Below are 131860 nucleotides of genomic sequence, written 5' to 3' on the forward strand. Positions count from 1 at the left end.
TTGTCCTAACTCTCTCTCTCCATACCTGTTTTTATTAATCACCCAACTTCTTGCAAATTATTTAAATAATAGTCCTGTACAAGGTATTTCCATAGCAGGTAAAGAAATTATTATAAGCCATCTGGGTAACGATACTACACTTTTCCAGAAAAATGCTAACCAAATTCCCATATCGATCAATGTGATTACAATCCTTTTCCCAAGGGTCTGGTCTATATCTTAATATTAATAAATGTGATCTCATGGCTGTCAAAGATTGTGTGACACCTACATATTATGGTATTCCAGTAAAATACGAACTTACATATTTAAGCATAACCATTACAAAGGATCAGAAGTCTCGAGGCTTACTAAATTTGAACCATTTTATTAAAAAACCACAGAAGAAGCTAAATCAATGGCTACAGAGGGACTTATCTTTAAAAGGAAGAGTCCTAATATCCAAGGCTGAAGGTATCTCTAGACTAACATATGGCGCTCTATCTTTATATCTTGTCAGTAAAATAAGCAAGGAGATAGACCAGATGCTTTTCAACTTTCTGTGGAGAAACCGTACCCATTACATTAGGAAAACTGTTGTAATGAACCCCAATGAAAATGGTGGGCTGAATTTTCTGGACTTTACTACCTTAAATAATACATTTAAGATCAATTGGATAAAACAATTCCTAAGATGACCCACTTCTATCTGGAATTTTATTCCTCATCAAGTCTTCTCTACCTTTGGTGGCCTTAACTTCATGTTGTTTTGAAATTATGATATTGACAAAGTTCCAGTGAAACTTTCTGCTTTTCATCGGCAGGTTTTCTTGTCATGGTCCTTAATTTATAAACACAATTTTTCTCCACACAGATATTATATATGGAATAATTGGGATATATTGTATGAAAATACTTATTTGTTTTTAGAATATTGGTTCCGAAATAATATCCTATTGGTGAGCCAATTTGTAAATGCAGAGGGTCTTTTACTCAGTTATAAGGAATTCTTAGCACTTTACAAGGTCCCTGTAACACCTAAAGATTTTGCAATTGTTTTAGATGCCATTCCCTCAAGGTGTTGCTCTGTTATTCAGGAACGTGTCAAGACCCTGTTGACTCATCAGTAGGAAAGATTTGTTTCTCTTTCGGCCCATTCAACAACAGAGCGATACAAACCTTGTTTCAGCAGGATGTTATCCTGCCAACCACTATATGAAGAAGTTTAAGGAAAACATCAACTCAAATTGCTCTTTTTGTAATGACCACCCAGAAACAGTGCATCTTCTTTGGCATTGTATTCATGTAAGAAAACTGTGGCAAGACATCAGTAGTTTTATAATTGAACAATTTTAACACTATTGTGGAGAGATGTACTGGTTGGATTCTTTACCTACGATAGGAATAAGGTAATGTAATGTAATGTAATTCATTTCATTATTCTTTTGGCCAAATTTCATAGTCACAAATGTAAATTTTACAACCAAAAGAAACATTTTCTTACCCCACAAAAATAAATTGAACTGTATTTTAAGACAATGAAATACTCTACTAACAAAAAAGCTGTTAGAATTATAAGTATATGTATGTCCCTTAAGGTCATTGTGTAATGTGATATTGTACCCCCTTAGCTCAATTGTCCATTGTATTTACATTACATATTTAATCTATATATACTTGTATTCCCTCATGTACTTTCTGTATTGATTTGTTGTTAATAAAAAATACATGTTCAATATTTAAAAAAAAAAGATTACCTTGAAAGATTACCTTCAGCTAACATCAGTATTGTGAATATTGAAGCATTTGTGTAATCATAAAAAGCGTATAATTTATGAAGGTCATGTTAACTGACTGATACATCATAGAATTAAACGTATTGGATCTCTTAAATCTGTGTTAACCTCAGATTTTATTTTCGGCGTTAATCCCAAAACTTTATTATTTCCCCATTGCCATGGCTGAACTAAGAGAGATAACTAATTTCCGGGTTATTTGACTACATGCTGGCGAACTCTATTATACATCAGTGGACCAGGCCCAGTTACATTTGTGTCTATGGGAGACCCACCCCGTTAAGTAGACCGGAACTGATCATTTTTTCAATGGTAAACGTCTTGAGAGGACTAATCTTCATTTATCCACCATCATTGACCCTATCTTCCACATGTTCCTTTTCTCGTCGCTGCCCTTTTCTGGTCGTCACTAGTTACCACAGCCACAAAGTCGTAAACCCGGCCCATTTATACACTTTCTCTTCTTAAAATCCGATTTTAAACCTAACTTTGATCATAATCACACTGCTACATGTGTCTAACCTTAAAGTAAGACCAGAAAGCGATTTAGTGTTTTCATTCATCTTTACGACATAGCCCATTTGTCTTTGTGGCTGTGGTAACTAAGTGATAACCCTTTTACCTTGCTGACGAGCTCTTTCCGGTGGAGACGTGGCTAGAGGTCCTTCCATATTGAGACAGTAAATCAAACAGACGCAAGTTTCACTCCGCATAAATATTATAGTTTAGACACTAATACGTGGTATTACATTACGGAAACGGCACAAGGATTTGTAGCACAAGGGGATAACAACAAAATGGTGAGCTATGAAATGTAATTGATCTACTGTATTTAGCTTCTTGCTATCTGTCTTGTTCCGCTTGACTGTGAACATTGCATTTGCTGATAGCTAACATTCTAGCAAGTTAACGTAGCTAATTTAGCTGCGTATGCAGGCAAATATACTCCCCTTTAGTATATATTGGGCTTTATATCATTAGCAAGCTATCAATAGCGCTTTCAAACGCCATCTCGTCGATTAACGCCAGCTCAGCTAACGTCAGCTAGTTAGCCTTTGCGTCTGTTTTGTATCAGCAGGCCTAGGTAGCTAATGTTATATTGGCTGTTTAATTGTAAGTCATTTAACTGGTATTGGTTAGATTGCAGAGTTTACAAAATAGCCACTCTGTAAATGACTGGTGAAAAGTCTATAGATTCCCAATTATGTCTCGAGTTAAAATTGAGGATCCCAGCTTCTATACCAAGCTTGCCAAGTTGATAGCTGTGTGAAGCTAGCCACAATATTGGAATAGTCCATGCTATCTTGGATCCTTGGGACGCCTACCCAGTTGAAGTTGACATGTTAAAATGGTAAGGGTTAGGTGGAACCAGTACCTGAGCTTGAGACGATGAATATGACGATCTCTTACGCCCAGGATCCTTACATTCAAAGTCCGTCCCAACATTAGCCAGCTCTGCAAACGTTGTCAAAAAAAGATTGGTACTTACTATACATATTTATTTGAACCTTTATTTAACTAGGCAAGTCAGTTAAAGAACAAATTCTTATTTACAATGACGGCCTGGGAACAGTAGGCTAGCTGCCTTGTGCAGTGGCAGACGACAGATTTTTACCTTGTCGGCTCGGGGATTCGATCTGGCAACCTGGCCCAACGCTCTAACCGCTAAACTACCCACAGCCCCGAATTATTGCCGTTATGCGTACAAAAAATGTCTAAATACAAATAAAAATCAATGATTTTTAGGGATACGTTAGCGCCGCCGGTGTATTTGGCGCATGCGCACTTGGTTAAAGCTATTTTATTTAACCTAAATTTAACTAGGCAAGTCAGTTTAAGAATACATTCACATTTACATTGGCGGCCTAACCCGGATGACCCTGGGCCAATTTTGCACCTCCCTATGGGACTCTCAATCATCATGGTCGGTTGTGATACAGCCTGGAATTGACCCAGGGTCTGTAGTGACTCCTCTAGCGCTGAGATGCAGTGCCTTATACCGCTGCACCTCTCAGGAGCACCCCCCCCATAAAAAACAAAAAAAACAATGCTAAAGAAGGTTGGAATGTTAGATCATTTACAAGGATTACAATAATTCATTAATTTCGCAAACAAATTTAAAAAACGTTTCCCACTGGATTTATTAGACTGCATAATTGCATTGGGGGTGTACATATATTCAATGTACAGCGTTTGTTACGGAGTGTGCACCCATGATACAGGATATCATCTAGAGAACGACCAATATAGATTGTTTTAGGGCCGCTACCGATATCTGGGCGCCAAGGAGGTTGATGGATGATATTTTAGGTCGATATTCAATGTCATTAAATTTGAACATTTTGAATGAAAAAATTTATCGAAATGTACCAGTCTTAACTACATAACATCGGTGGTGATTTTATTTCAATCATTAATCTCTTGACCCTAATTAGTTGACTGGTCTATTGTTTGGTCGACCATTTTTCTTAAGTCGAGCAGTAGCAGATATTTATTTATTTATATTTAACTTTTGACTGGTACTGTTTATGCATGTGTGTACATACTTATTCCAGGGTTTTTATTTTTTACAATTTTCAACATTGTAGAATTAACAGTGAAGACATGTTAAACAAATCAAAATATATTTGCAATTCAACAAAGTAGCCACCTTTTGCCTTGATGACAGCTTTGCACACTCTTGGTATTCTCTCAACCTGCTTCATGAGGTACTCACTTGGAATGCATTTCAGTTAACAGGAGTGCCTTGTTAAAAGTTCATTTGTTGAATTTCTTAATGCTTTTAGACAATCAGTTGTGTTGACATGGTAGGGGTTGTATATAGGATTATCTTCTATTTGGAAAAAGACCCAAGTCCATATCATGGCAAGAACAGCTCAAATATGCAAAGAGAAATGACGGTCATCATTACTTTAAGACATGAAGGCCAGTCAATCTGGAAAATTGCAAGAACTTTTAAAATTTCTTCAAGTGCAGTCGCAAAAACCGTCAACAACTGTGATGAAACGGGCTCTCATGAGGACTGCCGCAGGAAAGGAAGACCCATAATAACCTCTGCTGCAGAGGATAAGTTCATTAGTTACCAGCGTCAGAAGTTGTCGCCCAAATAAATGCTTCAGAGTTAAAGTAACAGATGCATCTATCTCAACATCAGCTGTTCAGAGGAGCCTGTGTGACTCAGGCCTTAAGGGTTTGTAAGTAAAAAAAATTACGGTAAGGTCTACACCTCTTGTATTTGGTACATTTGAGTTTTCTCCTGTAACTGTTTTAAAGTCACCATTAGCCTCATGGGGAAATCATTGAGTGTATTTTTTTTCCCTCTCCGGAAACCGAATTAGGAAGGACACCTGTATCTTTGTAGTGATTGGATGTATTGATGCACCATCCAAAGTGTAATTAATAAAATGTCTGCTTTAAAAAAAAATGTAGCCATCTACATTTGTGAGGCTAAGGAAAACCTCCCTGGTCTTTGTGGTTGAATCTCTGTTTTGAAATTCACTGCTCAACTGAGGGACCATTTTTATAGATAATTGAATGTTGGGTACAGAGATGAGGTAGTCCTAAAAAATCATGTTAAACGCTAATATTGCGCAAGGTCCATGTGACTTGTTAAGCACATTTGTACTCCTTATTTAGGCTTGCTATTACAAAGGGTTTGAATACTTAAAAATTTTGAAAAACACGGAATTCCACTTTGACATTATGGGGTGTATTGTGTGTGACTGTTGACCAAAAAAAAAACAATGTTATCCATTTTTTAAATTCACCTTGTAACACAATAAAATGTGGAAAAAGTCTAGGGCTGTGAATACCTCCTGAAGGCACTGTACATCCGAACATTTCAGGCCAACTGAAGTGTCTAGTAGGGGCTGTTTGGAATTTAGCAATAGACTTGAGTTGACACTCATTGACACCTTTTCCATGATCAAACAGTTATGGAGTCATAGACTTCCTTATATAACGAGAGAGACAGGGAGGTTGTTTTTTAGATTAGGCCTTTCCCAAATGTATTTAAATACCTTACATCAAATTCAGGCCACAGACAAACACTGTCAGAATGAATTTAGGCTATTTTACAAGTAACAAAAACCTGAAGTCAACTTCTTGGTGTTCTGTTTCCAGTCACACTAAAGGAAACTGAGACTATGTTTGTGCGTGTGGTCAGCCGTATTTGCGCGTGTGGTTCATTGTGTTAGTATTAGCCTACCTCTGAAAAAGATGATTGAAAACATAAAACCAAGGTAACACAATGTGCTCATTTAACTGAATCTTTGAGGTTGAATGAAAATAACATTTGTTTTTCTCTCAGAACTTAAAGAGCAGCTACTGCTATGTTACCTAACCAGGATATTTTTTCCCCTTATGGTGTTGATGTTAATTAATTCAAGATATCTCGTGTCTTGTTAGAAGTGACCACTGTGATAGCTGACTTCTAAAGCCGTACACCGAGTGTAATAAACATTAGGAATATGACACTGACAAGGTGAAAGCTATGATCTCTTATTGATGTCACCTGTGAAATCTACTTCAATCAGTGTAGATTAAGGGAAGGAGACAGGTTAAAAAAGGATTTTGAAGACTTGTGACATTGAGGATTATGTATGTGTGCCATTCAGAGGGTGAATGGGCAAGACAAAATGTTGAAGTGCCTTTGAACGGGATATGGTAGTAGGTACCAGGTGCACCTGTTTGCGTCAAGAACTGCAACGCTGCTGGGTTTTCACGCTCAACAGTTTCCCGTGTGTATCAAGAATGGTCCACCACCCAAAGGACATCCAGCCAACTTGACACAACTGTGGAAAGCATTGGAGTCAACATGGGCCAGTATCCCTGTGGGACACTAGTGAAACTTAGTCATGCCCTGACGAATGGAGGCTGTTCTCGTGCAAAAGGCGGAACAACTCAATATGGTGTTCCTAATGTTTTGTACACTCAGTGTATATTGTAATATTAGCTGAATAGGAGCAACACTTGAATATTTTGTCTACACGTCTTGAATCTTATCCATGCATGGACTCAATCATTGCTTTTCCTCTTCCTCTTGTCCCAGGTGCTGTTGGCAGCAGCGGTGTGCACCAAGGCGGGCAAGGCCATCGTGTCGCGGCAGTTTGTGGAGATGACCCGGACGCGCGTGGAGGGCCTGCTGGCCGCATTCCCCAAGCTGATGAACACAGGCAAGCAGCACACGTTTGTAGAGACTGAGAGCGTGCGCTACGTTTACCAGCCCCTGGAGAAGCTCTACATGGTGCTGGTCACCACAAAGAACAGCAACATCCTAGAGGACCTGGAGACACTACGCCTCTTCTCACGCGTGGTATGACATACTCTCACAGATGCCCTGTTCACGCGCACGCACCTTCACAAATATCCTCAGTCGCCGACTCACACATGGTCTCACCCACACATACTTCTAGAAGTGGCAGAGGACACGCATTATGTAAACAGTGTTTGTTACGCGTAGCCAAACAAACTGTTTCTAAGTTTAAAGTTTAAAAAAGTTGTTGTTTTTTCAGTTTGGCAGAGCCAATACAAAGTTTGCCGCTGAGTAAAAGTATCAGTAGGAATTTGTGATGAGTTGAGCATGGATGACTAAATGACCAAATATATTTCTTCCTTAGATCCCAGAGTACTGTCGGGTGCTGGAGGAAGGGGAGGTCTCGGAACACTGTTTTGACCTGATCTTTGCCTTTGATGAGATCGTGGCGCTGGGCTACAGGGAGAATGTCAACCTGGCCCAGATCAGAACATTCACAGAGATGGACTCTCACGAGGAGAAGGTGTTCCGCGCCGTTCGAGAGGTGAAAAGAGAGCAGCAGCAGAACTAATGAACAGATTTACATTACGTTATTACTGAGTCTGAATGAAGGGGAGCAGCAGAACTGAACAGCAGAACTGAACATCATTACATTATTATTGTAATGTAGCTGAATTGCTAAATACAACACTAGTCTGAATGAAGGGGTTTTGGTCCAAAAGACATTCATGTTTTATTCCGAAAGTCTCCTTTGTTCTCTCTCCATCTCAGACCCAGGAGCGAGAGGCTAAGGCAGAGATGAGGAGAAAGGCGAAGGAGCTGCAACAGGCCAGGCGGGACGCGGACCGTTCAGGGAAGAAGTCTCCAGGGTTCTCCGGCGGGTTCGGCAGCATGTCCAGCAGCAGCAACGCTACCATCATCACAGACACCCTCATGGAGCCAGAGAAACCCAAGGCTTCACCTGTCCCTGCCAGGTACTACCCTCGGTATATTAGGATTTTGAGGTGTTTTGATTGTTATGATGAATGTATCCTGTGTTCTATGTGTAAGACGTATTTGTTAGTATATTTCTTGGTTGCTTATGCTCAATGGAATTTGTGAAACTCGTTTTGTCATGTATTTTTTATATTGTAGAAAGTTCATGAGCTATGTATTCCTTTGTAGGGCTAGTGGTCCCAGTAAGGCCCTGAAGCTGAGTGCCAGAGGGAAGGAGGTAGATGACTTTGTGGACAAGCTCAAGTCTGAGGGACAAGTCATCATGCCCAGCTCAGGGAAGAGGCCCTCCGAGGCATCCAAAGCCCTGCCTCCACCAGTTAACACAGAGAGGTAGGTTTACCAGGTTTTATATTATATCCCACTGATTACAGGCAGTGTGTTTGAGGAATCAGTTTGCACAAGGCAAGGCACAGAATCGCTCATCTTGATCCCATGATGCAGAGTTATTTGGTATGCAAAGTGATTGTAGATCAGTGATTCTACACAGTCCAGACTGCAATGTAGTTGGACTCAAACACCTGCAGGTTGATATGTTCAACTGTATCTTACCTCTGCCCCCTGGTTCCCAGTGTGCACCTGCGTTGTGAGGAGAAAATCAGCCTGACCTGTGGGAGAGATGGAGGGCTACAGAACCTGGAGGTCCTGGGTATGATCACCCTCCGAGTGGCCGACGACAAGAACGGACGCATTCGCCTCACCATCAACAACGGAGACAAGAAGGGAGTCCAGCTGCAGGTAGGTTCCAAACAAATACATAATTCGTTCCAAAGGGGGAAAGGTTCACTACCTCAACACAACAGATATACATGTCAAGGCATTCATGGATTTGGCCTGTGTAAATCAAGATTTAAAATGGTACCCAACCACAGTTGTATTTGCTTTTGGTGCAGCATGATGCCATGGGAATTTTAACAATGTGTTTTTAAAATATATTTTTATTTATTTTTTTACCCCCTTTTCTCCCCAATTTTGTAGTAAAAAAAAGTATCCAATTGTTAGTAGTTACTTGTCTCATCGCTACAACTCCCGTACAAGCTCGGGAGAGACTAAGGTCGAGAGTCATGCGTCCACCGAAACACAACCCAACCACTTCTTAACACAGCGCGCATCCAACCCGGAAGCCAGCCGCACCAATGTGTCGGAGGAAACACCGTGCACCTAGCGACCTGGTCAGCGTGCACTGCGCCCGGCCCGCCACAGGAGTCGCTAGTGCGCGATGAGACAAGGATATCCCTACCGGCCAAACCCTCCCTAACCCGGGTGACGCTAGGCCAATTGTGTGTCGCCCCATGGACCTCCCGGTCTCGGCCGGCTGCGACAGAACCTGGGCTCGAACCCAGAGTCTCTGGTGGCACAGCTAGCACTGTGATGCAGTGCCTTAGACCACTGTGACCTGTGAAGCCATTAACAATGTGTATCTATCAATTTTTCCCTCCCTGCACTGTCCAGACCCACCCTAACGTGGATAAGAAGCTCTTTACCACAGACTCCGTGCTGGGCCTGAAGAACCCAGACAAGTCCTTCCCTCTGAACAATGATGTGGGCGTGCTCAAGTGGAGGCTACAGACCACAGATGAGACCCTCATACCACTAACGAGTCAGTACACTTTACTAGAGTTTTAAGTATTTCTATACTAGTGTATACTGTTTTTCCTTAGTGTTTCTCTCTCTGGAGAGCTGGAACCCATTCTGTTCCAAGCATTCCAACTATTTTGTTCCACGCATTCTAATAGGTTGTTATCAATATAGCATCACAAGGTGTAGTGTGTTAAATTGGCCTGCTGGGGGGCAAGGAGACCCCCAGCTCTGCTAAAACCATTCACAACCGTGTCATTTTTGAGGGATTGTTAATTAAATGTTAACTATTTGGTTGTAACATCACCTCTTGAGGAGCATAGTCACAACTACAGATTTCTGATTATTCCATGTGAAACAATTATGCACATTTAGCTCTGTCATCAGAGTTACACAGCAAGTTACTGCATGCTTTTCATGATCAGTAAACATCAATTAGACTTCAGTGCAGCTTTGGACGTTATTGATCATAGTCTGCTGTTGGAAAAATGTATGTGTTTTGGCTTTACACCCCCTGCTGTAATGTGGATAAAGAGTTACTTGTCTAACAGAACACAGAGGGTGTTCTTTAATGGAAGCCTATCAAATATAATCCAGTAAGAATCAGGAATTCCCCAGGGTAGCTGTTTAGGCCCCTTGTTTTAAAAATGTTTACTAACGGCAGGCCACTGACTTTGAGTAAAGCCAGAGTATCTATGTATTCTATATATACACGACAGCTACTAAAGCGACTGAAATGCCTGCAGCACTCAACAAAGAGCTGCAGTTAGATTCAGAGTGGGTGGCAAGGAATGGTAGCCCTAAATATTTCTAAAACTAAAAAGCATTGTATTTAGAACAAAACACTCACTAAACCCTAAACCTCAACTAAATCTTGTAATAAATCATGTGGAAATTGAGATGACTGAACTGCTTGGAGTAACACTAGATTGTAAACTGTCATGGTCGAAACATATTGATGAAGTAGTAGCTAAAATGGGGAGAAGTCTGTCTATAGTGAAGTGATGCTCTGCTTTAACAACACTAAGTCGTATGGTCAGGTGCCACAACAAAAAGGACTTGGCTCTTGGCTCAGGACAGGGCAGCACGGCTGGCCCCTGGATGTACACAGAAAGCTAATATTAATAATATGCATGTCAATCTCTCATGGCTCAAAGTGGAGGATAGATTGACTTCATCACTACTTTTATTTATGAGAGGTATTGACAAGTTGAATGCACCGAGCTGTCTGTCTAAACTACTGGCACACGGCTCGGACACCCATGCATATCCCACAAGACATGCCACAAGAGGTCTTTTCACAGTCCCCAAGTCCAGAACAGACTATGGGAGGCACACAGTACTACATAGAACCATGACTACAAGGAACTCTATTCCACATCAAGTAACTGACACAAGCAATAAAATTTGATTTAAAAAAACACCTTGTGGACACATGTGCACGCACACACACACAAAATAACATACCCACTATACATACACATGGATTTAGTGGTGGAGTAGGGGCCTGAGGGCACACGGTGTTTTGTGAATGTATTGTAATATTTGTAAAATTATATAAACTGCCTTCATTTTGCTGGACCCCAGGAAGAGTAGCTTCCTGCCTTGGCAGCAGCTAATGGGGATCCATAATAAATACAAATTGATAATGTAATTTCAGATGCGTGAGGGTATACTCATGACATCTCTCCACCATTAGCTGGATATTTGAGTGATAAAACATTTTTTAAATAACTGTACTTGACAAGTATGAGTTGTGTCGGGTTAACATCCTTTGTGGGCTCTGCCTGTCAAGCAGCAGAAGGGAGCATTTGCCGATGTACTGTTATCTGATTATGTGTACTTTGCCAGTTACCGGTAGAAACTTTGTACCGTTGGCTAAACATAGTGGTAAGTAGACCTGATGTACTTTTTCTCTCCAACTTAACATAGGCCTATCGAAGTTTGCTAACATTATCCCCTTTTCAACATTGTTTTTAATGTTGTTTAATCGAGTTCTGCTGACAGACCATGGACCACATCAATATGGCTAGTTAACAAGTTACCTTTCAGGGGATTAACTAGATGGCTATATCCAAATATTGCGTGATTTGCTTGCCATATATAGTGGTGAGGACAGTAGTCCGACTGCCAACTTTACCAGGACAATAACTTGCCGAAGTGAAGCTTTTTTCAAAGTCCTAACCTCTGGTGAAGCAAGCTGATTCATGTTGTGTGCTTAGCTAGCTAGCTAACTACATGCCAAATGGATAGGCTACCCTCGTGTATCATGAAAATACATGATCAATTGATGTTTACTGATCATGAAAATCATGCCGTTCTTGCTGTATAAAACTCTGATAGTTATATGTGTAGTTCTGACTATGCTCTTCAAGAGGTTATGTTAACCAAATAGTTATGACATTTTATTTCACAATCTTGTGAAAACGGCACTTAGTTGTCAATGGGTTTAGCGGAGCTGGGGGTCTGCACCGTATTGTGACGGTTTATTGATAAAGGCCTCTTGTGTTCAAAACATTCTAAATCTTATGTTCTAGGCATTGTCAGCATTCTATTTTTAAATTGGAACTGACAGCATTTTAACTACTTTGCAAATATGAAACAGACATGAAACAGACACTCATTTGAGTCAAAAATATGAAATTCCAAGTTTATGCTTCAAAACCAACTTTAAGAAGTAAAAAAAAACAGGTTATATTTGACTCAAATCCATAATGTACAGAAAGGCATTACTGGCAGAATAGATGGATACAGTTTAATGCATAATTAATATAATTCATCAATACCATTTCATGGTAGTCAAAAAAATACTGCTGTCAGGTTGTAAATCACAGCTGGCCTGGTAAATTGTTTGCTGCTGCCACCCATTCGGGATGCACTGTTTCAGTTTCAATGACTCACTATTTTGAACAAAGACGTACAACTGTAACTAAGTATGGGCATGTCAATACAATCAAACTAGCAAGGGCAATGATCACAAGTCAATCATAATGTGGCTAATAGCCTAGCGCACGTGTCAAACTCAAGGACCGCTGGCCAGATGGGACGCACAAATAAGTATTAATCAGTCAACAGTTGAGTTTGAATGTGAATTCAGCTTCACTTGTGCTGCCTTCCTGTGTTCCGTTTACAGTGCCCCCCCAAGGTAAAGTGTACAGACACATGCCACTGTCCTAGCTAGGCTACTAAAATGTTGCAGTCTGGCTACATTTTGAGTGCCCCGTACAGCAATGCTGCATTCCGCTGCACTGGTGATCCATGCAGTGGCAAAAGGAAAAACATGTTTTAAGTTTAAATTAGAGGTTGGTCGATTTTAAGATTAATACCGACTATTGAAGGACCAAAAAAAAGCCGATACCGATTAATCGGATGATTAAAAAAATAATAATAATAATTAAGAAGAAAAACACGTTTTCTTTTAAAAATTATTATTTGTAATAATGACAATTACAACAATACGGAATGAACACTTTTTAAACTTATAATACATCAATGAAATCAATTTAGCCTAAAATAAATAATGAAGCATGTTCAATTTGGTTTAAATAATACAAAAACAAATTGTTGGAGAAGAAAGTAAAAGTGCAATATGTGCCATGTAAAAAAAGCTACGTTTAAGTTCCTTGCTCAGAACATGAGAACATATGAAAGCTGGTGGTTCCTTTTAACATGAGTCTTCAATATTTCATGGTAAGATGTTTTAGGTTATAGGAATTACAGGACTATTTCTCTCTACCATTTGTATTTCATATACCTTTGACTATTGGATATTCGTATAGGTACTTTAGTATTGCCAGTGTAACAGTATAGCTTCCGTCCCTCTCCTCGCCCCTACCTGGGCTCGAACCATCGACAACAGCCACCCTTGAAGCATCGTTACCCATCGCTCCACAAAAGCCGAGGACCTTGCAGAGCAAGGGGAACAACTACTTCACGTCCTCAGAGCGAGTGACGTCACCGATTGAAATGCTATTAGCGCGCACCCCGCTAACTAGCTAGCCATTTCACATCGGTTACACCAGCCTAATCTCGGGAGTTGATAGGCTTGAAGTCATAAACGGCTCAATGCTTGAATCACAGCGAAGAGCTGCTGGCAAATGCACGTAAGTGCTGTTTGAATGAATGCTTACGAGCCTGCTACTGCCTTCCACCGCTCAGTCAGACTGCTATATCAAATCAGACTTAATTATAACATAACACACAGAAATACGAGCCTTGGGTCATTAATATGGTCAAATCTGGAAACTATCAATTCGAAAACAAAATGTTTATTCTTTCATTGAAATACGGAACTGTTCCGTATTTTATCTAACATAAGTCTAAATATTCCTGTTACATTGTACAACCTTCAATGTTATGTCATAATTACGTAAAATTCTGACAAATTATTTCGCAACGAGCCATACGGTCCAAACTGCTGCATATACCCTGACTCTGCATGCAATGAACGCAAGAGAAGTGACATAATTTCCCTAGTTTAATATTGCCTGCTAACCTGGATTTCTTTTAACTAAATATGCAGGCTTAAAAAAATATACTTCTGTGTATTGATTTTAAGAAAGGCATTGATGTTTATGGTTAGGTACATTCGTGCAACGATTGTGCTTTTTTCGCAAATACGCTTTTGTTGAATCATCCCCAGTTTGGTGAAGTTGGCTGTCTTTGTTAGGAAGGAATAGTCTTCACACAGTTTGCAACGAGCCAGGCAGCCCAAACTGCTGCATATACCCTGACTCTGTTGCACAGAACGCAAGAGAAGTGACACAATTTCCCTAGTTAAAAGAAATTCCTGTTAGCAGGCAATGTGAACTAAATATGCAGGTTTAAAAATATATACTTCTCTATTGATTTTAAGAAAGGTGTTGATGTTGGTGCAACGACAGTGCTTTTTTCGCGAATGCGCTTGTTAAATCACCCGTTTGGCGAAGTAGGCTATGACTCAATGATAAATTAACAGGCACCGCATCGATTATATGCAACGCAGGACAAGCTAGATAAACTAGTAATATCATCATCCATGTGTAGTTAACTAGTGAGTATGTTAAGATTGTTTTTTTATAAGATACGTTTAATGCTAGCTAGCACCTTACCGTGGCTCCTTGCTGCACTCGCATAACAGGTAGTCAGCCTGCCACGCAGTCTCCTCATGGAGTGCAATGTAATCGGCCTCCAAACGAGCTTCAATGCCATACAGCACTCCTTCCGTGGCCTCCAACTGCTCTTAAACGCGAGTAAAACCAAATGCATGCTTTTCAACCGATCGCTGCCTGCACCCGCATGCCCGACTAGCATCACCACCCTGGATGGTTCCGACCTTGAATATGTGGACATCTATAAGTACCTAGGTGTCTGGCTAGACTGCAAACTCTCCTTCCAGACTCACATCAAACATCTCCTTCCAGACTCACATCAAACATCTCCAATCGAAAATCAAATCAAGAGTCTGCTTTCTATTCCGCAACAAAGCCTCCTTCACTCACGCTGCCAAGCTTACCCTAGTAAAACTGACTAGCCTACCGATCCTCGACTTCGGCGATGTCATCTACAAAATAGCTTCCAACACTCTACTCAGCAAACTGGATGCAGTTTATCACAGTGCCATCCGTTTTGTCACTAAAGCACCTTATACCACCCACCACTGCGACTTGTATGCTCTAGTCGGCTGGCCCTCACTACATATTCGTCGCCAGACCCACTGGCTCCAGGTCATCTACAAGTCCATGCTAGGTAAAGCTCCGCCTTATCTCAGTTCACTGGTCACGATGGCAACACCCATCCGTAGCACGCGCTCCAGCAGGTGTATCTCACTGATCATCCCTAAAGCCAACACCTCATTTGGCCGCCTTTCGTTCCAGTACTCTGCTGCCTGTGACTGGAACGAATTGCAAAAATCGCTGAAGTTGGAGACTTTTATCTCCCTCACCAACTTCAAACATCAGCTATCTGAGCAGCTAACCGATCGCTGCAGCTGTACATAGTCTATAGGAAAATAGCCCACCCATTTTCACCTACCTCATTCCCATACTGTTTTTATACTGTTTTTATTTATTTACTTTCTGCTCTTTTGCACACCAATATCTCTACCTGTACATGACCATCTGATCATTTATCACTCCAGTGTTAATCTGCAAAATTGTATTATTCGCCTACCTCATGCCTTTTGCACACATTGTATATAGACTGCCCATTTTCTTCTACTGTGTTATTGACTTGTTAATTGTTTATTCCATGTGTAACTCTGTTGTCTGTTCACACTGCTATGCTTTATCTTGGCCAGGTCGCAGTTGCAAATGAGAACTTGTTCTCAACTAGCCTACCTGGTTAAATGAAGGTGAAATAAAAAAAATAAATAAAAATAGGTATTCAAAAATGCATATTACCAATTTTTATGAAAACTTGAAATCGGGCGACCTCTAGTTTTAAATATAACAACCTACAGCTATGTTTTTGTTATCTGGAGTTAACTACTTTTTGATTAGGATCACAGCATATAATGCACATCTTCAAGCATAGCAGCAAAGGCTGGACAAATATTATTTATCTCTTGTTTGAATGTTAACATGCTACATACGGCATCCTATGTACATAAGTGGACATTATAAAAGGACATATTTGATCTAATAAAACAACTGGTCGCAGTTGCATGTTTTCTTTTTTTTAATCAAATAGGCTATGTCTGGCTTGTGAAGTCAGAAGTTTATATACACTTTAGCCAAATACATTTAAACCTAGTTTTTCACTATTCCTGACACTTAATCCTGGAAAAAAAATTCCCTGTCTTAGATCAGTTAGGATCACCACTTTTTATTTTAAGAATGTGAAATGTCAGAATAATAGTATAGAGTGATTTATTTCACCTTTTATTTCTTTCATCACATTCCCAGTGGGTCAGAAGTTTACATGCACTCAATTAGTATTTGGTAGCATTGTCTTTAAATAGTTTAACTTTGGTTAAATGTTTCGGGTAGCCTTCCACAAGCTTCCCAAATTTAGTTGGGTGAATTTTGGCCCATTCCTCCTGACAGAGCTGGTGTAACAATAAGATTTGTAGGCCTCCTTGCTTGCACACGCTTTTTCAGTTCTGCCCACAAATGTTCTATAGGATTGAGGTCGGGGCTTTGTGATGGCCTCTCCAATACCTTGACTTTGTTGTCCTTAAGCCATTTTGCAACAACTTTGGATGTATGCTTGGGGTCATTGTCCACTTGGAAGACCCATTTGCGACCAAGCTTTAACTTGACTGTCTTTTTCAAAATGCCTTACTATATGTCATTCCCAAACATTCTATGATTTTGTGAAAATAACCATTTCTAAGTGCTCACTTATCATATATATATTTAATTTTCTGACATCTTCCTAGGGGTGTATATGAATAAATTTTAACAAGATTGAATGTAGCTAAAATGCTGTCAGTTTCGCTTTAAGTATTCTATCTGTTGTGTTCTTCTACTTCTCCCCAGTAAACTGCTGGCCCTCTGAGAGTGCCACTGGCTGTGATGTCAACATAGAGTACGAGCTTCAGGAAGAAGCACTTGAACTGAACGATGTAGTAATCTCTATTCCCATTCCGTAAGTAAATCGCTCTGAAGCACCTGAGATCCCATTTCTCATTTTATCTTTTCCATTCTATACAATGGATTCCGTATTAATTTCCAGTATGAGGGTCTTAGACACTGTTGCAGTCTGTCATCGGAGTTTAATTTCATATGTTTATCTGTCCCTGCAGGTCAGGTGTGGGTGCACCTGTGATTGGTGACCTGGATGGAGAGTATCGTCATGACAGCCGGCGGAATGTTCTAGAGTGGTGTTTACCCGTGGTGGACGTCAACAACAAGACAGGAAGTCTGGAGTTCAGCGTGGCAGGCCAGCCCAATGATTTCTTCCCTGTCAACGTCTCCTTCGTCTCCAAAGGAAACTACTGTGACATAACGGTCAGTGTTTTTATTTATTTGTATTATATTTCACTTTTATTTCACAAGGTGAGTCAGTTAAAAACAAATTCTTATTTACAATGACAGCCTGTAAGTCTGTTTAGCAGTTTGTGAGACCATGTAGATCTCCATCCATTGTGTTAACCTAATGGTATTTGGATTTTATTTCCATTGTGACGATGTGTAATGACTCCTGTTCCCCCTCCAGGTGGCCAAAGTGTCCCAGGTAGATGGAGAGGTTCCAGTGAGGTTCTCCTCAGAGACATCGTTCCTGGTCGACAAGTATGAAATACTGTAATATATTCACATACAGTATTACCAACAAACATCAAGATCAGTGGATTGACATATGAAAAAATGAAACAAAATGAAAGTGAGAAGTGGACTTGAAACCCTTTTCAAAAAGAAAAACCCTTCCCACCATGGCTTGGCTTGCCAGCATTTAGTGTCTTTGTACATTTTTACCAGAAATCTATCAACTGATCGGCCTATAGCTGTATGTATAAAGAACCGCTCGATGCACCTGCAAGAAGGAATGGTAAAGTCAAACAGGACAACGTTAGATAACTGTATCCGGGTTAGGTTGGGTGGACCTGGGGGGTGATGACATCTGGGGTGGGCTTTGTGAATGATCCTCTCATTGGCCCAGTTTGTATCAAATCCATTGACAGACAGATTCTGTGAACTATTGGCTAATAGTTTTACAGATATGTTGTAATCATGTACGGAAATACTCTTTGATTACACATACTCCAATACAAACAGGCTTGCGGTCCATGGTATAACACTACAACCACTCTTTGCTTTGGCAAGAAGTACCACATTTTGTGATTGGTACTGAACTGATCTGAACTGCCTGTCTCCCGCAAGGCTAAATCTTAGCTAAAATTATTAAGATTGCATGTTTTATAGTTTAGCTTCGCTCGAGTTTGAAAGACCTCATTATTAAATCATTTATTTGTCATTACACTAATCTGTCTACAGGCTAGTTGATGTATAATGGCATATTTTGTTTGTGATATGCTATCAAATCAAATGCATGGAGTAATTCAATGCTGAAATAAGTTTTTGTACCAGACCAGTACATCTCAAGCACAGTAGTTGTATGTACTTTTTGCAATGGCGGGAGGTCATTCAAAGAAAAAGTCCTGTCTGAGATTTCAACTGTTTTGAGTCTACTTATCAAATGGAAATGATCTATCCAAGAACCATGACTGTCTAACACTCCAAACATCAAACCTTTTTATATGTCAATTGTCAGATGCTTTTATCCTAAGCGTCTTGGAGTACAGTGAGTGCTTACATATTATAACATACGTAACCCCAATGGGAATCAAACCCACAGCCAATGCTCTTATCAACTGTGCCACAGGGGAACCCTGTCCATCAACACCACCCACGGTCCAACCTCAAACCAGCCCCGTTACAATAAGCCCCCATGGTTATTATGTATGTATGAATAAATGTCAGGGCTCTTCTTGTTTCAGTGTATCTATATAGATGGCCACATTCACCTTGACTTTGCTTATGAAATACAATTGAGAGAGGGAGAAGTTAAATAATATTTTGTCTTTGTTGGATTTTTTGTTCTTTTGAAATTCTGAATTGTATGAGATTGGTGGTAAATAAGTGAATCAGACTTTTGTAACCCTATAGAATAATGATCATGGGTAATTAACATTCCAATGTAAACATGAAAAAGATTAAAGTGTATTATAAACTCTGAAGAGGGTCTTTTTATAATGAAGTATTTTCAGAATCATGCGCTTTACCAAGGTTACTTGTCGTCATTTCAATAATCAGTTATCTCGTGACTGCATATAAAAAATGGTTTCCACAATCAAAGTGTGTTTGAGTAGTGATAGATTTGGTACTATGTTCTGTGATTACTAGAGTAGTGACAGCACGCGGGAGGGGGGGGGTTACATGATTTGATATGGAATGGATGTGCAAGTGAACTTCAAGACCAGAGTTTAACGTTTGTCACGTGCGCCGAATACAACAGGTGTAGACCTTACAGTGAAATGCTTACTTACAGGCTCTAACCAACAGAGCAAAAAAAGGTATTAGGTGAACAATGGGTAAGTAAAGAAATAAAAAGATAGTGGAAAAATAACAGTAGCGAGGCTACGTACAAGCACTGGTTAGTCTGGCTGATTGTTGGATGCATATATGCATATATGATAAACAGAGTAGCTGTAGCGTAAAAGAGTGGTGGGTGGCGGGACACAATGCAGATAGCCCGGTTAACCAATGGGCGGGGGCACTGGTTGGTCAGGCCAATTGAGTTAGTACACACAATGATTCAAATAATCCCAGTCATGGTGTATGTGTTGAACCTTTTTGAGGTGAAGCTTTGAGGGTGCTGTCCTGTCCCTGTCTACTGTTCACTAGGGCAACACCGTAGCAGAACACTTTGCAAAAAGAAAAACAAAGTGATTTTATTGGGCAAGTTCAGGTAGTACCTCCCGGTTTCACTCAAGTTCTAAACATTTTCTCCCTACTGAACAGGCGGTCCCATGAGCTCAACCTGCCTCCACAGAGGATATTCGGGTCACTAGAGCAACAGGATGATCCCTCCACAGAGACGGGGCAAGTTCTGATTGAATCTGGGGGGGAAATACATTATTTTGCTTTTATTCCATCCCTCTTCTGTCGTAAGTGCATTTTATAAAGGGATTTCAGTGGCAGAGAATGCATGTCGAAATGATCTGTTTACTGCTATGTACTTGAGTGTGTGTGTGTGTGTGTGTGGTGTGTGTGGTGTGTGGTGTGTGTGTGAGAGCGAGAGAAAGGGATTAATGATTTGGCTTCCCTGACCAGCTTTCGTAGCGTGTGTGATGGAGACACACGATCAGGAATACTTAGAGAGTTGAAAACAGGAGGATTGGAGGGTGAGTTGAGTTGAATGCATATAGCTAAATCAAAGCAAGATATTACAACTCTAATGAGAGAAAGGCAGACTTATTATAGCTAGGGAGTGTTTTCCATGCACCTCACACACACACACTAATGCATGGAATTAGTATCTGGAGAAGGTTAGAGAGGCAGCAACTTCCTTCTTTGAGTGTGTGGGACGAGAGAGCGGGTGTGTCGCCTTTTGGAAATTAATGGACCTACTGTTTGGTGTGTGACGGACAGTGTCTCAGAGAGAGAGAGGTATGTCGGATGGTGGCCACAACCCGAGGGCTCTCCTGGAATAAAGTGTTCTCTGTTGTTAGTTCTGAGGAAGAAGCTCTTTCTTTTGGACTATTGGCTTTCTTCCTCTGTATTTCTTATTGTGGCTGGGGTGTGACAGTCGTGGAGTGAACCTGTAAGGAAAACTAAAGGGGAGACACCTGGGGATGTATTGTGATTCTCAGTTGGATGATGGCACAAAGACAGGGATGATGATTATCCCAGGATACTGCAGTGACAGAGGAGAGGCTTTCTCCTCACACCCAGCACCCAGACTAAAGCTCAAGAGGGTCAGATTCAAGGTAAGTAATTTGTTTTTTATTTGGCATCATATTACGCAATGCAAGTTTATTTTGTTACTGATCACACAAATATTGTGTTTTATTGGGTATATTCATTTAGATATGATCATCTGTATGCTAGATACACTGATGTGCAGATGCAGCTGTACTAGTAGGCATACTTTAAAATTAAAAACACTGATTTCTCCCTGATTTGATTTTTATTCATTTAGCTTAGGTTTATTTCAACATCTTGGTACATATTGCAGAAACACAGTGCCATTAACGGTATTCCCACCCGTTGACTTTTTTCACATTTTTCTGGTACAGACTGAATTTAAAACGTATGGATTATATTGGATAATTTGATGGTCATTGGGCTACACATAATACCCCATGATGTCAAAGTGGAATTGTGTTTTTCAACATATTTTACAAATTTAAAAATGTACAGCTCATGTCCTGTATCAATAATTATTCAACCCCTTTGTTATGGCAAGCCTAAATAAGCTCAGTAGTAAAAATGTGCTTCACAATTCACATTAAAGTTGTATGGACTCACTCTGTGTGCAATAATAGTGTTCGTGATTTTTGAATGACTACCTGATCTTTGTATCCCAAACATACAATTATCTGTAAGGTCCCTCAGTCGAACAGTGAGTTTCAAACAGATTCATTCACAAAGACCAGGGAGGTTTTCCAATACCTCGCAAAGAAGGGCACCTATTTGTACAGGGGTAAAAATAAATAAGCGGACATTGAATATCCTTTGAGCATTTGTGGATGTTGGATTAATACACCCAGTCACTACAAAGATACAGTGATTTCACCATGAGGCCAATGGTGACTTTAAAACAGTTAGAGTAGAGTTTAATGGCTGTGATAGAATGAGTTACTCCACAATACTAACCTAATTGACAGAGTGAAAAGCAGGATGCTTGTACAGAATTAAAATATTCCAAAAGATGCATTCTGTTGGCAGCAAGGCACTAAAGTAATACTGCCCCCAAAAATGTAACTTTTTGTCCTGAATATAAAGTGTTATGTTTAGGGCAAATTCAATACAACACATTACTGAGTACCGCTCTCCATATTTTCAAGCATAGTGGTGGCTGCATCATGTTATGGGTATACTTGTAATCGTTAAGGACTGGGGAGTTCAGGATAAGAAAGAAACAGAATGGAGCTAAGCACAGGCAAAATCCTATGGGAATACCTGGATCAGTCTGCTGTCCACCAGACACTGGGAAATGAATTCACCTTTCAGCAGGACAATCACCTAAAACACAAAGCCAAATCTACTTTGGAGTTGCTTACCAAGAAGACAGTAAATGTTCCTGAGTGGCAGAGTTATAGTTTTACTTAAATCTATTTGAAAATCTATGGCAAGACCTGGAAATAGTTGTCTAGCAATGATGAACAACCAATTTGATAGAGCTTGAAGAATTTTGAAAAGAATAATGGGCAAATGTTGCACAATCCAGGTGTGTTAAGCGCTTAGACTTACCGAGAGAGACTCACAGCTGTAATTGCTGCCAAAAGTTATTCTACAAAGTATTGACTCAAGGGTGTACTTATGTAAATGATATATTTCTGTATTTAATTTCCAATACATTTTCAAACATTTCTCTGAACATGTTTTCACTTATTCATTATGGGGTGTTGTGTAAACAACACTACTAGCTAGCCAGCTAGCCCCCGAATAGCAGCACTGTAGAAACTATTACACTCAACGGAACGACTTGATTAGTGTAGTGTCAACAACGCACCCACTGCCAGCTAGCCTACTTCAGCAGTACTGTATCATTTTAATCATTTTAGTCAATAAGATTCTTGCTACGTAGCTTAACTTTCTGAACATTCGAGACGTGTAGTCCACTTGTCATTCCAATCTCCTTTGCATTAGCGTAGCCTCTTCTGTAGCCTGTCAACTATGTGTCTGTTTATCCCTGTTCTCTCCTCTCTGCACAAACCATACAAACGCTCCACACCGCGTGGCCGCGGCCACCCTAATCTGGTGGTCCCAGCGCGCACGACCCACGTGGAGTTCCAGGTCTCCGGTAGCCTCTGGAACTGCCGATCTGCGGTCAACAAGGCAGAGTTCATCTCAGCCTATGCCTCCCTCCAGTCCCTCGACTTCTTGGCACTAACGGAAACATGGATCACCACAGACAACACTGCTACTCCTACTGCTCTCTCTTCGTCCGCCCACGTGTTCTCGCACACCCGAGAGCTTCTGGTCAGCGGGGTGGTGGCACCGGGATCCTCATCTCTCCCAAGTGGTCATTCTCTCTTTCTCCCCTTACCCATCTGTCTATCGCCTCCTTTGAATTCCATGCTGTCACAGTTACCAGCCCTTTCAAGCTTAACATCCTTATCATTTATCGCCCTCCAGGTTCCCTCGGAGAGTTCATCAATGAGCTTGATGCCTTGATAAGCTCCTTTCCTGAGGACGGCTCACCTCTCACAGTTCTGGGCGACTTTAACCTCCCCACGTCTACCTTTGACTCATTCCTCTCTGCCTCCTTCTTTCCACTCCTCTCCTCTTTTGACCTCACCCTCTCACCTTCCCCCTACTCACAAGGCAGGCAATACGCTCGACCTCATCTTTACTAGATGCTGTTCTTCCACTAACCTCATTGCAACTCCCCTCCAAGTCTCCGACCACTACCTTGTATCCTTTTCCCTCTCGCTCTCATCCAACACCTCCCACACTGCCCCTACTCGGATGGTATCGCGCCGTCCCAACCTTCGCTCTCTCTCCCCCGCTACTCTCTCCTCTTCCATCCTATCATCTCTTCCCTCCGCTCAAACCTTCTCCAACCTATCTCCTGATTCTGCCTCCTCAACCCTCCTCTCCTCCCTCTCTGCATCCTTTGACTCTCTTTCTCCCCTATCCTCCAGGCCGGCTCGGTCCTCCCCTCCCGCTCCGTGGCTCGATGACTCATTGCGAGCTCACAGAACAGGGCTCCGGGCAGCCGAGCGGAAATGGAGGAGAACTCGCCTCCCTGCAGACCTGGCATCCTTTCACTCCCTCCTCTACATTTTCCTCCTCTGTCTCTGCTGCTAAAGCCACTTTCTACCACGCTAAATTCCAAGCATCTGCCTCTAACCCTAGGAAGCTCTTTGCCACCTTCTCCTCCCTCCTGAATCCTCCTCCCCCTCCCCCCTCTCTGCAGACGACTTCGTCAACCATTTTGAAAAGAAGGTCGACGACATCCGATCCTCGTTTGCTAAGTCAAACGACACCGCTGGTTCTGCTCACACTGCCCTACCCTGTGCTCTGACCTCTTTCTCCCCTCTCTCTCCAGATGAAATCTCGCGTCTTGTGACGGCCGGCCGCCCAACAACCTGCCTGCTTGACCCTATCCCCTCCCCTCTTCTCCAGACCATTTCCGGAGACCTTCTCCCTTACCTCACCTCGCTCATCAACTCATCACTGACTGCTGGCTACGTCCCTTCCGTCTTCAAGAGAGCGAGAGTCCCCTTCTGAAAAAACCTACACTCGATCCCTCCGATGTCAACAATTACAGACCAGTATCCCTTCTTTCTTTTCTCTCCAAAACTCTTGAACGTGCCGTCCTTGGCCAGCTCTCCCGCTATCTCTCTCTGAATGACCTTCTTGATCCAAATCAGTCAGGTTTCAAGACTAGTCATTCAACTGAGACTGCTCTCCTCTGTATCACGGAGGCGCTCCGCACTGCTAAAGCTAACTCTCTCTCCTCTGCTCTCATCCTTCTAGATCTATCGGCTGCCTTCGATACTGTGAACCATCAGATCCTCCTCTCCACCCTCTCCGAGTTGGACATCTCCGGCGCGGCCCACGCTTGGATTGCGTCCTACCTGACAGGTCGCTCCTACCAGGTGGCGTGGCGAGAATCTGTCTCCTCACCACGCGCTCTCACCACTGGTGTCCCCCAGGGCTCTGTTCTAGGCCCTTTCCTATTCTCGCTATACACCAAGTCACTTGGCTCTGTCATAACCTCACATAGTGTCTCCTATCATTGCTATGCAGACGACACACAACTAATCTTCTCCTTTCCCCCTTCTGATGACCAGGTGGCGAATCGCATCTCTGCATGTCTGGCAGACATATCAGTGTGGATGACTGATCACCACCTCAAGCTGAACCTCGGCAAGACGGAGCTGCTCTTCCTCCCGGGGAAGGACTGCCCGTTCCATGATCTCGCCATCACGGTTGACAACTCCATTGTGTCCTCCTCCCAGAGCGCTAAGAACCTTGGTGTGATCCTGGACAACACCCTGTCGTTCTCAACCAACATCAAGGCGGTGGCCCGTTCCTGTAGGTTCATGCTCTACAACATCCGCAGAGTACGACCCTGCCTCACACAGGAAGCGGCGCAGGTCCTAATCCAGGCACTTGTCATCTCCCGTCTGGATTACTGCAACTCGCTGTTGGCTGGGCTCCCTGCCTGTGCCATTAAACCCCTTCAACTCATCCAGAACGCCGCAGCCCGTCTGGTGTTCAACCTTCCCAAGTTCTCTCATGTCACCCCGCTCCTCCGTTCTCTCCACTGGCTTCCAGTTGAAGCTCGCATCCGCTACAAGACCATGGTGCTTGCCTACGGAGCTGTGAGGGGAACGGCACCTCAGTACCTCCAGGCTCTGATCAGGCCCTACACCCAAACAAGGGCACTGCGTTCATCCACCTCTGGCCTGCTCGCCTCCCTACCACTGAGGAAGTACAGCTCCCGCTCAGCCCAGTCAAAACTGTTCGCTGCTCTGGCCCCCCAATGGTGGAACAAACTCCCTCACGACGCCAGGACAGCGGAGTCAATCACCACCTTCCGGAGACACCTGAAACCCCACCTCTTTAAGGAATACCTAGGATAGGATAAGTATTCCCCCCCCCTTTAAGATTTAGATGCACTATTGTAAAGTGACTGTTCCACTGGATGTCATAAGGTGAATGCACCAATTTGTAAGTCACTCTGGATAAGAGCGTCTGCTAAATGACTTAAATGTTGTGTGTCGATGTGGAAGATGTTTTATTTTTTTAAATCAGTTTTGAATTCAAGCTGTAAAACAACATGTCAAATAAGTCAAGCGGTATGAATACATTCTGAAGGCACTGTACATAAAATGCAATGTCATGTAATATAAAACACAAGTAAAAAGATATGTTCAGCCTAACTTTAAGGGCAGTGCATCATCAGTAAGTCACAAGTCATAAACAACAAATTAACATACCAGTAAATCAATAGGTTGAGTTAAATGCGGAAGACACATTTCAGTTGAATACATTGTTGAACATGGACTAGGTATCCCCCTTCCCCTAAATATGCATATCAAATGTCTTAGGTCATAGAGAGTGTAATTTGCATAGTTTGACAGCCCTAGCCAGAAAGACCTCTGGTGTGATGTGGCTTGTTACAATAGATGTTTGCCTTGAACTCCTCAGATCATACTCTCTCTGTGTAAGGGTTGGAAACTTGTGCATTGGACTTGTGTGGTCTGCTCTACAGAGATGGGAGTGAGATGTAGGGAGTGCCAATGATGCAGCAGAAGAACTCAAAGTTCTGTTACAAACATCATTGCCTGAGTCTCTTGGTCTTCATCCGTAATGATGAGGAGTTGCATGATAATTATAAGTCTGTTCAGCATCAGCTGGGTCCCCTCCATAATAGGTCTTTGTTGTCATTGCCTTCACTGCCCTGTACGGTGTACTTTCCAGCATGTACTCAAGAACTCTCAGCTCAGGTATGTACAATGCCTTTCTTAGAAACCTTAGCCGGCCATAAGGAATGAATGAGTTTTACAGGGGAGATATTTTTCCTGGCACGGATGTGACGTTCTTCTCTTGAGAGACCAAAGTCCATTAAGTTCAAGAGGTCCATAAAGAGCTCATTTATAAAGTATTTGCTTCCCCTTCACTGGCTCTGGGTTCATCACTCACTCCCTCTCGTCTACATAACAGACTCTGGCAGATTAGCACAGGGATGAGAAATAAGCATACAATATATAAGGCATAGCTACAGAATGGGGGAGAGTCTATTTTGAGCAGTTTGGATATTAGGGTGTGTTTTCACAGGCAGCCTAATTCTAATCTTCTGCTACTATTTGGTATTTTGACCAATTAGATGCTGACCTGTTCCACCCTCTTCAACCAATGTAGTGATTATTTGACCCTGCTGGTCATCTGTGAACATTTTGAACATCTTGGCCATGTTCTGTTATAAACTCCACCCGGCACAGCCAGAAGAGGACTGGCCAACCCTCAGAGCCTGGTTCCTCTCTAGGTTTCTTCCTAGGTTCTGGCCTTTCTCCTGAGTTTTTCCTAGCCACCGTGCTTCTACATCTGCATTGCTTGCTGTTTGGGATTTTAGGCTGGGTTTCTGTACAGAACTTTGTGACATCAGCTGATGTTAAGGGCTTTATAAATGCATTTGATTGATTGATAGATCATATATTTTGCCAATAATTAAACAATGGATCAGAATTGGGCTGCCTGTGTAAATGCATCCTTAGTGAACTTGAACCTGTTCTCCGTTTGAAGCAGGATTGGCAGAGGGACTGCACTTCATTGTTTTAGCCACAAGGGGACACTAGTATAACATTCCTCCCAGGCATACCCTTGCTCCTGTGTGTCGTTCTGAAGGCCATCAAGAAATCAGTCAGATGTCAGTCACACAAATATTGTGATGCATTGATGCATTGATTGAAGTCCTATGCTTTAAAATCGATGAATTAATGAGTGTGCTCTTTCAGTCACTGAACAGTTGCGCCAAGGGTAACATCTTTGTTAAATCCTTGTGTGTTGGTTCATACCGGTCATATGCTGTTGGTAAATTCCACTCTGGATGGACTGGACCTCATCCCTACCCCACCCCACTCCCCCAATGTAGTGCTAATTAGCTCTCTTTGTGAATTGATAAAAATAAAAAAATCACCTTAGAACAGCTACCCCCTCCATTAGCCTGCCTACCTTTCATGTTCTTCATGAGAGCTTTCATCTAATTCTTCCCTGTGGCCGTACATTGGAAGTTAGGGAGCTTAACTTTGACTGCATGGGCAAGGAGGTAACGGGCTTCCTGCTCTTATAATACAGTAGAACTTTGTCAATTTGTGACCTTACCCCATCTGTTAAGACTCATGGTGAGACTGCAGTGTTTCCTGGGAAATGCAGTATTGTAATGTGTAGCTAGTTATGGTGATTGTTTTGGTATCAGACAATGAAGTTCCTATGGTGCATTTTGAGACACTTTCTCCCATTCCTTGTTTTTGGATGTTAACCGGTGGGCTATGTATCCATTTAGGATGCAGGGTGTCATGTCATCGCAGTCTCTATGGGGGTGCCACAGGGTTCAATTCTTGGACCGACTCTCTTCTCTGTATACATCAATGAGGTCGCTCTTGCTGCTGGTGAGTCTCTGATCCACCTCTACGCAGACGACACCATTCTATATACTTCTGGCCCTTCTTTGGACACTGTGTTAACAACCCTCCAGGCAAGCGTCAATGCCATACAACTCTCCTTCCGTGGCCTCCAATTGCTCTTAAATACAAGTAAAACTAAATGCATACTCTTCAACCGATCGCTACCTGCACCTGCCCGCCTGTCCAAGATCACTACTCTGGACGGCTCTGACTTAGAATACGTGGACATCTACAAATACTTAGGTGTCTGGTTAGACTGTAAACTCTCCTTCCAGACCCATATCAAACATCTCCAATCCAAAGTTAAATCTAGAATTGGTTTCCTATTTCACAACAAAGCATCCTTCACTCATGCTGCCAAACATACCCTAGTAAAACTGACCATCCTACCAATCCCCGACTTTGGCGATGTCATTTACAAAATAGCCTCCAATACCCTACTCAACAAATTGGATGCAGTCTATCACAGTGCAATCTGTTTTGTCACCAAAGCCCCATATACTACCCACCATTGCGACCTGTACGCTCTCGTTGGCTGGCCCTCGCTTCATACTCGTTGCCAAACCCACTGGCTCCATGTCATCTACAAGACCCTGCTAGGTAAAGTCCCCCCTTATCTCAGCTCGCTGGTCACCATAGTATCTCCCACCTGTAGCACACGCTCCAGCAGGTATATCTCTCTAGACACCCCCAAAACTAATTATTTCTTTGGCCGCCTCTCCTTCCAGTTCTCTGCTGCCAATGACTGGAACGAACTACAATAATCTCTGAAACTGGAAACACTTATCTCCCTCACTAGCTTTAAGCACCAACTGTCAGAGCAGCTCGCAGATTACTGCACCTGTACATAGCCCACCTATTTAATTTATTTATTTATTTTGCTCCTTTGCACCCCATTATTTTTATTTCTACTTTGCACATTCTTCCACTGCAAATCTACCATTCCAGTGTTTTACTTGCTATATTGTATTTACTTTGCCACCAATTTGTAAGTCGCTCTGGATAAGAGTGTCTGCTAAATGACTTAAATGTAAATGTAAATGTAATGGCCTTTTTTGCCTTTACCTCCCTTATCTCACCTCATTTGCTCACATCATATATAGACTTGTTTATACTGTATTATTGACTGTATGTTTTTTACTCCATGTGTAACTTTGTCGTTGTATGTGTTGAACTGCTTTGCTTTATCTTGGCCAGGTCGCAATTGTAAATGAGAACTTGTTCTCAACTTGCCTACCTGGTTAAATAAATGCGAAAAAAAAAATAAATAAAAAATAAATGCTGGGTACGCAGTAGTGACCACATATTGTTAGAACTACTGGCTACTAGAGTAACTGCTACTGTCTACAGCTCGTTCACATAAAATATGCAGACAATTTCAAAAACACTTCAGACTACGTGCTGGGATACTTGTTGTAACACATCCAAAGTTGCACTTCTCTCATGTCTGTCTGGGTTATAAACCACATGTTTATTGAGTGTTGATGGTCAGCTACAGTGCATTCATAAAAATATTCAGACCCCTTGACTTTTTCCACATTCTGTTACATTACAGCCTAATTATAAAATTGATTAAATGTTTTCTTCTCCTATCAATCTACACAACTGAAAATGACAAAGCAAAAACCTATATTTATTTTTGCGAATTTATAAAAAAAGAATTAAAAATTAAACATCACATTTACATAAGTATTTAGACCCGTAACTTAGTACTTTGTTGAAGCACCTTCGGCAGCGATTACTGCCCCGAGTCTTCTTGGGTATGACACTAAAAGCTTGGCACACCTGCATTTAGGGAGTTTCTCCCATTCTTCTCTGCAGATCCTCTCAAGTTCTGTCAGGTTGGATGAGGAGCATTGCTGCACAGCTATTTTCAGGTCTCTCCAGAGATGTTTTATCGGGATCAAGTCCAGGCTCTGGCTGGGCCACTGAAGGACATTCAGAGACTTGTCCCGAAGCCGCTTCTGCGTTGTCTTGGCTGTGTGCGTAGGGTCATTGTCCTGTTGGAAGGCTAACCTTCGCCCCAGTCTGAGGTCCTGAGTGCTCTGGAGCAGGTTTTCATCAAGGATCTCTCTGTACTTTGCGCCGTTCATCTTTCCCTCGATCCTGACTTGTCTCCCAGTCCCTGCCACTGAAAAATATCCCCAGAGCAACAGCATGATGCTGCCTCAACCATACCTCACCGTAAGGATGGTGCAAAGTTTCCTCCAGACGTGACGTTTAGCATTCAAGCCAAATAGTTCAATCTTGGTTTCTTCAGACCAGAGAATATTGGGTGTCATGTGCCTTTTTCTGAGAAGTGGCTTCCATCTGGCCAATATCATAAATGCCTGATTTGGTTGAGTGCTGCAGAGACGGTTGTCCTACGGGAAGGTTCTCCCATCTCCACCTCCCTGACCAAGGCCCTTCTCCGATTGCTCAGTTTGGCCGGGCGGCCAGCTCTAGGAATAGTCTTGGTTGGTTCCAAACTTCATCTATTTAAGAATGATGGAGGCCACTGTGTTCTTGGGGACCTTCAATACTGCAGAAATGTTTTGGTACCCTTTCCCAGATCTGTGCCTCGACACAATCCTGTCTCTGAGCTCTACTGACAATTCCTTCGACCTCATGGCTTGGCTTTTTCTCTGATATGCACTATCGACTGTGGGACCAAACCATGTCCAGTCAATTGAATTTTCCACAGGTGGACTCCAATCAAGTTGTAGAAACATCTCAAGGATGATCAATAGAAACTGGATGCACCTGAGCTCAATTTCGAGTCTCATAGCAAAAGGTCTGAAGACTTATGTAAATAAGGTATTTCTGTTTTTTAAAATATTTAAACATTTTTGCAAATGTATTAAACTGTTTTCACTTTGTTATTATGGGGTATTGTGTTTTCATCAATGAGGGATTTTGATTTATTTAATCAATTTCAGAATAAGGCTGTAACATAATAAAATGTGGAAAAAGGGAAGGGGTCTGAATACTTTCCGAATGCACTGTACATTTCCCTGCCACCAATAACAATAATTCTGGGTAATTAATGACTGTCTGTGAGTGGAAGATGTTTATAAAGTTAATTTATTTACAATTCAACCCCAGATTTAGTAATGTAGTATACTCCACGCACATTACAGACATAGGAGGGAGAAAGGCCCATAACCCAGTGGAAGGGGTAGAGGGAATGTTTGTGTTTTATTTGTGGCAAAACCAGCATGACGCACCACAGAACTGAACCAAACCCAGGACAGCAGGAACCAATTATGGCGTCCTAGGCAACATGTCCAAGAGAAACAGGAGTCTACAATTTCCATCTATGAGGGAAAAAATGTGAAAATCTCCACTTCTGCGTTAACTATTATTTCCGTATTGTCGTTCTCTCCAAGGCTGTCTAAATTTAAGAGCACACCGTTTCTCATTCACATATGTCACAAAGTTATTTTGTTAACCATTCCAAAATTGTTTTCATAATCTTTTGGGTTTATTCTGGTTGTGTTGTGGTCATGGTTTAGTCTCAGGAGCCGCCTGGTCTCGCGACCTAATGTAAGCTCGCGGCATCAGGTGGCTCGCGAGGCTAGTTATGGTTGGTGTGTTTTGTAAATTGTTTCCTTTCCCGATATTACCATATTACCTTCCTTCCTAAATTAGATATTACAAAGAGGGATGGAGAACTCTCCTGACAGAAGGAGAGAGAATCTGTCAAACAGCTCAAATTAACCCAGATTATGTCAAACAAGAGGTGCACATTGCTATATTGTTATAGAAACCCATGACTATATGACTCTGGAACCCTGTGACGGCACAAATCAAACTGTCTTATCTGAGTGTGTCAATGTGTTGTCTCATCCTCAGTTAAATGTCTCTCTGGTCCAGGGGTCCGAACAAGTGGGCTACCGCTCAGCTAGAGAATAAATAACACCCTTGTGTTGAGAGAGAGAGAGAGAGAGAGAGAGAGAGAGAGAGAGAGAGAGAGAGATGCAAATGGTATAAAAAGAAAAGAGGGATGGGGAGGGAAAGAGAGTGGTTGTAAGAAAAGGGAGGGATAGAGGGTGGGAGCAGGGAGGGAGAGATATGTAAAGAGGCTGGCTGTCTCTTTCCCATCCTCTGTCTGACAGTCTGTACAATGTGTTGATCTCTAACCACTTTTAGAATGTGTAAACTAAAGTGAACTCTTCACTGGAGAGACAGCATAACAAAAACAATCAGGATACGTCTTCGTAAGGATATCACCAGCTAGGACATTTCTCTTCTCTCTTTTCTCTCTCTCTCTCTCATGCAATGTTGGAATCATGCCTTGTCTCTGAAAACTATTGGATTTGACCATTTCTATGACTAAAAACTCTTCTGAGACCAGGTAATTATATTTTCATTCTATTTGCTGTGTTTGTGTAAGGAGGTATTAAATGTACACTGAATGTACAGCACATTAGGAACACCTTCCTAATATTGTATTGCAACCCCTTTTGCCCTCAGAACAGCCTCCATTCGTTAGGGCATGGACTTTTCAAGGTGTCGAAAGCATCCCTCAGGGATGCTGGCCCATGTTGACTCCAATGCTTTCCCAGTCAAGTTGGCTGGATGTCCTTTGGGTGGTGGACCATTCTTGATAGACACGGTAAACTGTCAAGCGTGAAACCCATTAGCGTTGCAGTTCTTGACACACTCAAACTGATGTGCCTGCACCTACTACCATACCCTGTTCAAAGGCACTTGCATCCTTTTTCTTGCCCATTCACCCTCTGAATGGCACACACACATTCCATATCTCAATTGCCTCAATCCTTATTTAGCCTGTCACCTCCCCTTCATCTACACTGATTGAAGTGGATTTAACAGGTGACACCCATAAGGGATCATCACTTTCACCTGGTCAGTCTATGTAATGGAAAGAACAGGTGTGCTAATGTTTTATACACTCAGTGTATATGTGACAACCCGTGTAACCTGTCTTTCAGTGCTTGTAAGCATCAAAAGGGTATTTGTCCCCTTAGTTTGCTGTCCTACAGCAGAATGAGTTTATGAGTGAGATTGAGTTAAAAAATGAGGAAAAATGTAAAGAGAGAAAGTGTCAGGGGAAATGGAAAAACTTAGGAGAGAAATGTAATATTTACTCATCACTGAATACAAGCAGTAGATCATGCATACTTTTGGTCACAAATAAAGGGTAAAAATGGCGATACTAGACAGCACGCTATACTAATATTGCAGTGTGTAATGCAGAGGGAGAGCTGGGATAGAGTGGTGGCTTTGTCTTACCTCAAGCAGAAGGATAATGGATTTATTGTACCAGTGTGTGTCAGGGGTCCTAGTCTCACATGGCCCACTTATTCCTGCACTGTGTGTGTGTGTGCTGACCATCACAGTAGGAGTAGACCACAGAGCTCCACCAATTGAGCGCTCATATTTATAATTGTGGAAGATCAACCAGGAATGTCTGGTGGCATTGACATTTCTGAAACTCTGAATGCTCAGATCAGATGTATGGTGCGATTATAGTATGAGTGCCATGTTTGTGCTAGTCCAAGTTACACATGTGCACTATAATAGCCAAGAAACACAGCTGTTGAACTCCCATGGCCGGATATTGGTGGAGGACTAGAGAGCACAGGTGTGTGTGTGCGTGCCTCCATGTATGTGTAAGTAAGCCAATGTGATTCTGGGCCAAACCCAGCAGGCTCAGTGAATGGAGGCTTTCATGTGTGGGAGATCGGCACTTCGGTAATTTGCTGCAGCTTTGCATTCTTGAATCAATTGTTTCTCAGACTGCAGTAGAAGAGTGTGAATTTGAGTGTGTAGTGAGTGTGCAATGTTATTTTAGTAAAATGCTGAAAAAGAAGAACTTGTCTTTCTGAACTGCTGTGCTCCCACCATTGGGACAAAATCACTACGTGTGGATTAGAAGCCATATGTAATTGTAAAAAAAAGCACACATTTTTTCCACTTCTCACAACTTATTGTTTATTCACTGAATAGAAACTTGCCTGAAGCTAATTGAATTGAAGCAGCTGGATTATGGGTTTCTGTGGCGAAGCAGGAGAACTGTAGTCATCTGAATGTGCTCCAGTTTAGGTGGAAATAACTTCTCCTCTAGGCCAAGTCTGTCTCCATTTAGTACTCACTAAGTCACTGCTCACCGCTGTCTAGAAATATAACCAGGTGTGCAATCCTTATAGTAGCTGCCATGCCGCATGTGTTGGGTTGGGAATATAAAATACACTGAGTATACAAAACATTAAGAACACATGCTCTTTCCATGACAGACTGATGAGGTGAATGATCCCATATTGATGTCACTTCTTAAATGCAATTCAAATGGTGTAGATGAAGGGGAGGAGACAAATTAAAGAAGGATTTTAAGTCTTGAGAAATGTATGTGTGTCATTCAGAGGGTAAATGGGTAACTCATTATTAGGAAGGTGTTCCTAATGTTTGGTATACTCGGTGTACAGCATATTTTGTATTGATTCTAAATGGTTTTCTTTTCATTGTTTCTCAATGGCTATTTATAGACAGCTGAGTTAATGTTCATGAATGTGTTCCCTGTTTACGCTTGATCCAACCGCAACTCCCATCCCACCTGTGTTCCCCGGACCCCTACCTTCCCAGACAGTGTGCATGCTCAAGTGCTTTAATGCTGACTATTCACAGTATGCCTCATAATCTCCAAAGTGAAAAGAGCTCTCACTGCCAAAGGAAAGTGACTGGAACATGTGGAGCCCTCTGAATCCGTGGATAGGAAAAGCGAAGCGTTGACAACATAATACACAACGAAACATTTGGAACCCAAAAATGTGCAACAGTAGAATAATGTGTTCCCAATGTTCTAACATCCCAATTCCCCCTGTCCAAGCCTTCCTTTGAACAAACACGCATTCCATCATGCGCCATTGCCAGGGAGGCAACCGGCCTTCTCACATACTTGCACATAAACATGGACACACACACACACACATACTGGCCGAGAAGAACCAGAGAAAGACTGACTCATCCCCAGTATAAGTGTAGCTTCCAGACCCGAGGCTATGAGGCTATGGTATTCAGACACACTGGCACACCATGCTGCGGGGCAACCATACTTTTTCACGGAAGCAGACCTGGGTTCAAATTCTATTTGAAATCGTTCAAATACTTTGAGCGTTTGCTCTAGCGGGTCTGGAATGCCTGCAGATGGTCTGGGTTTACAGTTTTGGATCTCTTGTATTGGTCAACTAAGTCAGGCAAGCTCGAACAAGTGTTGGGAATTGTTTCAAATAGTGTTTGAACCCAGGTCTGAACTGAGGAGAAGTGTGGTCACACGAGGACATGCTATCCTCTGCTGATAATGTGCCCCAGACCCAGACTTTATGGTGAGCATTTGTGGTGGGAAATTCTGGAATCTCAGAGACTGATCTTATACCCAACACTTTGAATTAAGATCCAGAGGTCTCCAAGGAGTCAGTAATAATAGATTGTAATTTTTGATTGGTAACTTTGAACTATAAAATATAGGCTGGACTACCGCATTTGGGACTCAGCTAATTTACTGCATTTCAACAAATTTTGCAACTGTGCAGAGAGGAAAAATGTGCAGTTTTATAATCCTATTTTGTTAAGAGGCTAAAAGAAGATTTTGCAGTTTAAAAGATAATGTCCTACTATTCTACACATACCATGAGGTTGAGATAAAAATGTGCAGTTTCAAGACTAATTTCCTGCAATTCTACACATTTTGCTATCATATGCTGTCTGGGGTAGGGCTGTGACGATTATGGAATTTTGGGTAAAGATTAATTGTCATGCAAATGGCCTCTGTCATATTTTACATTTTTGTTGAAAAACATTTTAAGATTGTAAATGCATCATAATGCATCTTTTGAAAATGAGCTATGACATACCTAATGAATACAACACTGCTTCGGTGACACCCCTGTCTCCAAAACAAATGCTTTTGAACACTTGGAACTTCTTCCCAACCGCGCTGTTCTGCTCTTAAAATTATTACCAATTTACCCACTTCCTGGCTATTGCATAAACTACTGTATATCTACTTGAATATAACATTCAATCCCCCTTCTCCTAAAATGAATGTATTAAGATGATTATGTAGATTTTTGGGGGGGTTCACAGTTATTGTCCATAATTGCTAGTTAAATTATTTTATGATATCCTTAGTGGCGCAGCGGCCTACGGCACTGCATCGTAGTGTTAGAGGCGTCACTACAGATCCGGATTCGATCCCGTATCGCCGTCGACTGCGCCCGGGAGACCCATGAGGAGGCCCAACGTCAGGGTTAAGGGAGGATTTGGCAGGCTGGGATCTCCTTGTCCCTTCACTCTCTAGCGACTCCTTGTGGTGGCGCATGTGCGCTGACTTCGGTCACCAGCTGTACGGTGTTTCCATCGACACATTGGCACGGCTGGTTTTCGGTTTAAGCAAGCAGTGTGTCAAGAAGTAGTGTGGCTTGGCGGCGTTGTGTTCCAGAGGATGTATGGCTCCCGACCTTCACCTCTCCCGAGTCCGTACGAGAGTTGCAGCGATGGGACAAGACTGTAACTACCAATTTGGATATCACGAAATTGTGGAGAAAAAGGGTTTAAAAGTACCGAACAAATAAAATGTAATAAAAATGCATTTGTAAAGTTATTTGACAATAATTGTGCTAGCCCTAATCTGAGGGAACGGGTCACATGCCCTGCATGCCCGTTCGGTAATCTGGCCCTGATAACATGTCTTTGAATTCCTCTTTTGGGACTTTGAACCTCTTATGAAAGTTCCGTATCAAATGAACATAGTACTCCTACCACAGTACTTACAGTGGGGAGAACACGTATTTGATACACTGATGATTTTGCAGGTTTTCCTACTTCCAAAGCATGTAGAGGTCTGTCATTTTTATCATAGGTTCACTTCAACTGTGAGAGACGGAATCGAAAACAAAAATCCAGAAAATCACATTGTATGATTTTTAAGTAATACATTTGCATTTTATTGCAAGACATAAGTATTTGATCACCTACCAACCAATAAGAATTCCGGCTCTCACAGACCTGTTAGTTTTTCTTTAAGAATCCCTCCTGTTCTCCACTCATTACCTGTATTAACTGCACCTGTTTGAACTCGTTACCTGTATAAAAGACAACCGTCCACACACTCAATCAAACACACTCCAACCTCTCCACAATGGCCAAGACCAGAGAGCTGTGGAAGGACATCAGGGCTAAAATTGTAGACCTGCACAAGGCTGGGATGGGCTACAGGACATTAGGCAAGCAGCTTGGTGAGAAGGTAACAACTGTTGGCGCATTAGAAAATGGAAGAAGTTCAAGATGACGGTCAATCACCCTCAGTCTGGGGCTCCATGCAAGATCTCACCTCGTGGGGCATCAATGATCATGAGGAAGGTGAGGGATCAGCCCAGAACTACATGGCAGGACCTGGTCAATGACCTGAAGAGAGCCTGGACCACAGTCTCAAAGAAAACCATTAGTAACACACTACGCCGTCATGGATTACTATCCTGCAGCGCACGCAAGGTCCCCCTGCTCAAGCCAGCGCATGTCCAGGCCCGTCTGAAGTTTGCCAATGACCATCTGGATGAGCCAGAGGAGGAATGGGAGAAGGTCATGTGGTCTGATGAGACCAAATTAGAGCTTTTTAGTCTAAACTCCACTCACCGTGTTTGGAGGAAGAAGAAGGATGAGTACAACCCCAAGAACACCATCCCAACCGTGAAGCACGGAGGTGGAAACAATCTTTGGGGATGCTTTTCTGCAAAGGGGACAGGACGACTGCACTGTATTGAGGGGAGGATGGAGGGGGCCATATATCGCGAGATCTTGGCCAACAACCTCCTTCCATCAGTAAGAGCATTGAAGATGGGTCGTGGCTGGGTCTTCCAGCATGACAACGACCCGAAACACACAGCCAGGGCAACTAAGGAGTTGCTCCGTAAGAAGCATCTCAAGGTCCTGGAGTGGCCTAGCCAGTCTCCAGACCTGAAGCCAATAGATCATCTTTGGAGGGAGCTGAAAGCCCTTATTGCCCAGCGACAGCCCCGAAACCTGAAGGATCTGGAGAAGGTCTGTATGGAGGAGTGGGCCAAAATCCCTGCTGCAGTGTGCGCAAACCTGGTCAAGAACTACAGGAAACGTATGATCTCTGTAATTGCAAACAAAGGTTTCTGTACCAAATATTAAGTTACATTACATTACATTTACATTTAAGTCATTTAGCAGACGCTCTTATCCAGAGCGACTTACAAATTGGTGCATTCACCTTATGACATCCAGTGGAACAGTCACTTTACAATAGTGCATCTAAATCTTAAAGGGGGGGGTGAGAGGGATTACTTATCCTATCCTAGGTATTCCTTAAAGAGTTGGGGTTTCAGGTGTCTCCGGAAGGTGGTGATTGACTCCGCTGTCCTGGCATCGTGAGGGAGTTTGTTCCACCATTGGGGGGCCAGAGCAGCGAACAGTTTTGACTGGGCTGAGCGGGAGCTGTACTTCCTCAGTGGTAGGGAGGCGAGCAGGCCAGAGGTGGATGAACGCAGTGTCCTTGTTTGGGTGTAGGGCCTGATCAGAGCCTGGAGGTACTGAGGTGCCGTTCCCCTCACAGCTCCGTAGGCAAGCACCATGGTCTTGTAGCGGATGCGAGCTTCAACTGGAAGCCAGTGGAGAGAGCGGAGGACCGGGGTGACGTGAGAGAACTTGGGAAGGTTGAACACCAGACGGGCTGCGGCATTCTGGATGAGTTGTAGGGGTTTAATGGCACAGGCAGGGAGCCCAGCCAACAGCGAGTTGCAGTAATCCAGACGGGAGATGACAAGTGCCTGGATTAGGACCTGCGCCGCTTCCTGTGTGAGGCAGGGTCGTACTCTGCGGATGTTGTAGAGCATGAACCTACAGGAAGGGGCCACCGCCTTGATGTTAGTTGAGAACGACAGGGTGTTGTCCAGGATCACGCCAAGGTTCTTAGCTCTCTGGGAGGAGGACACAATGGAGTTGTCAACCGTGATGGCGAGATCATGGAACGGGCAGTCCTTCCCCGGGAGGAAGAGCAGCTCCGTCTTGCCAAGGTTCAGCTTGAGGTGGTGATCTGTCATCCACACTGATATGTCTGCCAGACATGCAGAGATGCGATTCGCCACCTGGTCATCAGAAGGGGGAAAGGAGAAGATTAATTGTGTCTCGTCTGCATAGCAATGATAGGAGAGACCATGTGAGGTTATGACAGAGCCAAGTGACTTGGTGTATAGCGAGAATAGGAGAGGGCCTAGAACAGAGCCCTGGGGGACACCAGTGGTGAGAGCGCGTGGTGAGGAGACAGATTCTCGCCACTCCACCTGGTAGGAGCGACCTGTCAGGTAGGACGCAATCCAAGCGTGGGCCGCGCCGGAGATGCCCAACTCGGAAAGGGTGGAGAGGAGGATCTGATGGTTCACAGTATCGAAGGCAGCCGATAGATCTAGAAGGATGAGAGCAGAGGAGAGAGAGTTAGCTTTAGCAGTGCGGAGCGCCTCCGTGATACAGAGGAGAGCAGTCTCAGTTGAATGACTAGTCTTGAAACCTGTCTGATTTGGATCAAGAAGGTCATTCAGAGAGAGATAGCGGGAGAGCTGGCCAAGGACGGCACGTTCAAGAGTTTTGGAGAGAAAAGAAAGAAGGGATACTGGTCTGTAGTTGTTGACATCGGAGGGATCGAGTGTAGGTTTTTTCAGAAGGGGTGCAACTCTCGCTCTCTTGAAGACGGAAGGGACGTAGCCAGCGGTCAGGGATGAGTTGATGAGCGAGGTGAGGTAAGGGAGAAGGTCTCCGGAAATGGTCTGGAGAAGAGAGGAGGGGTTAGGGTCAAGCGGGCAGGTTGTTGGGCGGCCGGCCGTCACAAGACGCGAGATTTCATCTGGAGAGAGGGGAGAAAGAGGTCAGAGCACAGGGTAGGGCAGTGTGAGCAGAACCAGCGGTGTCATTTGACTTAGCAAACGAGGATCGGATGTCGTCGACCTTCTTTTCAAAATGGTTGACGAAGTCATCTGCAGAGAGGGAGGAGGGGGGGGGGGAGGAGGATTCAAGAGGGAGGAGAAGGTGGCAAAGAGCTTCCTAGGGTTAGAGGCAGATGCTTGAAATTTAGAGTGGTAGAAAGTGGCTTTAGCAGCAGAGACAGAGGAGGAAAATGTAGAGAGGAGGGAGTGAAAGGATGCCAGGTCCGCAGGGAGGCGAGTTTTCCTCCATTTCCGCTCGGCTGCCCGGAGCCCTGTTCTGTGAGCTCGCAATGAGTCATCGAGCCACGGAGCGGGAGGGGAGGACCGAGCCGGCCTGGAGGATAGGGGACATAGAGAGTCAAAGGATGCAGAGAGGGAGGAGAGGAGGGTTGAGGAGGCAGAATCAGGAGATAGGTTGGAGAAGGTTTGAGCAGAGGGAAGAGATGGTAGGATGGAAGAGGAGAGAGTAGCGGGGGAGAGAGAGCGAAGGTTGGGACGGCGCGATACCATCCGAGTAGGGGCAGTGTGGGAGGTGTTGGATGAGAGCGAGAGGGAAAAGGATACAAGGTAGTGGTCGGAGACTTGGAGGGGAGTTGCAATGAGGTTAGTGGAAGAACAGCATCTAGTAAAGATGAGGTCAAGCGTATTGCCTGCCTTGTGAGTAGGGGGGGAAGGTGAGAGGGTGAGGTCAAAAGAGGAGAGGAGTGGAAAGGAGGAGGCAGAGAGGAATGAGTCAAAGGTAGACGTGGGGAGGTTAAAGTCGCCCAGAACTGTGAGAGGTGAGCTGTCCTCAGGAAAGGAGCTTATCAAGGCATCAAGCTCATTGATGAACTCTCCGAGGGAACCTGGAGGGCGATAAATGATAAGGATGTTAAGCTTGAAAGGGCTGGTAACTGTGACAGCATGGAATTCAAAGGAGGCGATAGACAGATGGGTAAGGGGAGAAAGAGAGAATGACCACTTGGGAGAGATGAGAATCCCGGTGCCACCACCCCGCTGACCAGAAGCTCTCGGGGTGTGCGAGAACACGTGGGCGGACGAGCAGTAGGAGTAGCAGTGTTGTCTGTGGTGATCCATGTTTCCGTCAGTGCCAAGAAGTCGAGGGACTGGAGGGAGGCATAGGCTGAGATGAACTCTGCTTTTCTGATGTATCAAATACTTGTCATGCAATAAAATGCAAATTATTCAACTTAATACAATGTGATTTTCTGGATTTTTGTTTTAGATTCCATGTCTCACAGTTGAAGTGTACCTATGATAAAAAAATTACAGACCTCTCATGCTTTGTAAGTAGGAAAACCTGCAAAATCGGCAGTGTATTAAATACTGGTTCTCCCCACTGTATATCCGTCTCTAAGTACCACCTCTTTAATAGCTAAGCTGAACTCTCACTATTTAACATACTAGACATATCTATTAAAATCCCCATAGATGTTCCTTGCAGACTGAAGGTGGATGTTTAGTGAAAGGTTTCTCGAGGTCCAGCTGGAGCATCCACTTCACCATTCCCAAGAGACTTCCACGTCCCTGGGTTGGCTCACAGGAAACAGCCCTGCTTTCTAGGCCGGATCCTGGAGGAATCCATTCCATCTGGTTACTTGGTTGTCTGCCTTTATTTGTTTATGTTTTTATGATCCATCATCTGTACTCCATTTGTTACATCACTCCTTTGGGCTTGACCATGGGAAAAGACATGAGAGATCAGAGATAGTGGACTCTCTCTCTCTCTCTCTCTCTGATTGTTCCTGAGGGACATCACAACAACAGGCTCATACATTCTCTCACATCCTATGGAACGATAGTTGTATCTCTATACGTATGTCATTATCAATGTTACAATGATCATCTATGTCATATAAAACCTTTCCCAAATGGTCCTGAAAATTTGCAAATATTACCACATTTCCAGTTTGGCCCACCCCCCCTTTGTTTTGCCAACAATACAGAGACCAACAGCAGGAAGCTGCCTGGTGGAATTCCACTTATGACTCAAGGTCTTTTCCCTCTTTTCTGTCTCCTCCTCTTCCTGCGCCTACGCTACAACTCCACGTATTTCCACTGTGGGTCCCGACCTCCTGTGACTGTCAATGTCTGCTTTTATAAAAAACACTGGAAACACTGAGTGTTCAGTGTTATTAGGGGTTCGTATCCATAGCAAACCAGAGTTGGGCTGTTTGGCTGTCCAGCTGGGCTCATCTGTCCTGCCTCAACTCTCCCCGATCAATGGTAGGACTGTCTGTGGATGAGGAACAGATTGGGTTAGGTCAAGTTCACTCTCTCTCTCTCCTTTTGACTTGACCTCATGGCTATTTGTTCTGTGTGTGTTTAGACCACAGATGTTGGCGCTGAACTTTAAATTACACCCAAGGGTTACACAGGGTGTCTGAGTAAGAAGTTTAGGGAAGTCCTGGGAGGTACAACCTTTGACCTGACGGCATATCTACTCCGGAGGACACCTCTGATGTTGTTGCCCCCCAGTCATTAATGACGAGGGTGTAACGTTGCACCCTGGGGCCCCCTAGAGTTCAGCTTAGTGAGTGACTGAAGTGAACGAGAGGTTAGACGTAAACAACCATGTGTCCGCTTCGCTGCTGCAAAAGCTCTGTGGAATATATTACAGAAATTACAAGAACTTTACTGCAACTTGTATTCCCTATGAGTGGAGATGGTGAGTGATTGTCTGCTCTACCCGCTGAAGTTTTTGACATGTTAGCAGTGTTGACCTTTTATACATCGGGGATCATTTATATATTCAGAAGTCAATTCAATTAAATCCTGTACATTTTCTATTACAGTGCCACTCTATACATGTGCTTTTTAGATGTACAGTATCCAAGTTTTTCTCTGTTTTCCAATGTCCCCTTGTCTCTCTCTTTCTTAATTTAATTTCTCTTTACTGTGAAAGGGGAGCAGGGATCAGCCCAGAGCAGAGCCCAGACTGTGTGGCTGGCTAGGTCTATTTCTAGCAGCCCGTGGCATAATTGCCCCCGTAATCACACGTTACAGAGGAAGGCCCAGCGTTTACAAGCATGAGACATCTCTCCCACATGGGTGTGTGCACTGTATGAGATCAGAGTGGCCTGTGCTGTGTAGGAGTGTGTATGTGTGTGTGTTTCTGTGTCTGTGCGTATGAGACTATGTGTGTGACACATTACACTGTCCAATGCTCCCTGTCCCTCTGTGTCTGAGTTCTTCAGTCCATTCCTCTGTGTGGATGGGTCTGTTGACTACTGTTGCTGAGTTGTGTGCAGGGTGGTAAGGCAGGGTAAGACAGGGTTAAGGAGCCAGTGGCCAGAGCCAGTGGTGAACAGGACAGGAGGATACTCTGTTCTCCATGCTATTGGCTCTCTGAGAATCCAACACTGGAGAGGATTGTCAGAGATGCCCATGTGGCACTACCCAGCTGCCTGGGCTGATATGACATCACAGAGAGACCGAGGGAGACACAGTGGGAGAAAAATGCTTTTAGCCTATTTTGCTTAATTACTCTAAAGTTATATGCACAAGATTATAAGTGGGAAAGCAACAGGTAACACCACTGTATTACTATAGTAATATCACCGGGGCGGCAGGTAGCCTAGTGGTTAGGGCCAGTAACCGAAAGGTTGCTAGATCGAATCCCTGAGCTGCCAAGGTAAAAACTGTCGTTCTGCCCCCGAACAAGGCAGTTAACCCACTCTTCCTAGGCCGTCATTGTAAATAAGAATTTGTTCTTAACTGAGTTCCCTAGTTAAATAAAGATTAAAAATAATGAAGTAAAGATAAAATCACTATTTTCATCAACTGAGCATAACCAAGGATTCTCAGTCATACTATCTCCAACAACTATGGTATTGTGAGAAATGATTCCTGAAATTCACGCTAGCTCTGTCTTTTCTTGCTTGAGCGAGCAAAGCTCCAAATTCAAGCAATCTCCCAGATAAAATGCAGAACATGCATGAGAGGGAGAGAAAGAGACAGAGGCTTTAGAAAAGTTGTTGTCCTCAGATAGCATTTTTGAGGGGGAAGGAGAGAAGGTGTTTTAAGGTGTGTTCCTTATCTACTCTTTAGCCATAGAAACCATAAAACTGCCAGATAACCAGAACAAAGTCATCATCATTTATTGTTTGCTTTAGGAGTTGTTCCCCACAATGTGGATCAGTCTCTGTCTGTTAGTACTTTACTGCGTTTGTAAGTTAGTCTCACGAGATAACTCAGACAGCACTGGCTCGATTTTGACTAAACTTCGGTGATGCATCTGGATAGATATCCGCATTTACAAAATGACACCGACTGACAGTCTGGGTGGTGACGCTATATAACATAATTGAAAATGCTAAATTTGAAAGGTCACACCCCTCACCCTATATAACCTAAAGTCATGCAATTCGTTACACAGGTCCCCCTCCTCACGCGGAACAAATTAGCCTCTTAATACAACATTTTACAGACTACAATCTAAAACATGGCTGCTATTGACCAATAAACATTTACGTGGGCAAGGTCTGGCACACAAGTGCTTATAAATCAGCCAATGATATTGGTATTGTAACACAATTTGGTACACATCAAACCTCCAAGACTCAATATTTTGAAGAACATTCATATTGATCACATGGTCGTGCTATAACAGGCACATGTTTATATCTCTTGATCGGTTCGATTGAGTGACGAAATTTGGCACACATTCTCAGGGATATGAATCTAGCTAACCCAGGTGATATCTCAGACACCATTAAACCAGTTCTGATGAAACATGGGTGAATGATGCATCTTGCCATAGAGATCTGTCATTTGCAAAATTGCACTGATTGGCCCAAGGATGCTGCATCCTTCGTGGGGGATGACATGTTTACTGTTGCCTTGTTTAACTTTACCATAGGATATGGTTTAGGTTTCTAAAACAACATCCTCGATGGATGAAGTAGGTGGTAATGGAGGGTTATGCTAAATGTTTGTCTGCTTCCGTTTGTGGTTGAGACAGCTCACTGGATATGTTTGTAATGGGAGACAATTACTTAAATTCAAGTGTAGAGACTAGAGTGGAGTAGAGATGAGCAGGTGGAGTCTACATAGCAGTCCACACAGTCACTGCTGTGACATAGAGCATTTTATCTGTATGGTAGACTGGTAGCCATAAAAGGTTTAGAGTTAAAAACAGTGTGTGCAACATCAGCTATCAACTGATCATAACAACCGTCTTTCTATAGATACAGTAGTTCCCTTTCAGTCAGTACTCTCGGTAAAACATAACTATGGGGAGTTGTACTCTCGCAATTTAGACTGAAAGTCCCGCCTTCCACATGTGATAAGCCCGAGATTTGGATAAATTCCATCAATTCTTCCGCTCTTCACCTCGATATGAGCAGGAATGATTCACACTACTAAAAACAAACATTCTGTGAGACTATCTGAGTTTGCACCAACTAAACTGTCCCTTTGTGGAAGCGCGTGCTCACCCCCTGGACATTGTGTGCTGGAGTTTGTATTTGTTCTCTTAGTTTCCTAACCACAAACTAATGTATTATTTTTTTGATCGTTCGGCCTGGCTGTAGCAATGAGTAAGATGGCTAACGCGACTGAAACAATGAAGGCTAACAAGCCGGGTTTGGGTTGGCGACCATGCCCAAATGAATAAAAAGATACTCAAGTGTGTTGTCTTGTATGTCTCGGCTCGGTGCGTGCTCTGGCTGCTCTCGCTTGAATCAGTTTGTGTGAGAGACTAGGAGATGGTGCCAGTAACAGTGGCTTGTCCGCAGCTGGCTCTGTTCCCCTAGTCCACGGCTCAGGTTCTCTTGACAACCCTGTAACATTCTACAGAAGGCTATGCTGGTAGGTGCCCTCGCTCAACCCAGCTCCTGTGCATTCTGTCTCCGGTTGTGGGAGGCTACTCGAAGAGAGAGGGCGGCCAGGTTCAGTGGGTACACACCCGTAAACCCGTGTCTGCCTTGGACAAGCACCGCTTGCCTCTCTTCCCAGACTTGTTGATGAAGGGTCCGGTCCAACATTCATGATCCAGTCCTACGTACACTTTCGAGACCAGATTAGCTAAGCAAGCACTGTCATGCTCTTTGAGACTGCGGTCAACGAGACTAGGTAGCCTAGCTTAGACTAAAAAGTCTACTGGCTTATGTCGGCTAACATGCCTGACTTACTAACTTTCCCACGATGTTATGGGAACCCCATTCCTATTTCCATATCCTGGAGTTGGAGAGAGTGGAGGAAGCGGTGCTTGTGTGCACCTCAGGTGAGGAAGCAGCCACCGAGTGAACCTCCGGAGCAAGGGGCACGGGCGTGAGCGACAAAAGCATTACTGTGACAACAGTGTCCCCACATTTGGTTACGGCCAAACAGGGTACTACGTCAGCCATTACTGAAGCCCTGTATGCTTGTAAGGGAGACGGGCTTCATGCAGGTTTTACAGTCTCTACTGTATGTTGGAAGCTTGTCCAGGTTTAATGACCCCCATTGTTACACCGTGTTCCATGGTGTTTACTTGGTCCAAGGGTTATATCAATTTCCCCAGGGTGAGAGTAATAAGTTGGGCAAATCGTTCTCTATCCACAAGGAGGTACCCCTCCCCAATAGTTGGGTCATTACTGAGATTCATTGCTGATTCGTGCCTGTGGCTCATTAGTCCCTATGCGGTGTCTAGTGATACATGTAATGGGCTCTATAGGCAATTGGCTGTTGGTAGCGGAGTCGAGGGAACGTGCAGGTTTGACATGACCCTGCTACTATTCCACACACAGTCTCTGTAGTTCATATGAACTCTGTAATGAGCTGTCTGTCTCCAGCTCAATACTTTTAATTAGATTAAATTACAAATCTCCCCTGTCTGTTACCACAGAAGCCGTCTGTCCCATTCCCAGCTAGGTTACTAGGCGCTTTGTCACCAGTACCTATGACTGGCCAGTAGAGTAACCTCCATGATAATGAAATTGTATGTGTGTGTGTGTGTTCAGCACTGGGCACTGCCAATCGGGGTACATCACAGATCGTAGGAGCCCTTGTACCCAGAGTGGCCCGGGGCTTTAGGCAAACCTTGGCACATAAACAAAACATTTTCAACCCCAAGTTCCACAGTGTTCACGGGTGTCAAAAGGGTCGTGAGTTCAATGAAAGGTGTCTCTTCTCCACATTCAGACAGACGGTTGTCAACAGTGGTGGAAATTGAAAAAATAATCAGTCTCTCCCTGTCCACAAGGTGGCATCTTGCCCCTTCAGATGGCACTTCACGCGAGGCTCACTGTCTGCCACGACCAATGGGGGGCGCATGCACGGTGTCGCACTGGATCATGGAACATGGACGTTGGGGTCCGGCTACAATTTGTTGTACGTCATCACTTTGCCTGTTTCAAAGTCCTCAGCGCCCGTTTTGGGGGAGAAAATATCCTCCCTTCTCCAGAAGCAGGCAATCCGAGTGGTTCCTATGTCAGAGATCCTGGACGGCTGGTATAGTCGGTGTTTTCTGGTTCTGAAAAGGGACTTTGTGTCCCATTCTAGACCTACGTGCCTTCAACTGGCACTTCAGAGTCGACAAATTCAGAATGCTCACAAGCCACCAGCTAATACAGTCGATTGCTACAGCCATGCTAATGTCCCGTATTCAGTCTCTAGTGGGGGGGGGGGGGTATGGACTGTGGTGCGGAACGCACTGCATGTCATTAACCTGGAGCTCCTAACGGTGTATATGGCGCTCAGGCGCTTCCTCGTGCTTTTGTCGGGCCAGCTTGTGCTGGTCAGGACCGACAGTATGTCAGTGGTGGCGTACATCAACCAACAGGAGGAGACGAGGTCTCTCTCCCTCCTTACCTTGTCTCGCTCCCTATTGCTGGGGAGCAGTGCACACATGCTCTCGCTTCAGGCGACGCATGTTCCCGTTTGCCTCAACTTGGTGGTGGATCTGCTAACCAACTTATAGTTGATTTACTCCTTTTGCTTCTGAAGAGCAACATGGGCTGCATGCCCTGTGTCCAATACAAGCTTTGCATAAGTACATTGAGCAGACCCAAGATATTAGTTTATGTGACCAGCTTTTTGTCTGTTTTGCTTATCCAGCTTGCGGCAGGGCTCTCTCTTTAGTTGAGTTTTTTCTTCAGTTTTTTTTTAAGTGGGTGACAGTGCAACTCCCCATAGTTGTGTTGTACCTTGTTTCCCTCCTTCAGGGAACAATATTTATGACTATTTAAGTTTTGTTTGGGCTCAGATCAACTCAGAGTTATGGAATGTTGGTGAGACTAAAAGTGAGTGAGTGAATGGTCGGAGGATTCTTGAGCTAGAGCAGACCAGACAGACATGACTCTTCAGAGTTGTCTATTGCTTGTATTTGTGTGTCTACAACGTCTATGGGTTGTGTATACTGCAGTAGACATGTCTGATCCTCAGAGGCTTTTCCTCTTCACTGAGGTGAGAACGTGTCCACAGCTGGGCCTTATCTACAGTATCTCCGTGTGTGTGTCTGTGTGTGTGGTGTGAGGCTGAGTCAAAGACAGTGACCCATGGTGAGGGGAAGCAGCCAGGGTAAATATATAATTATTTACATTTTAGTCATTTAGCAGACGCTCTTATCCAGAGTGACTTACAGTTAGCTATCTTAAGATGAATGTACTAAGTTGGACAACCACATATCACAGGCATCACAATTTTTCCTGAATAACATAGACGTCAGTAGTCAGAGCGGGGATCAAGTGCTGCATGTGCTGGGGTGCCAGGACAGAGAAGAACTTGGGTTGAGCGAGAGCTACCCTCCTGTTGGGGTGGCAGGGCCAAGAGACCTAAGGTGGCAGAACAGAACGGAGTGCTCAGGTTGGGGTGTAGGGTTTGAGCATAGCCTGAAGGTAGATAGGGGCAGTTCCTCGTGCTGTTCCTTACGTAAGCACAATGGTCTTGTAGTGGATGCGCGCGCTTAGACTGGAAGCCAGTAGACTCAGACATTTACGAAAGATGCATTTGTGTTTAGTGAGTCCGCCAGGTCAGAGGCAGTAGGCGTGACCACGTGTTCTCTTGATAAATGTGTGAATTTGACAATTTTCCTGTCCTGCTGAAATTGCCTTTCGCCATATGCCTGATAGACAGTATGTGGATCCCATATTTGTATTTATTATGGATCCCCATTAGTTGCTGCCAAAGCAGCAGCAGCTACTCTTCCTGGGGTCCAGCAAAATTAAGGCAGTTTATACAATTTTAAAACATTACAATACATTCACAGATTTCACAACACAATGTGCGTCCTCAGGCCCCTACTTCACCACTACCACATACAGTGGGGCAAAAAAGTATTTAGTCAGCCACCAATTGTGCAAGTTCTCCCACTTAAAAAGATGAGAGAGGCCTGTAATTTTCATCATAGGTACACTTCAACTACGACAGACAAAATCAGAAATAAAATCCAGAAAATCACATTGTAGGATTTTTTATGAATTTATATGCAAATTATGGTGGAAAATAAGTATTTTGTCAATAACAAAAGTTTATCTCAATACTTTTTATATACCCTTTGTTGGCAATGACAGAGGTCAAATGTTTTCTGTAAGTCTTCACAAGGTTTTCACACACTGTTGCTGGTATTTTGGCCCATTCCTCCACGCAGATCTCCTCTAGAGCAGTGATGTTTTGGGGCTGTTGCTGGGCAACACGGACTTTCAACTCCCTCCAAAGATTTTCTATGGGGTTGAGATCTGGAGACTGGCTAGGCCACTCCAGGACCTTGAAATGCTTCTTATGAAGCCACTCCTTCGTTGCCCGGGCGGTGTGTTTGGGATCATTGTCATGCTGAAAGACCCAGCCACGTTTCATCTTCAATGCCCTTGCTGATGGAAGGAGGTTTTCACTCAAAATCTCACGATACATGGCCCCATTCATTCTTTCCTTTACACGGATCAGTCGTCCTGGTACCTTTGCAGAAAAACAGCCCCAAAGTATGATGTTTCCACCCCCATGCTTCACAGTAGGTATGGTGTTCTTTGGATGCAACTCATCATTCTTTGTCCTCCAAACAAGACGAGTTGAGTTTTTATCAAAAAGTTATATTTTGGTTTCATCTGACCATATGACATTCTCCAATCTTCTTCTAGATCATCCAAATGCTCTCTAGCAAAATTCAGATGGGCCTGGACATGTACTGGCTTAAGCAGGGGGACATGTCTGGCACTGCAGGATTTGAGTCCCTGGCAGAGTAGTGTGTTACTGATGGTAGGCTTTGTTACTTTGGTCCCAGCTCTCTGCAGGTCATTCACTAGGTCCCCCCGTGTGGTTCTGGGATTTTTGCTCAATGTTCTTGTAATAATTTTGACCCCTCGGGGTGAGCCCCAGATCGAGGGAGATTAACAGTGGTTTTGTATGTCTTCCATTTCCTAATAATTGCTCCCACAGTTGATTTCTTCAAACCAAGCTGCTTATCTATTGCACATTCAGTCTTCCCAGCCTGGTGCAGGTCTACAATTTTGTTTCTAGCTCTTTGGTCTTGGCCATAGTGGAGTTTGGAGTGTGACTGTTTGAGGTTGTGGACAGGTATCTTTTATACTGATAACAAGTTCAAACAGGTGCCATTAATACAGGTAACGAGTGGAGGACAGAGGAGCCTCTTAAAGAAGAAGTTACAGGTCTGTGAGAGCCAGAAATCTTGCTTGTTTGTAGGTGACCAAATACTTTTCCACCATAATTTGAAAATAAATTCATAAAAAATCCTACAATGTGATTTTCTGGATTTTTTTCTCATTTTGTCTGTCATAGTTGAAGTGTACCTATGATGAAAATTACAGACCTCTCTCATCTTTTTAAGTGGGAGAACTTGCAGAATTGGTGGCTGACTAAATACTCCCCCCCCCCCCACTGTATCTACAGTACTAAATCCATGTGCATGTATAGCGCGTATGTTATCATGTGTGTGTGCCATATGGCACCCTGTTGCATTTTGACCAGAGCACTATAAAGGGAATAGGGTGACATTTTGGATGGCGCAAGCGTATTCTTCTACTGTTGTCCATGTAGGCAACATTCATTAATATTGAACATCAAAAAGGCTGACAGCATATTTCCTACGTTAACAAATGATATATATATATATATATATATATGATATATAATGATATATATGGACAAATATATACAGCTTCTGTCTCATGGTCAGGAGATGGCGATAGAGCCTATAGGATCCATTCATATCACTTAATAGACAGCCTACAAAGTTACAAATCAATGAGATTACTATATATTTTAGGATCTTAATTTCTCTAGTTGAACTGTTATCTGGGACAGCAGGGATCTCTAAGGAGAGCGGTGTTTCTATAATGAGTGTGTGTGTGTGTGTGTGTGTGTGTGTGTGTGTGTGTGTGTGTGTGTGTGTGTGTGTGTGTGTGTGTGTGTGTGTGTGTGTGTGTGTGTGTGTGTTACAACAGGATGTCTTCATGTGTGTCCTCTCCTCTGTGTGTGTTTCCGTCAGGATCTTCATGTGCCAGTAGGTGTGATTGACAATCCAGACAACATGGACAGCCTGAAAAGGAACGTATTGGAACATAATGGCCGACAGACTCGCCAACACCAGGTCTTACAGGTGAGTCCAGTGTGTGTGTGTGTGTGCACGTGCCTTACAGGTAATTCAGGTGCCATGGGTGTGAGTCAGGTCCCATTTTTCACATGCAGAAAGCAGTGCAGATCTATTCAACTTAGCTGTCATGAGAAATCAAAAGAAAAATATTGAAGAGTGACTGACCCATAAGGAACAATGTGTAAGGCACAGTAAAGCGTAGTTCAGTGTGGTAAAGCGTAGTAAAGGTCAGCAAACAATAAAACCAGCGCTTACAGCGAAGGTCAGGAGGTGGCCAGGGAGGAGAAATGGCTTAAATAAACTTCTGTGACATTCTGAATTCTAGGAGAGAAATGTTGGTTAACTTTAGACAGACAGGAGAACCCGAAAGGTCTGGGCTCAAGAGGTGAAATCAGTGGTTACTGACTAAATCCAGGGAGAGCAAATTATGCTATAGCAAAAGCATTTCATCATGTAAAATGTAACAAGTAAAGCTTATAAAATTGCTTTATCAAGTACTTACAATAAAAGTAGTAGTGTCTGTGTAATTTACACACACCTACACGCACAGGAAATACTTATCTAGCTTGTTAAACTGCAGGTGAAAGGCTGAAACAGTGCCTTCTGGCATATTGGCTGCTTGATCTGGGCAACACTAGTTTTATCTTCATACCTTCTTCAAAGAGCAGGGGGAATTGTAACTACTTAAAGACAGACTCCAAAGGCATGATGCCAAGACCTTAATTTAATGTAAGCAGTCCAAAAGTGAGTCATCTAGATGCCATAAAGCTACTCTGTTTTCTTTCTATGTATTACAGGCTACATATGGAGTACATAGACTTGGTACAAATGCAAGAAATCATGTCAAATAGGCCTACATTTGAAGTTATTAAATATGCTTTCATATGTCATGATTTAGTGTCCTGATAGTGTACTGTAAGACCAGTCCATATTTGACTGAAACGCATGGACAGTCTTGTGCTTTTGTCTTCAAAGCTGAACAGATTGGTCTCTCCCCGCTTGCCTGGAGGGGGGGGGGGTGAACCCACTTATCCTGTCTAGCTAAAGCCTCTTATTAATCCTGTAAGGGGAGCAGTGGGGTGTGGGCCGTGGGCAGACATAACACAGCTTAGATTGGACAGACACACACAGACCAGTCTGCCCTATTGTTCCAGTAACGCTTCAAGGAGTAAAGAAGAAGGGGGATCACTGGGACTCTGCTCTCAGGAAGATCGCAATGTGGACATGGGTATGCAGTCACTGAAATGTAAAGATGAGGGAGTGCTTGGACTGAGCAATCATAAGTGGTGTATCCTCTAAAATAAGGCTCATCTAAAATTAATGTCTCAGGTCTCATGCCAGTTTTCTTCTGTCTTGTTTGTGTCGTTACCAGAGTACTCCATTGGACCTGATCGAGATGGGCAAGTCACTGAGGTTCCAAGCAGAGCACCCCCACCTGGTCAGTCTGGGTAGTGGCCGTCTCAGCACAGCCGTCACCCTGTTACCCCTGCAGGAAGGTAAGCACTTCTGGATCTCAGAAACATTAAAAGGGGTCTTCTATTCAGTGCTTTGTTCATGCAGACTGGTTCTGAAAAAATACCTTGTGCTGAAAGCTTGAAGAAATATTGATAAATAGAGAGAACTCCTAAATGGTTTGACAGTTACACCGAGAAATATTATGACCATAAGTGACAAAAGGTCCATTACAGGAAATGAGCTGACAAAATGTCCATTAAAACTATTAAACAAATCATCCCAGACTGGTTTCCTAGAAGCATTCAAGTTTTTCAATAAGACGCTGATTGAGAATGATATCGGACACTCTTACACAGTAATGACCAAAGCTGGTACTTCTGAAGAGAAAAATCCCCTACTGATTTATTTATGGCAATATCCATCCATCCATGCACTCACTTATTTCCTGGCATAGAGCCAGCTGGTGGATGATATCATAGGCATCGGGGAGGAAGAAGAGGAAAGAGGGAGGGAGAGAGGGATGAAATGAAAGTGACGTGTTGTAGCTGAACAGTCGAGCCAGTGTATTCAGAGCCCTGCCATATCTAATCATCCTAAGAATGACAACTAGAGGACTTTGTGATACGGAGGGGATGGAGAAGCTGAAACTGAAAACAGGAATTCATTCGAAAGGTTTGAGATACACCATAAAACACTGAGAGGGAAAAATAGGACCATAGCCTGACCTTGTCTTCACCCCCTGAAAAAAAGACAGTTGAAGCACTCTCTCTCTCTCTCTCTCTCTCTCTCTCTCTCTCTCTCTCTCTCTCTCTCTCTCTCTCTCTCTCTCTCTCTCTCTCTCTCTCTCTCTCTCTCTCTCTCTCTCTCTCTCTCTCTCTCTGCACACACTCCCCCTCTGCCCTTCTCACCCTCAGCATTGTAACTCTGCCAGTGCCAGTGTGTTAGTTCCTCCAATGTCTTGTTATTCCTTTATCCACATCTGTCCGTCTGGAGGGCCCAGATGCCAAAACAAAAGGAGCAGTGCAGGGAGGCTGGAAGGAGGTGAAGTGGAATAGCCCACTGGACATGGAGATAGTGAATAGGAATCTAAGGCAGCCTGCTGGGGTATTCTCAGTGGTGTCTCTCCCCTATGTTCCAGGGCTATTTTAACAGTGTAGTGAGGCCAGGGGAAAGGCAAGGGACTTGTTAGATGAAGAGAGGGAGGGGGGCTTTTGGGGTAAAGTGTTTCACCCCCCTTGGGCTGGTGGAGTAATGTGCTCCACTCCTTGTTTCTTGTCTTGTGTCTCATCCGACAGACAGGCAGACAGGCAGACAGGCAGACAGACAGACAGACAGACAGACAGACAGACAGACAGACAGACAGACAGACAGACAGACAGACAGACAGACAGACAGACAGACAGACAGACAGACAGACAGACAGACAGACAGACAGACAGACAGACAGACAGACAGACAGACAGACAGACAGACAGACAGACATGTAATTTATCTATTTGAAAATTAAGGTCCTGGAAGTATTCAAAATAGGAAGACAGTGGTTATTCTAATACATTCCCTCTAACCATCATTCGTCTGCCATCTGCCAGTGGTCTGTCTCTCTCAGGGCTAGCACCTGCTGTTAGCTTGAATCTACACTCTACAAGTGACTTGGACCCGTGATGGCCTTGACCCAAGGCTCTATTCCTTTACTTTGACATCAGAGGGATCAGCGTTCCACTGACTGACTGTGGCTTTGAACTACAGTCCAGTCCTTCTCGAAAATAATCTACTACCAAACGTGGGCATGATATAATAGAACAGAAGATAATACAATTGAATAGAATAGTTTAATATCCCAGTGGGATATTCTTTCTGATGATGTGTTTAAAGGATTCATGTTGACATGTATGTGTAACTCATCATTGTGTTGTTGCAGGGAGGACGACCCTGGGCAGTGGGAACACAGACATCCCTCTGCAGGGTCCAGGCATCACTGATCAACACTGCTATATCGACAATAGGGCAGGCAATATCACCCTCAACCCCTGTGGGAACCATTGCTCCATGGATGGTCTCCCCATCTCCAAGCCTGTACACCTTTCACAAGGTACTAAACTGGTTAATAACACATTTTGTACAATGTTATAAGAGTGATTTGGATTATTATCTGACATTTCATGCCATAGTGTCTTCATATATCTGTACCTGTATGTAGCCTAATATCTCCAGTTGGTCATCTCAAAATGAAACCAGGTTTCCATTTCACTAAATCACCATGCTCATTAATTGAATACCTAGCTAGCGTTTTCTCCTTTAATAAGAAACACAGGCAAGACATAGAGAACCGCCATGCTTTATGGCTCATGCATGACCTTGACCTAGATGGAAGGGAAACTTGATTAAACAGGCTGTTAATTGCTTCACACAGTCAGCCTCTCTCTCTCAATTTTCAATTACATTTCAATGTCAATTTAAAGGACTTTATTGGCATGGGAAACATATGTTTACATTGCCAAAGCCAGTGAAATAGATAATAAACAAAAGTGAAATAAACAATACAAAAATGTACAGTTAAACATTGCACTCACAAAAGTTCCAAACTAATAAAGACATTTCAAATGTCATATTATGTCTATATACAAAAGGGAAATAAATAAACATAAATATAGGTTGTATATTTACAATGGTGTTTGTTCTTCACTGGTTGCCCTTTTCTTGTGGCAACAGGTCACACACCTTGCTGCTGTGATGGCACACTGTGGTATTTCAACCAATAGATATGGGAGTTTATCAACCTCATATTTGTTTATGAGAACTTTGTGGGTCTCTGTCTGTATATATATAGGACAGCAGAGTCCTCCCTCCCTCCCCTGCAGTTCCACAATTGATTTAGTTAGGTGTGCTGCATATTAATTCTGATTTCTCTCAACGAGTAAGACAGAAAATCTCTATACTCTCTTCAGTAACGCGTGGACTTTCATTCCAACCAAAAGAGATGCCATGTAAACTGTTAAAATGACTCCAATTAGACTTGTATTTTAAAAAAATCTCTAAACGTTTAAGGGCAGGCTATTCATGAATCATGAATATATTTTCATATAAAATAGCTAAGTGGATTAGGGATGTATCTTTGCATGTAACCTAACCACCAAATATATACATAGGCCTAACTCTAGTCTACCTTTTCCAACATTATTTGCATGTTATAGCCTTAACACTTAATTACTTGTTGTAGTGTAAAGTGCTAGGAATTGGGTGGGCTGCAGCATTAATGAGAAAAGTGGTGAGTAAGAGTAAGGCTCAGGTTATAATACAATAGAAAACTAAACCAATCTCTTATCCTGCCCCGGGTTATGCATTCCATTTGTAAAACTCGCAGCTCACTGGGACATGGCCGCATAATAAATAAACTCCACGCCCCCCTCCGGCGTTATGCAGGCAGGGTTGGGCAGGCAGTTTGACAATAATATCATTTGTGGACTGGACAGCCGGTGTGTGGGACACGGAGCCAACAGACAGCTCTTAGGATGACACCGACAATAAGGCATTGGTACTCCGGATTCAGCGTTGTTGGCCATCTGCGTTATTTTTGGAACTTGGATCATTGGCCAGCAAAATGGTATTGATGAAGCATATCACAAAAGCCTGCTTAGCCTAAAGGGTCTTCTAATTCACTTTATTCGGACGCTGGACATCAGCGCTTTTTGTGCTGAAGAAGCAGGACGTCAAGGAACGCACGGAATTGTATTTATTCGTACAAAGACGCTGCAGACGCACGCGCTACATGCACGTTATAATTACATTTCAAAGGAAAATGTGCTCTTGCTTATAAATGACAATTATGCCAGTGAATGTATCAAATTAATTGCAGATACACGTAAGTGCATATACCTATTTGATTATTAGAGAGCAATTCCGCCACTTTTCAACCTCATATTCATTATCTCCATAAAAAGAAAAAAACGCGTTTATATGATCTGTGGTTAAAAATATATGAAAGGTCCTAAAAAATGCTTCTTTGTGACATTACATTGTAGGATTAAAAGTAAGAAAAACAGTGATTCTCATAGTGTTTTTAAAATGTTTGAACTTTTTAACGTTTTTTTTCTATGCAACGTAGAAACGCACCGTTTTCACATATGTAGACTAGTATTGTGCTGGAGATAATTACAATTAGGTTGGAAAGTGGAGGAATTGCCCTATTGACTGTTACTCATTATTTTTCAAAAGCTCTGTCAGATTCCTAATTGTGTGAGAGTCATTTTCATAAAGTGTGCTGAGCACCAAGATTGGATATGTTGGGGTGTGTGGTCATTGCTTTGTTGATGAAAAAATACCAATGCTTTATTACACAGACACTGTTTGCAAACAGTTTAGGAGCTGTTATTGTAGTGACAGGGATTATTTAAAATACTATTTGAAGAGGTAGAGTTTCAGATGTTTTCGGAAGATGGGCAGGGACTCTGCTGTCCTAGCTTCAAGGGGAAGGTTGTCCTGCCATTGGGGTGCCAGGACAGAGAATAGTTTGGACTGGCCAATAGACTAGAGGTGGCAGAACGGGGTGCTCGGGATGGGGTGTAGGGTTTGACCGTAGCCTGAAGGTAGGGAGGGGCAGTTCCTCTTGCTGCTCCATAAGCAAGTACCATGGTCTTGTAGTGGATGCGAACTTTGACTGGAAGCTAGTGCGGAGGAGCGGAATGACATGTGAGAACTTGGGAAAGTTGAACATCAGACAGGCCGCAGTGTTCTGGATAAGTTGCAGGGGTTTGATGGCACAAGTGGGGAAACAGCCTATAGCAAGTTGCAGTATTCCAGACGAGTATGGATGACAAGTGCCTGCATTATGACCTGCGCTGCTTCCTTTGTGAGGTAGGGCCATACTCTACGGGTGTTGTAGTGCATGAACCTGCAGAAGCGAGTAACTGTTTTGATGTTTGCAGAGAACGACAGGGTGTTCTCACACCAAGGTTTTTTGCACTCTGGGAGGGGGACACCGTGGAGTTGTCAACCATGATGGAGAGGTCTTGGAGGGGGCAGCCATCCCTGGGAGGAAGAGCAGCTCCGTCTTGTTGAGTTTGATGTGGTTGCCAGACATCTAAGATGAGATATCTGCCAGGCACACAGAGATGTGTGTCACCACCTGGGTGTCAGAAGGGAGGAATGATAAAAATAGTTAAGTGTCATCTACATAGCAATGATAGGAGAGACCATGTAAAGATATGACAGAGCCGAGTGACTTGGTGTGCAGAGAGAAGAGGAGAGGGCCTAGAGCTGAGCCCTGGGGGACACCGGTAGTGAGAGTACATAGTGATGACACAGATCCTCGCCACGTCACCTGGTAAATGTGCTGAGCCTGAGACGCCCATCTCTGAGAGGGGTAGGATCTGATGGTTCACAGTGTCAAAGGCAGTGTATAGATCTGGGAGGATGAGAACAGAGGAGAGAGCTTTGGCAGTGGGGAGAGCATCCGTGACACAGAGAATAGCAGTCTCGGTTGAGTGACTCATCTTGAAGCCTGACTGTTTAGGGTAAAGAAAATCGTTTTCAGAGATAGTGAGAGAGTTGGTCAGAGACAGCACCCTCAAGTGTTTTGGAAAGAAAAGAAATAAAGGATACTGGTCTGTAGTTTTTTTTCCGTCAGAGGAGTCGAATGTTGTTTTTTTGAGGAAGGGAGTGACTCGGTCCATTTTGAAGTCAGAGGGGACGCAGCCAGTGGTCAGGGATGAGTTGATGAGGAAAGTGAGGAATGAGAGAAGGTCTCAAGAGATGGTCTGGAGAAGGGAGGAGGGGATGGGGTCGGCAGGCAAGTTGCCAAGCATTTTATCAATGTTATATGTCACATTAGTACATTGTTATTTACAGTATGTCTTGCATATGTTTTAACCTTGTGTTGTCTATGTGTGTCATTCATTTAATTAAATTATATTTTAATACAAACCTTGGCTGTCATCTCCTACATGACGCGATCATCTCTGTTCCTTGACTCATTCCCTCAGCACATTGGCACATTCGAGGGCGCCGAGTGCACTTGCCTTGGTGCTCTGTAGGGTCCTGGCGACTGCTTCACAGGGCCCGAACAGTGCTTCACTACACAGCTGAGCGCCTGTTTGTGTAGTCACTCGATTTTTGCTCTCGTTTCCCCTTGACACTCTTGCCATCCTTCAGTATGTTGAGTGTGGAGAGGAGAGTGCTGCAGACAAGCGAGATGGCTTTTGTGTGCATGCACCTCCTGGTTGGACACAGACCTAGGATATTGGTCACTACTTCTTCCACACCAAAAAGAGACTTGCACAACTGTTTACGCTTGTGTGATTCCCTTATGACGTCTGCCACGCCCTGCACAAAGTTCAGTGTGTCAGACACAAGGCTTACCTTGCGCAAAACGTCTTGCAAAACCAGATCCAGTGAATGGTTACTACAGTGCACACACTGCACATGGACCCTGGACATGCCTCTTTCAGTCGAGTCTGCACACCTGAAAAATGGTTTGACATGCTTGCTCCATCAAAGCAATATCCCTGGAACCGTTCCATGGGAATGTTTAACGACGCAAGAAGATGTCCTTCACACACAAGAACAGATTTTCAGCCGTAGAGTCGGGGGCTTTGTAAAACCCCCAAAACTCAGTTTGACACCAGGTTCTGGTTGACGTACTGGAGATTGTTCCATAGTGCACACGTCAGTGGTGACACCATCAGTCAGGCCATAGAAGAGACACTGATATGCGAGACACAATCACCCTCTGTACGGCGTGAGCCAGTTGTTGAATAATCTCATTCTGTATCGTGTCCCACATTCAATTGTCTCTCCTGAGAACCCATTCCTGTTCCTTTGGTAGATTGTAAATGGGTTCTATCATCAACTTGTAAAGCACACCGTCACGAGTTTTGTCACCCCTGAAAGGAACAACAGCTTTGTTCCTGGCAATGCACCGTTCTGTAACAGCCATATCTGAAACCTGTAATCCGCTCAAACATTTTCCTCACTGATAACATTTCTCTTCACTGTTTTAATGCATGTGAAGCAAAGCACTCATTCATCTTCCTAAACATAATGCAGCCACTGACATTTTGCCAATCAACCTGACTTAAAAGCACAGGAGAAGTTTTCCGTTCCAAATTGCCTCCCTGGGGAAGGCAGTCATCCTTCAGCTGTTATGGCTGATTAGCTAGCTTAGCCTTGGGTGCCGGAATGCAGTAGGCCTAGCATGCTCCTCTGCCTGGGGTCGGGCTAACGTGGAGCTCTTGCAGTTGGTGGAGTTAGCATCTTGCTCCATGGAGGCTATGGTTTCTGTGCCAGTCACATTACTGGTGGCTTACTGCTGCAGGTACTAGATGCAGCAGACCCACGGATTTCATCTGTTAGGGCTGCTGTGATGGCAGTTTTTTTTGGTTGGCTAGTACCAGGATTGAAGAAATCTGAAATGATTTCTGATACATTTTTGATTGACCTTGATCTTGTAAATGCTAACTGCTAGCCTACAGGAAGGAATGAAACAGAAAACTTCAACATCACGGTAGTGCATTGTCAGTGATTGGTTGTAGCTTACAGTATAAAGATTTGATTAAAAATATATATTTCTCTCCCCTACCCCAATCCCATTATAAATTATATCAATAATGCAATGGACATTTTTGGAAAAAAAATGTTTTGGTGCAACAACACAAATTCTGACACCTCTTCTGCAGGGGGTGCTGCCGTTTTGCCATTTCACCACAACTTGATGACATCAAGACAACTTGCGGGCAGTGGGTTCAGAAAAACAACATAAAAACTGTATAACAACAAATGTATATATATATATATATATACTGTATACCACCACCTAAAAGGGCACTTGGCAAGTGGGAAGGCAAAGGGAACATGTGCTTTGCAGAGGTAGACTCTATATGTGTGTGGGAGTCAACCATTTTAAGGGTGAAATTTAACAATATACTTTAAGCTACTCACCTGTTGTTCATCTCTCTCTCTCTCTCTCTGCCTGCTATTCATCTGGCTTGTTCCTAGAATGTATGTGCTGTTCTTGTTATCGTTAAAACATCTCCCCTTTGACCCTTTCACCCTGGATCTGGACCACCACGTGCTGTCACCCTAGCTCCCTCCCTTCACACCTGTCCGAGAGTGTGGTTCACATTCCACTGTTTTTGTGTCAATACAGTAGATTGTCACTAGCGCTAAGGAACATTTTGACCGGGATCCTCTGACCAACCAAATGTTGGCTAACAAATATTTATTGTGCCATATTGTATTTTCAGGTATTTTTATTTATTTTTAAGTTCATTTGTAAATATAAGAGCAGTGTGTAACAGGGAATCCTAACCATTCAACCAATACATTGATTAGTGACCTTTCAGAATTTACGGGACGTGGTACTAAGATGAATTTGTGGGAGAGTTATACTTTTTCAATTTCAGCCCGGGAAGGGTTTAGTATTTTTTTTATAGTATTGTATTTTTTTCTCAGTGTTTCTGAATGAATTGCTTATTAAATCTCAATGTGTGCTCAATGCCTCCCATCATTTCTGATCCTTTGCTGGGTGCGCAATATCACGTGTGTGCGCCTAATCATTTAGTGTGGTCTCAATCAAGTGAGCCATAGGCTATACGATGTGCATTAGTGGAGAAGCACATGGTAAAGTCATATTTATAAGACAATTTCCTAAATATGACAGGCTATTAACATCAAAATTGCTACGTTGCATGTAATGCTTTTGAGACGAGGAAGAGTTTCTCAAACGGCATATCTAAGGCTCTGTTCTAAAATATATTTTGCTTAGGGGAGTCATCCATTTTAATTTTTTTGTGGTACAATTTTCTCCATGTACCACTTATTATAAATAAAGCACAGTCCCTTAGGTCTACATGACATTATGTAATTTCTCTCTCTGTGATTTTGTGTTGGCTGAGACTTGTCCTACACAGCATCTCCTAACATGTTACCTCAGACAGTCTATAGATTTACGACTCCCTCGCTCTCTGTTTCTCTCTGTTTCTCTCTGTTTCTCTCTCTCTCTCTCTCTCTCTCTCTCTCTCTCTCTCTCTCTCTCTCTCTCTCTCTCTCTCTCTCTCTCTCTCTCTCTCTCTCTCTCTCTCTCTCTCTCTCTCTCTCTCTCTCTCTCTCTCTTTCTCACTCTCTCTTTCACTGATTGTTCTGCTCACACAGCCAGGGACATTTTCATAATTAAATGGCCTTTAGAAGTCATAACTCACCACGAGGTGTCTATCCTCCACTGAAACACACCTGGCTGAGATTGATTAATCAGCTCTTTACTCACTACAATGTCACCAGCCAGCCCCGAGGTCTGAGTGGTCTGAGTGGTGTGAGTCAGAGACAATGACTGTGTATGAAGGAGTCGGAGATGACGAGAAGAGTATGAATAGAAACAAGGACTAAGCTTCGTCATTCTGTTTTGATATAGGTTTGTGTGTGAGGTGTGTGGAAAGCTTAAAAATGCAGCGCTGGCTATCTATATCTATCATGATGGATGTGAACCACAACTGGAAGTACTAGCTTGACTCTCAGATGCATAGAGCCAGGAGAAGTAGTAGACTAAGGACTGGATTAAATCCGTAGCTCTTCAGCGGTGTTGCGCTGTTGAAATGTAAAAGTAATTTTCGATTGAGCCGAAAATTATGCAGCGTTTACCGTGAATTAAGTCTCTGCAATTGCGGAAACATGGCCTATAAATATCAATCAAGCTACAACGCTGATGTTGGATGCTGTGTAGTTTGTCCAGTCCTAAGTGGTTTGAAAAGCACAGCACTGAAATATGCCCTCCTGACCTGAAGAACATGGTGTTACTTTGATTACAGTACATGTAATAGAGGTGGTATAGGATAGGCTCTTGTTTGTGGTAACAGGGAAAGTATCAGGCACTCTGGCCAGTGACTGCAGAAGTGAACAAAGGGACATAATATGGTGCTTTAGCTGTTTTCACAACACCGTTGTCAAGTTTTCATGTAAAATGATTCATTATTTTCTCCCCCAATCTTATGTTCTTATCTGCCTTCAGCAGTCTTCGTTTCCAGAGTGCTCCTGACCCACTGTGGTGTCGGGCCACTGTTTCATGTAGGGCAACCCTATCAAACTTAAATACCTAGCAAGCAAGCATAGATCGGATCATTGTCGTTTTGGCAAACGTGTTTCACAGGTGACAAATTTCCATTTCACCCATAGAAATCCTATTTAATTCCTAATTCTATGGTTCCACCACCATTGGGAATGCATGTTAACACAGTCTTGGAAGCCTAACCTTCCATCTCCTACAGTAGTCCTTCTTTTGTCCCTCCAGGGTGCATGCTGTGTTTTGGTCAGTCAGCCTTTTTCCGCTTCAACCACCCAGAAGAGGCCCTCAGAATGAAGAGCATGCTGCCTGGAGGAAGCCAGGGGCCCAGCGCCTACAAGAGCCATCACACAGGTAACCATCACACCACACCAACTCACATCACACTACACTACACAGCATGCTGCCTGGAGGGAGCCAGGGGCCCAGTGCCTACAAGACCCACCACACAGGTAACCATCACATAGGAACCACACAGGTAATGATAGAGCAGGTGTACTCAACTCTTATTTGAGAAGGTCCGGTAAAAACACATTTAGTAGGTGGCAAAGATCCGGATGGATGTTTTCATTTATTGGCATAGTAACAATAAACGTCTCGCAATCCATGCAACCCCAAACTGTTCAAACTGCTCACACCCCTCTTGTTGGACATTTTAAATCTCACTTCCTGCAATTCTACACATTTTGCCATGGAGCGGAAAGAACAGTTATGTTCAGTTTTCTAAGCTAATTTGCTGCAATTCTATACATTATACAATGGCTTATGTGTGTTCATTCACCTGAGTGACTCAACAAAATCAAATGGTGGTCCCCTGGGGGTTGAGGCCCCTGGGCACGTATTCTGGCCATGACAACTACAAGATTTAGATTGTTAAATTAAGCTAACAAGCTATCTAACAAGTGTCACTGTTCCAGACTCAGATGTTCTGTTAGCTGGTTACAATATCTACAGAGCAGATAGATTGGGTAGAGGAGGAGGTATTGCCATTCAGTGGGGCAAAAACGTATTTAGTCAGCCACCAATTGTGCAAGTTCTCCCACTTAAAAATATGAGGCCTGTAATTTTCATCATAGGTACACTTCAACTATTACAGACAAAATTAGAAGAAAAATCCAGAAAATCACATTGTAGGATTTTTAATGAATTTATTTGCAAATGATGGTGGAAAATAAGTTTTTGGTCACCTACAAACAAGTAAGATTTCTGGCTCTCACAGACCTGTAACTTCTTCTTTAAGAGGCTGCTCTGTCCTCCACTCGTTACCTGTTTGAACTTGTTATCAGTATAAAAGACACCTGTCCACAACCTCAAACAGTCACACTCCAAACTCCACTATGGCCAAGACCAAAGAGCTGTCAAAGGACACCAGAAACAAAATTGTAGACCTGCACCAGGCTGGGAAGACTGAATGTGCAATAGGTAAGCAGCTTGGTTTGATGAAATCAACTGTGGGAGCAATTATTAGGAAATGGAAGACATACAAGACCACTGATAATCTCCCTCGATCTGGGGCTTCACGCAAGATCTCACCCAGTGGGGTCAAACTGAACACAAGAACGGTGAGCAAAAATCCCAGAACCACACGGGGGGACCTAGTGAATGACCTGCAGAGAGCTGGGACCAAAGTAACAAAGCCTACCATCAGTAACACACTACGCTGCCAGGGACTCAAATCCTGCAGTGCCAGACGTGTCCCCCAGCTTAAGCCAGTACATGTCCAGGCCAGTCTGAAGTTTGCTAGAGAGCATTTGGATGATCCAGAAGAAGATTGGGAGAATGCCATATATATATGATCCCAAACACACCGCCCGGGCAACGAAGGAGTGACTTCATGAGAAGCATTTCAAGGCCCTGGAGTGGCCTAGCCAGTCTCCAGATCTCAACTCCATAGAACATCTTTGGAGGGTGTTGAAAGTCCGTGTTGCCCAGCAACAGCCCCAAAACATTACTGCTCTAGAGGAGATCTGCATGGAGGAATGGGCCAAAATACCAGCAACAGTGTGTGAAAACCTTGTGAAGACTTACAGAAAATGTTGGACTTCTGTCATTGCCAACATAGGGTATATAAAATGTATTGAGATAAACTTTTGTTATTGACCAAATACTTATTTTCCACCATAATTTGCAAATAAATTCATTAAAAATCCTACAATGTGATTTTCTGGATTATTTTTTCTCATTGTGTCTGTCATAGTTGAAGTGTACCTATGATGAAAATTACAGGCCTCTCTCATCTTTTTAAGAAGGGAGAACTTGCACAATTGGTGGCTGACTAAATAATTTTTTGCCCCACTGTATATACACTACCTGTTAAAAGTTTTAGAATACCTACTCATTCAAGGGTTTTTCTTTATTTTTTACTATTTACTACATTATAGAATAATAGTAAAGACATCAACACTATGAAATAACACATATAGAATCATGTAGTAACCAAAAAAGTGTTCAACAAATCAAAATATATTTTAGATTTGAGATTCTTCAAGTAGCCACCCTTTGCCTTGATGACAGCTTTGCACATTCTTGGCATTCTTTCAACCAGCTTCACGAGGAATCCTTTTCCAACAGTCTTGAATGAGTTCCCACATATGCTGAGCACTTGTTGGCTGCGTTTCCTTCACTCTGTCCAACTCATCCCAAACCATCTCAATTGGGTTGAGGTCGGGTGATTGTGGAGGCCAGGTCATCTGATGCAGCACTCTGTCACTCTCCTTGGTCAAATAGCCCTTACACAGCCTGGAGGCGTGTTTTTGGTCATTGTCCTGAAAAACAAATGATAGTCCCACTAAGCTTAAAGTGGATGGGATGACGTATCACTGCAGAATTCTGTGGTAGCCATGCTGGTTAAGTGTGCCTTGAATTCTAAACAAATCACAGACAGTGTCACCAGCAAAGCACCCCACACCATCACACCTCCTCCATGCTTCATGGTGGGAACCACCTACTCTGTGTCTCACAAAGACAAGGTAGTTGGAACCAAAAATCTCAAATTTGGACTCATCAGACCAAAGGACAGATTTCCACCGGTCTAATGTCCATTGCTCATGTTTCTTGGCCCAAGCAAGTCTATTATAATTATTGGTGTCCTTTAGTAGTGGTTTCTTTGCAGCAATTCGACCACGAAGGCCTGATTCATGCAGCCTCCTCTGAACAGTTGATGTTGAGATGTGTCTGTTACTTGAACTCTGTGAATAATTTATTTGGGCTGCACCTGAGGTGCAGTTAACTCTATTGAACTTATCCTCTGCAGCAGAGGTAGCTGTGGGTCTTCCTTTCCTGTGGCGGTCCTCTAGAGATCCAGTTTCAACATAGAGCTTGATGGTTTTTGAGACTGCACTTGAAGGAACTTTCAAAGTTCTTGACATTTTCTGGATTGACTGACTTTCATGTCTTAAAGTAATGATGGACTGTCGTTTCTCTTGCTTATTTGAGCTGTTCTTGCCATAATATGGACTTGGTCTTTTACCAAATAGGGCTATCTTCTGTATACCACCCATACCTTGTCACAACACAACTGATTGGCTGAAACGCATTAACCTCTCTAGGGTTTGTGGGACACTAGCGTCCCACCTGGCCAACATCCAGTGAGATTGCAGAGCGCCAAATTCAAATACAGAAATACTCATTATAAAAATTCAGAAAAGATACAACTATTTTACATAGGTTTAAAGATTAACTTCTTGTGAATCCAACCACGGTGTCAGACTTCAAAAATGCTTTACGGCAAAAGCATACCTTACAATTATTTGAGAACATAGCCCAGCAGACAAATCATTATAAACAGTAACCAGCCAAGTAGAAGAATTACACAAGTCAGAAATAGAGATAAAATGAATCACTCACCTTTGATGATCTTCATATGATTGCACTCAGACATTCATTTATTCAATAAAAGTTCATTTTGTTCGTTAGTCTCTCTTTATATCCGAAAACCTCTGTTTTGTTTGCGTGTTTTCTTCAGTAATCCACAGGCTCAAATGCAGTCACAACAGGCAGACAAAAAGTGTATCCGTAAAGTTCATAGAAGCATGTCAAACGATGTTTATATTCAACCCTCAGGTGTTTTTTTAGCCTAAATAATCTATAATATTTCAACCGGACAATAACGTCGTCAATATAAAAGGTAAACAAGAAAGGCACTCTCTCGGGATTGCTCATGAAAAAGCTCTGTGACACGGCAGGGTCCACTCATTCAGACTGCTCTTCCTCATTTTTCAGAATACAAGCCTGAAACAATTTCTAACGACTGTTGACACCTCGTGGAAGGCATAGGAACTGCAATTTGAGTCCTAAATCAATGGATACTGTAATGGCATTGAATAGAAAAAAAATCCAACTTCCTGAATGGATTTTTCTCAGGTTTTTGCCTGCCAAATCAGTTCTGTTATACTCACAGACATTATTTTAACAGTTTTGGAAACTTTAGAGCGTTTTCTTTAATTTGGGCACGCTGCCCCCTACCCTAGAGAAGTTAAGAAGGAAAGAAATTCCCCAAATTTAGCAGACACACTTATCCAGAGCAACTTAGTTTGTGCATTCATCTGAAGATGAATGCACAGCTCGGTGGGACAACCATATGTCACAGGCATAGTAAGTATACTTTTCCTCAATAAAGTAGCTATCAGCAAAATCAGAGTAGGAAAAGGGGGAAGGGGGAGACAAGAGCAAGTGTTGGTTCAGAAAAGTGTGGTGAGGGGGGGGGACTCTGCTGTCCTAGCTTTAGGGGAAGCTGGTTCAACCATTGGGGTGCCAGGACAGAGAAGTGCTTGGACTGGGCTGAGGGGAGCTGCCCTCCTGTAGGGTTGGGGGGGGCAAGAGACTAGAGGTGGCAGAACGGAGTGCTCCTGCCGGAAGCAGTAGCAGCAGAAACAGCAGTAACAACAACCAACAATAACAAAAGGATGGAAATAGTGCCAGGACCATCATCACAAGAGATGAGTCAATCGGCGGCTTGAGGATGTCCTACTTCACCATTAATGGCATCGTCCAATTTAATTTTAAAAAGTAATTGGCAATACAGCTAGCTATGAAGAACCTAGCAAGCTAAACTGGTTAAGCGCTAACTCACTAACACCCCTAACATCACTAACAACTAATTCAATTATTGTAATCTTTTTTTTTACTTGTGTTTTTGTAAAAACAAAACATGTTTTACATTGATGGAACATATTTTTTATGCCATTATTATAGGCTTAGTCAAAAAAACAATCACAGATCTGAGTTATCTTGTTGCAGGTGTGTTGGACACAATGCAACAACTTAAAAGAAAAGAGAAACAAACACACTGCTCTTGTTATATTAATGCAATACATTTTGTATGCCATCATCTACACTGTAGATAGCTAAGCCTTATAGCCTACAAACTAGCTGTCGCTAGTGCTGTCAAATAGTCCCACGCGTGCAATCAAGGGATGTGCTACTTTGATGAGTGAAGAACCTTAGCAAGCATGCATAGTGTTCGAAACAAACAACTGGATCCATAGATATAGAACAAAAATAATGAAAGACTGGGTCACGTCTCTGGCATGTATGAATTTACTTATCAAAATGAAAATATCAATGAAAATATGTAATTTCTATTCCAGTAAATGTGTGCTTTAGTATTGTTTCTTTGGCAGCTGTGGTATAATCAAATAACATTTTATTGGTGGCAGATGCTAATGCGAGTGTAGCGAAATGCTTGTGCTTCAAGTTCCGACAAGGCAGTAATATCTAACGAGTAATCTAACAAATTCACAACAACTACCTTATACACACAAATGTAAGGGATGAATAAGAATATGTACATATAAATATATGGATGAGCAATGGCTGTGCGGCATAGGCAAGATGCAGTAGATGGTATAGTGCAGTATATACATATGAGATGAGTGATGTCGGATATGTAAACATTATTAAAGTGGTGTTATTTAAAGTGACTAATTATAGGCATAGGCAAGATGCAGTAGATGGTTTAGAACAGTATATACATATGCGATGAGTAATGTAGGATATTTAAGGTGACTAGTGATACCTTTATTAAGTCCATTTATTAAAGTGGACAGAGATTTGAGTCTGTATGTTGACAGCAGCCTCTCTATGTTAGTGATGGCTGTTTAACAGTCTGATGGCCTTGAGAGAGAAGCTGTTTTTCAGTCTCTCGGTCCCAGCTTTGATGCACCTGTACTGACCTCGCCTTCTGTGGACCTATTGGGGCGGTAAGCAAATTGGAGTGTGTCTAGGTAAAAAGTATCAAATTTGACTTTTCTGTTTTAAAATGCCTGTGTCTCAGGTAGGGTGGAGGTGATATGCTCCTTGACTAGTCTCTCAAAGCACTTCATGATGACATAAGTGAGTGCAACGGGGCAGTAGTCATTTAGTTCAGTTACCTTAGCTTTCTTGGGAACAGGAACAATGGTGGCTATCTTGAGGCATGTGGGGACAACAGACTTGGATAGGGATTGATTGAATATGTCCGTAAACACACCAGGCAGCTGGTCTGCGCATGCTCTGAGGACGCGGCTATTGATGCCGTCTGGGCCGGCAGCCTTGCGAGGGTTAACACATTTGAAATGTTTAACTCACGTTGGCCACGGAGAAGGAGAGCCCATGGGCTTTGGTAGCGGGCCATGTCAGTGGCACTGTATTGTCATCAAAGCGAGCAAAGAAGTTGTTTAATTTGTCTGGAAGCAAGACATCGATGTCTGCGACAGGGCTGGTTTTCTTTTTGTAATCTGTGATTGGCTGTTAGACCCTGCCACATACGTCTCCTGTTTGAGCCGTTGAATTGCGACTCTACTTTGTCTCTATGCTAACGCTTTACTTGTTTCATTGCCTTGCGGAAGGAATAGCTGCACTCTTTGTATTCGGTCATGTTTCCAGTCGCCTTGCCATGTTTTGAAGCAGTGGTTTGCTCTTTCAGTTTTGCGTGAATGCTGCCATCAATCCACGGTTTCTGGTTAGGAAATGTTTTAAAAATTCACAGTGGGTACGACATCTCCGATGCACTTGCTAATAAACTCGGGCACCGAGTCAGCGTATGCATCAATGTTTTTGTCTGAGGTTATCCAGAACATATCCCAGTCCACGTGATCGAAGGAATCCTGAAGCGTGGAATCCGATTGGTCAGACCAGCGTTGGACGGACCTGAGCACGGGCGTTTCCTGTTTTATTTTCTGTCTATAGGCTGGGAGCAACAAAATGGAGTCATGGTCAGATTTGCCGAAGGCAGGGCAGGACTTTGTATGCATCGCGGAAGTTAGAGTAGCAATGATCCAGAATGCTAGCAGCCCGTGTCACGCATTCGATATGGTGATAGAATTTAGGAAGTCTCGTTCTCAGGTTAGCTTTGTTAAAATCCCGGCTACAATAAATGCAGCCTCAGGATGTATGGTTTCCAGTGAAGTCCAGTGAAGTTCTTTCAGGGCCGACGAGGTGTCTGCTTGGGGGGTGGATATACACGGCTGTGACTATAATCGAAGAGAAATCTCTTGGAAGATAATGCGGTCGGCATTGATTATAAGGAGTTCTAGGTCAGGTGAACAAAAGGACTTAAGTTTCTGTATGTTGGTGTGATTACACCATGAGTCGTTAATCATAAGGCATACACCCCCTTCCCTTCTTCTTACCAGAGAGATATTTGTTTCTGTCGGAGTGATACATGAAGGGTGCCTGTAACCACTCTGACAACATATCCCGAGTGAGCCATGTCTCTCTGGAAGGCAACTCGTGCCCTAATTTCGTCCACCTTGATATCTAGAGATTGGACATGCTCGGGAGCGGTGGATGGTGTGCTCTCCTTCTGAGTGTGACCAGTAAGCCGCTCCGGCTGCCTCTCCTGTTTTGGGTCGGCCTCCGGGATAAGATCCCATGTCCAGTGTGGAGGTCCGAACAAAGGATCCGCTTCAGGAAAGACATATTCTTGGTTGTAATGTTGGTAAGTTGTAATTACTTTTACATCCAATAGATCTTCTCGGCTGTATGGAATAACACTTGAGATTTCCTGGTGATTTCCGGTGCTAACAATGTAAGAAATAATACATAAAAACAATCACTGCATAGTTTCCTAAGGACCTGAAGCGAGGCGACCATCTCTGTCGGCGTCACCTTGCAATCGTATAAGCGGGATAAAACCCTCCACACTGTACATTACCTTGGAAATAATTAACTCTGCGGAGGGACTCCACTCCGAATCGTCCCACTGTGTTGTCCATTATTCCTAAGGTAATGTACAGAATGTCGGCTTTTATGCCTTACTTATTTATACTATAGGGACTTTTTGTACCCTCTATACACTTTATTGTGTCTTAATTCTGGCCCTGTGCTGATGATGTCTCTTGGCCTGTGCTGTGGGTGGTGCTGACTGAGAATCCATTCTCCTCTGACCTTAGTGCTGCAGCTGGTCTGAGAGCCACACCCGATCGTGTGTGTGTGTGTGTGTGTGTGAGAGAGTGTGAGTGAGAACCACACTTTCCTGTCTGGGCCCAGTGAGATTGAAGTAGAGAGTGTTTAAATTTAGCAGCCCCAGATCCCTATAGGATTACAGCACACACAGCTGAGAAACAAAACTTACAACACACACAGGGTGTTGCCACAGTAGCCAATACTGGATGTTTTAGTAGGCTATAAAATACTTTTGGGTGTGTCCGTCTGTCTGTCTCTCAATCATTGTTGATGTGTGTAGACTACTTTAGAAACATACAGTATATACCTTTAAAACACTGACTGGTTCCTTTTCCTGTCTTACCATAGACTCCCACACGGTGCTGAATGGGAACCACCAGCCTGCCTCCCATGAGAGGACCCGTTCCGGCTCTGGCCCACACCCAGGCCCCCTGACCAGCACCATAGAGAGGGACCTCCAGGACATCATGGATTCTCTGGTGATGGATGACCCCCAGTCCTCCGGGAAGCTGTCCCACCACCCCATCCCTCAGTCCCCCCTCTCCCCCATGCTGAATGGGGGAGGACGTTACCTGCTCTACCCTCCCACCAGCCCTGGGGCCATGTCCATGGGCTCCAGCTATGAGAACGTCTCCCCGCCCGGCCCCTTCTCCCCGCTCTCCTCTCCTCTGTCGGCTGCCAGTAGTGATGCTTTCCCGGGGCCTGGTACTCCTCCAGTGCCTGCCCGCTCCTCCAGCTACACCCTCACTACCCAGAACCCTGTCACCCAGCCACGTACCACCCCTCCTGGGGGCTACAGTGGACCTGCTGATGTGCAGAGGGTCCCGGAGAGCCCCAGGCCTATGAGGAGGGCCCTAGCGGAGTCCTTGCCAAGCCCCACTGCTTCCCGTAGAGGTGTGGGTCAGGACAGCCCAGTAGGCAGTTCAGAGACTCCTAGAGCAGTACATGGACCATCTCACATCCCAGTCTCCAGCGCCAGACTAAACTCTAAGTTCTCTGGATGTCAGGCATCCATGGCCCCCTCCAGCCCTAGGGTGAGGGTGGGTGGCTTAGGCTCTCGTCCTCCCAGCCCACAGCACCCCTTCCAGGCCCAGTCCCACACAGACAGCCCTCAGCAGACACGTAGGACCCCAGAGCCCTCTGGACCCTCCAGCCTGAGGGAGCTACCCCCTCCCAGCCCCTCCATGTCTCGTAGAGGGGCTTCTCCAGCACAGGGATCCCTCCAGGATAGGGGGCTGCGAGCCAGGAGTCCCTCTCCCACCTCCGGGGGAGGCAGGCAGCAGAAGGGCAGCCCGGGTATCGCCATTACCCCAGCCTTGGGCTCTCTGTCTGGGTCTGGGACAGGAACTGGGCCCTCTCCTCTTACGAGCCCACAGGGACAGAGGAAGAAGTCTGGTAGTGCTGGGGCCACCAGGGACCCAGCTGGAGCATCTAGGGACCCCAAGGGGCCTATACGGCCCCGGACCCGGGAACGCAAGAACAGCATCTCAGAGATCAGTGACAACGAGGATGAGCTGCTGGAGTACCACCGCTGGCAGAGAGAGGAGAGACTCCGCGAACAGGAGATGGAGAAGCTGGTGAGTATTCAGGTGTGTGTGTGTGTGGGTGGGTGTGTGGGTGTGTGTGTGATAGCTGTGTTTTTGTTTGTGTGTGGAGGTGGGCGGCTATATGTGCTCAGAGGAGTTCTATAAAGAGGGGGTGGTGTCTATATGTGCTGGGTGGGTGTTCCAGTCTAGAGGAAGCTTGCCTTGAAATTGACTGCTGCTCCCCCGCTCCTGTGTTGGGTATATATGGCAGTCAGGGAGACACCCACGCCCTTAGCACATGGACTTTCAGACTCCCTAAGGAATTTACACAAGCATGTCACTCTGATTGCATCCCAAATGACACCCTATTCCCTACAGTGGGCTCCAAAATCACTGGCACCCCTGACTGGCAATGCACAAACAATACTTTAAAAAATATAAATTATATAATTACAGAGAGAAACTCAAAATACCAACATGTGAGAAATAGTGTACTTTATTGATGTTTCAATGGCGTCCACCAAAATAATGTATTGATTTAATTAAACATCTATGTCCTCTAAATCAAGGTTTCACAATTAATGGCACTCTTAAAGATGATTGTAAACATCTATCAACATTATTGTAAATTGTAAACATCTGCCAAAATTACACCAGGAATTAAATTCCACTTATTTATGTTTACCTTAGTCTTAAGGAACTATATTGTGCCATTACATCCCTTCCTGTTTCACTAGGGTATACAAATGAGGTAACATGCATGCAATATCCCTTCAACATCCAACACCATGAAGAAAACAATTGAACTGGCAGTTCAAAAGAGACTGATGGCTGTAGACCTTCATAAATCTGGTAGTGGCTACAAGCAGATCCACAAACGATTGAATATACCACTGAGCACTGTCAGGGCAATTATTTTAAAAAATCAAAAGATAAGGAACAGTTGAGAACCTCATGGGTAGAGGACGCAAGGATAGGGAGGAGGATGGTGAGAGAAGCAACAAAATCCCCAAGAATCACTGTGAAAGAATTGCAGGCCTTGGTGGCATCTTGGGGTCATCAGGTTTCAAAAAGAACCATCAGATAGGCTCTTTGGAAGCGCTTGGAGTTTCCTAAACGTCATTTAAATTATGACTGGAAGAAGATGATCTGGTCAGATGAGACCACAATTGAACGTTTTGGTCAGATACAGCATCGGCATGTTTGGCATCGAAACAGAGATGCATTCCAGGAGAGGCACCTCATACCCACGGTGAAATATGGTGGTGGGTCAAATATGTTTTGGGGCTGTTTTAATTTCAGATCTCCAGGGGCACTGATTAAGATTGATGACAGAATGAATACCACCAAGTACCAGTCAATTTTGGCTGACAATCAGGTTGCCTCTGCCAGAAGACTGTGACTTGGCCGTAGGTGGACTTTCCAACAAGACAATGACCCCGAACATACCTCAAGATCCACACAGAAATGGTTCTTTGTCAACAAAATTAATGTTCTGCCATGGCCATCTCAGTCGCCGGACCTCAATCCAATCGAAAACCTGTGGGCTGAGTTGAAGAGGGAAGTTAATAAGTGCAAACCCCAAAAATGGGAAGGATCTTGAAAGGATCTGAATAGAGAAAGGGTCCAAAGTATTGTTTGTGCATTGCCAGTAATTTTGGAGCCCACTGTATATAGTGCACTACTTTGGACCAGAGCTCTAAGGGCCCTGGTCAAAGGTAGCTCACTTTTTAGGGAATAGGGTGCTATTAGGGAATAGGGTGCACGCACGCGCACGCGCACGCGCACACACACACACACACACACACACACACACACACACACACACACACACACACACACACACACACACACACACACACACACACACACACACACACACACACACACACACACACACACACACACACACACACACACACACACACACACACACACACACACACACACACACACACACACACACACAGCTCAGGGATCTGGGTTCATGCTCCTGGCAGATAGCAGCTGATGAGACCACAGGGGGGGGGGGGGGACGCTATTTCTGGAGCCAAGAAGTCTCTGGGAACAAACAGGACAGTTATTGACAGCATTTTGCAATAAGCATGGGAGAGAGCCAGAGAGGGGGCAGAGTGTTCGCATGTATGGAAGAAAGGTCAGTGTGGTCAGAGCTGTGAGTTGGGAGGGAATGTGTCAGGGGCCTCATTTATGAACTTTGCATACGTACAAAATATACCCCAAAACTTGCGTGTGTCAATTTTCACGCAAAAGTTGCCATTTATAAAAAACGGAACTTGACATGAGAAAGTGCTTATCTTACCACAAACTTTAGACAATTCGTACACACAATATCTAATGGTTGAAGTTTTGCATTACAAGCATGTATTTTGTGAAAATAGGTTATATGATGACACCCTTATGCATAAAAAAGGAAAATATAGTAACAAGATGCAAACATTTGCCGTTCGCGAAATGAGCTAAAATATTTGTATTTTATCTTTGCAATCTAAAAGAATTACAAATAGGAATATATTTCATATGAATGTATTTAATTTCAAATCAAATCAAATCCAATTTTATTTGTCACATACACATGGTTAGCAGATGTTAATGCGAGTGTAGCGAAATGCTTGTGCTTCTAGTTCCGACAATGCAGTGATAACCAACAAGTAATCTAACTAACATTTCCAAAACTACTGTCTTATACACAGTGTAAGGGGATAAAGAATATGTACATAAGGATATATGAATGAATGATGGTACAGGGCAGCATACAGTATGGTATTGAGTACAGTATATACATATGATATGAGTATGTAGACAAAGTAAACAAAGTGGCATAGTTAAAGTGGCTAGTGATACATGTATTACATAAGGATGCAGTCGATGATATAGAGTACAGTATATACGTATGCATATGAGATGAATAATGTAGGGTAAGTAACATTATATAAGGTAGCATTGTTTAAAGTGGCTAGTGATATATTTAAATCATTTCCCATCAATTCCCATTATTAAAGTGGCTGGAGTTGGGTCAGTGACAATGACAGTGTGTTGGCAGCAGCCACTCAATGTTAGTGGTGGCTGTTTAACAGTCTGATGGCCTTGAGATAGAAGCTGTTTTTCAGTCTCTCGGTCCCAGCTTTGATGCACCTGTACTGACCTCGCCTTCTGGATGATAGCGGGGTGAACAGGCAGTGGCTCGGGTGGTTGATGTCCTTGATGATCTTTATGGCCTTCCTGTAACATCGGGTGGTGTAGGTGTCCTGGAGGGCAGGTAGTTTGCCCCCGGTGATGCGTTGTGCAGACCTCACTACCCTCTGGAGAGCCTTACGGTTGAGGGCGGAGCAGTTGCTGTACCAGGCGGTGATACAGCCCGCCAGGATGCTCTCGATTGTGCATCTGTAGAAGTTTGTGAGTGCTTTTGGTGACAAGCCGAATTTTCAACCTCAGGAGGCTGAAGAGGCGCTGCTGCGCCCTTCTTCACGACGCTGTCAGTGTGAGTGGACCAATTCAGTTTGCCTGTGATGTGTCTGTGATGTGTATGCCGAGGAACTTAAAACTTGCTACCCTCTCCACTACTGTTCCATCGATGTGGATAGGGGGGTGTTCCCTCTGCTGTTTCCTGAAGTCCACAATCATCTCCTTAGTTTTGTTGACGTTGAGTGTGAGGTTATTTTCCTGACACCACACTCCGAGGGCCCTCACTTCCTCCCTGTAGGCAGTCTTGTCGTTGTTGGTAATCAAGCCTACCACTGTTGTGTCGTCCGCAAACTTGATGATTGAGTTGGAGGCGTGCGTGGCCACGCAGTCGTGGGTGAACAGGGAGTACAGGAGAGGGCTCAGAATGCACCCTTGTGGGGCCCCCGTGTTGAGGATCAGCGGGGAGGAGATGTTGTTGCCTACCCTCACCGCCTGGGGGCGGCCCGTCAGGAAGTCCAGTACCCAGTTGCACAGGGCGGGGTCAAGACCCAGGGTCTCGAGCTTGATGACGAGCTTGGAGGGTACTATGGTGTTGAATGCCGAGCTGTAGTCGATGAACAGCATTCTCACATAGGTATTCCTCTTGTCCAGGTGGGTTCGGGCAGTGTGCAGTGTGGTTGAGATTGCGTCGTCTGTGGACCTATTTGGGCGGTAAGCAAATTGGAGTGGGTCTAGCGTGTCAGGTAGGGTGGAGGTGATATGGTCCTTGACTAGTCTCTCAAAGCACTTCATGATGACGGAAGTGAGTGCTACGGGGCGGTAGTTGTTTAGCTCAGTTACCTTAGCTTTCTTGGGAACAGGAACAATGGTGGCCCTCTTGAAGCATGTGGGAACAGCAGACTGGTATAGGGATTGATTGAATATGTCCGTAAACACACCGGCCAGCTGGTCTGCGCATGCTCTGAGGGCGCGGCTGGGGATGACGTCTGGGCCTGCAGCCTTGCGAGGGTTAACACGTTTAAATGTCTTACTCACCTCGGCTGCAGTGAAGGAGAGACCGCATGTTTTCGTTGCAGGCCGTGTCAGTGGCACTGTATTGCCCTCAAAGCGGGCAAAAAAGTTATTTAGTCTGCCTGGGAGCAAGACATCCTGGTCCGTGACTGGGCTGGGTTTCTTCTTGTAGTCCGTGATTGACTGTAGACCCTGCCACATGCCTCTTGTGTCTAAGCCGTTGAATTGAGATTCTACTTTGTCTCTGTACTGACGCTTAGCTTGTTTAATAGCCTTGCGGAGGGAATAGCTGCATTGTTTATATTCGGTCATGTTACCAGACACCTTGCCCTGATTAAAAGCAGTGGTTTGCGCTTTCAGTTTCACGCGAATGCTGCCATCAATCCACGGTTTCTGGTTAGGGAATGTTTTTATCGTTGCTATGGGAACGACATCTTCAACGCACGTTCTAATGAACTCGCACACCGAATCAGCGTATTCGTCAATATTTTTATCTGACGCAATACGAAACATGTCCCAGTCCACGTGATGGAAGCAGTCTTGGAGTGTGGAGTCAGCTTGGTCGGACCAGCGTTGGACAGACCTCAGCGTGGGAGCCTGTTTTTTAAGTTTCTGTCTGTAGACAGGGATCAACAAAATGGAGTCGTGGTAAGCTTTTCCGAAAGGGGGGCGGGGCAGGGCCTTATATGCGTCGCGAAAGTTAGAGTAACAATGATCCAAGGTTTTACCACCCCTGGTTGCGCAATCGATATGCTGATAAAATTTAGGGAGTCTTGTTTTCAGATTAGCTTTGTTAAAATCCCCAGCTACAATGAATGCAGCCTCCGGATAAATGGTTTCCAGTTTGCAAAGAGTTAAATAAAGTTCGTTCAGAGCCATCGATGTGTCTGCTTCGGGGGGGATATATACGGCTGTGATTATAATCGAAGAGAATTCTCTTGGTAGATAATGCGGTCTACATTTGATTGTGAGGAATTCTAAATCAGGTGAACAGAAGGATTTGAGTTCCTGTATGTTTCTTTCATCACACCATGTCTCGTTAGTCATGAGGCATATGCTCCCGCCACTCTTCTTACCAGAATGATGTTTGTTTCTGTCCGCGCGATGCGTGGAGAAACCCGTTGGCTGCACCGCCCCGGATAGCGTCTTCCCAGTGAGCCATGTTTCGGTGAAGCAGAGGACATTACAGTCTCTGATGTCCCTCTGGAATGCTACTCTTGCTCGGATTTCATCAACCTTTTTGTCAAGAGACTGGACATTGGCAAGAAGAATGCTAGGTAGTGGTGCGCGATGTGCCCGTGTCCTGAGTCTGGCCATCTCTGTCAGCGCTGGAAGTTTCCATTAACATTTACAGAATAAATTCCTCACCTTTTCTGACTGTGATGGTTTCAAATAAAATAATACAGTGGGGCAAAAAAGTATTTAGTCAGCCACCAATTGTGCAAGTTCTCCCACTTAAAAAGATGAGAGAGGCCTATAATTTTCATCATAGGTACACTTCAACTATGACAGGCAAAATGAGAAAAAAAATCCAGAAAATCACATTGTAGGATTTTTTAATGAATTTATTTGCAAATTATGGTGGAAAATAAGTATTAGCTCCTTAACAGCTTCTAACCACAAGCCGTAAGACTGCTGAACAATTAATCAAATGGCCACCCAGACTATTTGCACTGACACCCCCACTTCTTTTTACACCGAGAGAAAGAATGAAAAAATAATCATTTGATTTAATGGCATAATTGCGTCATTTTTCCCCCTTGTTTATTCATTCCCAGGAGCGGAAAAAAATAGAAATAAATTATATTAAACATTAAATATAAAATCGAACAGCTATTGATTTGAATATATTGTGGCTGAAATGTTAATGCCAGCTTTTTCAGATTTACAAGCTCTTAATTATCAATGCATAGTCACTTTACCCCTACCTACATGTACAAATTACCTCAACTAACCTGTACCCTCGCACATTGACTCGGTAACGGTACCCTATGTATATAAACTCAGCAGAAAAGGAAACGGCCCTGTCTTTCAAAGATAATCCTTAAAATCCAAATCACTTCACAGATCTTCATTGTAAAGGGTTTAAACACTGTTTCCCATGCTTGTTCAATGAACCATAAACAATTAATGAACATGCACCTGTGGAACGGTCGATAAGACACGGACAGCTTACAGACGGTAGGCAATTAAGGTCATAGTTGTGAAAACTTAGGACACTAAAGAGGCCTTTCTACTGACTCTGAAAAATACCAAAAGAAAGATGCCCAGGGTCCCTGCTCATCTGTGTGAATGTGCTTTAGGCATGCTGCAAGGAGGCATGAGGACAGCAGATATGGCCAGGGCAATAAATTGTAATGTCCGTACTATGAGACGCCTAAGACAGCGCTACAGGGAGACTGGAGGGACACCTGATCGTCCTCGCAGTGGCAGACCACGTGTAACAATACCTGCACAGGATCGGTACTTCCGAATATCACACCTGCAGGACAGGTACAGGATGGCAACAACAACTGACCGAGGTACATCAGGAACGCACAATCCCTCCATCAGTGCTCAGACTGTCCGCAATAGGCTGAGAGAGGCTGGACTGAGGGCTTGTAGGCCTGTTGTAAGGCAGGTCCTCACCAGACATCACCGGCAACAATGTTGCCTATGGGCACAAACCTACTGTCGCTGGACCACACAGGACTGGCAAAAAGTGCTCTTCACTGATGAATCGCGGTTTTGTCTCACCAGGGGTGATGGTCGGATTTGCATTTATCGTCAAAGGAATGAGTGTTATAACGACGCCTGTACTCTGGAGCAGGATCGATTTGGAGGTGGAGGGTCCGTCATGGTCTGCGGCGGTGTTTCACAGCATCATCGGACTGAGCTTGTTGTTATAGCAAGCAATCTCAATGCTGTGTGTTACAGGGAAGACATCCTCCTTCCTCATGTGGTACCCTTCCTGCAGGCTCATCCTAACATGGCCCTCCAGCATGACAATGCCACCAGCCATACTGCTCGTTCTGTGCGTGATTTCCTGCAAGACAGGAATGTCAATGTTCTGCCATTGCCAGCGAAGAGCCCGGATCTCAATCCCATTGAGCACATCTGGGACCTGTTAGATCGGAGGTTGAGGGATAGGGCCATTCTCCCCAGAAATGTCCTGGAACTTGCAGGTGTTGTTCTGGGAAAGTGGGGTAACATCTCACAGCAAGAAGTGGCAAATCTGGTGCAGTCCATGAGGAGGAGATGCACTGCAGTACATAATGCAGCCGGTGGCCACACCAGATACTGACTGTTACTTTTGATTTTGACTCCCCCATTGGACACATTATTCCATTTCTGTTAGTCACATGTCTGTGGAATTTGTTCAGTTTATGTCTCAGTTTTTGAATCTAGTTATGTTCATACAAATATTTACACAAGTTTGCTGAAAATAAATAGTTTAGCTTCTTTATTGTTATTCTATTGTTCTTTAAAAACATTTTTTAAATTTTTTCACTTTATTTAGTAAATATTTTTACTATATTTTTTTACTATATTTTACTATATTTTCTATATTTGTTTTTACTATATTTTCTATATTTTCTGAAAACAGTGTTGTTTGCAGTGTTGGTTAATGGCTTGTAAGTAAGCATTTCACTCTAAGGTCACTACACCTGTTGTATTCGGCGCATGTGACAAATAAAGTTTGATTTGATACAACAAGGATACTATTCGTCCCATCTCTCATTTAATTGGAACTAAATAGATAGATAAGCTATTTCAAGTATTTTGCTCTATGCGATCCGGAGCATGATTCAAAAAATAGGCAACAGGAGATCTTAAAGGAATACTTCCGGATTTTGGCAATGAGTCAGAAACTCGGGAATACCATTTGTATGTCTCTACGTGCTGTGTGAAGGGAGTTGCTAACTAGTACTAGCGCAATTGCTAACTAGTGTTAGCGCAATGACTGGAAGTTTACAGGTTTCTGCTAGCATGCTAGCCAATACCCATCTGCTACGGTGCTGATGGTCTGTCTATCTGTGTTTCTGTGTCTGTGTGTGTGTCTGTGTGTGCATGCATGTGTATGTAATCGCGAGTTGATCAGATATCCAAATTCTTTACACAAGATTACACTTATCCTCATAATGTTATTTTATGAGTAAGAGAGATAAAGAGAAATGCGGGGAGAAGGATAAGATAACAAAGCTAAAAGGATCAGAGCGAGAGAGCGAGAGAGAGAGAGCTTTTATGTTGTCCTCTCTCCTGTGCTGTCAGTGAGGTAATGTGGGTCATGGTGTATCTGTGATCTAATTCCCAGAAAGAGTAGGGGCAGAGCAGCCCATAGAAATTGAATTGCTAAAATGGAAAAAGACCCTCAGACCACAGCAATTTGACTGTACAGTCACAGCGCTGACTGAAAATAGAGCCAGTCTGAAAGACAAGTCCGCTCACTCAACAGTCTTAACTAACTCAAAGATATCCAGTTTCCAGCAGAGCCATAGATAGAGATTGGTTTCTGTTGTAGATTTAGGCCATTATCAGAGGCCCATACCTTTGTACTGTATCTGTATCTGTTCCTGGTTTACCCCGGCCTACCCTGGCTGTTTGACTGTTGTTGCCTTTGGAACTGTTTGTAGTTTAGGCTACTCACCATCAGGGGGCAACCAAGTACCATATCCTTGAACCTACAAACATGGAGGAATTTTTAGAGTAGGATTAACTGGTGCGAGGAAGGTTATTAATTGTACCTGTTACTAGATATAGTGATGTCAGTTCAGCCTGCTCTCTTTGTGTCATGCTGTGGTTCTTTGGTAGACTGACTGCCGACATCTCTTTTTACATTTTTTATCATATTCACTTTGGGATTAACAGATCCTTCTTCCAAGACTGGAATGAATGACACAAAGAACAAACTGGCAGTTACCTTTCTCACTGTTCCACTGTACAACAGTTGGGAGTCTTGTTGCTGTTGTTAACCTCTGAATCCACTCTTAAGGAATTTGACTTTAGGACCCTATGTAAATGCAATCAAAATATGTAATATCCTGACAAAAAGGCTGAGTGTTCCACGCTAAGCCATAAGGAATGTCTGAATTTTTGTAGATACTTAGAAAGTATATTATAGTTGGGCATTCACAGGCTTTTCTCTCGTCACTCTCTTGTGCATTTCCTCCCTGGTGGTTTCACAAACATGTTACATGGGTCATTAGTGGGTGGGTGGCATGAGACATTTGTTCTTTTGTTTCAGTCACAGTGTTGTTTACACACACACACGCACGCACGCACGCACGTGCGTGTTTAACTATACAGACTATATGTACTGTGTGTGGTACACAGTGTAGTGGGGCAGAGTGGAGATACATGTGAGGGTAAATGACTGCAGCAGATGGTGAGGTCAGAGGTGAAAGGTAGGCTGAAGAGACTGATGGGGTCACAAAATGGGTAGCAGCCGGGGGTACTAAGGGAATGATGGCAGCATCGTGTGTGTGTGTGGGGGTGTGGGGGTGTGGGTGTGTGTGTGATAGCTGTGTTTTTGTTTGGTTTGTGTTACTTAATGTGTCTATATTGAGTATGTGCGTATCTGTATATTTGTACTGGAAGTAGGTGCATTGGTTTATACCTTTATTTGGTTGGTGTATATGGGAGTTAATGTTAGTTAGGTTTAGCTTAGGTGCTCTCAACATATCTGTTTCCTAAGAATAGTGCTCTATGGAAGGCTAAAATATATGTGATTTAGAAGAAGAAAGCTCTAGCCTGGGTGGGGCCAGAGAGAAAGTTGAACACTTTCCCTGTTCTATATCAAAATACAGACCTAGCCTATACAGTATGATTCTGGCATGATGGCTAGAGGACCCCTGTAAAGGAACAGTTATGCTCATGCCTGTTCCGTCACTTCTGGTGTCTGGTTACAGTCAGCCAATAGGAACAGCCGATGGCTCTGAGACAGCTGCCTGGACGGGACAATGTCACACAAGGACAATTTTAGAGGCAATCTGAGCTGTGTCATTGTGTGGTTTGTAGGCCTTCTTACCACTTTGCTCTGTGTGTGTGTGTGCGCGCATGTGCGTGTGGATGTGTGTGTAGGAGCGACAGAGGTTGGAGACCATCCTTAGCCTGTGTGCGGAGTACACCAACTCTCCCCAGTGTCTGGGTGGTGAGACAGGGAGTACAACAGGGCACTTCCCTGGACCAGGGGAGGGGGGCGCTAGAGAGAGACCCTGTACAGAGACAGGTGGTGGGGCGACTCAGCGAGGAGGAGTGACTCAGAGGCAGAGAGAGAGTGACGAGGAGAACCAGAGAGAGGAGTCCAGCAGCACAGAGAGCACTCACCAGGAGGTGAGAAAAAACACACGCACAAACAAACACACACACGCGACTCAGGCACTCACACACACAAGCACACATGCATGCTCAAGCAGACAAACACACGCACACACTCATTCTCAGACTGTGCAATTGCCGTACCATGTGGTAATACAGACTGACAGGATGCTCCCGACGGTGCATCTATAGACGTTTGTGAGGGTCTTAGGGGCCAAGTAGAATTTCTTCAGCCTCCTGAAGTTGAAGAGGCATTGTTGCGCCTTCTTCACCACACTGTCGGTTTGAAGGGACCATTTCAGGTCCTCAGTGATGTGCACGCCGATGGACTTGAAGCTTTTGACCCTCTCCACTACGGCCCTGTCGTTGTGGATCCCTTCACACCAACGTGCTCTCTACTGTGTCCTGTAGTCCACGATCAGCACCTTCATTTTGTTGACGTTGAGGGAGAGGTCATATTCATGGTACCACGCTGCCAGGACTCTCACCTCCTTCCTGTAGGCTATCTTGTCGTTGTTGGTAATAAGGCTGTTGTGTCATCAGCAAACTTGATGATTGAGTTGAAGACATGCATGGCCACACAGTCATGGGTGAACAGGGAGTACAGAAGGGGGCTGAGCACACACCCGTGTGGGACCCCCGTGTTGAGGATCAGTGTGGCAGGGGTGTTGTTGCCTAACTTCACCACCTGGGGTTGGCCCATCAGAAAGTCTAAGACCCAATTGCACAGGAAGGGTTTCAGACCCAGGGCCCAAGGCTTGGTGATGAGCTTGGAGGGCACTATGGTGTTGAAGGGTGAGTTGTAGTTGATGAACAGCATTCTTATATTGGTAATCCTTCTTCCAGGTGGGATATTGCAGTGTGCAGTGCAATGGCGATTACGTAATCTGTTTAACTATTGGGCGGTATGGAAATTGTAGTGGGTTTAGGGTGTCGGGTAAGGTGGAGGTGATATTATCCTTAACTAGCCTATCAAAGCACTTTATGATGACATAAGTGACTGCTATGAGGCGGTAGTCATTTAGCTCAGTTAACTTGGGTACAGGAACAATGGTGGACATTTTGAAGTAAGTGGGGACAACAGAAGGGTAGGGAGAGATTGAACATGTCCGTAAACAATACAGCCAGCTGGTTGGCATATGCTCTAAGGGTGCGGCTTGGGATGCAGTCTTGCGAGGGGTTATTAACACACTTAAATGTCTTATTCACGTCGGCCACGGCGATCAGGAGTACACAGTCCTCAAGAGCAGCGTGGGCCCATGTTGGCGGCTCAGTGTTCACTGAATGTTCTCTTTTATTATGTAAGTACTCACATTGGTGCATGTGTGCTTTATCCAGCAGGAAGACTCAGGGTCAGGGTTAGGTCTGGGTGTGTCAGGGTTAGGATCAGGATCAGGTGTGTCTGGGCGTCAGGAGCAGCAGTACCTGGAGGAGGAGAGGACCAGGGTTCTGTCCAGGGTGGATAAGCTGAAACACAGAGTCACAGAGCTGGAGCAGCAGCTACAGGAGTCCAGACAGGAGGTAGGTTAACAAACAGCAACCCTTGTCCATTTCCCATAAGCACTGCAATACTCTCCAGTTGTAAGTGCACTGTTAAAATAAAGTGATTTGTAAAACTTAAACTAGTGGCAACTGAGCTGCCACCAACTTAATCAAAATGAAATCTTAACTTTGCGGGAGGTAGCCTTGAGGTTAGAGCGTTGTGAGTCGGTAACCAAAAGTTGGCTGGTTCGAATTCCAGAGCTAACAAACATTTAAAAATAATAATTTCGCTGTGCCCTAGGCGCTTAACCTTAATTGCTCCAGGGGTGCTATATAATGACGACCCTGGCCGGGACCCCACTTTTTTATTACAAACTTTATATATATATTTATATATATATATATATTTAACTTTATTTAATTAGGCAAGTCACTTGTGTGTAACAGGAAAAATAGAAGCATCCCCCAAATTATATTATTATAGGATAAACAGTAACTTCTACCTGATACAGCTAGCTAAGGATGGACTTTAGAGTCTGGTTCCTCTCCAGGTTTCTTGCAGCTGTGCTTCTACTTGCTTTTTGTGAGTCTAGGCCGAGTTACTGTAAACTAAGCACTGTTGTCTTGTTTGCCTGTCTGTCCCTCCTAGGCGGAGATGGAGAGGGCTCTGCTGCAGGGGGAGAGGCAGGCTGAGCAGGAGCAGGTCGAGGCAGAGACAGAGATCATCTCTCAGCTCCAGTCTAAACTCAGCCAGCTGGACAGGGCCACCCAGAGGGAGAAAGACAAGGTAGGACCATCTAGTAACAGATCACACAGCTACCTACACGTGCACACATGCAAGTGTGCATAGAATTTGTACTAGTAGTTGTACATCAAAGCTCTGTATCAATGATCAACCTTAATTTATATGGCCAAGTGTGTTGAGTACTGATAGCTATACACTTTTCAGCTTATTTTTTTCCTTTTGACTCAAAAAGATGCTTGAAGCCTTGCAACCTTAACCCCCGGCACCCTAATCCTCCTACCCCGTCACTCACCTACTGCCTTTGACCTCTCTTTAAAGCTGCTTGGCTGCATGGCGTGGTTTTGAGCAGTGTGTTTTGTTTCTCCCTGGGACGATGTGTGCACTTGTGTGTGTACGGTGTGTGCGTGTGTGTGTATGGTGTGTGTGTATGGTGTGTGTATGTGGTTTGTGTTCTAGGGGAGGGCTAATGTGTCTACTGAGCGGCAGCTGCTGGAGAGACTTCATGAGGGGTACAGTGAGCTGAAGAGCCAGGTTCATAACTGTCCTGAATCTCTGAGGGAACAGTTACAGGAGCAGCTACGGAGGGTCAGTGCTCTTCACACACCCTAGTCCACTAGAACTAGAACACTAGGAAATAGAACACTAGAACTAGAACACTAGAAATAGATCACTAGAACTAGATCACTAGAATTAGAACACTAGAATTAGAACACTGGAACTAGAACACTGGAACTAGAACACTAGAACTAGATCACTATAACTAGATCACTAGAACTAGAACAATGGAACTAGAACAATGGAACTAGAACACTGGAACTAGATCACTGGAACTAGAACACTGGAACTAGAACACTGGAACTAGAACACTAGGAACGAGAACACTAGGAACGAGAACACTGGAACTTGAACAGTGGAACTTGAACACTAGGAATGGAATACTAAAAATTGAACACTAGAACTAGAACGCTAGAATTAGAAGACTAGGGGCTGTATTTTTGGCTGTGTCAAACGCACGTTCGTTTGCAATTTCGCATTTAAAAATTGGCGCACTGGCATTTTCCAGCACAATGCCAGGTTCGGCAATTTATCTGTCTAACATAAGCTGACTTGCACTGAGGTGGGAGGGGTGGCAATATTTTGTTATGCAGGTGAATGAGGACCCAAAAGCGACTTGGCGAAAACAGAGTCTTTATTCCAGTAAAGGAAATATGCAATACTCCTAGACAAATCGGAGCGGTAAACAAAGCATAAAAAACTAATTCCACTCGTAGTGACGAGGACAGACTGGAGACTCGACCATAAGCTGTAGGTTGCCTCGGGAAGGCACCGACCGTAGCAGACTCAGACACCTGCTCACACGCAGCATCTGAGGGAAACACGACACGACAGGGCGAGACAAAGACACAGCACGGTGAACAATATACAAGGATCCGACAAGGACAGAAGTGGAAAACGAGGGGAGAAATAGGGACTCTAATCAGAAGACAAAATAGGGAACAGGTGTAAAAAGACTAAATGAGTGAGTTAGGAGAATGAGGAACAGCTGGGAGCAGGAACGGAACGATAGAGAGAGGAGAGAGAGGGAGGGGGAGAGAGAGGGATAGAAAAAGGGAACGAACCTAATAAGACCAGCAGGGGGAAACGAACAGAAGGGAAAGCATAATGACAAGACAATATATGACAAAACATGACAGTACCCCCCCACTCACCGAGCGCCTCCTGGCGCACTCGAGGAGGAACACTGGCGGCAACGGAGGAAATCATAGATCACAAACGGTCCAGCTTGTCCCGAGAAAGAACCCAACTCCTCTCCTCAGGACCGTAACGGAAAACGATAAAAAGGGAAACTAGGGTACTACTCTAAAAAAAAATGAGACACGGGTAGAGAACTGAAAGCTTTAGAGCAAACAGGACCAAACAGGCCAGGAGAGTAACAACTAGGGACAGACTGAGACACAGCAAGGGCAGGAACAAGACCAGGAGAGATGCGGTGGCAGGGAACAGACTGAGACCCAGCAAGACCAGGAGCAGAAGCAGAAAAAAAATTACCAGACTTATTCTGCGCGCAGTCTGAACAAGCAGCCACGAAACGGCGCGTGTCACGCTCCAGAGTAGGCCACCAAAACCGCTGGCGAATAGAAGCAAGCGTACCCCGAACGCCGGGGTGGCCAGCTAACTTGGCAGAGTGCGCCCACTGAAGAACAGCCAGACGAGTAGAAACAGGAACGAAAAGAAGGTTACTAGGACAAGCGTGCGGCAACGGAGTGTGAGTGAGTGCTTGCTTAACCTGTCTCTCAATTCCCCAGACAGTCAACCCGACAACACGCCCAACAGGAAGGATCACCTCGGGATCGGTAGAAGCCACAGAAGAACTAAAGAGACGGGATAAAGCATGAGGCTTGGTGTTCTTCGTACCCGGGCAATAAGAAATAACGAACTCGAAACGAGCGAAAAACAACGCCCAACGAGCATGACGCGCATTCAGTCGTTTGGCAGAACGGATGTACTCAAGGTTCCTTTGGTCAGTCCAAACGACAAAAGGAACGGTCGCCCCCTCCAACCACTGTCGCCATTTGCCTAGGGCTAAACGGATGGCGAGCAGTTCGCGGTTAGCCACATCATAGTTACGTTCCGACGGTGACAGGCGATGAGAAAAATACGCGCAAGGATGGACCCCATCGTCAGTATCGGAGCGCTGGGACAGAATGGCTCCCACGCCCACCCCCGACGCGTCAACCTCGACAATAAACTGTTTAGTGACGTCAGGTGCAACAAGGATAGGAGCGGATGCAAAACGCTTCTTGAGGAGATCAGAACAACAATCATACGACCGGTGAGGAGGAAGGGAGTTGGTTCTGGACCGACTGAAGACCGTGCGCAGACCATGATATTCCTCCGGCACTCCTGTCAAATCACCAGGTTCCTCCTGTGAAGAGGGAGCAGAAGAAACAGGAGGAATATCAGACATTAAACACTTCACATGACAAGAAACGTTCCAGGAAAGGATAGAATTACTAGACCAATCAAAAGAAGGATTGTGACACACTAGCCAGGAATGACCCAAAACAACAGGTGTAAAAGGTGAACAAAAAATCAAAAAAGAAATGGTCTCACTATGGTTACCAGATACAGTGAGGGTTAAAGGTAGTGTTTCACATAATATACTGGGGAGAGGACTACCATCCAAGGCAAACATGACCGTGGGCTCCCTAACTGTCTGAGAGGAATGTCATGTTCCCGAGCCCAGGCTTCGTCCATAAAACAGCCCTCCGCCCCAGAGTCTATTAATGCACTGCAGGAAGCTGCCGATCCGGTCCAGCGTAGATGGACCAGTAAGGTAGTACAGGTACTTGACGGAGAGGACCGTCTAGTAGCGCTTATCAGTCGCCCCCGCTTACTGATGAGCTCTGGCCTTTAACTGGACATGAAATGACAAAATGACCAGCGGAACCGCAATAGAGACAGAGGCGGTTGGTGATTCTCCGTTCCCTCTCCTTAGTCGAAATGCGAATACCCCCCAGCTGCATGGGCTCAACACCAGAGTCAGTGGGGAAAGATGGTAGTGTCGGAGAGAGGGGAGACACAGTTAACGCGAGCTCTCTTCTATGAGCTCGGTGACGAAGATCTACCCGTCGTTCAATGCGAATAGCGAGTTCAATCAAAGAATCCACGCTGGATGGAACCTCCCGAGAGAGAATCTCATCCTTAACCTTAGCGTGGAGTCCCTCCAGAAAATGAGCGAGCAACGCCTGCTCGTTCCAGTTACTGGAGGCAGCAAGAGTGCGAAACTCTATAGAGTAATCCGTTATGGATCGATTACCTTGACATAGGGAAGACAGGGACCAGGAAGCTTCTTTCCCAAAAACTGAACGATCAAAAACCCTAATCATCTCCTCTTTAAAGTTCAGATAATCGTTAGTACACTCAGCGCTTGCCTCCCAGATAGCTGTGCCCCACTGCCGAGCCCGACCAGTAAGGAGTGATATGACGTAGGCAATCCGAGCTCTCTCTTGAGTATGTGTTGGGTTGGAGAGAGAACACTATATCACACTGGGTGAGAAAGGAGCGGCACTCAGTGGGCTGCCCAGAATAACATGGTGGGTTATTAACCCTAGGTTCCGGAGGCTCGGAAGACCCGGAAGTAGCTGGTGGCACGAGACGAAGACTCTGATACTGTCCTGAGAGGTCGGAGACCTGAGCGGCCAGGGTCTCAACGGCATGCCGAGCAGCAGACAATTCCTGCTCGTGTCTGCCGAGCATCGCTCCCTGGAACTCGAGAGTAGAGTAGAGAGAATCCATAGTCGCTGGGTCCATTCTTGGTCGGATCCTTCTGTTATGCAGGTGAATGAGGACCCAAAAGCGACTTGGCGAAAACAGAGTCTTTATTCCAGTAAAGGAAATATGCAATACTCCTAGACAAATCGGAGCGGTAAACAAAGCATAAAAAACTAATTCCACTCGTAGTGACGAGGACAGACTGGAGACTCGACCATAAGCTGTAGGTTGCCTCGGGAAGGCACCGACCGTAGCAGACTCAGACACCTGCTCACACGCAGCATCTGAGGGAAACACGACACGACAGGGCGAGACAAAGACACAGCACGGTGAACAATATACAAGGATCCGACAAGGACAGAAGTGGAAAACGAGGGGAGAAATAGGGACTCTAATCAGAAGACAAAATAGGGAACAGGTGTAAAAAGACTAAATGAGTGAGTTAGGAGAATGAGGAACAGCTGGGAGCAGGAACGGAACGATAGAGAGAGGAGAGAGAGGGAGGGGGAGAGAGAGGGATAGAAAAAGGGAACGAACCTAATAAGACCAGCAGGGGGAAACGAACAGAAGGGAAAGCATAATGACAAGACAATATATGACAAAACATGACATATTTGAGGTGTGTTCTTTGAGGTGTGTCCAAGCACAACAGTGTAAATTTCATGCAGTGCTAATTGTAAGTTTTAAGACCCACAAAAATGGCATGGATTTTGAGAGCTGAAGCGCAGCCTATCCAGCCATGACGCACAGTGCCTATGGAAGGAGAGATGAACCTTTTTGTGCCAGTGAATCTCGTATTTAGAAACATAAAAAATATATATTTTTAGTTTCCCAACATTTTGTTTAATTTGATTAAAAACCAAGCCTACCCATAATCAAGGCTGGTTTAGCAGCATCACATAGGTGCATATTTTTATCCTTGCCATTAGCCAAAAGTAGCTTATGAATAAAGGGGTTTTAAATGGTCTACAGTTGTGGCCAAAAGTTTTGAGAATGACACAAATATTAATTTCCACAAAGTTTGCTGCTTCAGTGTCTTTAGATATGTTTGTCAGATGTTGCTATGGAGTACTGAAATATAATTACAAACATTTCATAAGTGTCAAAGGCTTTTATTGACAATTACATGAAGTTGATGCAAAGAGTCAATATTTGCAGTGTTGACCCTTCTTTTTCAAGACCTCTGCAATCCACCCTGGTATGCTGTCAATTAACTTCTCGGCCACATCCTGACTGATAGCAGCCCATTCTTGCATAATCAATGTTTGAAGTTGGTCAGAATTTGTGGGTTTTTGTTTGCACACCGCCTCTTGATTGACCACAAGTTCTCAATGGGATTATGGTCTGGGGAGTTTCCTGGCCATGGACCCAAAATATCGATGTTTTGTTCCCCAAGCCACTTAGTTATCACTTTTGCCTTATGGCAAGGTGCTCCATCATGCTGGAAAAAGCATTGTTCGTCACCAAACTGTTCCTGGATGGTTGGGAGAAGTTGCTCTCGAAGGATGTGTTGGTACCATTTTTTATTCATGCCTGTGTTCTTAGGCAAAATTGTGAGTGAGCCCACTCCCTTGGCTGAGAAGCAACCCCACACATGAATGGTCTCAGGATGCTTTACTGTTGGCATGATACAGGACTGATGGTAGCGCTCACCTTGTCTTCTCCGGACAAGCTTTTTTCTGGATGCCCCAAACAATCGGAAAGGGGATTCATCAGAGAAAATGACTTTTCCCCAGTCCTCAGCAGTCCAATTCCTGTACCTTTTTCAGAATATCAGTCTCTCCCTGATGTTTTTCCTGGAGAGAAGTGGCTTCTTTGCAGCCCTTCTTGACACCAGGCCATCCTCCAAATGTCTTCACCTCACTGTGCATGCAGATGCACTCACACCTGCCTGCTGCCATTCCTGAGCAAGCTCTGTACTGGTGGTGCCCCAATCCCGCAGCTGAATCAACTTTAGGAGACGGTTCTGGCGCTTGCCAGACTTTCTTGTGCGCCCTGAAGCCTTCTTTACAACAATTGAACCGTTCTCCTTGAAGTTCTTGTTGATCCGATAAATGGTTGATTTAGGTGCAATCTTACTGGCAGCAATATCCTTGCCTGTGAAGCCCTTTTTGTGCAAAGCAATGATGAACGGCATGTGTTTCCTTGCAGGTAACCATGGTTGACAGAGGAAGAACAATGATTCCAAGCACCACCCTCCTTTTAAAGCTTCCAGTCTGTTATTCGAACTCAATCAGCATGACAGAGTGATCTCCAGCCTTGTCCTCGTCAACACTGTAGTGTCTTTGGCTATGCAGGATTAAGTGATATGACATGCTATTCTATAAAATAATTTCTCCGTAATTAATCTTACCTGATTGAGCTAATCATGTAAATGTAATTAACTAGAGAGTCGGGGCACCACGAAAGAACATTTATAGAGCTGTTATCTTCCGAATAAACTCTTAAAGACCTAGTAATATTTGACATCAATAGCAATCAATATTAATCGTCATCTTAATTCAGTCTCATCTGAAAGTTGTAAATTCTTGGTTATCTGCACGAACCCTGGCTAACAAGTTGAATCAGCGATACAAAATAGGGTTTAATTGTTTATGTACTAAATACATAACTAATCACACATACACATAATTAAATCATAACTTGATTACAAATGATGTCATGAAGGAAAACGTCCCTAGCGGGCAGAACAGATATGAAAGCTTGTTACACAAAAGAAAAGGGGCTGGGTTTGAGTGAAAGAGCGTGAAGACTGAGGGACACAGGGAGAAGCTGTGCTATCGTAAATACAGTATCTTTTGCATTCTAAATTACCGCCCATTTGGAAAAGGAAAATGCACTAAATATTTTCTCTGAGCTGCGCGTCGGTAGGTTGGTGGTAGATGGAAGGCCGTGTTGTCCAACCGAGTCCTTTGTCCTTTGAAGAATGTCTTTGCTGGTCAATTGGATACGTTGTAGTACCTTCGTTGTGTGGTAGACGGGATACTCTGTCTGTTCCTTCCTAAACCTCGTTTGCATCTGCTGTTGCTAACTCAACGGCTAGGAGGTATCCCTTCTGTAGTGAATAAGAGTTCAAAGTTCATACCATTTGCAACCAAAGCTCACGCTGATGTTGGCTTCGTTCTGTAGTTATCATCTGAACCATTCTGACATTGGACCATCGTCCTCACATCCTCGGAACAGCAGGTTACATTGTCGTCAAGGCTTTATATAGGAAGGGAGAGGAGGTCGTGTTTGAAAAGTTTTATAGCCCATGTCCCTTCACAGCCACTGATTGAGCAGAGCCCTACCTTATGAAAACCCAAATCTCACATTTTAGAAGCTAAAATCACATCACGAATAATTTCATATTCAAACATTTAAATTGAACAACAATTCCATGTGAATCCGATAACTCTGATGTGTAGACTTTCCACTGTAGAGTTTATGTTATCTTATCATTGATGAGAATGTCTCCGATGACCACCGAACTGACACCATATTCATTAATTACCACCGCATATGTTCAATTGGTCGGATTACCAGAATATAGTTAATTTCCCCCCACCTTCCGAATCTCTGTTAACCAAGGGTTTTGCAAATGTAACATCAGTAGGGTAGAGAGGGGAAAAAGGGGTGAAGAGGTATTTATGACTGTCATAAACCTACCCCCAGGCCAACGTCATGACAACACTCACACCTGTGTTAACGAGCTAATCACTGACATGATGTCAGCTAGTCCTTTTATGGCAAGGCTGAAATGTAGAAATGTGGAAATGTTTTTTTTGGATTCAATTCATTTTCATGACAAAGAGGGACTTTGCAATTAATTGCAATTCATCTGATCACTCTTCATAACATTCTGGAGTATATGCAAATTGCCATCATACAAACTGAGGCAGCAGACTTTGTGAAAATTAATATTTTTGTCATTCTCAAAACTTTTGGCCACAACTGTACTTAGAGTGCCTTGAAAAGTTTTTGCCCTCATTATTCACAATTCACATACCTGCATTTGCTTGTTCAAGTAGGCTATCCATCCCCATTTAGGGCAGCAGGTAGCCTAGCGGTTAGAGCATTGGGCCAGCAACAGAAAAGTCACTAGTTTGAATCCCAGAGCAGACATTGTGGAAAATGTGTCGCTGTGCCCGTGAGTAAGTCACTTAACCCTTATTGTTCCAGGACAGCCGTTGATAATGGCAGACTCTTGCCGGTCTTTTTTTCGATTAACTCGGTCCATATATAGCCTAGATATCGATCTAAGAATACTGTGTAAACAACGGAAAAAAAAGCTTTTTCTAACGTAACGTCATTTTTTAAAATAAAAAAAGTTGACGATAAACTTTCACAAAACACTTCGAAATACTTTTGTAATGCAACTTTAGGTATTAGTACACGTTAATAAGCGATAAAATTCATCAGGAGGCGATGTAAATTCTATAGATGTCCGTCTCGAAAAAATGTCTTGGAGAGAGCTCGACCAAAACATCCGGTCGGAGACCGGAGGGAATCAGTTCCCTTGTGTCGGTTTGACCAAGAATCAAATCCGAATCAAATGACAAGACTCTAGTGCTGTAGGCACTGCAACCTCGGCTAATTTAATTCGGTTCACTTTGAACAATTCCTTGAAGTCGCGCATGGATATTTATTTCCATTTTCAGTGATCAGATTTTCATGCACTTTTCGATGAAACGCACGTTCTGTTATAGTCACAGCCGTGATTTAACCAGTTTTAGCAGGGCGCTGAAATGTTGAGCGATTTTTAACAAAAAGCTGCGAAAAGCTGCTTAAATTCTCGACTTCCCGAACAGGTTAAAACAGATTGATTGTTTTTTGTTTAATTTATTTAACCTCTCTGCGAGTAAGGCTAGTTTCCTGAATTTCCACCTGTCTGACGTGCCCAAAGTAAACTGCCTGTTACTCAAGCCCAGAAGCTAGGATATGCATATAATTGATAGAATTGGAAAGCAGACACTCTGAAGTTTTTAAAACTGTTACAATAATGTCAGTGAGTATAAGAATACTGATATAGCAGGCGAAAACCAGAGGAAAATTGATCCAGAATTGTTTGTTTTGGAGCTCACAATGACTTCCAATGCAATGCTATTGAAAGATTCTAATTTCCACCTTCCAGATTGCAGTTACTATGGCTTCCACTAGATGTCAACAGTCTTTATACAAGGTTTTAGGCTTGTTTTTTTTAATGAAGAAGTGTTTGTAGTCGTTCCAAGTTGAGCGCTAGGGCAAATGTAGTCTTTTGCGCGCGTGAACGTGGGCGTACTCTTTGTTCTTTTCCTTTGCTATTGAACATAGTAATCTCCGTCTGAAATATTATCATTCATTTAGATATTAGACAACCTGAGGAATAATTAAAAACATTGTTTGACTCGTTTGGACAAAAATTGCTGGTATATTTTTGGAATCTTTTGTATGCATGTTGAAGGACTGGATTATCGAATTCAATGGCGCCAACTAAACAGTGTTTTTGGGATATAAAGAAGGACTTTATCGAACAAAACGACCATTCATTGTGTAGCTGGGACCCTTGGGATTGCAAACAGAGGAAAAGTAAGTAAGTCAAAGTAAGTGATTTATTTTATCGCTATTTTGTGATTTTGTGTCACCTGTGCTGGTGTGAAAAGGATGTTGTTGTGGGGCGCTGTCCTCAGTCAATCGAATGCTATGCTTTCGCCGTGAAGCCTTTTTGAAATCTGACAACGCAGTTCGATTACCAAGATTCTAAGCTAAAGAATCATGTATGACACTTTTATTGTCATGAATGTTTAATATTACGATTTTGTATTTTGAATTTGGTGCGCTCCGATTTCACCGGATGTTGTCGAACTTTATCCCGCTGGCGGGATCTCCCCTCTAAGAGGTTTTAACAATCAAACTTATTAGAACAATTCACTGTCTATGGGTTTATGGCTGAAATACAATGCAATTGCATCTGCTATTTCTGGAGAAGAGCAAAAATGATCTGTAAGATGGTTCCATGATGGCTATAAAACACTATATTTGCCTTTCTCTTTATCCAGTTGCCTTGTCTGTATTATACATGTTATGCAGGTGAGTGAGGACCCAAAAGCGATATAACGGAAACAGAGTCTTTTAATGTCCAAACAGGGAAAACACAAATCCTCTAGTTTAACAGGAGAGTCCCCCTTCTAGTTGTTGAGGAGAGTTGCAGGGCTAGCGGCAACAGACTGCAGGTCCCTTCGGGTAGGCGCGGGCCGTAGAGGATAGAGACACCTGCTCACACGTAGTATCTGATGACGAGGCAGAATACAACTGGACGGAACAAAAGCAAAGCAAACAGCAAACAGCAAACAAGAATCCGACAAGGACAGAGGCAGAAACCGAGAGAGAAATAGAGACTTAATCAGAGGGCAAAATAGGGAACAGGTGTGAAAGAGTAAACGAGGTCGTTAGGAGACTGAGGAACAGCTGGGAGCAGGAACGGAACGATAGAGAGAGAGAGGAATAGAGAGAGAGAAAGAAACCTAATAAGACCAGCAGGGGGAAACGAAGAGAAGAGAAAGCACACGGACAAGACATGACAATACAATACATGACAATACACCCATGGGGAGCAGTTATGGTGCCTGTAACTGTATTTAGACATAGCCTATTTAAAACAAGTTTTTTTTTTTTTTTTTTTTGAATTATACGTTGTCTTTTTAGGCTTTCTCAATAGCCTAGTGAATTTCATCTTGCTTATTGAGTATGTTTGGCATGTCAGACTGCAATGTACAGTAGACCTAGCCACTATATCAGTGCAAATGTTATAATCTATGTTTAACATTGTATTTCCATATTGAAGCAATGCAATTGGAACAATGGGGACTGAAAACATGTTCAACATATTTTGCAAATATGGGCAGGCTATTTAACGAACTAGGCTATAATAGGACTAACATTTTAATTGTAGTTGATGACAAAGCAATACATGAAATACAGTAAATACACAACTTGAAGCAGCTACTTATTTAGCCATGGAGCACGTTTTGATTGGCCATTGAGGGGCCAAGCCTCAACTCACCCACAACTTCTTTATTCATAAAAAACCCAGCCCTTTCGCGCCACTGCCAGCTACTACTCCCATAATTCCGGTTCTGAAGATATCTAAAATATTTCTGACAGCCCCCGGAACCTATAACACTACCTACAGCGCTAAGATTTACCATTGCGATAGGTTTGTTAAAATAGCCCTAGAACTTTAACACTAGAAATTTAACACTAGAACTTGACCACTAGAATTAGAATACTACAACTAGAAAACTGTAGAACACTAGAACTTGAATACTAGAACTAGCTGCCCCAAAACAGAACAGACTCCAGAGTCATAACAAACCATGGGCTACAATCAGACAGAAACACCTGAAGTACAGCAGATACAATCATAACACATCATACAGTCATACTGTCAGAACCACTTACAAAACATCACCCATCCTCAACAAATAGAGCTGGGCCTTTCCACGAAATGAGTCATTTTGGGTAGTGTAACTTCATGAAAAGAAGGCGTTTTAATTCACATAATTTTAACATTCTGTCAGAAAGGGCATGTGTTCAACTTAAAAAAAACTAGTTTTTGCGTTGACCCATTCAATTTTCCACCAAAAAACGGCCACAAAGAGCAGAACCAAAACCACTATGATTTTACTATTAGATGTTTAATGTTTCTTTAGATTTTTTTTCATGAATATTTCACCATATTGAAACAATTCATTAAATCAATCAATTTCCTAGAAGTCACAGAGGGTACACAGAGGGACATGCCAAAATGTTGAATCTTGGAACAAGTTTATTTCATTTTACATGTGGTCTATATTAAATGGCACTTCATTGAACATAACAGGCTTTTAAATGCAATATTGGTGCTCAATTGCTACTTAAAATATCATAGGGACCCAGAAAGTACACAGCAACTGCTTAAATGTATTGCCTTGGAAAAGAGCAAGCATATCAAAGCTGTGAATGAAAGGACATTTGGACACTGGACTTCATTCAGGACTTTGGAAGTTGTATCGCTTTGCATGTGCTTGTTTTATTTTAAAAAACGATTGTGAAGTAGCCTAGAAGTATACTGTGCCCTTTCTGCTATGTATGTTGCAATACCATATAAAAATGTACTTTACTAATGAAATAACTAGCTGCATGCTATAAGGATTTTAAAAAATCAGAGAACATGTTTTCATACTGTTATTACTCCTGTTTGTCAGTGAATAAGACCTCCCCATTTTGAATTGGTGTGACCTGTCTGTGTGTCTGTCTGGCCTCTTGTCTGTCCGTCTGTCTCTCTCTGTGTTAGATACTGCCCTGTTGGAGCTAGGAACACAAGCATTTCGCTACACCCGCAATAACATCTGCTAAATATGTGTATGTGACAAGTAACATTTGATTTGATCTGTCTGTTGGTCCATCTGTCTACCTGTAGGAGGCAGATGCGCTTGAGGTGGGGACCAAGCAGTTTGAGGACTTGGAGTTCCGTCAACTGGAGAGAGAGAGCGGTCTGGAGGAAGAGAAGGAGACGCTCAGCAGACAGCTGCTCCTGGAAAGGGCCGAGTACCACCGCAGCGTGGCCAAGAGAAAGGTAGAACAGGACACACTGCTACACAGTAGTCTACACCATATTGGTCATGATGAACCCTTTTCACACTACTGAGCTGAGCTGAACTGTAATACGCTGGCCTGGTTAGTTGTTAGCCTCTACGGGATTGGTGTCCCTATACTGGGATAGTTGCGCTAATGTGATTAGCATGACATTGTAAGTAACAACAAACTTTCCAGGACACAGACGTGTCTTATATGGGCAGAACGCTTAAATTCCTGTTAATCTAATGGCACTGTCCAATTTCAGTAGCTATTACAGTGAAAAAAGACCATACTATTGTTTGAAGAGAGTGCACAACAACAACAAACTTTTATCATGGCAACTGGCATGATACATTCACCTCTGAAGGTAAATAATGTACTTATATTCAGTAATCTCTCTCTGATTTGTCATCCCGAAGGTCCCAGAGATAAAATGTAGCATGTTTTTTTAATATAAAATCCATTTTTATATTAAAATGTAGGAACTGGGTTCCACAGTTTGAACCCCTGCTTTCTCTGGCTCCACACCCACCCTGCCTGGCCATTTAGATGTGTGAAAGTTAGTGTTTAAGCTAATGATCCATCATGTAGGACATTCCTCTGGGAGTGTGTAAACTTAAATAGTTTATTACCATAGCATACCATATCATTGTTGTATGTTCTCTATAGTTATGTACTTGAAAATGTATCAATTGACCAATTTGGCACATTGGGCAGACATAATATTGTCCAGTATTGCAATGCTTCACTGGATCAATCTGAAACTGCACACAATTTAGATGTTGGCCATCTATTGGCCAACATCTAAATTGCGGCTAAACAGCAATATTATATTATGGCATTTCTCTTGCATTTCAAAGATGATGGAACAAAAAATATATAGAAAACGCATGTTTTTTTGTCGGTATTTTCTTTTACTAGATCTAATGTGTTATATTCTCCTACATTAATTTCACATTTCCACAAACTTCAAAGTGTTTCCTTTCAAATGGTACCAGGAATATGCATATCCTTTGCTTCAGGTCCTGAGCTACAGGCAGTTAGATTTGGGTGTCATTTTAGGCCATTTGTTTTTAAAAAGGGTACGATTCTTAAGAGGTTTTTAAGCATCCACCACAGTTGCTAATACCATACTGGAAAGGACAATGAGAAAATAAAATATCAAAACTAGTTCAGTATGTTTCAGGTTGGGACAACAGTGTGAGAGCGATAATAGTCATACAATCATGGAAAAAAGTATGGAATTAAAAAATCCTTTGAGCTTGCATTGTAAGATGGGATGTAAAGCGAAGTGCACCTTGTTCTTTAGGAGAAGATGGCTGCTCTGGAGGTGCAGGCCAACCAGTTAGGGGTGCAGGCAGCTCAGGACTGTGAGAGGATGGCTAAAGACAGGACCCTGGCCCTACAGCTGCTTCATAAAGAGAAGGACAGGCTGTCCACTCTGGAGAAGAGATACCACACTCTGACAGGAGGACGGAGCTTCCCCAAGCCCTGCAGCACCATGAAAGAGGTGAGAAGGAGGAACACAATCAATTGAATTCATCTGGATTTGTCCAGATAGTATTTAAATGATTTAATTATTAGTTTCTTAGGCTTAAAAATGTTGATACTTTTTTGTTTGTTTTTGTTTTAGAATCATTTGAAAGGGGGAGGTGCTTTACAAGCCTCAGTTTTTTTTAACCTCTTCGGCACATGCTCTTTTTGTTTGCCTTTAAAACTCTCTTTATATTGATTTACATTTTCTTGTGTGCAAATAAATAAACACATAAATAAATAGTCCACTCAGCAGCAACTGTCACTGTTTCCTAGAGAGTCACGGGATCTATAAAAACAACCCACAAGTGAGGCCGCAGTACCTCAGAGATGCTGAGGACTCTTGTTAGTGTAAATTGCTGACATCACTGAGCTGGCCTCTCGTACTGAGAGGAGATCAGCTATGTTTGTCAAGTTGGACTAGTCTAAATGATATAGGTGAAGGCTTTTCTACTGCTGTGTTGCTGTAATGAATAGAGGATAGTCATTAGGGTTAGTATGTGTTGTTTACAGTGTATTTACAATAGTAGGGTAACAGGTTAAACCATAAACTTTTGAGTACACGTTTGACTGAAAACTTTTAATGAAAACAGGAAGTACCAGTGCTGCATATCAGCGAACCTGACCTGGTACAGGGGGAGGTTGTCCCTCCTCCACATCCTCCCTGCCCTCCTCCTGCCTCCTTCTCTTCTTCCTCCTCATACACCCCCTCCCCTGACCTCTGTCCCACCAGGCCACAGGAGGTAAACACACTGACGCATGTGGACTGACTAAACTACCCATAATGCAGCCTGACTACACTACCCACAATCCCCCTTCCTTTGGGGATGTATCCTACCTGGCTTGCTCTGCATTTGTCTTGTGTCCACTAATAGAAATGAGAGGAATATTTCACCTTTATTTAACAAGGCAAGTCAATTAAGAACAAATTATTATTTTCAATGACGGTCTAGGAACAGTGGGTTAACTGCCTTTTTCAGGGGCAGAATGACATATTTTTACCTTGTCAGCTTGGGGATTTGATCTTGCAACCTTTCGGTTACTAGTCCAACGCTCTAACCACTAGGCTACCTGCCGCCCCAATATGTGTTTTTGAGAAGCTTGAAAAATAATCCCTTCTTTGTATTAGTCTGTAGGTGTGTCTTATGACAAGGTGGCCTGTGCCTGAATGTTTCTGCATCTACATTTGTATCGTTTGTGTTGGGGTTGTCTCAATTTGTGACTTTGGATCCAGTGTGTTTGGACCAAGTGTCTGTTTGTTTTTGTGTGGCTTGGCTGGCTTACCTTTACCCTTTGTGATGAGTACCTGTACTGTAGTTTGAGGTGAGTTATTTTTTGTGTGATAATGATCAAATACAAAATTAATTTTAGGAACTCGTGCATGTGTGTGGGAATCTCTGATTCTCTGTGTGTGTGTGTGTGTGTTTGTTTAACTATCCTTGTGGGTACCAGAAGTCCTCACAAGGATAGGGATATTTTGGACATTTTGCCAGTCTCACAAGGAAAAATGTACAAACATGTATACATTCCCTACTGTTAGTAGCTCTGGGTAAGAGCGTCTGCTAAATAACTAAAATGTAAAAATTAAATAAAAATTATGGGAATGTAAGGGTATTTTGTCTTTAGGTATACAATATATCCCTTATTTCAACTTGTGTGTGCTTGTGTTGTGGGTGTTGGTGTTGATGCAGGAGTACCTCAGGCTCGCTGATGTCTATAAGATGTATGGGAGCGGTGGTCCTCTCCCGACCTACTCTACCTCCCCTGCTCCTCACTGCCTCTCTCTCACTGTTGCTGCAGCAGCTCTGCCCGGCGAGGTAGAATATACCACCTACTTTCTATTATTCCCTCTGTTTCTGTTGGCTTTCTTGGACATATACCCTTGGTTAACAATCCTACCTCTCTCTGCTCTCTCCCAATATCTACAACCTTTGCCTTGTGTTTGTCTCTGTGCGCATTTGTGTGTTGATTATCTTTGTAAAGGAATACGTCACAGTTAGTCAGTTAAGCCAGATGTTGGGGATGCAGAAACGTGGCCCCTCCCCCGCACTTTCTATCCAGTCATTCCAGCTTGCGCTCGCTGATGCTGCCTTCTCCTGCCACACAACTCCATGTGACACCTCCCCCACTATCTCAGTTGAGGTGTGTGCCTCCCTCCTGGCTTTAAACCCCTCTTACCTTTCAGACTGTCACACGTAGACCACGTTTATATGGTTTATGGAGATATGGAATAAAATGTATTGTGGATGAAGTTATCTTGGGATTTGGTATAGATAAACTGAGCTTTCTCCTTTAGATTTTGGTGAATGGACCAACCTTTCTGCGCATAGAATGTTCTGAAATGACTTTACTTTATTCACTATGTTATGGATGGTTTCTATTACTGTCTGGGTAAAAGAAAGTATTCGCCATCAGCTTTATATTACTCCTATCAAGGAATTTCTGTTCTATTACTTCTTATTTCTCCTGCCTCCTACCTCTTTTATGCTTCTCATCCTGTGTCTGTTGCTCTCCTTCTTTGCTCTCCTCTGCCTGGACTCTCTGCACCACCACCCCCCTCAGAGCCAGCCTGAGTGGATTAGACCTCACAACCCGGCCCTTAACTTAGAGCGCTGGTACCAGGACATAATGTCAGCAGGGGAGCCCCACCACCAGTCATGCCCTCCCCCTCTCCCTGCTAAGTCTCACTCCTCACGCAGATCTAGCCAGGTAAACCTCTCGCCTCTCTTTGCTTTAATCTACTATGCTATTTGTTCTATTCTTTATTTCATTTCCTGATATTATGTTTGGCATTTTGATCAGGTTTGGGTTGCTGGCCAGTGTTGGTGATTGTTGATATCAGTCATCTTGGTCGCCGGTTGTGTCATGGAGACCTCTTCTGGTCACCTGTCTGACTGACTTGTTTGACTCCTCTGGTTTTGTCTTCAGGTGTACCGGTCAAAACCAGATGGTGATGTAGGTCAGACAGCATCACGCTCAAGTAGTGTCAATGGTACTGCCAGCCCTCCACAGTCCAATGGGGTTACACTGGGCCGAAGCACACCCATCAAGGTAAGGGACTCTCTTATACATCCTCTACCCATAGATCATGGTGGTAGGAACTATTTGATTCTACTCTATGCTCTTCCCTTCTCTTTTATTATATTCTATTCCATATTATATTCTGATATTCTCTATTATATTCTACATGTATATGTAATACCTCTTCATAACTCCCAACTCTGTCTGTCCCCTCGCAGGGTCTCCAGCTGGTGTCCAGGGAGCTGTCGGCATCAGGCCCTCCAGACATGGTGATGGACACCAGGAGACAGCTGTCACTGCAGAGCAAAGGTAACAGAGCCCCTCCCTTTCCCCTGTCTGGTTCCATCTAAACTCAGCAAAAAAATAAACATCCCTTTTTCAGGACCTGTCTTTCAAAGATAATTCGTAAAATCGAAATAACTTCAAAGATCTTTATTGTAAAGGGTTTAAACACTGTTTCCCATGCTTGTTCAATGAACCATAAACAATTAATGAACATGCACCTGTGGAACGGTCGTTAAGACACTAACAGCTTACAGACGGTAGGAAATTAAGGTCACAGTTGTGAAAACTTAGGATACTAAAGAGGCCTTTCTACTGACTCTGAAAAACACCAAAAGAAAGATGCCCAGGGTTCCTGCTCATTTGCGTGAACGTGCCTTAGGCATGCTGCAATGAGACATGAGGACTAAGACAGTGCTACAGGGAGACAGGAGATGATGGCCAGGCTACCTGCACAAGATTGCTGAAATGTCCGGGACAGGTACAGGATGGCAACAACAACTGACCGAAGACAGTGTGGATGACGGATCACCACCTCAAGCTGAACTTCGGCAAGACGGAGCTGCTCTTCCTCCGGGGAAGGACATGGACAGCTGACAACTCCATTGTGTCCTCCTCCCAGAGCGCAGTGGCAGACCACGTGTAACAATACCTGCACAAGATCAGTACGTCTGAACATCACATCTGCGGGACAGGTACAGGATGGCAACAACAACTGACCGAGGTACATCAGCTGTGAGGGGGCACCTCAGATAAGGGCACTGCGTTCATCCACCTCTGGCCTGCTCGCCTCCCTACCACTGAGGAAGTACAGTTCCCGCTCAGCTCAGTCAAAACTGTTCGCTGCTCTGGCTCCCCAATGGTGGAACAAACTCCCTCACGACGCCAGGACAGCGGAGTCAATGCACCACCTTCCGGAGACACCTGAAACCCCCACCTCTTTAAGGAATACACCTAGGACCCTGCCTCACACAGGAAGGCAGGTCCTAATCCAGGCACTTGTCATCTCCCGTCTGGATTACTCACTCGCTGTTGGCTGGGCTCCCTGCCTGTGCCATTAAACCCCTACAACTCATCCAGAACGCCGCAGCCCGTCTAGTGTTCAACCTTCCCAAGCACTACCCCGCTCCTCCGCTCTCTCCACTGGCTTCCAAAGCATCCGCTACAAGACCATGGTGCTTCCGGACTGTCTTTAAGGAATACCTAGGATAGGATAAAGTAATCCTTCTTAAAATATTTAGATGCACTATTGTAAAGTGGTTGTTCCACATCATAAGTGAATGCACAATCCCTCCATCAGTGCATCAGGAAGCACAATCCCTCCATCAGTGCTCAGACTGTCCGCAATAGGTTGAGAGAGGCTGGACTGAGGGCTGTAGGCCTGTTGTAAGGCAGGTCCTCACCAGACATCACCGGCAGCAATGTTGCCTATGGGCACAAATCCACCGTTGCTGGACCAGACAGGACTGGCAAAAAGTGCTCTTCACCTGACGAGTCACGGTTTTGTCTCACCAGGGGTGATGGTTGGAATCCCATTTATCGTTAAAGGAATGAGCGTTACACCGAGGCCTGTACTCTGGAGCGGGGAGGGTCCTTCATGGTCTGGGGCGGTGTGTCACAGCATCATTGGACTGAGCTTGTTGTCATTGCAGGCAATCTCAACGTTGTGCGTTACAGGGAAGACATCCTCCTCCCTCATGTGGTACCCTTCCTGCAGGCTCATCTTGACATGACCCTTCAGCATGACAATGCCACCAGCCATACTGCTCGTTCTGTGCGTGATTTCCTGCAAGACAGGAATGTCAGTGTTCAGCCATGGCCAGCGAAGAGCCCGGATCTTAATCCCATTGAGCACGTCTGGGTCCTGTTAGATCGGAGGTTGAGGGATAGGGCCATTCCCCCCAGAAATGTCCTGGAACTTGCAGGTGCCTTGGTGGAAAAGTGGGGTAACATCTCACAGCAAGAAGTGGCAAATCTGGTGCAGTCCATGAGGAGGAGATGCACTGCAGTACTTAAAGCAGCTGGTGGCCACACCAGATACTGACTGTTACTTTTGATTTTGACCCCCTTTGTACAGGGACACATTATTCAATTTCTGTTAGTCAGATGTCTGTGGAACTTATTCAGTTTATGTCTCAGTTTTTGAATCTTGTTATGTTCATACAAATTTTTACACATGTTACGTTTGCTGAAAATAAACGCAGTTGACAGTGAGAGGACGTTTCTTTTTTTGTTGAGTTTACTAGTACACATCACTGCTTCTCCCACTTCTACAGTATAATTCCCTCATAGCCAAAAGACCATGGACGTTACCGTACCTCTGAGACTAGAACCAAAACTATGATGTTGTTGGAGAAAAGATCAACTGTAGGGGGAAACTGTTGGGAAATTGTTTGATGAATTGCATGTATACAGCAGGATTCATTTGTAATAGACCTGGGTCTCAATATGACTCCCTGTTGAAATAAAGTTTAAGTAAAATACATGCAAAACCAGATAAAATGCCTCATATAGTAGAATGCTGCACTTAAAAGGGTGCCTTTGTTCTTCACTTAAATTGTTCTTACATTGTGGTTTCACAGAGTCCCTCCCACCTAACTCTGAACCTTCCCCAGTTGTAGACAGTCCAACAGGTAGTGGGTATTTGCTTCCTCGTGGCGCCTATGTGCTAGAAACAATGTATGTTTTTTTTGTATTCGAGCCTATAACACAGAATTCAGACCAGCTATGACTATGATGCGAAAATATAGCCCTCCAAAATGTCTGGATCAATGATATGGCATCAACAGAGCCATACAGTGCATCCAGAAAGTATTCAGACCACTTTACTTTTTCCACATTTTGTTACGTTACAGACTTATTATAAAATATATAAACTATTTTTTTCCCCTCATTAATCTACACACAATACCACATAACGACAAAGTGAAAACAGGATTTTAGAATGCTTGCCTATGTAATAACAATAAAAAACAGAAATACCTTATTTACACCCTTTGCTATGAGACTCAAAATTGAGCTCAGGTGCATCCTGTTTCCAATGATCATCCTTGCGATGTTTCTACAACTGGATTGGAGTCCACCTGTGGTAAATTCAATTGATTGGAGATGATTTGGAAAGGCACACATCTGTCTCTATAAGGTCCCACAGTTGACAGTCCATGTCAGGACAAAAACCAAGCCATGAGGTCGAAGGAATTGTCTGTAGAGTTCCGAGACAGGATTGTACATCCAGGCACAGGTCTGGGGACGGGTACCAAAACATTTCTGCAGCATTGAAGGTCCCCAAGAACAGATCCCCAAGAAGGTCCCCAAGAACAGAGTGGCCTTCATTCTAAAATCATTCTAAAATTGAAGAAGTTTGGAACCACCAATACTCTTCCTAGAGCTGGCCGACCGGCCAAACTGAACAATCGGGGAGAAGACCCTTGGTCAGGGAGGTGACCAAGAACCTGATGATCACTCTGACAGAGCTCCAGAGTTCCTCTGTGGAGATTATTGTCCTTCTGGAAGGTTCTCCCATCTCTGCAGCACTCCACCAATCAGGCATTTATGGTAGAGTGGCCAGACGGAAGCCACACCTCAGTAAAAGGCACATTTTGCTTTGTCAGTACGTGGTATTGTGTGTCGATTGATGAGGAAAAACAACAATTTAATACATTTTAGAATAAGGCTATAACGTAACAAAATGTAGAAAAAGTCAAGGGGTCTGAATACATTCCGAATGCACTGTATATCATTGAGTGTTAGCATTCTAGCTAAATGCTGCATCCAATGCACTGTAGATAGAAGAATGATATAGATGTAAATAGTTCCTCTGCTAAATATCTGTCTGAGTATTTCATGCTTTCTCAGCTGATGCTGCTGTTAATATGTACTTTACAGATAGTTATTTCAGAGTTGCCCAGATGCTTGGCATGTGTAGGTGCTCTTGACAATGTTCCAGACCTTAGTTAAAATGAAGCAAAGTAATAGCTTAATGCACTGTTGCAAATCTGAAAAAGAAGCAGATTATTTATTGTACTCCATCTGATTCAACACAATACACATCAGTTACCACAGCAAGTGAAATCACTGCAACACTTAACAAAGAGCTGCAGTCAGTTTCAGAATGGGTGGCTAGAAATAAGTTAGTCTTAAATATATAAAAAAAACTGAAAATCATAGTATTTGGGACAAATCATTCACTAAACCCTAAACCTCAACTAAAACGTGTAATTAATAATGTGGACATTTTGCAAGTTGAGTGTAACCATGGATTGTACATTGTCATGGTCAAAACATATTGATGCAACTGTAGCTAAGATGTGGACAAGTTTGTCCATAATAAAGGACTGCTCTGCCTTCTTAACAATGCTATCAACAAGGCAGGTCCTACACGCCGTAGTTTTGTCGCACCTGGACTTACTGTCCAGTCATGTGGTCAGGTGCCACAAAGAGGCATTTAGGAAAATGACAATTGTCAATCTCTCCTGGCTCAAAGTAGAGGAGAGAGTGACTTTATCACTACTTGTATCTGTGAGAAGTATTGACATGTTGAATGCACCAAGCTCTCTGTTTAAACCACTAGCACACAGCTCAGACACCCATGCCTACCCCACAAGACATGCCACCAAAGATCTATTCACAGTCCCCAAGTCCAGAACAGACTATGGGAGGTGCACAGTACTACATAGAGCCAAGACTACATGGAACTCTATTCCACATCAGGTAATTGATGTAAGCAGTAGAATAATATATATTTTTTTCAACAAGTAAAAATATACCTTATGGAATTAACGGGGACTGTGAAGAGACAGTCACAGACACACACATGCACACACGATAACATATGCATTATACAAACACGTCCACATGGATTTTGTGTTGTAGATTTGTGGTAATCGAGTTGTGGTCTGAGGGCACACACTTAATGTGTTGTGAAATGTAATGTTTTTACTATTATATGTTATTTATTTTTTAAATTATTTTCTATACACTACCGTTCAAAAGATAGTGTTCACTTAGAAATGTCCTTGTTTTTGAAAGAAGAGCAAATTTTTGTCCATTAAAATAACATCAAATTGATCAGAAATACAGTGTAGACATTGTTAATGTTGTAAATAACTACTGTAGCCGGAAACGGCTGATTTGTTATGGAATATCTACATAGGCGTACAGAGGCCCATTATCAGCATCCATCAATCCTCTGTTACAATGGCATGTTGTGTTAGCTAATCCAAGTTTATTATTTTAAAAGGGTAATTGATCATTAGAAAACCCTTTTGGAATTATGTTAGCAGAGCTGAAAACTATTGTTCTGATTAAAGAAGCAATAAAACTGTCCTTCTTTAGACTAGTTGAGTATCTGGAGCATCAGCATTTGTGGGTTCATCAGTTTATACTTGTTCTGAGAAATGAAGGCTATTCCATGTGAGGAACTGCCTAGAAACTGAAGTTCACGTACAATGCTGTGTACTACTCCCTTCACAGAACAGCGCAAACTCTCTCTAATCAGAATAGAACGAGGAGTGGGAAGCCCCGGTGCACAACTGAGCAAGAGGACATTAAGTACATTATAGTGTCTAGTTTGAGAAACAGACACCTCACAATTCCTCAACTGGCAGCTTCATTAAATAGTTCCCGCAAAACAACAGTCTCAACGTCAACAGTAAAGAGGCGACTCAAGCCCACAGGATGCTGGCCTTCTAGGCAGAGTTGCAAAGAGACTGGCCAATAAAAATAAAATATTAAGATGGGCAGAAGAACACAAACACTGGACAGAGGAACTCTGCCTTGAAGGCCAGCATCCTAGAGTAGCCTCTTCACTGTTGACATTTTTACAAATATCCTGGCCTCTGTCAGGTCTAAACAATGGCCTGCTATGACATCTCAGTACCACTGGGTGGTGCTTGCGCTGCAGACATTAGATAACCATTTCACTGTCCTGTTTTCACCTCCTCCCACAGGCCCTTCTCCCATGGTCCACCACTCCATCCTGCACCACCAGACACCCCCCTCAGGGGACCCGCAGTACGACACCCTCAGCCTGGAGAGCTCTGACAGCGTCGAGACCTCCGTCTCCACTGGCAACAACTCTGCCTGTTCTCCAGAAAGGTGAGAGACGAGAAGGGGAGAGACGGGGATACCACGGCAACTCAGTCTGTTTCCATGGGAACACTCAAATCTGCCCTCTCTGTGTCCCTGACGATGAGGGGTCACTGTGTTCACTTTTGTTCCCCTTGACAACATGTTTTGTTACACGTCTGTTCCCTTGACAACAAGTTTCACTCTAGCTTGTTGCTATGCCAACCCACTCAAGCGGTAGACAAGGAGAACCTCACCTGTTTGAGTTGTTTATGGAGTTCCCCCGGGGGAAGATACTACAGTAGAAACTGTTTCATATATAACTGAGGCAGATATAATAGCAGTTCCATAGTGTTGTACAAAAGCTTCTTGAATGTTATTCACAGAGGAGTGCTACTCTGGTAACTGGTTCTGCTTTGGAGCTTTGTTGTTTGTAGAATGTTGGATTTGGAGTCATGTTTTTATTTACTTCTCATTCCCAGTGCAGTACTGTAGTAAACATCTAATTTGAGATTCACCCCCCCCCCCCCTCCCTGTGTAGTAGTAACATAACATCTCTCTTTCTCCATGTAGTGGCAGTGGGCTTGAGGCCCTGAGGATCGAGGAGATGGAGAAGATGTTGAAGGAGGCTCAGGAGGAGAAAGCCAGGCTGGTGGAGAGCAGAGTGTGTACAAACAACATGTCTCCCACCAACACCAATGGAGCATATAACCTACAGATAATTATGGCAAATGGAGATTCTTTCTACTACAGTGCAACTGAATTTTAGTTGTCTCAACACCCTTATTCTCTTCTATGTGTCTCACTCTCAATCATTAACCCTTATTTCCCCTGACCCTACCATTCACCTTGTTATTGTTTACGTCCTGCACTCTACTAACATGTCTATACTTCCTGTCTCTCTCATCTCTATTACTCCACTCTCCCTTCCTCCATTCTTCTCTCCATCTGTTCTCCTCTCCTTTCCTCCCGCCCGTCCCCAGGAGAGGGAGGTGCAGGCGCGGAGGCAGATGTTGGAGGAGGAGCGGAGGAGGCGCGAGGAGGCCGAGAGGAGGTTGCAGGACGAGACGACCCACAGGCAGAGACTGGTGGAGGAGGAGGTGAAGATGAGAGAGAAGCACTTCTCTCAGGTTAGTGTAACAACGCAGCAGGAGAGGAGGACAGGATGGGGGGAGGGAGGATGGAGAAAGAGGGGGGTGGAGAGAATGAAAGACAAGAAATGGGGAGTGAGGGTGGGAAGATCAAACGGTGAGTGAAGAGAGAAAACAAAAAGAGAGGGAGGGGAATGGAGAGTTTGAAGGAAGAAGAGAGAGAAAAAGACAGAGGGAGAGAAGGGAGAGAGTGCAAGAGAGAGAGAGAGGGTTCACTCTAAGGTATGATATATATCACGAGTGCTTTTAGTTGATTGGATTTAATTGTCTATATTTTCTGCCATGAACAATGAAACTAAACAAACATCCTCTGGGCTGATGAAGGTGCACCTGGTGTGCCTAGTTAAGTAATACTTATATTATCATACATATTAAGTCTCCCCACTACACTGCTGCCTCAGCAAGTGCAGTATATGGATGGAACTTTCATTCACACGGGGATAGACATAAAAATAGAATTACTAAAAGGGACATAGCCGAGCCTCAGACCACTACAGTTGAAATAGAATACTCATGGGCACACTCAACATGGCCGTCGGTCCACCCATCACAAACCATTTCTTTGAACGGAATATCCATACTAGTCATTCTAATTTTATGGTGAAGCCTCTTTGTGGAGTGTGTGTTAGTGTGTCTGGGGGGGTTTGGATTAAGGAAACAGACACATGTAAGTGTCTCTATGATAATAAAGTAATGTTCTTCACCTCCCTGTCTGTCCTCTTCCCAGGCCCGCCCCATGACACGCTACCTACCCATCAGGAAGGAGGAATTTGACTTGCGTTCGCACGTGGAGTCATCGGGTCACAACGTAGATACCTGTCCCTACGTCATCCTCTCAGAGAAGATGTGCAAGGGACACCTGGTCAAGATGGGTGGCAAGATCAAGTCGTGGAAGAAACGCTGGTTTGTCTTCGACCGCCTCAAGAGGAACTTCTCCTACTATGCTGGTGAGGAAGGAAGCCATTCCTTAATTAGTAATCACAACATTTATTTCTATGAACCACATAGGAAAGAGGCAATGGCCTAACCACTCTATTAGTGGGTTAATGACAGATTTCTGTTATGTAGCCCTGAAGATAAGATATGGCACCCTATTATATATATGGTGTGGTTTGCCCACTTCTGCCCTATTCTCCGAATCTCCACTCCTCTCTCTCTTTCTCCCTCTCTCGGATCACTTCCGCCTAGCCTTTTCACCCCCTCACTCCTGACGATGATGATGGTGATGAAATAAGCTGCAATACTTTCTGGTGCTGTGCATTTCTAAGGGAGGCAAAGAGGCTAGGCTAGCTCCTGGCTGGCTTGGTCGTGACTAACAGAACCAAACTCACAACATCTTCAAAAACATTTATCTCATTACGAAGCAGATTTGGCTAATCAAAAAAGGCAAGATGGTGAAAGAGAGAAAGTGGGATGGGTTTCAAAGGATTTGGTTTTTAATTGTTGTCAGCTATTGGTCTGCTTTCTTTGTTTTCCATGTACACTAAAGTGCCTCGCTGGCTGAATATGGATAAATAAATAAATAAATAAATAAATAAATAAATAAATAAATAAATAAATAAATAAATAAATAAATAAATAAATAAATATATATATATATATATATATATATATATATATATATATATATATATATATATATATATATATATATATATATATATATATACACACACACACAGTCCCGGTCAAAAGTTTGGACACACCTACTAATTCAAGGGTTTTTCTTTATTTTTACTATTTTCTACATTGTAGAATAATAGTGAAGGCATTAAAACTATGAAATAACACACATGGAATCATGTATTAACCAAAAAAGTTTTAAACAAATATATACAGTATATATTTGAGATTCTTCAAAGTAGCCACCCTTTGCATTGAGGACAGCTTTGCACACTTTTAGAATGATCTCAATCAGCTACATGAGGTGTGCCTTGTTAAAAGTTAATTTGTGGAATTTCTTTACTTCTTAATGCATTTGAGCCAATCAGGTGTGTTGTGACAAGGTAGGGGTGGTACACAGAAGATAGCCCTTTTTGGTAAAAGACCAAGTCCATATTGTGGCAAGAACAGCTCAAATAAGGAAACAGTCCATCATTACTTTAAGACATGAAGGTCAGTTAATCCTGATATTTTCAAGAACTTTGAAAGTTTCTTCAAGTGCAGTCGCAAAAAACATCAAGCACTATGAAGAAACTGTCTCTCATGAGGACTGCCACAGGAAAGGAAGACCCAGTTATCTCTGCTGCAGAGGATAAGTTCATTAGAGTTACCAGCCTCAGAAATTGCAGCCCAAATAAATGCTTCACAGAGTTCAAGTAACAGACACATCTCAACATCAACTGTTCAGAGGAGAATGTGTGAATCAGGCCTTCATAATAGACTTGCTGCAAAGTAACAACCACTAAAAGGCACCAATAAGAAGAGGAGACTTGCTTGGACCAAGAAACACGAGCGATGGACATTAGACCAGTGGAAATCTGTCCTTTGGTTTCATTTGAGTCCAAATTTGAGATTTTTGGTTCCAACCGCTGTGTCTTTGTGAGAGGCAGAGTAGGTGAATGGATGATCTCCGCATGTGTGATTCCAACCGGGAAGCATGGAGGAGGGTGTGATGGTGTGGGTTGCTTTGCTGACACTCTCAGTGATTTATTTAGAATTCAAGGCACACTTAACCAGCATGGCTACCACAGCATTTTGCAGTTATACGCCATCCCATCTTGTTTGCACTTAGTGGGACTATCATTTGTTTTTCAACAGGACAATGACCCCACACACCTCCAGGTTGTGTAGGGGCTATTTGACCAAGAAGGAGAGTGATGGAGTGCTGCATCAAATGACCTGGCTTCCACAATCACCCGGCCTCAACCCAATTGAGATGGTTTGGGATGATTTGGACCGCAGAGTGAAGGAAACGCAGCCAACAAGTGCTCAGCATATGTGGGAACCCCTTCAAGAATGTTGGAAAAGTATTCCAGGTGAAGCTGGTTGAGAGAATGCCAAGAGTGTACAAGGCGGTCATCAAAGCAAAGGGTGGCTACTTTGATTATATGAAATTATATTTTGATTTGTTTAACTTCTTGACGCTACCCATCCCTTAACCTGTTGCGACGAGCAATCCTGTATCCGGGATAGTAATTATAGCCTCAAGCTCATTACCATAACGCAACGTTAACTATTCATGAATTCGCAAATGAAATGAAATAAATATATTGGCTCTCAAGCTTAGCCTTTCGTTAACAACACTGTCATCTCAGATTTTCAAAATATTCTTTTCAACCATAGCAAAACAAGCATCTGTGTAAGAGTATTGATAGCTAGCATAGCATTAAGCCTAGCATTCAGCAGGCAACATTTTCACAAAAACAAGAAAGCATTCAAATAAAATAATTTACCTTTGAAGAACTTTGGATGTTTTCAATGAGGAGACTCTCAGTTAGATAGCAAATGTTCAGTTTTTCCAAAAAGATTATTTGTGTAGGAGAAATTGCTCCGTTTTGTTCATCACGTTTGACTGAGAAAACCCCCCGAAAATTCAGTCATCAAAACGCCGAACCTTTTTCCAAATTAACTCAGTAATATCGACAGAATCATGGTAAACGTTGTTTAGAATCACATATCTATTCGATGATAAGTCATTCGTGGCAGTTCTGTTTCTCCTCTGAATCAAATGGGAAAATACATGCAGCTGGAGATTACGCACCAATTTCGACGGAGGACACCAGGCGGACACCTGGTAAATGTAGTCTCTCATGGTCAATCTTCCAATGATATGCCTACAAATATGTCTCAATGCTGCAGACACCTTGGGGAAACGACAGAAAGTGTAGGCTCGTTCCTGGCGCATTCACAGCCATATAAGGAGACACTGGAACACAGCGCCTCAAAAATCTGGCTCACTTCCTGTTTGAAGTTTCATCTTGGTTTTGCCTGTAGCATTAGTTCTGTGGCACTCACAGACAATATCTTTGCAGTTTTGGAAACATCAGTGTTTTCATTCCAAAGCTGTCAATTATATGCATTGTCAAGCATCTTTTCGTGACAAAATAGCTTGTTTAAAATGGGAACGTTTTTTTATCCATAAATTAAAAGAGTGCCCCCTATATCAAAGAAGTTAAGCAGTACAATTGTCATCAGCAACCACTGTCAAATAATATTAGTCAAAAAATATAATATACAGTCAAATAATATTACAAAAAATATTGATATTCATGAAATATCAAAACAAATATCAAAACACAGTTTAGCCTTTTGTTAATCCCCCTGTCGTCTCAGATTTTGAAATTATGCTTTACAGCGAAAGCAATCCAAGCGTTTGTGTACATTTATCGATCGCATGACAAAACATTAAGTACACTTAGCATCAGGTAGCTTGGTCACGAAAATCAGAAAAGCAATCAAATTAATCGTTTACCTTTGATGATCTTCGGATGTTTTCACTCACGAGACTCCCAGTTACACAAAAAAAATCATTTTGTTCCATAAAGATTATTTTTACATCCAAAATACCTCCATTTGTTTGTCGCGTTATGTTCAGAAATCCACAGGAAAGAGCGGTCATGACAACGCAGACGAAAATTCCAAATAATATCCGTAATGTCCACAGAAACATGGCAAACGTTTTTTATAATCAATCCTCAGGTTGTTTAAAATATATAATCTTGTTCAGTAGGAGAGGGAAAGGAAATGGCTGTCCGAACTCTGTTGCGCGAGCAAAACTCATGTGACCACCTGACGCGATGTTATCTCTCTGGCTCATTTTTCAAAAATAAAATCCTGAAACTATGTTTGAAGACTGTTGACACCTTGACCAAGCGTTAGGAAAAGGAATCTGGTTGATATCCCTTTAAATGGAGCAATGGGAGGCTATGGAACATGGAGTTTTCAAAATTAGAAGCCACTTCCTCGTTAGATTTTTCTCAGGGTTTCGCCTGCAATATCAGTTCTGTTATACTCACAGACAATATTTTGACAGTTTTGGAAACTTTAGAGTGCTTTCTATCCTAATCTGTCAAATTCATGCATATTCTATCATCTGGTCCTGAGAAATAGGTAGTTTACTTTGGGAACGTTATTTTTCCAAACGTAAAAAGAGGTTCAAGAGGTTAAATTTTTTTTGGTTACTACATGATTCGATATATGTTATTTCATAGTTTTGATGTCTTCACTATTATTCTACAATGTAGAAAATAGTCCAAATAAAGAGTAAGTGTGTGTAAACTTTTGACTGGTACTGTATATAAAAATCCGTATTTTGCCACACAGGAGGGAGAATTAATTATTAACTCCAATATCAGTTTGGCTCTATTAAACTCAGTTATCTTTATTAAGGGCATTTTTAGACAGTTCCACATCCATCCTAAGACTTATTTTAAGTATATTTATTAATTCATTTGCAGTTTATATTTTGGACTGCACTTGACCATTGAGTATGTAGGAAAATCAAAAACAGAACATTTAGAAATTCTTGTTGAATTCCAATTCAATACAGTACAATGAAAAATAGGGTAGATTCACAAAGTAGCCGGCTACAATATCTTCATTTCACGATTTCTTATGTTTGTTTTTGCCTTGAAGCAGCAAGAAAGCTTGACACAATTAAATTCAGTGTTATTTTGTCTGAGTTCATACTGAAACCGAAAGGCCTGTTATTGCATCAGTATAAGACTATGAAATACTGTGATTCTCCCTTCTCTCCTCTGAGACAACTTAAAACACTGTTTTTTTTCTCTTATTCTCTCAGATAAGCATGAGTCCAAGCTGAAAGGACTGATCTACTTTCAGGCTATAGAGGAAGTATACTACGATCACCTGCGCAGTGCCACTAAGGTACAGAACCCTTCACTCTATCCGCTACAGCTCAATACTCAATACATTGTCATTACATTCTTCAGTCATCTTTCTGAGATAGTTCTGAATGTATTTTGAATGTCTGATCACTTTTTTACTAGTTAATGTACAGATTTTGTTTTGTTTTATTGCAATATTAATATTTGGTTTGAAATTGATTATAAATACTTTAAAGGTAATTAACAAGAATGTGGAATTTTTGCAAAGAATGCAAAGAATGCTCTTGTTATTTACTGGAGATATATGTGAATTTTCAAATCACAGAAGAGTGTGTGTAAGAGCTCTCGACAAAGAGAGAGCTGCAGTAATGAACTTATTTGTCAACTAAATTTATTAATATTCAAAGACAAGTTACCAATTATATTCTTAGTAATTTTGTGATAATTAACACACTGTCAAATAACGTTGAATTGATGGTGCAATTTATTTTTACAGAGTGACTGTGAGTGTTCACAATATACTCTTTTCCACAAAGTATTTTTCACCTTTATAATACTTTATTTTATTTTCCTTCCCCTCTCCCTCTCCCTTTCTCTCTCTCCAGAGCCCCAACCCGTCGCTGACCTTCTGTGTGAAGACTCACGACCGGCTCTACTTTATGGTGGCCCCATCTCCAGAGGCCATGAGGATCTGGATGGACGTCATAGTAACCGGGGCGGAGGGATACACACAGTTCATGACCTGAGGGACTGAGCTCTCCGGGTGACAGACCTTCCAACCGGGTTGTGTTTGTTAGGGCATGTAATGGAAAAACATTTTTAAACCATTTGCAACAGAAAACAAAAATGTTAGTTTATTTTTGGACAAGTCCTAGTAGTTCCTCTATGTTTCAGTCCTCCTTCTTCCGTTTGGTGCCTAATGAACATGACCCAGGAGAGAGAGAGACCATGGGCTTGCTGCTCCCAGATTTCTGTCTGCAGCGCTGCACTCCACTACTGCTGTTCTTTGAGTCCTTGTTTATTTGGCCTTTATTTAACTGTGCAAGTCAGTTAATAAGAACAAATTATTTTTTCAATGACTGGCTAGGAACAGTGGGTTAACTGCCTTGTTCAGGGGAAGAACGACAGATTTGTACTTTGTCAGCTTGGGGATTCGATCTTGCAGCCTTTCGGTTACTAGTCCAACGCTCCAACCACTAGGCCTACCTGCCACCCCTGTACCTTTCAGACGTATAGATTTCTGTAACTCACATGGATAGGACTCACATGGATTGGATGCAAAGTTATCCAATATACAGGTAACTGCATAAATTAAAGGAAACACTTGAGAAATTTGTGATAATTAAGCAATTAACATCCCATCATGCTTAGGGTCTTGTACAGTATAAAAATGCCTGGTTGCCGATTATTTTGCTATGTTGGCTAGAATAGGAGATCTCAGTGACTTTGAAAGAGGGCTCTGAAAGGAGCACTGCCTTCCGAGGGGCACAGCAGTCTAAGGCACTAGGTGTGTCACTACAGATCCTGGTTCGATTCCAGGCTGTGTCGCAGCCGGCTGCGACCGGATGACCCAGCGTCATGGTTCAGCGTTGTCTGGGTTAGGGGAGGGTTGGGCTGGCCGGGATGTCCTTGTCCCTTGTCTCTCTAGCAACTCCTGTGGTGGGCTGGGCGCATGCAGTGCGACTTGGCGGGGTCGTGTTTTGGAGGATGCACAGCTCTCGACTTTCGCCTCTCCGAGTCCGTACGGGAGTTGCAGCGATGGGACAAGACTGTAACTACCAATTGGATACCATGAAATTGGGGGGAAAAATAAAGAAGCATATGGGGTTTAGAGGCTGTGTGTGTGTGTGTGTAAGTCGCTCTGGATAAGACCGTCTGCTCAATGACTAAAATGTATATATATATCTCAGTCACCAGATCTCAACCCAATTGAACACTTATGGGAGATTCTGGATCGGCGCCTGAGACAGCGTTTTCCACCACCATCAACAAAACACCAAGTGATGGAATTTCTCGTGGAAGAATGGTGTTGCATCCCTCCAATAGAGTTCTAGACACTTGTAGAATATATGCCAAGGTGCATTAAAGCTGTTCTGGCGGCTCGTGGTGACCCAATGCCCTATTAAGACTCTTTATGTTGGCGTCTCCTTTATTTTGGCAGTTACCTGTAGCTTTCCAGAGGTAGCCCTGGGTCTCAGACCAGTAAAGATCATAAAGGAAGAAAGGTTTTACATACGATACTTAAAGGGATGTGTTTTTACTCACTCTGTTTATTATAATAGTCAGTTTAAGGGCTCTATTCAATCCGTATCGCAGAAGTTCAGCATTACAGGGTGATTGAAATGTAAAGGCAATGTTCCTGCATTAGCGGAGACTACATTCATGGTAAACATGTCGGCTTAGTCTGAAATTACTTTTACATTTCTAACGCTTCAGCGACACAGATTGAATAGAGCCCCTAAGCGCTGTATTTGTATTATAGAATTTTAGCCAGACTAGCTAAATGAGAGTTTATACTACCTGACTGTCTCTGGATCTATAAAGGAAACTTTATAAAGACAATATGAAAATTTGTAAAGGATCATTTCCCTTTTTTGTTGCCAAATGTGTTTAACAGAGTGTATGTGCTACTATATTGCCTCTGAAAATAATTCCTATTTTATTGAATTTGTCTAATATTTGATTAACTATAAGTCATCATATTAATGGCATATTATTTAGATTTCACTCATTCTGATGAAATCTAAATCCTTGTGCCAGCTATTGTATGCTTTATGTATGTTTGGTCAGACTGTCAGAAAAATTGTATTAGTTTTTTTTATATTATTTTAAAGACTTTTCATATGGAAAATAACATAACACAAAGCACACCAACATTTAAAACCAGTCTTCTACACCGCGAACAGGGCGGTACTGACAGTGTTGACACTTTCTCCACATAAACACTTTTAAATAAAATTTGCAAATGCATAATTACCAATTGTGTAATCTTAATTTTGTCACTGACAAATCAGGCAGCTAGAATAGTGAATCAATGTGAACTAAATAGATACAACAAAGTTCAATAGTTACTTTGTACCTTTGCGGATGTGAATGCCATACAAGGCCTTGTTGTTTAAGCAGACATAGCTTATTCCAGGCAGTTCTCCAAAGAAAAGCTAATTTATTTCCTTTTTGTATTTTTTATGAAAAGAAACTACAACAGTGAATTAACAGTTTATTTATTTAAAAATAATAATAATAAAAAACATATTCAATATTTTTTAATTTTTTAACATGACAACTATTCTGGATGGCATTTATAGGTGAAGGTGCACTTTAAGAAGATCATTCATATGCAATACATCTAGGATAAGAGAGAGAAGTCCAGTGGGATGTAACTATCTATCTCCCTCCCACTTCCCTCCACAGGACCTATGGGATTAGAGTGATTTTCTCTACCTGCAATGTTATACTTCATTTGTTTCATCCCTTGTAATACAACAAGAACGGTTCAAATACATGCATATGCACAGCACACAGTCACACACACATAAAGCGTTCAGCAGCTTTCCCTCAATATTGCCACAGCACTAACCAGAATGAGTGGTGGGCGGGTGATGGGATGGTCTGAATAAAATGGGCATTGGATTCTCCCATTCCCACTCCTGCTATTGCAGTCCTTGGGCTTTCCAAATATTAGATTTTGTGCTGGCACCCTCTTTCAATAGGGGCTGAGATCCCCCTATGGCTATTGTCAAACAACAGCCAGCCAATGTCGACAGTCAGCCGGCCGATGTCGACTGACAGCATGCCAGTGCCAACAGACAGTGTCCTGCGGAGTGACCTGAGGCTAACGAGGGTGGGCTAGGGGTCAATGGATGGGTCAGGGAGGACCCCCGCGGGGCCACGGGTGCACAGCCCCCAACCAGTCTGAGTTTGTCTGGGCAGAGGGCTCCCACAAAACTAACTATATACATTACTGTTCAAAAGCACATTTTTTTGTTCAATAAAATAACATAAAATTGATCAGAAATACAGCGAAGACATTGTTAATGTTGTAAATAACTATTGTAGCTGGAAACGGCAGATTTTTCAAAATGGAATATCTACATAGGCGTACAGAGGCCCATTATCAGCAACCATCGCTCCTGTGTTCCAATGACACATTGTGTTAGCTAATCCAAGTTTATTACTTTAAAAGGCTAATTGATCATTAGAAAATCCTTTTGGAATTATGTTAGCAGAGCTATAAACTGTTGTTCTGATTAAAGAAGCAATAAAACTGTCCTTCTTTAGACGAGTTGAGTATCTGGAGCATCGGGATTTGTGGGTTCGATTACAGGCTCAAAATGACCAGAAACAAAGTACTCTCTTCTGAAACTCATCAGTTTATTCTTGTTCTGAGAAATGAAGGCTATTCCATGTGAGAAATTGCCAAGAAACTGAAGATCTTGTACAACGCTGTGTACTACTCCCTTCACAGAACAGCGTAAACTCTCTCTAACCAAAACAGAAAGAGGAGTAGGAGGCCCCGGTGCAAACCTAAGCAAGAGAACAAATACCTTAGAGTCTCGTTTGAGAAACAGACGCCTCACATGTCCTTAACTGGCAGCTTCATTAAATAGTACCTGCAAAACACCAGTCTCAACATCAACAGTGAAGAGGCGACTCCGAGATGCTGGCCTTCTAGGCAGAGTTGCAAAGAAAAAGCCATATCTCATAAGATTACGATGGGCAAAATAAACAGACAGCCAGCGGTGAGACACACAGAAGTTTGTGTCTCACCGCTAGCTGTCAGCATATGATGGCATCAGCAACAAGAGAATGGCGGAGGAGGAGCATTTGCGTACCGATAGGATACAGTCTATCACAGTGCCATCCGTTTTGTCACCAAAGCCCCATATATTACCCATCACTGCGAATAGTACCCGCTCGTTGGCTGACCATCACTTCATACTCGTCGCCAAACCCACTGGTTCCAGGTCATCTACAAGTCTCTGCTAGGTAAAGCCCAGCCTTATCTCAGCTCACTGGTCACCATAGCAGCACCCACCCGTAGCAGGTGCTCCAGCAGGTATATCTCACTGGTCACCCCCAAAGCCAATTGCTCCTTTCGCCACCTCTCATTCCAGTTCTCTGCTGCCAATGACTGGAACGAACTGCAAAAATCACTGAAGCTGGAGACTCTTATCTCCCTCACTAGCTTTAAGCACCAGCTGTCAGAGCAGCTCACAGATCACTGCACCTGTACATAGCCCATCTATAAACAGCCCTTCCAAATACCCCCAAACTGTATTTATTTATTTATCTTGCTCCTTTGCACCCCAGTATCTCTACTTGCACATTCATATTCTGCACATCTACCATTCCAGTGTTTAATTGCTATATTGTAATTACTTTGCCACCATGGCCTTTTTTTATTGTCTTTACCTCCATTATCTAACCTAATTTTCACTCACTGTATATAGACTTTTATTTTTTCTACTGTATTAATGACCCGATGTTTGTTTATTCCACGTGTAACTCTGTGTTGTTTTATGTGTCGAACTGCTGTGCTTTATCTTGGCCGGGTCGCAGTGTAAATGAGAACTTGTTCTCAACCAGTCTACCTGGTTAAATAAAGGTGAAATAAAAATAAAAATAAAATGGGAAGAGTCTAGCTCCGTTTTGTAAGGGCAAGACTGTGGTTATATGAAAAAACCAGACAACATAATGCTGAACAGAAATAGAAACACAACATGTAAAGTGTTCAAATGTTTAATGAGCTGAAATAGAGATCAAATAAATTTTTCATACGCACAAAAAAAGTGTATTTCTCAGAAACAAATTTGTTTATATCCCTGTTAGCGAGCATTTCTCCTTTGCCAAGTGGTTTGCTGATGTAAACGTTGTGAACAGAGTGCCCCGTGTATTGGCAGACATAAGCTATGGACAACAAAATATCATTTTATCGATGGCAATTTGAATGAACAGAGATATCATGACAAGATCCTGAGGTCCGTTGTCGTGCCATTCATCCACCGCCATCAGCACGTTTCAACATTATAATGCATGGCCCCTTGTCACAAGAATCGTTCTTCCGTGGCCTGCACATTTTTTGATTTTATTCTAGGATCCTTTCTTGTCCTCATTTGGACTAATCTTCCAAGAGTTATTAAACATTAAAATACAATTTCTAATATGTCACCCATTGCCATTGAGCAGATTTGGGATGCTCTGGATCGACGTGTATGACAGCATGTTCCAGTTCCCACCAATATCCAGCAACTTCGCACATCCATGGAAGAGGAGTGGGACAACATTCCGCAGGCCACAATCAACAGCCTGATCAACTCTATGAGAAGGAGATGTGTCGCGCTGACTGGTGGTTACACTAACTGAGGAAATACTTTTTATTCTTCTGGATTTCATTCTTTAATAGCTCTTAAACAAAGCATGTCTTGACTAGGAAACATGTATCTAAGACCAACAGATGGATTTCTGTATTCCCAGTCATGTGAAATCCATAGATTTGGGCCTAATGAATTTATTTCAATTGACTGATTTCTTTACATGAACTGTAACCCAGTCAAATTGTTGAAATTGTTGCATGTTAAATTTATAAATTTATATCAGTGTACTCTTAATGAAGACTTTAAAATCGATAAATCAATATACACTGCATTTGGAAAGTATTCAGACCCCTTGACTCTTTCCACATTTTGTTACGTTACAGCTTTATTCTAAAATGACGAGGGGGAAAAAACTATTTAATCCATAATTGCAAAGCAAAAACATGTTTTAATTTTTTTTTGCAAATTTGTGAAAAAAAACAAACTTATATCACATTTACATAAGTATTCAGACCCTTTACTCAGTACTTTGTTGAAGCCCATTTGAGTCTTGGATATGACGCTACAAGCTTGGCACACCTGTATTTGGGGAGTTTCTCCCATTCTTCTCGGCAGATCCTCCCATGCTCTATCAGGTTCAATGGGGAGCGTCGCTGCACAGCTATTTTCAGGTCTCTCCAGGGTTGTTGTCCTGTTGGAAGGTGAATCATTGCCCCAGTCTGAGGTCCTGAGCACTCTGGAGAATTTCACAGGTCTCTCTGTACTTTTCTCTGTTAATCTTTCCCTCAATCCTGACTAGTCTCCCAGGACCTGCCACTGAAAACCATCCCCACAGCATGTCCCGAAGGGATGGTGCCAGGTTTCCTCCAGACGTGATGCTTGGCATTCAGGCCAAATCTGAGTTTCATCAGACCAGAGAATCTTGTTTATTGTCTGAGAGTCCTTTATGTGCCTTTTGGAAACTCCAAATGGTCTGTCATGTGCCTTTTACTGAGGAGTGGCTTCCGCTTTCCACTCTACCATAAAGGCCTGATTGGTCTAGTGCTGCAGAGATTGTTGTACTTCTGGAAGGTTCTCCCATCTCCACAGAGGAACTCTGGAGCTCTGTCAGAGTGACCATCGGGTTCATGGTCACCTCTCTGACCAAGGACCTTCTCCACCGATTGCACAGTTTGGCCAGGCAGCAAGCTCTAGGAATAGTCTTGGTGGTTCCAAACTTCTTCCATTGAAGAATGATGTGTCCCCTGTGTTCATGGGGACCTTTAATGCTGCAGAAATATTTTGGTACCCTTCCCTAGATCTGTGACTCGACACAATCCTGTCTCGGAGCTCTACGGACGATTCCTTCGACTTCATGGCTTGGATTTTGCTCTGACATGCACTGTAAACTGTGGGACCTTATATAGACAGGTGTGTGCCTTAATTGAATTTACCACCCGGTGGACTCCAATTAAGTTGTAGAAACATGTCAAAGATGATAAATGGAAACAGGATGCAATACTTGTGTCAATAAGGTATTTTTGTTTTTTATTTCTAATACATCTGCAACATGAAAAAAACAACAGTTTTCACTTTGTCATTATGTCATATTATGTGTGAAGATTGATGAGGATTTTTTTTCTATTTAATCCATTTTACAATATGGCTGTAATGTAACAAAATTTGGAAAAAGTCAAAGGATCTGAATACTTTCCGAATGCACATCATATGTCGTAACCGCCTTTAGTAATGAGTTGATACAATTCTAAGTCTGCAAGGTTAAACCACCCTCAGATTTAGGAAGATGAAAAACTTTCCTTTTTATTCTGTTAATTGTATTTGCCCATATAAAGTCTGTTATGACAGAGTGTACGTTTTTAAAGAACGGCTTCGGTGGGATAATTTGTATTACCAACAATAAATATAAAAACATTAGGAGCCTTGCCATTCCGAAGAGGTTACATTTAATTAGATCTGCTTCCATATTGTTGAGTAATGGAATAATGTTATATTTTCATATTTGTTGTTTTTCATCATTTCTTAAACATCCTAAATATGTAATATTTTTTTGTGGTTCACTTAAAGCATTGCTGTAGACCGTGAGTTATTTTTTTCCTATTGCCATTATTTAGTTTATAACATGGGAGGCACCTAAAGCCAAAAGGCACCTAAAGGAATCTCGGACCATGAGAAACAAGATTCTCTGTTCTGATGAAACCAAGATTGAACTCTTTGTCCTGAATGCCAAGCGTCACGTCTGGAGGAAACCAGGCACCGCTCATCACCTGGCCAATACCATCCCTATGGTGAAGCATGGTGGTGGCAGCGCTGTGGGGATGTTTTTCAGGGGCAGGGACTTGGATACTAGTCAGGATCGAGGGAGAGATGAGGGGAGCAATGTACAGGGAGATCCTTGATGAAAAACTCTGGAGTGCTCAGGACCTCAGACTGGGGAAAAGGTTCACCAAGACAACACAGGAGTGTTCTTGAATGTTCTTGAGTGGGCCAGCAAGAGTCCAGACTTGAACCCGATCAAACATCTCTAGAGAGATCAGAAAATAGCTGTGCAGCAAAGCTCCCCATCCAACCGGATCTGCAGAGAAGAATGGGAGAAACTCCCCAAATACAGGTGTAACAAGCTTGTAGCGTCATACCCAAGAAGACTCAAGGCTGTAATCACTGCCAAAGGTGTTTCACAACAAAGTACTGAGCTAAGGGTCTGAATACTTATGCAAATGTGATAGTTGAGTTTTTTTGTTTATAAATTTGCTAACATTTCTAAAAATCTGTTTTTTTTTGTCATTATGGGGCATTGTGTGTAGATTGATGAGAGAAAAAAACAACAATTTAATCCATTTTAGAATAAGACTAACATAAACAAAATGAGGAAAAAATGAAGGAGTCTGAATACTTTTTGAATGCGCTGTAGCTAAATGCAGTAAAGAGGAACAATGGGTACATATTGAAGATGCGCATGCTCATCCCCAGAATCTTTACACGTGTCTATTTTCAAAGGGAAAAGACAAGAACAATTTCATAGTTAAGAACACTATAATAATATTGAAGAAAATATCACTCCCTAGAAACACAACCTTATGGAACAATCCTTGGATAGCTTTTCAGAATTCATTGATAAATTGATCCACATGGAAAACTAAAGGCAAAGAAGTTGATAGGTCAACTGTACAAATGATTATAACGTCTATTGGAACTAAGATTTAAAATAACTGATATTAGCATAAGATGTAGGGAATGTTGGAACATAACTAACAAGATTACAGTTAACAAAGATTTACGCTTAATCCAGTATAAAATAATGTATAGAATATACAATAGACAAAATTCACACATTAAACAGAGTTATGCAGAGTCATGTCTAGTAAATAAAACTACTGCTGACTTAATAGTTCATGCCTTCTTGAAATCTTACAAAATTCAAAAGTTATGGGCAGAGTTGGAAAGATGCATGTCAGAGGTATTGAAATGTAAATATAATCGGTCTGCATATTTCAAGACATGACATATGAGGGTGCAGTGAGATACCAGATGGGTTGGACAATATTTTTCAAATCAATAAAAAAACATACAGTTGAAGTCGGAAGTTTACATACACTTAGGTTGGAGTCATTAAAACTCGTTTTTCAACCACTCCACAAATTTCTTGTTAACAAACTATAGCTTTGGCAAGTCAGTTAGGACATCTACTTTGTGCATGACACAAGTAATTCATCCAACAATTGTTGACAGACTTATAATTCACTGCATCACAATTCCAGTGGGTCAGAAGTTTACATACACTAAGTTGACTGTGCCTTTAAACAGCGTGGAAAATTCCAGGAAATTATGTCATGGCTTTAGAAGCTTCTGATAGGCTAATTGACATCATTTGAGTCAATTGGAGGTGTACCTGTGGATGGATTTCAAGGCCTACATTCAAACTCAGTGCCTCTTTGCTTGACATCATGGGAAAATCAAAAGAAATCAGCCAAGACATCAGAATCTGGTTCATCCTTGGGAGCAATTTACAAATTTCTGAAGGTACCACATTCATCTGTATAAACAATAGTACAAACAAGTATAAACACCATGCGACCACGCAGCCGTCATACCGCTCAGGAAGGAGACTCGTTCCCTCTCCTAGAGATGAACGTACTTTAGTGCGAAAAGTGCAAATCAATCCCAGAACAACAGCAAAGGACCTTGTGAAGATGCTGGAGGAAACAGGTAAGTATCTATGTTCACAGTAAAACGCAAAAGGCCGCTCAGCAAGGAAGAAGCCACTGCTCCAAAACCGCCATAAAAAAGCTAGATTACGGTTTGCAACTGCACATGGGGACAATGATGATACTTTTTGGAGAAATGTCCTCTGGTCTGATGAAACGAATATAACTGTTCGGCCATAATGACCATCGTTATGTTTGGAGGAAAAAGGGGGAGGCTTGCAAGCCGAAGAACACCATCCCAATTGTGAAGCACAGGGGTGGCAGCATCATGTTGTGTTGTTGTGTGGGTGCTTTGCTGCAGGAGGGACTGGTGCACTTCACAAAATAGATGGCATCATGAGGTAGGAAAATTATGTGGATATATTGAAGAAACATCTTAAGACATCAGTTAAGCTAAAGCTTGGTCGCAAATGGTTCTTCCAAATGGACAAGCGATCTTCAAAAGTTGTGGCAAAATGGTTTAAGGACAACAAAGTCAAGGTATTGGAGTGGCCATCACAAAGCCCTGACCTCAATCCCATAGAAAATGTGTGGGCAGAACTGAAAAAGCATGTGCGAGCAAGGAGGTCTATACAAACCTGACTCAGTTGCCACCAGCTCTGTCAGGAGGAATGGGCCAAAATTCACCCAACTTATTGTGGGAAGCTTGTGGAAGGCTACCCGAACATTTTGATACAAGTTAAACCATTTAAAGGCAATGCTACCAAATACTAATTGAGTGTATGTAAACTTCTGACCCACTGGGAATGTGATGAAAGAAATAAAAGCTGAAATAAATCATTCTCTCAACTATTATTCAGACATTTCACATTCTTAAAATAAAGTGGTGATCCTAACTGACCTAAGACAGCACATTTTTACAAAGATTAAATGTCAGGAATTGTGCAAATGTATTTGGCTAAGGTGTATGTAAACTTCTGACTTCAACCGTATACTCAAAAACTGGAAATCAGCCAATCCTCTGTCGTTCACGCAATGGAAAGGTCAAATACAATATTATAAGAGAGAAACAAAATCCTGCAGTTTGAGGCCATGTGGCAGAAATTGATAATGGTGATCAACATCATCAGCTGTCATCATAGGCAGCTCTATGGTGAGAATCATCTCGGTCCCAAAGGCAAAATCCTTTGTGCTACCCAGGAGCACGAGTACAGGACAGAACAAGGTTGCTTCCGGCTGTTCTACCACAGATGCTGGAAGCTGACGCTGTTGTAGTCCATTTGGGGTCAAACGACATCAGGAGCTCTGAACACTTGAAAATGTATTTTAAAGAACTGATTTTAGCATTAACAGACTCCAGAAAAACTGACAATAATTTCAGGTTCAGTACCATCGTTGGCCTGCGGGTGTGAAAGATTCAGCAGACTGCTGGCATTACACGTCTGGCTAAAATACTACTGTAGCTCTGCTGGAGTCACTTTTATTGATAACTTTGCACCTTCTGGAAACAGAAGATACTCTACAGGAATGACGGAGTCCATCCAGATCATCTTGGCTCCTGGACTCTTTTCAAGGCTGCGTTGAAACAATGACTGGTATGACGATCCAAGACCAGCTCAGTTAATCCTTACCATTGTGACAATGAGTCGTCATAATGCTGCATCAAATGTAAATGATCTTAGGTGCATTGAATACATCTGTTACAGCTATTGTAAGCAGTAATAATGAGCCTATAAACCAGAGTTACACTGTTAGCACTGAGGTGGTGTGCAATAGTAGGAAGACCACTTAGTGCAGGGTGAACTGCATAATCAGCTCCAATGTAAATAACACGAGTAAGTCTAACTCTGATAAGCTTCACAGTAAAGCATTAAAAACAATCAAGCAACCAAGAAAAGTGCTATAAATAGCCCATATTAACATATGTAGCCTAAGAAACAAGGTCCATGAAGTCAATAACTTGCTTGTAACAGATGACATTCATATTCTGACTATCTCTGAAACTCACTTAGATGATACCTTTGATGAAACAGTGGTAGCAATACATGGTTATACATGGTTATAACATCTACAGAAAATACATAAATACCAACGGAGGTGGTGTTGCTGTCTATATTCAGAACCACATTCCTGCAAAGCTTAGAGGCGATCTAATGTTAAATACTGTTGAAGTAATATGGCTACGGGTTCATCTGCCTCACCTAAAGCCCATTCTTGTGTGAAGCTGCTATAGACCACCAAGTGCTAACAGTCAGTATCTGGATAATACGTGTGAAACGCTTGATAATGTATGTGATATGAACAGAGAAGTATATTTTCTGGGTGATTTAAATATTGACTTGCTATCATCAATCTTCCCACTCAGGAAAAAACGTCAAACTGTAACCAGTGCCTGCAAACTTTATCAGGTTATCAGTCAACCTACCAGGGTAGTTACAAACAGCACAGGAATGAAATCATCAACATGTATTGATCACATTTTTACTAACGCTGCAGATATTTTCTTTAAAGCAGTATCCAAATCCATAGGATGTAGTGATTACAATATAATATCCATATCTAGGAAAACCAAAGTTCCAAAGGCTGGGCCTAACATAGTGTATAAGAGGTCACACAATAACTTTTGTAGTGATTCATATGTTGATGTAAAGAATATTTGCTGGTCTGTGGTGTGTAATGAGGAGCAACCAGACGCTGCATTTATGAAACTACTTATTCCAGTTACTAATAAGCACGCAACCATTAAGAAAATGACTGTAAAAACTGTTAAATCGCCATGGATTGATGAGGAATTGAAAAATTGTATGGTTGAGAGGGATGGCAAAAGGTATGGCAATTAAGTCTGGCAGCCCAACTGATTGGCAAACATACTGCAAATTAATAAATCATGTGACTAAACTAAATAAAAATTAAAATAAACTACAATATGAAACAAAGATAAATTATATAAAGAATGATAGTAAAAAGCTTTGGGGCACCTTAAATTAAATTTGGGGAAAAAAAGCCAACTCGGCTCCTTCATTTATTGAATCAGATGGCTCATTCATCACAAAGCATCCAACTATATCGGACCCAAATATGAAAGACAAGAATTGTACTTTTGAATTCCGTAAAGTCAGTGTAGAATAGATGAAAAAAATCATTGTTGTCTATCAACAATGACAAGCCACCAGGGTCTGACAATTTAGATGGAAAATTACTGAGGATAATAGCAGACGATATTGCCACTCCTATTTGCCACATCTTCAACCTCAGCCTACTAGACAGCGTGTGTTTAGTAGGCTTAAATTGTAGGGAAGCTAAAGTCATTCCGCTACCCAAGAATAGTAAAGCCCCCTTTACTGGCTCAAATAGCAGACCAATCAGCCTGTTACCAAACCTTAGTAAACCTTTTGAATTTTTTTTTTGACCAGATACAATGCTAGTAAACAAATTGACAACAGAATGTCAGCATACTTGTAGGGAAGGACACTCAACAAGCACAACACTTACACAAATGACTGATGATTGGCTGAGAGAAATTGATGATAAAATGATTGTGGGGGTTGTCTTGTTAGACTTCAGTGTAGCTTTTTACATCATTGATCATAGTCTGCTGCTGGAAAAACATATGTGTTATGGCTTTTCACCACCTGCTATATTGTGGATAAAGAGTTACTTGTCTAACATAACACAGAGGTTGTTCTTTAATGGACGCCTATAAAATATAATCCAGTCAGAATCAGGAATTCTGAGGGTAGCTGTTTAGGCCCCTTGCTTTTTCAATTTTACCTAACGACATGCCACTGACTTCAAATCAAATGAAATTTTATTTGTCACATACACATGGTTAGCAGATGTTAATGTGAGTGTAGCAAAATGCTTGTGCTTCTAGTTACGACAATGCAGTAATCTAACCTAACAATTTCACAACAACTACCTTATACACACAAGTGTAAAGGGATGAAGAATATGTACATAAAAATATATGAATGTGTGATGGTACAGAACGGCATAGGCAAGATGAAGTAGATGGTATCGAGTACAGTATATACATATAAGATGAGTAATGTAGGGTATGTAAACATATAAAAGTGGCATTGTATAAAGTGGCTAGTGATACATGTATTACATAAAGATGGCAAGATGCAGTAGATGGTATAAAGTACAGTATATACATATGAGATGAGTAATGTAGGGTATTATTATTATTATTGCACATTATATTAAGTGGCATTGTTTAAAGTGGCTGGTGATACATTTTTTACATCCATTTTCCATTATTAAAGTGGCTGGAGTTGAGTCAGCATGTTGGCAGCAGCCACTCAATGTTAGTGGTGGCTTGTAACAGTCTGATGGCCTTGAGATAGAAGCTGTTTTTCAGTCTCTCGGTCCCTGCTTTGATGCACCTGTACTGACCTCGCTTCTGGATGATAGCGGGGTGAACAGGCAGTGGCTCGGGTGGTTGTTGTCCTTGATGATCTTTATGGCCTTCCTGTGACATTG

General features: G+C 43.0%; 2 protein-coding genes across 15 annotated transcripts; both read left to right on the forward strand.

Moving 5' to 3' along the window:
- Positions 1-2391: 2391 nt before the first annotated feature.
- arcn1a (archain 1a) lies at positions 2392-19258 on the forward strand. Its single transcript, XM_046314213.1, has 10 exons — positions 2392-2575; positions 6826-7089; positions 7394-7573; positions 7801-8003; positions 8194-8355; positions 8595-8760; positions 9475-9622; positions 17061-17169; positions 17327-17531; positions 17740-19258. Exons 1-10 carry the CDS (start codon positions 2573-2575, stop codon positions 17827-17829), a joined length of 1530 nt encoding a protein of 509 aa, XP_046170169.1. The 5' UTR covers positions 2392-2572; the 3' UTR covers positions 17830-19258.
- Positions 19259-20048: 790 nt separating this feature from the next.
- phldb1a (pleckstrin homology-like domain, family B, member 1a) lies at positions 20049-119892 on the forward strand. Of its 14 annotated transcripts, none has more exons than XM_046314224.1 (24): positions 20049-21010; positions 51752-51862; positions 53229-53352; positions 55230-55400; positions 63585-63710; positions 72090-73318; positions 83762-84013; positions 85337-85519; positions 86130-86267; positions 86682-86810; positions 98920-99075; positions 100387-100587; positions 101204-101353; positions 102302-102427; positions 102594-102752; positions 103173-103319; positions 103539-103661; positions 103850-103940; positions 109862-110009; positions 110553-110706; positions 110963-111109; positions 111858-112077; positions 116874-116959; positions 117525-119892. In XM_046314224.1, exons 1-24 carry the CDS (start codon positions 20876-20878, stop codon positions 117663-117665), a joined length of 4647 nt encoding a protein of 1548 aa, XP_046170180.1. In that variant the 5' UTR covers positions 20049-20875; the 3' UTR covers positions 117666-119892. The 14 variants fall into 14 exon arrangements, with proteins under 14 accessions (XP_046170180.1, XP_046170198.1, XP_046170187.1 ...); XM_046314242.1 differs by having other exon boundaries at positions 110553-110643; XM_046314231.1 differs by having other exon boundaries at positions 85340-85519.
- The last annotated feature ends 11968 nt before the right edge of the window (positions 119893-131860 follow it).

Source organism: Oncorhynchus gorbuscha, linkage group LG02 (assembly GCF_021184085.1).
Source record: "Oncorhynchus gorbuscha isolate QuinsamMale2020 ecotype Even-year linkage group LG02, OgorEven_v1.0, whole genome shotgun sequence".
In the NCBI taxonomy this organism is placed as follows: Eukaryota; Metazoa; Chordata; class Actinopteri; order Salmoniformes; family Salmonidae; genus Oncorhynchus; species Oncorhynchus gorbuscha.

Excerpts from the sequence above, each read along its gene's own strand:
- arcn1a (XM_046314213.1), top strand. Across the intron at positions 7,090-7,393 it reads TACGCCTCTTCTCACGCGTG|ATCCCAGAGTACTGTCGGGT; the intron begins GTATGACATACT and ends TTTCTTCCTTAG. Across the intron at positions 17,170-17,326 it reads GTAATCTCTATTCCCATTCC|GTCAGGTGTGGGTGCACCTG; the intron begins GTAAGTAAATCG and ends CTGTCCCTGCAG.
- phldb1a (XM_046314224.1), top strand. The coding sequence starts at position 20,876 with ATGTATTGTGATTCTCAGTTGGATGATGGCACAAAGACAGGGATGATG. Across the intron at positions 21,011-51,751 it reads TCAAGAGGGTCAGATTCAAG|GATCTTCATGTGCCAGTAGG; the intron begins GTAAGTAATTTG and ends TGTTTCCGTCAG. Across the intron at positions 99,076-100,386 it reads GCAGCGTGGCCAAGAGAAAG|GAGAAGATGGCTGCTCTGGA; the intron begins GTAGAACAGGAC and ends CTTGTTCTTTAG.